Raw genomic sequence first — 110,485 nt, 5'->3', positions numbered from 1 at the left:
TTAGTTTTCCAGTTGATTGAGACAGAAGTGGTCGAGGAGAAGCCACGTACGACGCGGAAACGTCCTCGCCATTATCCATGGTCCCATGCCCCATGGATACTACTTTCTTCGCGGGCCAAACACTTGAAGCAGCAGTCCAGTACGCGTTTCCTATTAATGCGGTCAAGGGGGTGCCGGTGGAAGGAAAATGCTAAAAATACAATTCTACTTAAATTATTGCATAACTTTAAGGTACAATGAGATGTGATTCATTGTGTGGGCCTCACCCTAATGTAGTTTGGGGTTGTATAATAATTGGGGTGAGGTTGTTTGTGAATCAAGGCCAGCCGGTATAATGGAAGAAAGTCAAATTTGTCTGCCAAACGTACACCAAAAGTACGTTGTCGTAATTCTCGGTTAAGTATCTTTGTGTGTCTGTCGACCGGGTTTTATATTGTCTTAAAATATGAGTATAATACTGTATAAATTTACTCCAACTCCATTTATTTAATTAAATAAATAAGTTCTCCCAATTTTGATACACCATATTTAAATAGGCAGATGATTCCAACTAATATAACCCATTTAATAAACAAGCCTCGTTGAATTGACTTAATCCTACACAACTCGCGTAAACGGTTTAATTGTCAAAACATTCAATTATTGAGCATGGAAATGTAATTTTATACAAAAATATTGGCATGATATATAATTTCTAATTATTGAACATGAAAATGAACTATACAACCGAAGTTATATCTTTACCATTAAGAATGAATGAGACTAATGAATTTTTTTTTGTCTTAGACTTTAGGGTTTTATTTTTTTCATCATGAAAATTGAAAGGATAATAGTTAAATTGAAAGTTAAAAGAACATTTCTAACCCCAAATATTCCAATAACAATAATAAGCGTGAGCACTAATTAAAAAAAATTGTTAATTAAAAAGTGCAATAAAAATAATAATATTATCTCCCCAATAACCAAAATTAAAGATTTCAAATGATTTTAGGGTTGCTAAATTTGTTAAATAGGCCAAAACTTTCTAACCATTTCATACTTTGGTACACAAAATAGCCGTGAAAAAAATTCATTAACAAATGTTATTAAAAAATAGATTGAAAGAGAACCAAAATTTGATCTATATAAAATAATTTTAATCTGTGACAAGTAGTATCTAATGCTTTTTTTGTCGTTTAATTCGATCTACCCAACGGCGCGCCACCATAGGGCATAAATAAAAAATTGTTTGAAATTTAATGAATTCTTTTATAACGTACATTTATGTTCTTTCTTTATTTGTTTATTTTTCATTATTATTATTAATATCTTTTGCTATTCTTTGCTCAGAGGTTTTGACAAAAGCTTTTTGAAATAAGTATAATGTAGTCATTGAAAAGATGTGTGACAATTAGAAGATGAATAGTTAAACATAAAACTTCATAAAGGAACCTTCTTAAGCTCAAATATTTAAATGACAATAATAAGCATTAACACTAAAGAAAAATTGTTAAACAGTGCATTAAAAATAAGAATATTATCTCTCTGATGACCAAAATTTAACATTTTGAATGACTTTAAAGTGGCTAAAATTGTTAAATAGACAAAAACTTTCCAACAATTTCATACATGAGTGCATATACTTTTTATGAAAAAATCACCCATAGCACGGGTTATAGGCAGTATAGGTAATGGTGAATGGCAATCGAATAGACTCATGGGTCCAGGCCTGAAATCCAATACACTCAACTCCTGTTGCATAGCCCTTTAAGCTGAATGGACCTCAAGTGAATTTCCGAAAGACTTGAACGAAGAATTCTTTTTACTTCCATTAAGCACTAGCGAGGATATAACTCACTGATTGAAGCCTCATTTGTTGAGGCTTGGAATGATTTGTCTGATGACATGTCTGATTCAACGGTGGTGTGCATAAAATATGCAGGCCGTGAGGGCACCAATAAAGTGATAGAATGACTATTAAGCATGAGAACGATGGAAGCCATGGTTGGTCTATCACCTACATTTTCTTGAACGCATAGCAATCCTATATGGATGCATCGCATTATTTCAGATGTTGAAATAGCTCTCAAGGTGGGATCGATAAGATTTGATGATGTGCCTTCCCTCCAATTTCGCCATGCCTGCAAGAGATTTACATGGGCAAGATATAATATCACTATTAATTTTGCCACAATTATTGGCAAAAGGAAGATTTACCCAAAGATAATTAAGCATACTTACATAGCTAAGAAGATCTTCTAAATTTTCCCCTATACGGAAATAACTATTTTTCTGCCCAGACACAATCTCTAGAACTAATACACCGAAGCTAAAGACATCAGATTTTATTGAAAAGTGTTTATGCATTGCGTAATCTGGAGCCATATATCCACTGCATGAGAACATCAGTAATAGCATTGTTATTTGAATGTCAATAGATATTTTACAAAATTTTTAATTGGTTTTTCATGTTTAGCTACTTAAGATAAACAAAATAAAAACCATTTAAATCAAACCAAGTCAGCTGGTTTGAAATTAATGTGAAGAATAACATTACTCTTTGGCAGATTCTCTTAATTGATTCTAGCTAGTTATAGGAGAATAAGACATTTGATAGGCTTTCTGTCTTCCAACAAAACATAAGTTACTCATATGACAGATAATACGAAGCATGCAATCTAATTGTTAATTTTGTATTGATTTTGTTAGGATACTTACTAAGTTCCAACGATTCTTCTCGTATTTCCATGAGTTTGATCTAGAACAAACAATCTTGCCATGCCAAAATCCGCAATTTTGGGATTCATCTCTGAATCTAATAAAACGTTGCTAGTTTTGAGATCACGATGAATAATACGAAATTGAGAATCTTCGTGAAGATAAAGAAGTCCTCGAGCAATGCCTACTATGATTTTGTAACACTTCTCCCAATCCAGATGCAAACGTTTGATTGGATCTATATATTCATTCCAATTTATCAATCTATTGAACAATAAAGATATATCCAATTGTGTTCAACAAGAAATTCAATCTAAAATAAAAACACATTATGAGTAGAATCCAACATTTAAGCAGAAGTATTTTAAATATACCAAAAAGAAAGTGATCGAGGCTTGCATTAGGCATGAGCTCATAGATGAGAAGCTTTTCATTTCCTTCCAAGCAAAAACCTAAGAGCTTGACTAAATTACGGTGTTGAAGCTTAGCCATTAGCAAGACCTCATTGTTAAATTCTTGATCACCTTGTCCGGAAACACTAGACAACCTTTTCACAGCTATTTCTTGTCCATTCGAGAGCATACCCTGAAGAAAAACATATTGAATATATTATATGTAACCCTTAAGAATCCAAGATTAAAGAATGATATATTATATAATTATATGATATCAAATTACCTTGTAAACAGCACCAAATCCACCTTGCCCAAGCTTATTTGCATCTGAAAAATTCTCTGTAGCAACTCTAATTGTAGGAAAGTCGAATTGCAACGATTCAGCACTAATTATTTCATCCACAGCTTCACATGAGGAACAAGTCAATACATTTAAATTAGACATTGGCAAAATTTGTACCTTGAAAATCAATTCAATATTTTTTTTATACCCAATATTGTGTAGAACTAACTTATGAATTAAGTAGCATATATATATAGTACTAATTGTCTGATTTGGTTTATTTTTATATTTTATAGAATTAAAATCCTTAGTATAAATAGGACGAGAAACCCATTAATTTTTAACTTACTTTCAGCTTTCTTCCTTCGCTTTTTCACTCTTAAATGGATACAGAGGCAGATGCAGATTACTGAGACTACAAAAACAACCACCGCCACAACTATAATGATAGTTCGAGATGAGTTACTCTTCTTCCATGCAAAAGCCATAAATCCGTCTCAATAAAGTATTCTGAATTTCAAATTTATCAAAATTTGTAAATAGTTTTACAATCAGAAATTGAGCAGGTGTGAAACCAACCCCACCTTCCTCCTAAAAGAAAACCAAAGAAAAGCCGAAGGCATGAATATATATTTAAAAAAATAGCCCACTTGGAGAAGTTGTCGTGTGAATTGATGACAATCACTCCTTTTTTTCTTTTTGGGTTATTTGCTATGTTCTAATCAAGATGGCACACCGGGAGGTTTGGTAATAAGTGAGAATATTGTTGGAGTTGTCTCCGGCGGAGAAATTGTAGAACCCATTATCGATTTGGTTTTTAGAAGAGAGGGAGGAAAAGAGGCTGTTGAGGTTTGCCCTGTAGGTACGGGTACCGTTACTGGTAGAACACTGGTAGAGCACGTAGGGATCTCGCTGCGCAATGGTGGGCTTAACAAGGTGCATAAGGATGCCATAGAAAAAGAAGGACAGTAGTACTCTTGAAGAGCCCATTCTCACTGTCCTTCGATGTATTCTCTGCAATGGGAAAGATTATAATCTAGCGTATCCCCTATACGCAGTGCACGCTGCTAAGGAGTAAAATGATGCTGCAACTTGCCACCAAGTTCCAAGAAGCCCATGGTTTTGTATATCATCCAAATGGAATCCAATAATGCATGTGAAAACATTCAACTTGGCTTTCGTTATATATATTTATAGTAGTAAAGCAAGGCAAGTGGATAATTTGGTGCGGTAGGGAGTAATTTTTTTTTTTTTTTTTGAAAAGGATATGCATGGAGTAATTCTAAATGTATATTAAGTGTTTATTAAATTATGACGTAGCTTTTAAAATTACCATTTGATCAATCACAAGCTTAATAATAATTTTAAAAGTCATTTTATTTTTTTATACACTTAACATGTACTTATATAATATTTAGAATTACTCAGACGTCATTGGCTCATTGCCAGATACGTTTAATTATTGGCAATTTAAGTACTAATTAATTTGATATATTATTGCCTTCTCAATCATTTTGTCTGAGTGATCTCAGTAGTGACTTCTCAGATAATTAATAATTACCTATAAATTTCTAGTGATGTACGTTACCATTGGTATAACAGTACTTTGGGAGCACGTAGGTATCTCTCTGCGCAATGTGGGCTTAACAAGGTGCATAAGGATGCCATAGAAAAAGGACAGTATTCTCACTGTCCTTCAATGTATTAATTCTCTGCAATGGGGAAGATTATAATCTAGCATATCCCCTATATATACGTAGTACACGCTGCTAAGCAGTAAATTAATAATGCTGCAACTTGCCACTATCATCCAAAAGGAATCCAAATGATGTGAAAACATTCAACTTTGGCTTTCTTTATATATATTTAAAGTAGTAAAGCAAGGCAAGTGGATAAGTTGGTGCGGTAGGCGCCGTTGGTTCTTCGTCGCATACATTGAATTATTGGCAATTTAATTACTTATTAATTTGATTATTGCCTTCTCAATGATCATTTTGTCTATGTGAGCGATCTCAGTGAGTACTTCTCGGATAATTACTAATTACTCGTAAATTTCTAGTATTTCTCCTCGTTTTAAAAAAAGAAGTTTTAATATTCAATTTAGCATGGGTGTGGCCGTAAGACTGTAATCGAATCGAGTATTGAATGTTTAAACTTGATTCGTTTAATTTTGTTTTGAACACGAGCTGAACTCGAACTTAATTATTATCGAGCTAGATATAGCATGCTCAAACTTGATTTATTTATCTTTTGAGCAAAATTGAGCTAGCTTTTTCACGAGCTATTCAATTAATGTATTCATTCCTTATATAAAGTAATTTTTATTATTTTTATTTCTTCATAAATTGAGAATAATCATTAATTAATTAATTATTATCAAGATTTTATCATTTGAGTTAATTAGATAAATGAACTCGAATCTTAAAATTAGATAATTTTTTTCAAAAAATTATTTTTTCTGTATGTGTCTTGTGTGCATGGCACAAGCTAAGCCACAAATGCATTTAATTGAAAAATGGTTTCAATTAATTTTTATGTTGCTTAAACTCATAGAGTTCATTTGGGAAACATGCATTTGACATTGGAAGAGAAATCTACACGTAAAATATGAATTCATTTGGGAAACATGCATCTCCGGCACCGCCGTTGGTAAAGAGTACAATGTAGTCCTATCGGGCTCTTTCCTAGCGGTAGACATAAGTCATATCTAACACCGAACCAAGTATAAATCTTTATCTCTATTTTTTTTACTTTCCTTTTAGTTATAAGTTTTTTGATCAGGCTAGGCACAAATGAAAGAGTCTGCGTTTAATTGAATACTGGTTTCAATTAATTCTATATTGCCTAAATTCTTAGAATTCATTTGGGAAACATGCATTTGACATTGGAAGATAACTAGCTCTACGCGTAAAACGCATGCTTATACGGAGATAGGCAAACAAAATATATACAGGAAAGTGGCCGGACAAGAAATATATAGGAAAATGAATATGTGAAACTCACCATAGCCCTATAAATTCAATGATAAATTTGTAAATTTTTTGTACGAAAGATGGATAAAAAATATACAGAATAACAAACATTTTTCAAAATATTTTCCTGACATCCTTTTCAAGTACATACGTAGCCGATTAAAAACGTCGGCACATGATTACCGGCAGGGAGAAAATCACAAAAAGAAGTAGCGGCGAGATTGGACTATGAAGTCAGCTATCTTCACTTCTGGTGTAAATACAAACATATCCTAAACTGATCATGCCAACGATGCTGCCCACAGAGGCCAGCTTGCCTATTGGCCATTTCGATTGGTTAATTAATGTCCCACAAACGGAATCGAAGTGCAGACTATCTTTCTAGCCTTTGGAAGATATTCAAATTGTTAAAAATTAATTTAATGTTAATCAGCTAGAGAGTCTTTTATCCTTTCAAATAATGCTTTCCTTTTTGAATAAACTAATTAAAGTGGTTTTATCTACTTTTTTTGCTACTTTTATATCCTTCCTCTTTCAATAATGACCCGTCAAGTTTGACCCTTTTTGTGTTTCGAACACGTTGTTGTGTACGTTTAGACACATGCTTCCGGCTTCATTGACTTAGAAACTTTTTGAGTCTAAAGCGTACACGATGGCTATGCATGTGACGATGCACTTTTATATTTTTTAAGCTAAAAGAAACATGGGGAGCACTGGAGCAGGAGGACTCCCTGGGTGGCGGAGCCATTAGTTTTGAAGAGGAAATCACACGGAAACGCGATGAGTACTGAATAAACGTACGGGAAGAAACGGAGAATTGAGGGAATTAAATACGTTTTTTCAGCTTTAATAATGCTGTAATACGTTTTTTACTACTCGATCGATCTGAGGTCATGCATGGAAGAATTTTCTCCTTATCCAAAACAATAAATTAGTAAATATCTGACTTGATTACACGTAAGTAATAGTCTGCCACCTATATATATATATATGTTTGTACTTTACCCATGAAAAGGATGTGATAAAGTCTGATTATTTCATTTGAAATTTTTTTTTTAAAAAAAAACTATACAATATAATTTTTTTAAAAAAATGGTAAAGAATTTTTATATCAAAAATAAAACATCATTTGTTCATGCAAGAAACATCTACATTGACCGAGTCATCTTTCAAGAAGGAGCTTTGCCTATAAAAAAAAGAAATGGTCATCAGAAGGCTTGCTGGTCTAAAGATTGAAATCACTTTGATGCCCAAGTCAGTCTAAATCCTAGCTGAGAAAGTAAAATTTGTAAAATAATAGTAATTAAGAGAGCCCCTCTTGGGTGTGGACCGTGTGATAGTACATGAGATATAAAGGGGAGTGCCTAAAACCCTAATCTATGGAGATGATAGCTTGTGGTACATTTCAAAAGATGGGAGTGCATCTAGCTTTTTGTCATTGACCTAATGTGGGCTTGGCTACCAGACTTGGTCCTAACGTGGTATTGGGCTTTCTCAATCGTCGGGCTTTCTCAAACTACCGCTCAAAACCTAAAATTTTAATACACCAAAATCTTAATCTCACACAAAAGAAATTATTTTATAAAGGAAAGAACATAACAGAAAAAGGTAGGCTTGTGGCTGACTAACCCGGCCCAAAACTGAAGAAAAAAAAAAAAAAAATTGGTGCTACTCTTTCTCTTTCTCTTTCTCTCTATACTTCAAAAGCGAGAGTCTGTCCTTTTTAAATGACCCAAAGTCGAGTGCAAATATCTATTAAAAAAAAAAAAAAAAAAAGGTAGTCGAGTGCAAACAAAACTAAAGAAGAGAGTAACTAGGAATGGGTCCCACGATTGTGACTTCACTCGATGAAAACCATATCATCAACCTTAACTTGAATTTCGATCCATTAACATTATTGAAAAATGTTAGAACATCTCCGGGTGTTCTCCTACAATGTCATAGATATAATTAAAAAATTATATTTATGTCCTTTTAGATGGCATAGATGTAATTTTTAAATCAAAAAAATTACATCTATGCTATTCCAGAAGAACACCATGAGAACACAAAGAGATGCTCTAGCATTTCTCAACATTATTCATAGCAACTTCTTTAAAGGAATCTATTCTTTAGGTTTTAAGAAAAATTTCAAACAAGTTACAAAAACTCATTCGCAGCAGTTTTTTTAAAACTTTTATTTTCCTGAGAAGTAAATAGTAATTTCTAATGCATTGCGAAACACTATTTACTTCCCATTCAATTGTTTATTCATAAAATATATTATCTCTCCTATTTTATTTCTCGTTCCTATTTTTAATTAAAGTAAAGGTAAAAAATATATTATCTCTTTCCTACTTTATCTTCTTTTTCCTACTTTTAATTAAAGTAAAAGTAAAAAAATAATATTTTAATAATACAGAGAGAAAAATAAAAGGAAGCTACTGTGGAGTATTTTTTGATAGAGAAGTAAGAAATAGTTTTGTTCCTTATATTTAAAAAAAAATGATTGAAAAACTATTGAGAATCCTCTAAGTCTCACCACAAACCTTTTCATCCACCAATAATACTCTTAAATGTAATTACAAGCTAAGTGCTCAAAAAATACTTTGAACTTTGAAAATTAGGACCGACTTAAAAGTCAACATATCTGTTTGGAAGCCTTATCATGAGGTTATGCGTTTCCTTTGTCTTTGTTTTTATTCCATTCTATCTCATCCAAATCTAGTTTAGCGGCCTTTTAGGAATAGTTTTGGATCCAATTTTGTGTGGGCGCATGGATACTTCATTTTATTGGTTCAATTGAATCAACTATAAATTATTCATCGTTTCTTCTAGTAGTCATTGATCTTGTGTTCGGCATAAGATTTTTTGTCTAGGAGATCACTAATCAGTTCCCACTGACGGCGCCAACTAAAGATTCAGTTGATCACATCAAAGCCTTAGATCAAGAACGTACGCCCGCAAGAAATGATGAATCGGGTTCCCTGCTTTGCCTTCCTTGTGCCGTTCGTAAGGTCGTGTTGATGGGTCCATTAGGCTCAACGAGCATCCCAGTTTGTGCTGAATCTTTTGGGCTGTTGGCCGTACACCAAGTATCATCCTCACCTGTGGACCTTCATCCTCGTCATCAGGGACCTCTTCTCTCTCTGTTTGAAAAATTGGTGTTTTGTAATTTTGGTTAGCTGGGTCGGCGCCTCGGCGGTGACTGGTGGGGTTTGAGAGGGAGGGTTTTGGTGCATGTGGAATGGGCAAAGAAAACAGGGGGGAGGGGGGGTGAAGGGAGAGAGAGAGAGAGAGATGGTTTTGGGAAGATAGAGGTGATTCAGGTGAAAGGGAACTGAAGTTGAAATTGATTAAAAAAAAAAAAAATCCTTACTGAATTGAATAATATAACCCAATATCATTCAAAAAAGAAAACGCTTAAAAAGAAAAACAAAGGGTTGGTAGTATTGTATTTCAAAACAAAAATGGTAAAACATTTCTTCCCTCGTAGCACCTGCAGCAACTTTCTTTCAATTTTTTTTTTTAAATTTAAGGAATAAAATTATTTTTTTGATTTTCTATCTAAATACACTTTACAATACATTCTTTTATCTTTCTCTATATCATTAAAATATTATTTTTTTACAAAATACAAGTTCCTTACCTACTATTACATTTTTTACAAAATTTCAACACAATCTCCAATTAAAGACAAAAAAGATGAAAGAGGAGAGATATATTTTATGTTAAAATAATGTATAGGGAAGCTAAAGTGTTATCCACTGACATTCCCATTGTTTAAGGAAGCAATAAGGAAGCTGCTGCAGATAACTTTTTCTGGTTATTTTTTAGATTTTTCCTATATTTAAAGAATGAAAGAGATTGTATGGAATTTGTTGCTAGTGTTCTTCAGTCTTCAAATCCTAGCGAGGATATAGCTCAATAATTGAAGCCTCATTTACTGAGGCTTGGACAAAGCTGCTACGGCATGGATCTGACTCTATAACCTCTAACCTATTTTTCGGTTGGGTTGACATGTCTGGTCTAGTGCTGCGTACATGAGAAACAATGATTTTGTTGGTACAGATAGAGTGATGGAACGGCTACTGAGCATGAGACGGACTGAAGCCATTGTTGGTCTCTTAGCAACTTTTGCTTGAACGCATAGTAAAACAATGTGGATGTATCTCATTATTTGAGTTGTTGAATTGGCCCTCAATGTTCGATGTACAAGATTTGAAACTGTTAAGAGTCTCACATTGCGAAGGTATACCTGGGTTGTGGGCTTTATAAGCCTTGAGCAAACCTCTCCCCTTAAGGTGCATTTTGTGAAAGAATAAGGGCCAATAGACTTTAACAGAAACTGTCCCGGCCCTCCCTCCAATTTTTCCATGCCTCCAATTCTGCAAAGATAATTTAAATGGCCAGACATAATTTATCGAAGAAACATGCTCCTTTACTTTGGCAATATCATCTGCATCACTAGTCACAATTTGAAGCCGAAAAGAAATGTAGACAAAAATAATTACGCTTAGATAGCTTAGAACTTAGAAGGCCTTCAACATTTTCTCCTTTAGCAAAAGAACTGTTTTTTTTTTGCCCAATTTTTATCTCCAAAACTAGAACACCAAAACTAAAGACATCGAACTTTACTGAAAAGTACCCACACATTGCATACTCCGGAGCCACGTATCCAATGCATGTGAACATCAATAATAATAGCTAGTCTAATTTTAATTCTAACATAGCCTTTTCATATGGGTAAATTCATTGAATTTTCATCTTATTTATGGCGGAGGGCTAAAAGTATTTTTGAAGACTTTTCCATATTGTTTCTATAACACAAATGACTCGTAATATTTCTTTATGAGTAATGTTATAGACCACATTTTTATCTCACTTTCTTGATATGACACTTTCATTCAGTTTTTGGACCATTTTTTTTTTTTTTTATAACAAATGGCTTATCCAAGGCTGGTTGACAATGTTATATCAAAAAGATAAGATAGAAGTGTTGTGTACTGAGGTTTTAGCCTATGTTAATATACTTAATAGGTCCCAATAATTTTCCTCCTATTGCCTTGAGTTTGATTTAACAATCTTGCTGTGCCAAAATCTGAAATCTTAGGATTCATATTTGCATATAACAGAATATTGCTAGCTTTGACATCCCAAAGAATAATACGAAGTTGAGAATCTTCATGAAGGTAAAGAAGTCCTTGAGCAATTCCCTCTATAATTTTGTAGCGCATATCCCAACTCAATTGGGCACGCTTGATTCGATCTACATATTCACACAAGCATGTTATTTTATTAAGCAAATAAATGTAACCATACCAAATATGAAGTGATCAATGCTTGCATTAGGCACAAAATCATAGACTAAAAGCCTCTCACTTCCTTCCAAGCAAAATCCTGAGAGCTTTAATTACCAGATTTCGGTGCTGAAGAAGCATAGCCACTAATAGGACTTCATTCTTAAGTTCTTGTTTTTCTTGTCCGGATTCCCTAGATAACATTTTCCCAGCTATTTCTTGTCCATTTGGAAATCTACCCTGAAAAATTCAAATATCTCATTGTTTGGCATATTAATTTTAGATATAACATCTTATATATTAAAGATGATATGCTTTTCCACTGGATGATGTCACATCACCTTGTAAACAGCACCAAATCCACCTTCTCCAAGCTTATTTGCAGTAGAAATGTTCTCGTTAGCAACTTTAATCGTGCAAAGTCGAATTGCCATGATTCAGCGCTGCCGCTACTGATTTCATCCACTGCTTCATAGGAGCAAGTCAATACATCTGAATTAGATTCGTGCATTGCCCGAAGAAGAGTAATGCAATTGCTATTATGTCCATCAACAAGGGGCTCGACAGAACTGACTTTTAATATCTTCTTCATTATGTCATATTCTAACAGAAAACTCATATCTTTCATTAGCAACAAGGAAAGATAAACCAATTTTTAACTTACTTTCATCTCTCTCCCTGGCCTGCTCACTCTTAAATAGAAGATGTAGATACAAATGATTAGTAAAATAGAAGCAACAGTAGGAACATATATAATGACTGCAGTTTGAGATGAGTCACTTTCCTTTCCTGCAAACACCAGGACTCTGCTTTTATTAGAACATTCATCCAATGGATACCGATAAAAAGTTATCATAATTACAAGTAATCACTAAAAAAAAAAAAAAAAGAACAAAAGAACAAAAGAATCTACCTATTTTACCATCAAAGATATATCACATAACATGGATATTAAATATTGGTAAAAGCAGGGGACATATAGAACTGATTTATTGGCAAGTTATTAAACAAATAAGACAACTTCCAAGGAAGTTGTTCCTTCCTTCCATATTACCTCTTAAATCATCGGTCAACCCAAAAGCTTAAACCGATAGAAAGTACTAAATTTAATTATTTAATCAATACTTTAACACTATCTTTTATAGGTGGAAGCGGTGGTACTAATGAGAGGGATGTTGGTGGCGATGGCAGTGGGGATGGCGGTGGTGCCCCAGCTGCAAGGTCGTAGAAACTGTATACCTCGTACCTTAAATCACAGCTGGGTGCTATATATCTCCCGCCCTGCTTTCCATTACAACATTGTGGAATATATCCCACAGCCCGCCTTAGGAAGTTGCTGCATTCCAACTCGTCCAAATTAGGAGTGCACATCAAAAGGGCACGTATTGTTTGGAAGCCAGGGGTAGCCGCCCTTCCCACAGCAAACTTGCGAGTAGAACTTCCTGATGCAGCGTTGTTTCTTAGCGTATCTAACAGGGGTCTTAGCACCTGGTTGAACCCTTCTACGTCTGACACGTTCGCTATGTTGAAATAGGCAAGTAAAGGGTTATCTTCCGTAACACCAAATATGAGTTTGTTCGAATATCACACCATGCATTTTTCGTACCATATGATTGCCTCCTTCTGGTTTGGACAATACTGTAAGAGATTGTTACTCGATGCATTGACACAAATGCGGCATTCGTCAGGAAAAATGTCTCCTCTGCAAAAGGGTAATCACGTTTACTTTGTCAGAGTTTTCTCCGGCAGAGAAATTGTAAAACCCGTAATCGATTTCTGTGTTGGAAGACATGGAGGCCAGGAGGCTGTTGAGGTTTGCCCTTGTAAGGGTCTTGCAGGGCAAATGTGAGAGCTATAAGTTGAGTAACAGGATATAAGAGAATGAAGCAGAAAAAGAAAACTAGTCTTGAACAATATGATCTTCTAGTACTTTTTACGGGGTAAAGGAATGATGGACTTTTTCGGTGAAATTTCCCAAAGCGGCCGGAATCTTGAACTGCTTCTATGTTCAATATTCCAATTTTCAAGCACCAAAGTGCATGGTGCCGAAATTTCCTAGTCTGAAAAACTTCCATTTTTATTTTGGACAAGAAGAACGTGGCTTTTGGCCGTGGAAACCACTTCTAAGCGAAGTTGGCAGGGACACGGTACAATTGAATTTTCTTTACATTTTACTTTTTTTGTGTTTCACTAATCGATGGACCTATTGATATTTTAAAGTGCTTCCATACTCGATCTTATGGTATGTCATTGACTCATTGCCATGCCAAACACGAAGTTTTGACATTTGTGTCACGAGTTTTATTTACATATTTTTTTAGTTATGTACATCATCACATGGGATAGAGGCCTAATCGATATCAGTGGCCGGGATCACCATTTTTGTTAAGTGTAATGCTACTCTTTAGAGTCTTTACAAGTTTAATTTACACATTTTACACCAGCGCTGGTGTTAAAAGAAAAATTAAAATGAGTGATAAATGCGTGTCAAGAGTAGCATTACTCCTTTGCTAACTCTAGAACTCAAATCCACATGGAATTTGACTAAGCAAATCCACAGGGAATTTCACACAATTCCTCTTGCTGCGTGGAAGAGCTCGATTTCTACATTCATCTTGTGCAACCTTTGAGTAGTCAAAAGGCTGCTTCCTAACTAGAAAGTCGGTGGTGTTGTGCGTCACCGTGGAACGATAATAACACGTGATTTGTGGCTTTTTTTTGGGCCATGTGTATGAGATGGCATTGATTTGAGTACCCAACGGCGAGGCTTCGACTATCAGAGCCATGGGAGGAATGGCGATATGGAATCGTGATGGTTTGTTTCGGGGTTGTGGGGTGCGACAGTGCGGAGGACCGGAGGTTATGGTTTGTTTAAAGGGCTGGAAGGATTTTGTCCTCTGCGTAGGCGGTATGGTTGGGCTCCATCGGTTTTTTAGGCACTGTGTCCAAAGGGTTCTCGAGAAGCATCCTAATTTTTGTCCCCTGATAAGCGCATAACGTGTAAGTTCCCTTGATCTTGGGGCATCGGATGAATCATGGCAAGTTAAATTTATATATTGACATGCTTATTACAGCCTCATTTCACAAAACACTACCTAGGATACAACTCGCTAATTGAAACCTCGTGATTAGTTCCCCCGCAATTGACGTCCGGTTGCAGTGGTGTGGCTGAGTGACCATTGCTCTGCATAAAACTTGCAGGTTGTGTAGGTACAGGGAGAGCGACAGAATTGCTATTAAGCATGAGAACCACTGAAGCCATGTCTGGTCTGTCAGCTGCATTTTGTTGAACACATAGCAGACCGATGTGAATGCATCTCATCATTTCAGCCATTGAACCAGCCTTCATTAACATGGGATCCATTAGATTTGAAGTTGTCCCCTCCTTCCAATTTCTCCATGCCTGCATAAATATATCAATGCGTAAACAAAAGGCTGTATACATAGCTAAGAAGGTACCGATTGATATACATACATAGCTAAGAAGGTACTCCATGTTTTCTGCGTCCCGAAAACTAGTAGTTTTTTGACCACTTATAATCTCCAGAATTAGGATACCAAAGCTGAAGACATCTGACTTTGTCGAGAATTGCCCAAACATTGCATATTCTGGAGCCATATATCCACTGTGTATCAATATCAATAAACTTTGCTTCAGTTTGAATGGTAACAGAGTTGCTAATGACCATGTTAAAATCATTTAATTTCAATCTTTTCTAAGGCCATATTAATCCGATGCAAATTTCCTATTTACATCAATTATTAACGAAGAAAACTATATATATATATATAGACACTTACTAGGTCCCCACAATTCTATTTGTACTGCCTTCAGTTTGATCTGATACAAATAATCTTGCCAAACCAAAATCTGAAATTTTAGGATTCATTTTTGCATCTAATAGAATGTTGCCAGTTTTGAGGTCGCGATGAATAATTCGAAGTCGCGAATCCTCGTGAAGGTATAAAAGACCTCGAGTAACGCCACCTATAATTTTATACCGCTTTCCCCAATCTAAGTCCGCACGCTTCATGGGATCTGCATGTTCATGAAATCATATTTTCAGTCAGACATTTAAAATTCTCTCTTTTTTGGTACCCAAATGAAAGGATTTTGATCATAACGTAGGAGTAGAAAATGAGTGCAGTACCAAATATGTAGTGATCAAGGCTTGTGTTAGGCACAAACTCATAGATAAGAAGTCTTTCATTTCCTTCCAAGCAGAATCCAAGGAGCCTAACTAAATTCCGGTGTTGGAGCTTGGCCACTAGTAGGACCTCATTCTTAAATTCAACATCTCCTTGTCCAGAGTTTCTTGATAGTCTTTTCACAGCTATCTCTTGTCCGTTTGAAAGCCTACCCTGAATACATGTGAGATTGGCAAAAACATAAGTAAAACATTGGAAGTAAACTTCAAATAACTAAATATATTTGTTTGATAAACTTTGACAGATAATTGATTGATGATTCTTTTTTTTTCTTTTTTTTTTCCTACCCTGTAAACTGGCCCAAATCCACCTTTCCCAAGTTTGTTTGCGTCAGAAAAGTTGTCTGTGGCAGCTCTGATAGTGCCGAAATCGAATTGCACAGATTCAACACTTGTTATTTCATCCGCAGCTTCAGAGAAGAGGATCAAGTTAATACATATTCAAATAGTTAAAGTGCATTGTTTAAGTAAGAGTAACACACTGAAACAGAGGAGCTTGAAATGGGTTAGTGATTACGTATAGAGAAGGGCTAATCTCATAATCTTTGCAGCATGAAACATGATCCCATTTTACAGAGAGATTTGCAATTATTAGCCAAGATTTAACTCAAACTAGATGTAAATATTTTCAGAAAATTATTTGCTCTGAAAGAGTTTTTTTGTTTACTCCATGGAAAAGCATACAACACTTGAACTAATTTTGAACTTACTCTCAAAATTATCCCTTGGCTTCCTCATTCTTAGAAAGATGAAAACAATGACAATAAGTAGCATCACAATAACAGTCGGAACAGCAATGATGATAGCAGTTCCAGTGTTTCTCTCCTTTCCTGTGAAAATCAAAAGCAGGTCATTCAAGGCATGTCAACTGCTGAACATATGTCTCAGCCCAATTAAGAAAATATCCGACATTCGTGGGAAGTGGAGTATATGAGAAGGGATAGAGTTTTCTACCAACTCAACTTATAAAATTGTCATGTATTCCTTAACATGTGAAAAATACATAATTTTTTTAATAGCACGAGAGAAGTTTCCCATTTGTTCAAACAAGACATGATAATTTTGTAAACTCCATTGGAGTAACCTTTGAAAGAAATTTTTGTCCTAGCAGAATTGGCGTACCTTTCATCGGCGGCGGATAGAGTACTTGCACAGGCGGTGACAATTGAGCAGCGGTGAGGTCAAAGAAAGGGTAGCTCTCGTACCTAAAATTACAGCTGGGTGTATAATATCTAGCACCGTCCTGCCCAACACAACAGACTGGAATTTGAGCAGAAATCATTTGTAAACATTTACTGCATTCTTGGTGGGATAAATCAGGAGTACATTGCACAAGCACATGTATTTTGCTAAAGTCCGGGGCGGGCGAGGTTCCCGTCGCAAACTTGCGAGAAACACCCGATGCAGCTTCACTTATCTTGGTATCTAGCAGGGTCCTAAGCGCCTCACCGTACCCATCAACGTCCGATACATTCTTTGAGTTCCAAACTGTAAAATTAGGATTTTCGGTCTCGATGCACAATATGGGGGTGTTTGAGAAGCGCAACGAGCAATTGTCATACCATCCTATTGCCGCCTTCTGATTGGGACAAAGCTGTGTGAGAGCAACTGTAGAGTCATTGAGGCAACTACGGCAAACATCTTGCTTAAGATCTCCTCGACAAAGTCCAATTGCATAAACTTTGTCAGGTTCTTGGCCGTCAGAGGCATTAGTGTAAAACCCATTGTCAATATCGGTGTTGGAGGTGATGGATGAGAGGACGTGGTTGAGGTTCGCCTTGTAGGTACTCTTTGTGGTATAATTACCCTGAACGTTTGAACAGGCATAGTATATGAAGCTTGGCTGGGTAGTGGCTAGAGCAACTAATATGAAAATTGGAGACAGGAAAAGAAGTAGTCTAGAAGAAACCATTTCCTTTTGCGTCTGTAATATGCACAGATCGATTTAAGCCTTGAAGATTTATGGCAAACGGAAATGGTTTACTGCAATCAAGTTTGTGTTCGTACAAAGTTCAAAGCATAGGAAGATGCACACATTTGCCATTAGGACAAGGTCTGCTTGACGACGAAGTCAATCAAGCGACTTTAGAAGGGTATCAAGGGAAAAGCAAAAAAGTAATGGTGAAATGAATCGGGGCCTTATTAAATTGGGGGCTTTGACGACCGCTTAATATATATTTTCTTATGTAGAGCTGGCCCTGCCTTTCGCCTTCGCCGACACCAACTGCTCCTCCATCGAACATCCACGCATCGAAATGTAACTTGCACGCACCAACAAATGGATCTCACTCACTGACGCGTGGCAGCTCCGTCCCTCCATTGCTCACTCAGGAAGACTACCCTCTGCTGCTACAACACTTTTGATGAAAGAAGGGCACTCCCCCACCCAAGTGTTGTTCAACAGTTGAGAAATAGCACATTTTACGAATACATGAGCACGCTTATTAGACTCTCGACAGACATACACCACCTCCACTGAGGAAAAATGAGAGAGATTCTTTGATATCTTCAATTAATTGTCCGTACACCCGATTGCAAAAAGCCGTTGCACGCAAAGCAAAAACCACCCCGTGAGCATCGCCCTCCAAGATGACCCGGCCGCTTGCCCCCATTTCTCGCCTTTGCTGCAGCTACACGACCTGCTTCATCTCGGATAACTACTCCCACCCCCATTTTCAACGCAGCTGTGTACTTCCAAGTCCACATTCACCAAGCGGTTCCACATGCTTTGAATATTAATGGTCTACTCTCTAAAATATTCAAAAGAAAATTAAGGTTGATTGAGATTTGAGAGATAAGTGATAACGTACAAACTACGAAACCAAAAGGTTTTTTCCTGGCAACGGGCCATGCACATTATGACATTTAATTTTCTCGCCGACCAAATTAACTCCCATTGAATTGTTCATGTAAACGTGTAGAACAGTTGAAGGGTGTTGTGAATATACCTTTCAGGCCATATATCTTTGAGACTTTTTACACACCCCCAGAGAAGAAATGTTCTCTTGTATTTTTTTTTTTTTTTTTTTTTTCTATTTTAAAAATTAATTATTGGATATACAGAAGTAACAGCACCCAAACGTGAGATTTGTGTGGATTCCATAAATTCAATAATAAATAAGAATATGAAATTTTAGCAATGATCAATATCGCTTTAATAGTTTGTGAATATTTATTTATACGAGAAATGAATAAGTTATTAATGAGCTTGTGAATAACCTCGAATTCCTTTGAAAAACAAATGAACCAAATTTGAGCATATAAACTACGTACTCATGTTTGAACTTTGGTTGTTTCACTCAAAACAAAATTAAATAATTAAACTTTGGATTTTTAATACTTGGTTAGACTTGGCTTGATTAGAACCCTTTCTCGTCTTAGATCAAAATGAAGACAGTACAAATATAACCATGGGAGCTTATAATTATCAGAATAAGCTAGAGCTAACGACTATATTTGTGCAGCCCTTGTATAATTAATTCATTTAAAATGGGTTAATTAGCTATATATATCGTCATAGCCAAGAAAGCCATAACAAAGTTTGAAGTTAAATAGTTGCTTCTACAATTCAAATTAAACCTACGTCATGACATTGATATATAGTCTAGTACTAGTCCATGACGTACAAACCCATCAAGCCAAAAGGTTACGCGTAACGTGTAAAACTTGTAATTGGCCGGGTGTGGTAGTAGGAAATGCCAAATGTTACGCGTTAAAGTTTTCTGGTCTAAATGACAAAATGACTAAAGCTCAAGGACACTAATTAAGGACCATTTGATTTGCCAAATAGATTTATAAAATAGAATTATTATTTTTATTGAATAATCATTCTTTTATTTTGTAAGAAGAGGATCGAATACCTATTCCTTTAAAAAATGAAAAGAATAACTATTCTTTAAAGAATAAACAATGTTTTCCATCAAAATAAAAAATAAAATATATATATATATATATATTATTTTTTATTTTATTTTATTTTAACTCTTCAACCCTTAAAAAATAAATAAATAAATAAATAAAATTAAAAACATTGAATTAATGTGGGTCCTGAGGGTAGACGCACCACCCCAAAGTACCTTGTGGTGGACTTCCGAGGTATTCTGGAGGTGGTGCAACCACCCCCAATGAATTTAGAGGTGGCTTGGAGCTACTTCCGATTCTTGTTGAGGGTGGCCCCGACACCCCCAAGAGATATTAGGGGTGGCCTGGGGCCACTTCTGATTCGTGTCGGGGGTGGCCGCGACCACCCTCGGAGTCTCTTGGGGGTGGTGCTGCCACCCAAACAATTAAAGCTTTTTCGGGGTTTTTTTTTTTTAAAAAAAAAAAAAAAAAAAAAAAAAAAAAGAAGAAGAAGAAGAAGTTAGTTTTAGAAAAAAAAGAAAAAAGAAAAAAAATCATGTAGGCTTTTTAGTTATTTTGATTCAATTCGAACTATGGCGTATCTTTTGTCACCAAACTAAGGAATATGAATAACTATTTCATTCCACACTTCTTCATTCTTAGTAATAAGTTTATAACTATTATTTTTACTAATGGAATACTCATTCCGCGAACCAAATTAATAAGGCCTAAAAAAATGTTTAGTGGTCTTAAATGTATTTCCCCAATGTTCAAGTGTGCAGTATGGATCCTAAAAAAGAAATAAGAAAAGAAAGGGTTTGCTTGGTAGAGAGTTTTTGTTGCGGTTTTTTTTTTTTTTTTTTTTTTTTTTTTTTTTTGAATAGTAATAAGAATTGATTGATGTAAAATAACATTTGAATTTTTTTGTGAGAGAAAAGTAAACAAAGTTGTTTGGTAATAATTTTGAAAAAAGATTGACTTTTATTTTTTTTATTTTTTATTTTTTTTTTAGAGTAGTGAAAATAAGGAAAAAACCTTGTACTTGGCAAATACTCTCAAATGCTCGGCAAATACTTCCAGCGTGTTGTCCTTGTCCACAATAAACTGATCGATATGATCATTCCAGATTCAGAATTTTCAAACATCGAGTGCTTGGTATTGAACGCGGAAGCAGCACAAGTTTTCAATTCGGAAACTTCTAATGTACAGATTATTACCACTGAAGTCAAGTCTTCCTGATCATGTAACTATCTAAATCTGATTCATGTATAGTGACCAAAGCAACGCGCGTATAATAGAATTCAGAAAATCTTGCATAGTTGCAAAGAGGAAGAAATTGGTTTATCAATATGCGTTTGTTCAATCCCTTCCCTCTTCCCATCATGTTCCTTTCCATGATTTGCTTCCAGCTTGAGCACTCATATGGCAGCTCAAAATTACCTTTACCACTTATGTGCAAATACCACTGTCACCGACAATTAATCACAGTTAGGGGTGTAAACGAGCCGATCCTGAGCGGGTATTGCCTGTTCGGGCTCGGCTCGTTTAACAAACAGTAAAGCTCGAGCTCGAGCTCGAGCTCGACACGAGCTGAAAAATCTTGTGCGAGCTCGGATCGCGAAACAAAAACTATTGTCCGAGCTCGAGCTCGAGCTCGAGTTCGGCCATTTTGGTCGATCCCGAGCTCGAGTACTCGGCTCAAGCTCGGGCTCGAGCTCGGCTCGTATCATAATTTAAATTATTGACTTTAGCAAAAAAAAAAAAAAATTAAAAATTAAACCACAAATTTTCAAAATAATGTGCACTTGCACGTATTAGAATTTTGCAATAAAAGCAAACAATAAGGCAATTGCCAATGAGTCTAGAATCTGAATTACAATTATCTATGAATCTATAATAAGTAATTAAATATGGTCAAATTGATCATTATGAATTTATGAGTCATAAATCATAATTTATAACTATCTACTAATAATACTAATATTATATGATCATACGATGTAAGTATTATCATATGATAGCATATTTAATGTATTAACATGATTTAACAACTTGTATGATCTTAAATCTTAGATCTTAGATCACGTGATGTAATGATTATTAAGTATTTAATGATAAACTCATAACATATAATAAAGTGATTGCATATTTTATATTTACATGTCATATGACACAATGTTATATTATTATATGATCATATAGCCATATAATCTTATTATATAACATGAATAATATGATTAAGTATACAAATTGTCATTATATCATATGACTAATAATTAATTATTGATATTATTCACTTTTATTATTTTATATACCTATAACCAATTAATATATACTAACTAATAACTATTGTTATTTATTACTTAATTTATGCTTACATATAGTATATTATTTATTAATATACTATATTATAAAACATATATATATATATATATATATATATATATATATATACGAGTCGATCCTTATACGAGCGGGTTCACGAGCTTTAGTCGAGTCGAGTCGAGTTTATACGAGTTTGCATCGTTTAATAATCGAGTTTGATTTTCGTGTTCACGAGTAGCTCATTTAATAATCGATTCGAGCACGAGTCGAGTTTATTCGAGCCGATCTCGAGTAAGCTCACGAGTAGCTCAGCTCATTTACACCCCTAATCGCAGTTACCAATCCAGTCTCAGGTCCCTCCTCTCTTCCCTCTCCTTCTACGCCACCGGCAACATCAAATTCTACGGTCTCAGCCCCACCTTGTCCATCTCCTCCAACGCCTCCAGCAAAATTCAACTCTCCGGCCATAATATGATCTCCATCCCCATCCATACCATCCATACCATCTTCCTCTGCCGTGGTGATGTCAATACTAAAATGTGCGCAATGTGCGTGGGCAACGCAACCCAAAGTCTCGTCGAAAAATGTTCCAGGGAATAGACTGCTGTCATTTGGTACGACGAGTGCATGTTACGCTACTCTAATGAGTCTATCTTTTACACCGAGGCCGTAAGGCCTAGATTTCATTTGTACAACACACAGAACATCACCGAGCAGGACCGTTTTAATCGGCTAGTGAACTCCACGTTGACCGAACTGGCGAGTCAGGCCTCGAAAATTCCAACCGGTTATAAAAAGTTTGGGGTTAAGGAAGTGGAATTTTCAGATTTTCAAAATCTGTACAACCTTGTACAGTGCACACCGGACCTGGCCAGCACTGACTGCAATAGTTGTCTTCTGGCAGCTATTAAACGTCTTTCTATATGTTGTAGTGGAAAGCAAGGGGCAAGAGCTCTTTTTCCTAGTTGTAATGTTGGGTACGAGTTGTACCTTCTCTACAATGAATCTATGGCGGCCAAGCCTACACCATTGCCCCACCACCACTAGGCTCCGTAACTGAACCAAAAGGTAAAGTGATTTTCTCTTTGATTTGAAATATTTATTTTATTGCCCCTTCTGGTGAAAATAAGCCATAAATTTGCGTTGGATGAGAAACAACGAAAAGCTTGTACTACGTTCCATCGAAAAAAGGCATTAATTTAAGTGGAAAAAAACACAACATGGTTTTCGACCTGTTTTAGTGTTATGTGAATGCTTGGGGATCAAGCAGAGGACTAGGTGGCAATACCGTAGTCCTTACGCTGGCGGTGAATAAGGAGGCAATCTCATATATTAGGCTTGTTTGGTAAGGGAAGGAGAATTGGTAGTGAGAGATAGAATTGATAGATATAATATAAAGTAAAACGAATTTGTATAGAAAAATAAAAAAAAATTGTATTGTAGTGAATTTTTTTTATTTAAATAATAAAAAAAAATTATTGATATGATATAAAGTTGAAATGTTTTGAAGTTAGTTATTTTTGAGATAAGTGAGGAAGGATAATGAGAATTCCCCTTCCTTTTCCAAACAGAAAACCCTAAAATACTAGCACCAGGAAAAAACGACCGCCGGAGTCGACACGTGTAAAGCACGCACCTTACACGTGCTTTATAATTGTTTTAGCTAATAAAGAATATAATATCTCTAATATAGGAAGCTTAGGGGCTTAGCCCTTGAGAATTTGGATCCTCTCTATTTCAATCCTCTCCATTTAGTGTAAAAATGAGGGTATAATTGTCTTTTCACATTCTGTAAAAATGTGAAGAGACAACTATTGTGACGACCCGTTGTTTTTTTTTTTTTTTTTTTTTTTTTTTAACACAACATTTCATATGCATTAATCCCTTAAAATACAAACGGATCTTCATAGTGGCACGACGATATGTCGCAAAGCCAACATATGATACATACCCCATAATATGTACCTGGTAAATCAGAGAATACCATCTATCTACTATGCAGCGGGAAATGTAAACCTAATAGCGGAAATCACATCTTAAACATCTATCACAAATATTTACAACAAAGAGCCATTAAATAACTATTTGACTAAATATTTCCTCAAATTAAATACATAACATAAATGACTTTGTACATTAACAGGTGACACAAGCGTCACAAGCTAAAACAAACCTATAAAATAGTGGACAACCCATGGTCCGACAATTACAACCGTCGCGGCGTGCTTCAGTCATAATATCTCAAGCATACTTCTACAACATCATCAACTACGACTGGGATACCTGCAGCCAAAGGAACATCTATACGGTTGTGGGGGTTTGCCACATCCGTATAGGTGGAATTATGAGCCCACCGCCTTAGCATAAATAAATACACTAAGACCTCAGAGGTATACTGTTCACTGAGTTTTCGCAAAGAACCAACTTCTCTTTTCTAGTCATGTGTACACTATAACAGCCACCAATTTTATAAGCTTTTGTTTGAAAACCCCCATAGCTGATGTAGCAAACACCGACTAATAGAAAACATTTAAAGCATACTACGCAGCTGAGCATATACGTAGGAGTTCCATTGTTGGAAACATCTACATACATTCTCACCTACTATACTACTTTTAATTCAGTGAGACTTAGAAAATAATAGCATTTAAATCATGCAATCATCCGATAGAAATATACATAAGTTCTTTCTCATTGAGACTCTTATGCATACTAATACGTCTAGCAAAACCACTCATAGTATAAAAACATCACACTCATGAAAACAATGCTATACATGCTCATGTAAGTTTCTGTTGTATTCCTATGGGGTGTTGGTCCCCCAATACTAGTTCATGCGTATGTCCCTAAGGGGCGTAAATCACCCAATACTAGTTCATGTGTACGTTCGTATGGGGCGTAGGTCCCCCCATAGTTCATGCGTGTGTTCGTATGAGGCGTATATCCCCCAATAGTTCATGCGTTTGGGGCGTAGATCCCCCTGGGCCGTATGTCCCCCTGGGGCGTATGTCCCCCTGGGGCGTAGATCCCCCTGGGGCGTATGTCCCCTACTAGTTCATGCGTTTGGGGCGTAGGTCCCCCTGGGGCGTAGGTCCCCCTCTAGTTCATGCGTTTGGGGCGTAGGTCCCCCCACTAGTTCATGCCTATGAGGCGTAGATCCCCCTAATAGTTTGTTTGTGCGTTAATGTTTCATGCTCAATGCTCATGCTTAAATACTATACATTTAATTTCATAATCATGCATTTAACACATACTTTCTTTATAAAACAGAAACAGTCCAACATGTCATTTCTTAGACAATTTCCATAGCTTAAATCTCCAACTTATACTCGCTCTAAAATCACATATCATATTCATTTTTTAAAACATCATCATAATTTCAATATACTCAAAAGTACTCAAAGCATCCAAAACAGATTATAATCAACATACAGTTGGTTCAGGTTTGTAAAACAATATACATTTTGCAATTCATCATATATGAAAATAATACTTCTCAGTGAATAGAATACTCACTTGGCTGCATAGGACTTAAGACTCGAATACTCCCTGTGTTCTATTTACTTGAACTCTACATTGGATAACAAGTTGAAGTCTCCAATCATGACACGTGCCTGCAAACATTTATGATGTCAGACTAACTATTGAATCTCATACCCTTATGACACATAAACTACCCAAGTGCTCACACGTCGCGTTACCCGCTTTTGAAGCTAGTTAGATACCTTAGGCTAATATTAGGATATACAACACTTAATCCTAATCCATTGATGCACATACATATCAAGTATGCATGAATAGATGAATTAGTTACTAAGTTACTTCATTATCATTATTAGCTATTAAACCTTATAGTTTGTTTATCCACTTAAGCTAACTAAGTGTATTCGATCCATATGCATATATATATGCACATATATGTATAAAAGGATTATTAAGCTAAACATAGCCTCCTAACGCCCTTAAGTATTTCATTTTACCTAGGTAACCACATTAATCATTTTATTACATTTATCAAATGACTTCGGAGCCAATTATTTATTCCTATCACTTATATATGTATATTTATTGAATTAAGATTATTTGTGATTTACAACTCTTGTTCTTCTAATCTTAACCACTACATTTAACACTTTTACTCATATTAGTTTCTAACCCTCCAAGTAGTTTAAGTTTAGGACTTTAATCTTATCTAACATACTAATGTAATAACTCTTATTTTAAACTAGATTATAATCACATATTGCAATATACATTCTTTTAAGGTATGTACATAAACCTCAAAGCTTAGTATTATATTTAGGATCAATTCATTATTAGTTCATAACTTCTTATGAGCTCTATCATGTCCATTTCGATATCCAAAATGTTATCGATGTTTGTTTGACTCACTCGGTATTAATTCTTATATTTCTTTTATATCTATCTACTCTCATATTACATTTTTCCCCTTTATTCCCTTTTACTACATTATTTATTTACCTTTCCCATTTAGCGTAAAGACTACAAATCTATTTATCTCATTCGGCTCATATTAGCATAATAAAGGCTCAACTTTAACTCTTAAACAACTTGTAAATCCAACATCTACAATTTCAATAACTCGTTCTAATCAAACAAAACACCCTTTCAAAGACACTCTACCAACACGGCCACCACAAGAGATAACCAAATCTAAGCTTTTCCAAATACAACCCATAGACCAACTACACTCTAGCATCCAATGAACGCTCAAATCCCTAAATATCCATGATTCCGGTATAGGACCAATTCTCCAACAAAACAATGCAAAGATTAACTACAATCATCAACTAAACTACATTCCACCAAACATTCTCTATTCAATTTTAAACCTTTCTTCAACCAACAATTAACAATCCCTCCTTAGGTTAATAATCAACTTTACATCAAAAACCCAAAATCAAGACTACAAGTCTAACTCAACACAAATCACATAACCATGCTTGCAACCCAATACAAATTCATATATAATTTCCTAGCAAATGAGGGCCTCAAATAACTGTAAACCAACATTATCACTCCATTAAAACTCCCAAATCCAGATTGATTTCCATAAAATACTCTTCAAAATCACTTTCCAATCAAGCACCAATAATCTTCAATAGAGCATTCATCATAAGTTAACATAATCATCAATTTACAATTCCAAAACCATACTTGAATTTCATAGAAACACCCATCAAAATCACCCCAAGAGCTATAGCCCATAAACACAACTTCCTGGAATTCCCCATCAAGCAAAGCCCCAAAATACACACACACAACAGGGTCCAACAAGAAAATACCTAAAATCCAAAATATCATAAACACAACTCTATACCCATGACCAACCGAAACAGGGGAGATCACACCCCACACCAAGCAACCGGCCAAATCGAGCAATCGGCCAACCAAAACCCACATGGTTCTAGAAATTCTCTCCTCAAAATACTTAGCATAAAGTAACAATAATTATAAGTAAAATCACAAGAATTTATAGGAAATTACTTACATAGGGGATTTTCATTCTACACCGAAAATTCCACCGAAAATCCCTGAAAATCGCACCTTTGGCCATGCTGGTGTCGACCCATGAACAACCCACCGAAGGATCGGGTCTCGCTTTGTTGGTTTCGGGTTCATGGGTTCAACGGGTTCTCAAGCTTATACCGGTTCTTTCTCTCTCTCAATCGGTCTCTCATGGCTGGGGGTGTGCGTGTGTGTGATGAAGAAAAGAGACAGGAAGAAATGGAGAGGGTGGTGCGTGTGTGATGAGAAGGGAGGAATGGAAGAAAAAGAGAAAAGGAAAGAAAGGGAATAGGGGGTTGTGCGTGAATGCCAAGGGAGAAGGGGAAAAAAAAGAAAGAAAAAGAAGAAAGAAAAGAAAGAGGAAAAAGGGAAAGAGAGAGAGAGAGAGAGGATGAGTGGGACAAGTGTCCCACTGTGGATGTATCTTTTCCCGACCAATCCGGTGGTGACATTTGACAAAATGAGATTTTCTTTTATTTAAATGCCTAGACTTCCATAAATTATACTAGAAACCCACAATATTAAAATCCTATCTTTTAATAATTAATATATAGCCCAACATTTAATTTTAACTACATTTTACTAAAATAATTAATTATTTATTTCACTAGGACTTATTATTATTGTTATAATTCCATTATTTTATCTTAACTCATTTATACATTGATAATATAAATGCTGGTACTTAAAATCTAACTATTGGTCTCATCTAATTAATAAATTATATTTATTAATTTGCTAAGTTACCTATTTATTTTCTTGGTCTTTATAACTATACCCTTCCTATTTAATTAAATGGAGGGAATCCTCTTCATTTGAAATGCAGATGATCCTTGTCCAGCCCTTGAAGCCCTAAGGCTCTTCCAAAAAAACAAAAAAATTTACCTTTAATTTTTTTTTGGCCCCCTCAATTTTTTTATTTTTTTTTTTCAATTTGGGCCCCCTAAGTTGGGGAGGTTGGCTCCGCCCATGTATAAATATTTCCTACTAGGGCTCTTGCATGCTGTAAACTGAAAGCTAGACTTAATGAGTTATGTCTTCTAACCTAACTGATTCCTATTTAAGAATAATCACAATGAATAAGAGTTATGCTTGAATATTTATCAAACCTAATACATTTTTTGGTGTTTTAAAAGTTACGGTTCTCTCGAAGTAGCCTATATCATTTTCCCTTGTTCTTGTGCTGTTTGTAAGTGTACTGCCCTTTTTTCATAATTACATACTTCTTTGTTACGGGAAGCCCGCAATGCTATCATGATCTCTTTCAATTCCATTTTCTGTACAATAATGAACAACTCCTACAAAGCTCCATTAACCACAGACATCCAATTCGTTTCCAATTCACAGCCGACCAATCATATATAAATGTAAGGACACTTTCTCGATCTGAAATCCAATTCTTCATCATTTGGGAGCACCGATTTGCAGATCAAAACAAGTTACAATCAAAACGAATCAAAACCCTCTCAATCAGCCGTTTGTAGTGGGCTTGGAAGCAGGGTAGACTCTGATTTTGGGATTGCTCAATTGGAAGAGAAAAACAAACCCACGGGCATTCGACCGAAAAAGTAAGAAATAAAAATTGACGTAGTTGGATGCTAAAGTGTTTTTTCTTTTGAACGAACAATGCCTCCTTCTTTATTATTGAGAGTCAATCCCCAAAGGAGTTACACAACCAGAAAGCCAATACAAAGAACAAAAGCACCAAATACAACCACTAAGCCCGAAGGCCAAATCAGTGCCCGAAGGCCGAAGTTAGTGAACTAAAGATAAAGAATCTCTACTTATTAAGCCAGGAAAATTTTGACTTAAAGCAGCTACCAAACGGTAGATTGTGATCAAAGGGAAGAATTTACATAAAACATCAAACAGAAAACCCCAGAACACTAGCACCGGGAAAAAATGACCGTCGGAGTCGGCACGTGTAAAGCACGCGCCTTCTCCGGAAACCCCCTACAACGGACGACCTTCAGGAACATAGATTGACACCTTCCGAGACCAAAGAGGAAAGCCGTAACCCACACGCGCAAAAACAGAACAACTAAACTCCCGGCGCATGTGGGTCACGCACCGAACAGAAGCAAACCGCAGAGTCTCATTGAGTGACCATCTTGACCGAAAAAGGCCGGCGATCGCAACTGGAAGGTTCTTGTCGAAGAAAAACCAACCAAGGATTATAAATCTAACTTTGAAAACACCTCCACCGAAAAATCCACTAACACCCCCCGTTCTTCACGAGCTAGTACCTGAAAATCTCTGCTTGTAACAAGAAACAAAAAAAAAAAAAAAAAAAAAAACACTAACAACCTCCACCGATTCAAGCACCGGGAAGACTAAAAGCTCTAACAGCCCTAAAGGTTTGGAGAAAGAGACCACCCACCTTTGGAAACAAGCCAAGGGGGGAACAAAAGCCACCCTAGCCCTAAAGGCCAAGGTTAAACACCAGCACTAGGAGGGGGAGGTTTCCCCCTGTGAACAAAGCTCACGATTTTTCTCTCCCTCTCTCTAGAAACTTCTGACCTTCTCTCTCCTACTCTTGTCTAGTTTCAGTGTTTTCTAGCCCTACTTAGATGCTAAAGTGTTAAGTTCATTAGTTGGATGTTATTTTTGGCACCAGCTACTTTCCTTTATGTTTTTGTTTGTCGGTCAAATCACATCTTTTTCTTTGTGTCACTTAATTATCAGAGGATATCTACAGCAACAAGCAAGTTACCATACCTATTTGTATTTCTACTTTAGTTTATCATTTTGTACTCTGGTCTTTAACCTTTGTTAAAGCATATATATTAAGCTATCTTGTAATCAAGCAATGTAGTGTAATCAGCAACAATGTATGTAATGTCCGGAGCATTATTTAATAATTAAAGTATAAAATTTAAGTAAATAATTAGTTAAGTTAATTTAATGTTATTAAAAAATGCAAGAGAATATTTTTAAAGTCTAAAGAAAATAAAATATAAAAGAAAATTGAAAAAAATAAAATAAAATAGAAAAGAAACTAAAAATGAAAAATAAATATAAAAGAAATTAATGAATAAAATAAAATTAGAGAAATAGAAAATAATAATAATAATAAAATTAAAAGAGAAAAGAACTAATAATAAAAAAAAAGGTCAGATAAACAATTATAAAAAAAAAAAAGAGAGAGTAATATATATATATGTGTGTGATGTGGGGCGACCAGCGCCCCACACCACTAAAGGGGCCACATGCGCCCCAAAAATGGGGCGCATGGTAAAATGAAGGGCCATCACGTAAAAAAAAAAGTAATAAAAAATATAAAAGAGAAAAAGAAAGAAGATAAGGTGTGAGGCAGCGCCTCACTTAAAAAAGAAGGAGAGAGGCAGTGTGGCCGAGAGAAGAGACGAGGGGGGAGAGGGAGATTTTCCTATATATAAAAGTTGTGATTTTTAAAGATCTAACGGTCCAATCTTTAATCCGTTTTCGAAAACGTGATCCTAGCACTTGGATTTACGTTTCTACCAATCGTTTTGAGATAAATAGTTAAATTCATATTTTGAGATTTTTGGTTAAATCTAGCAAAATATGAGTTTGATATGGTATTTTCTTTAGGCTTTGTGTTATTTGGAGCATGCAAAGATTCTCCAAACACCGGATATTATTTGAATAAATTTTTGGGTAAGTTCATTTAATTCCTAATTTAGGGATTAATGTTATTTTAAATAGATTAGTGTTTATGTTAGTGAGATTAATATTTGTTGTGATTAAGTTAGTATTTTATAAATTATGGTTTAATTTTGGAAACCATAATTTGATGGGTAAAATTAATTTGGGAGTTTTAAGTGATTAAAATTTAGATAATTAAATTATGCTAATAAGTTAGTAATTTTTGTAAATAGATTAATGAACATAATATTAGAGGTAATGATATTGAGAAAATGTTAGTGATAAATTATTTAGAGATTAATGAATATAATTTTAGGGCTAATATTATTTTAAGTGTTAGTGAAAATAATTTATGGGTTTGTGAAATTAATTACGGGTTAGTAATTAATATTATGAGTAAATAATTAAATAGTAATTTTAATATCTAACCCTTAGTAAATACTTTGGGTTAGTATTGTTTAAGTTTTAGTTAATGTCTAGGATTTATGGGTAGACGTTTGGAACTCTTAAAATATTATGGGTTTTCCATGAGTTAGCTCTTGAGCAATTTATGAGCTAAATGTGAGTCCAATATTAGAAGTTGTTAATAATGTGCAATGTATTGTTTTTACAGTAATGCATTGCATGGTGGTGTCTAGGAGACCTAGTGCTTAATATTCGTGCAGCCAAAGTTAGTATTCTACTCACTGAGAAACTATTATTTTCATATAGTAATGAATTGTAAATATATATATGTTTTATGAATCTGAACCAACTGTATGTTGATTATAATCGTTTTGGTTGTTTTGAGTACTTTTGAATATCTTGAAATTATAATGTTTGAAAATATGAATATGATATGTGGAGTTTAAATGGTTGGAATTTTGTAGACTATAGTTGCATTGTAAATGATTGGGATTTTAGTGTGATCGAGTTATAAAATTGGTGATGCATTGCGTGCTTAACGGCACAAACTTTGGGATACGGTCCATGTCCTTTGGGATACGGTCCCTGTTCTTTTGGGATACGATTCCTGTTCGCTTGGCATATGCATACATATATTGGGATGTGTGGTATGTCTTATATATTGTAGTTTTACTAAATGGGTTATTTGCATGATTTAAAAGCATTGAATTTGAAAGTGCGAAGATGATTGCATTGCTTAGAGTTAGAGATGCCATTGTCTATGTAATACTGCGCGAGTTGTCCTATAAAGGCAATAAGTGTACGGGATTAGACATGGTGTTATGGGATGCTAATGTCTATGTAATACCGCGCGAGTTATCCTGCAAAGGCAATGAGTGTACAGGATTAGACTTAGTGTTGCCTAATTCAGGGAATGTGGATGTCTTAGTACAGTTTAGACGTACTTGAATGCTTAAGATTACTCACATACATGTATGGCTGAGCAACCGATTAAAAGTAATATTGTAGATGAGTCGATATGTAGAAGCTTCCAATGAGAGATGACTGTAACTTCTATATATGTTCACAGCTGCATAGTATACTTTAAATGTTTTCTATTAATCGGTGTTTGCTACATCAGCTATGGGGGTTTTCAAATAAAAGTTTATAAATTGGTAGTTGTTATAGTGTACACGAGACTAAAATAAAGAAAAGTTGGTTCTTAGTGAAAACTCAGTGAATAGTATACCTCTGAGGTCTTAGTGTAATTATTTATGCTAAGGCAGTGAGCTCATAATTCTACCTGTACGGATGCGGCAACCCCCGCAACCGTACAGACATTGATGCTTTGGTTGCAGGTTCTGTGGATATAGATATTGACTCGTCCATCTAGCGTATGGGATGCTATGATTGGAGCACATCGCGACAGTCATAAGTTATGGACTCATGGGTAGTCCGTATTTTGGGTATTCTATTTTTATGGCTCGTGTTTTATGTGGCTTATGTGTTTATTGAGCCCGTATTTTAGTATGTAATTAGTGTAATATGTTTTATAAACCTTAAATAGCTAGACTAGTAAATGGCTCTTGTTGTAATTAATTGTTATGTATTAGATGTATTTCCGCTTATGATATGCGTTCCGCTGCACATTGATATTTATATTCCGCTGTGTTAGATCTAACTCTGAATATCAGGTACATGTTATGGAACGTGTACGTTATGTTGACTGAGCGACAAGTAGTCGTGCCACTGTAAAGATCCATTTATGTATGTTTAAAAAAAAAAAAAAAAAAAAAAAAGGGTCGTCACAATGTAGTCCTTAAAGTTATCTGTGTTCTTCCCTTCTTCCTCTTCCTTCTTTGTTTCTGTCATTCTCTTTATTTTCTAATATGGTATCAGAGCTTTCAAGGCCAACGCCACTTCAGATCCTCTCCTTTTTTCAGTTTTTTTTTTTTTTTTTTTTTCTCCAAACAGCCCAACTTCTCTTCAAGGCCTTCTGTCAAACACTTTAACCTCAAGATCCTCTCTTTTATCTCTTTTCTGTCTTAATCTTATTTTCTAATATGGCCAACGCCATTTCAGTTCCTCTGCTCAAATTCTGCAGAAAGAGTTCTTTCCACTCCATTGTTCTCCCAAAATCTACTTTCTTTTCTCAAACCAAAAAAAAAAAAACAGCCTTCAAAATCGACCAACGTCGTTTTCTTTTTCTTTCTACAACTTCTCTGCGTCTTTCTGTCAAACACATGATCTTCCCCTCTATTTGTCCAGCCACATAGAAAGTGTAACACCTCCTCTACTCTCTCTTTAATACCCAATAACACAGACCGCTCTCTCCACTGTTCTCCCAAAATCTCATTTCTCTTCCACTCAACCTCAACTTCAATTTTTCGCTTGAAGAGACCCTTAAGCTCAGTCGGACTTGGATCCTCTCCTGTTGGGTTTAACTGGAGAGGAGCCAGTTGGTTATATACATAAGGATATTTTGATGATTTTACATTGGCCCCGTTTAGTAATTCACTCCCCTTCCCCTCCCCTTCCCTTTGTGAGAATATTTTTGTTGTATGAAAATAGAAAGTGATTGATGTGATATAAAGTAGAAAGAATTTATATGGAAAAGTGGAAAAAATTTGTATTGTAGTGGATTTTTTTAATTAAATAATAATAAAAAATTATTGATGTGATATAAAAAGTAAAAAAGAAAAGAATGTTTTGAATTTGATGTTTTTTGGGAAAGGTAAAAATAAGGGGAGGGAAGGGAAGGGGAAGGGGAGGGAGTTAGTAAACGGGGCCATTGTGTGAAATTATCAAAATACTCTTACTTATAATTAACTGGCACCTCTCTAATTGAAGTACAACCGGAGAGGATCCTAATTCCTCTTTCAGTCTCTCGTTTCTCAGTCTTGTCCCCCCTCTCATACTCTCTGTCTTTATTTCTTTTACACGCCACTTATTCTCTATCTCAGTAGCTGTCTTTCTTACTCTTATTTTCTATTACGTGACCCGCAGTCTCTACAAAATCCAACGGAGAAATGATCAAAACACTCACAATGCACAACAATGACACAACACCAAGGCACATTGGGGTGGGACCCATATATTGGGTCCCACCCCAATGTGCCTTGGTGTTGTGCTATTGTTGTGCACAAAGAGTGTAAGGATCACTCCCCAATCCAACGAGTCTCTTTTCTCTTTCTCTTAACTTTCCTCTTCCTTCCATACCGTAGGGCCCACAGTCAGCAGCAACAAACCAAAGCCCACACAATCTCTGCCAAATTTTCCCTCTCACACGTCTTATGTACCACTTATCTTCTTCCTTTCAATTACCCTTTTTCTTTCTCATGGTCTGTCTCCCTCTCTCTCTCACATCAGTCTCCTTCCTCTCTTTTGCTTTTTCGAGGTCCTGTTTAGTAAACTCCCCTCCCATTTTCCCCCTTTATCAGTACGGATGACCAGAAGGCTGAAATGTTGGCTTCTTCTAGAAGCCAACATTTCAGTCTAGTCCCATTTTACCCCAACATTTTGGTTAATTCCCTTTTTTTTGTTCTTCATATTGAAAGGTTAGGGTAAAATGGGAATAGAATGAAATGTTAGATTCTTTTTCAGACTTTTCGACTTTTCCGTACACAAACAGGGAAAAAGGAGGGAAGGAGAGGGGAGAGGGATAGTAAATAGGGCCTCAAGTTCTCGGTTAAAAAGAGCCTTCCTCTCTCTTTTCATTTCTTAGCTCTTCTTTTTTTTTTTTTTTTGTTTTATTTTCGTCAGTATCTCCTCAAAGTCAAAAGCATAAAAAATGCTAGAAGTCTTCCTCTTTGTCTCACTCTCTCTTATTTCTTCTCATATCTTTCAGTGTGTGTCCTCGAAAGCAGCATCAAACGATGCTAGCAATTCATGAAATGAAAAAGGAGGTTTCTCTCATAGTTGGCCCTCAATGTTTTGGCCCATTCTGTCTATTGTCTAGCTTGTGGCAAATGTCTAAAGTCCCAGGCCTATGTCAGTCTTTTGATGGCACCTTTTTTGTCCCATTGTTGGTCCAATGTATGTCCAAAGCCCAAGCTCATATTAGTTTTTTGTTGACTTTTTTCTCTTAGCCCATTGATGGCCCAATTACTCGTGGAAAATGTCAAAGTCCCAAGCCCATTTTAAAGCCATTTGGCTTGTTTCTTTTATGACTTTTGCTTAAAGTAAGGAAGTTCCAACCATCAATTTGCGAGAGAATATTAGAGGATATCCATAGCAGCAAGCAAGTCACCATACCACTGCAGGTTCTGCAGTAAGCCATCCCCAAATCTACAGCAATCTCTCCTCTATCTCAACCCATACCTTCAAGCCATACCTATTTGTATTTCTACTTCAGTTTATCATTTTGTACTCTGGTCTTTAACCTTTGTTAAAGCCTATATATTAAGCTATCTTGTAATCAAGTAATGTAGTGTAATCAGCAACAATGTAGTCCTTAAAGTCATCTGTTCTTCCCTTCTTCCTCTTCCTTCTCTGTTTTTGTCATTCTCTTTATTTTCTAATATTAATGACACAGTCAAACGTAATCACTTTCTGAAAGCAGGGCTCCTTGTGGATGATCGTAATTACTGTTCAGCATCTAACTGAGCCTTGATCTTGTTTGTGCAGGTGAAAGCAAAATCTTAAAAGTAACGATAGTCACCATTGTTGCTCCAATCGTTGTGCCTGTGGTGCCATTCCTTCTGGGCTAATGTCTCTTCCAAATTGGTTTACTCGAACTAATCCATCCAATTTGTTATTTTAGAGCGCTAATTATAAATCTCCGTGTGATACTTGGGAGAAGTAATGAACAATTTATGAACTAAGATTTTATTCATCAATATTAGTTGCAAATTACGTAAATTTCACGCATAAAAGCCCAACAAGTTGAATGGTGCATGTATTTTCATTCAAGTCTAAAATAAGCTCGTAAAGGTCTTATTTGGTAAAGCCAAGTTAATAGATGGGCCGATACCAATGTTACTGAAAATGGAATGGGAAGCCCACATCTATCATCTATTATCTGGTGTGGAATGAGTACAAGGATTTCTACAATTACCTAGGGGATCAAGGATCTGTTTTCAAACCTGTAGCTGGAATTGTCCTTTAGGAGTTGTGAATACCTTTAGATTTGGGCTAACAATTTTTGACAAAACTCGAAAATTCAAAACGAATTTAACATGAAATTAGCGAGATAAGGTTAAAGAGTCTGACTCGTTTAATTAAATAGGTTGAGTTAAAGTTAACCTATATAATCTCATATTATATCTCTATATGTTTCGACATGATCCGAACTCAACACGTGAATACAAATTGCTACTTTTACACTAAATGTAGAAGATTTGGAGATTCTGTTGCAAATGGGAACTTGTGTGTAATTCCTTGTGCAGTTCAGGATTGCCGTTGATCCTGGATCTCTTGTAATGCTTGGTTGTATATTATGTAAACCGTGTGGTTCTAGCAGGAAGCAGCATGTAGTTTTGTATTTTCGTGCTTTTTATGAATAAGTTCTTTTGTCATTCAAAAGAGATTAAATACATTTATTAATTATGATACTGTAACCAATATATTGTAAATCAATTCAATGTGTTTCTTGTATAAAGAACCATTTTTTTTTTTTTTTGTTAATAAAAAAATCACGAACCAAGCTACTATAGCTTTCAAAATAAACCTGTGATTTTGTCCACAAATGTTGCTGCTATCCTCAAACCCTAGCGAGGAAATAGCTCGGTAATTGAAGCCTCATTTGCTGCAGCTAGGACTACCCCCAAGCTAGACTCCTGTTGTGATGACGAGCTTGCTTTAATGGTGCTATGCATAAAAAATGCCGGTTGGGAGGGTACAGGGAGAGTGAGAGAGTAACTAGTAAGCATGGAAATCACAGAAGCCATGGTTGGTCTATCACCCACGCTTTCTTGAAGACAAAGTAATCCAATGTGGATGCGTCTCCATATTTTTGTCGTTGAACTGTCCTTCAATGTGGGATCTATAAGATTTGACACAGTCCCCTCCATCCAATTTTTCCATGCCTGCAAAATTAAAGAAACAGAGTTATACTCCTATTACTTTCCAACTTCATGTGCATTGTTTCAAGTAAGACCAGAATTTAGCCATTGAGATTCATACTCACATAGCTTGAAAGATACTCTACATTCTCGCCATCATGGAAACAACTATTTTTCTGGCCACTCACAATCTCCAAAATCAACACGCCAAAACTAAAGACATTTGACTTGACCGAGAAGTGTCCATGTATTATATATTCTGGAGCCATGTATCCGCTGCATATTAAGGTGATTAAAATAATATTCATTTAAATGATAGCAAAGGCTTTTCAAATGAATGCTCAAATTATTTTGACTTCCACTTATTTGTAGGATATACTTATTGGGTTCCAACAATTCTACTCGTACTGCCTTGAGTTTGAACCAGAATAAACATCCTTGCCATGCCAAAGTCAGAAATTTTGGGGTTCATTTCTTCATCTAGCAGGATGTTGCTCGCTTTGAGATCACGATGAATAATCTGCACTCGAGAATCCTCATGAAGGTAAAGAAGTCCTCGAGCAGTACCTTCTATGATTCTGTAACGCTTTTCCCAATCCAACTGTTCACACTTGATTGGATCTAATGTCACACAAGGATATATTACTTAGTTAAGTATCATTCATTCCAGTATTTACTAAAAGAAATTATTTCAAGTTTAATCTTGAATTGAAAACCAGAATGAAAATTTACCAAATATGAAGCAATCTAGGCTTTTGTTAGGCACAAACTCATATATAAGAAGTCTTTCATCTCCTTCCAAGCAGAAACCTTGGAGGCCTAACTAAATTTCGATGCTGAAGTTTGGCCAACAATAGGAACTCATTCTTGAATTCTAGATCTCCTTGTTTGGAGTTCATTGACAACTCTTGACAGCTATATCTTGTCCATTGAGTAGCCTACCCTGTAGATTTATCAGCATAGAGAATACAATGAAATAATTCAAACAACCTTCAAGGAATGCAGAGATATTGGCTCAACATTTACAGATGGTAATTAATAGTCCTTTTGATATGGTAATGTTTCCTTACTCTATAAACAACCCCAAATCCACCTACTCCAACCTTATTTGCGTCCGAGAAGTTATCTGTTGCTGCTCTAATTGTGTTGAAGTTAAATTGCAAGGATTCCACTTCACAACTTTCACCATCTGCTTCATGACGGGAACAAATTATCTCAATTTAAACGAATAAGTACATTTCTGTAGATAGATGTAGCATGCCATAAATCACTATCATGCAAGTCCATTTAGCACATCGTAGGACCCTGAATTTTAGAACAGTAAGAAATTACCTTCGACTTGTTCCCTCGGCTTCCTCACTCCTAAAAGGATGAAAAAGTTGATGATGAGGATCAGGCAAATTACTATTGGAACAACAATGAGGACGACAGTATGAGCTCCGTTACTCTGCCTTCCTACAAAATCCAGAATCAGGTTATTTCAAAAACATGGTCTTTTCTGTGGACAGAGCAGTGTAAAATGCAGTGTGCTATAGAGTCCAAAGCTGTCCATATTATTTGAAAAAACAAAAATTGAAAAAGACATAGCAAATTGAATTCTGAGTGAAGCTAGCGTTTTTCTTTTCCTTTTATGAAATCTTAATAAAAAAAGAAAATTCAACCGAAATCTTACAAGTTATAACTTATAAGCACATACTTAAAAAATAGACTCCAACAAAATAGATAAGAAATCTGAGTAGAAACTTTTTATGTCTTCTTCTTCTTTTATGGAATCTAAGTTTTAAACAATATGATCTACTTATTCGAGAAACTGAGAGCGTTGGAAGGATTTTCAGTTCTGTGGGTTACATTTTTCAATGTTCCATTGGAGGGTAAGAACGAAACAGCCAACTAGCAAAACCTAAGTTTTATTGGCATTGTATTTAAGCCTGTCAATGGAATTGATTTGAATTTGGTTCCACAAAAAACTGATATGATTCAACAAATATTCAGTGGCAGGGTTTGACCTACATATCTGGTTGGTGTTTGAACTCGTTAATTACCTCTTTGTAAAGACTCAAGTCTCAAGAATAAATATCTTATAAGGCATCAAGCGTTGTACCTATCTTAACTTGTAATTACGGGTACCCTACCTTTCGCTGGTGGAGTAGTAGATATTGTTGGCTCTAGCGGCAATAGTGGTGCCGGTGCTGGTAGTGCATTATCTGCAGGGTCATAGAAACTGTAGGTCTCATACCTTACAATGCAGCTGGGTGTTAGAAGTCGCCCTCCATTCTTTCCACTACAACATGTTGGAATGTATCCCGCAGCTTGATGTAGGCAAGCGGTGCATCCATGCTCGTCCAAATCAGGCGTACACTGCACAAGTGCATATATAGTGTCATTGTCTGGGGCAGCCACATTACCTGTTGCAAGCTTTCGAAGAGAATCGTCTGATGCAGCTTGACTTATTAGGCTATCTAACAAGGTGCTTAGTGCCAGACTGAACCCTCTGATGTCCCATGGCCATACGGCTGAAGGGCTGATAGCTGTTAAGCCATGTCCTACAATTGCCACCTCACCACTGCATGAAGTAGCAGCCACGACACTTGAGGAGAACAAGTCAGCAAGCAGCCACATTCGGGAAGATACTGCAGAGACTGATCACAGCATACTTTCCAATGAAGATGGAATTACACAAGGAAAGTATCAGCATACACAAGGAAAGAATCAGTCAGCTATAGCCGCACACCTTGCTGTGATGAGTGCTGCTCAAGGAAAACAGAATGCTCAACATGGAAACAATCAAAATTTTTCTCCTCATATATGTTGACGATATCATTGTTACAGGTACTCATCCTCATGTCATTACTGTCCTTATCACCCGGCTGCAACAGGAATTTCCAGTTAAGGACTTGGGGCCTATTCACTACTTTCTTGGCATCCAGGTTACTCGCACCTCTGAGGGACTTCATCTCTGTCAAGCTAAATATGTCGCAGACATCCTCACCCGCACTCACATGGCCGACGCCAAACCTGCAAGGACCCCATGTTCCTTTGGCTCTAAGCTCTCTCGGCTTGATGGTGAAGTTTTACATGATTTTTCAGCTTATCGAAGTTTAGTTGGGGTTCTCCAATATTGCACCCTTACTCGGCCTGACATAGCTTACTCGGTGAATCAGCTGTGTCAACATCTACATCATCCTACATCCACTCATTGGACTGCAGCCAAGAGGGTCCTTCGGTTTCTCAAGGATACTAGTCATCATGGCCTTACATACTCCAAGTCTACCTTGCAACTCAATGCCTTTTGTGACTCCGATTGGGCAGGGAGTCCAGATGATAGGCGCTCCACATCCGGCTTTGCTGTTTTTCTGGGGGAAAATCTTCTGTCCTGGAGTGCTAAGAAACAGAATGTCGTGTCTCGTTCCAGCACTGAAGCGGAATATCGTTCTCTTGCCATTGTTACTGCTGAGCTCTCCTGGCTTCGGATGCTTTTCTGTGAGCTGCGTGTTCCTCTCCTCACTGCCCCGGTCATTTGGTGCGATAACATTAGTGCTCTTGCCCTTGCTTCCAATCCGGTGTACCATGCCCGTACCAAACACATTGAAGTCGATTATCACTTTGTTCGTGAAAAGGTTCTCAATCAGGATATCTCTCTTGCTTTTATCTCTACTGCTGATCAAATTGCTAATGTTTTTACTAAGGGTCTGTCCACCACTCGGTTCCTGTTTCTCAAATCCAAGCTGAAGGTCCTTCCATCCCCTGTCAGCTTGCGGGGGGATGTTAAGCCATGTCCTACAATTGCCACCTCACCACTGCATGAAGTAGCAGCCACGACACTTGAGGAGAACAAGTCAGCAAGCAGCCACATTCGGGAAGATACTGCAGAGACTGATCACAGCATACTTTCCAATGAAGATGGAATTACACAAGGAAAGTATCAGCATACACAAGGAAAGAATCAGTCAGCTATAGCCGCACACCTTGCTGTGATGAGTGCTGCTCAAGGAAAACAGAATGCTCAACATGGAAACAATCAAATGCCTGCAATTCAGCATATGCCATATTCTCCAATTCATAATAGGAAAGACTTATTGTAGATAATAATTCTGATTGATTATGTTTAATCAATCAGAATTATATTTTATATTTTTCCTTTTCTATTCTCATGTAAACCAGTATATATGATGTACTAGTCTTATGAATAAAGTTAAGCAACAATTTCAAACCTTTCTTATACTCTTTTAATAGCAAGTAACATTGGTCTGCTTTTCATAATGCCAAATAGGGAGTTATTTGAGAATTGAAGGCTACAATTGTCGTAGAATCCGATGGCCTCCTTCTGGTTGGGGCAAATTTCTAAGAGCTTATGAGTAGTGTCGTTGACACAACTACGGCAGTGGTCTAGTTTTGAAACTCCTATACAAAATGCAATAGCATAAACTCTGTCAGGGTATACGCCATTGGAGAAATTGTAAAACTCGTCATTTGTTTGGGTGCTAAGAGAGATGGAGGTGAGGAGGCTATTGAGGTTTGCCCTATAGGCACTGTTGCTGGTGTAGTTACCACTATCTGAACAGTGATACAGCACAAAATCTGGTTGAGCAAGAGTGGGGTTAAAAGTGTGTATAAATATAGGATAAAGGAAGAAAATGAAGCTTGAAGAAACCATTGTCATTATCATTGTCTCTCTTTATTAGTCTGTAAAGCGGGTGACGCCGGAATAGAATAGCGATTATTCTGTAGGCTAATCAATAAGTATTTTGCAAGGAAGAAACAAGAAAATCACCCCAAAACAGAGAGAAAAAACTCTGAATTCTGATAATTAATCAATAACAATGAACTGTTGAAAAACGCCCACAAGCCGGGCTTAAATAGCTGAAAATTAGGTTTAGGAGAATTTTTGCCAAAAATAGCAAAATCTCGAAAACCCTAATAAAATAAAATATGTAATAAAATAATTATTCTGTCGAAAATCTGGTCCAAATCGGGCTCAGAATCACCTCCGAAACAATAAACGAAAAGTTACCATAAATGGCAAAAAATATCTAAAATTAGGGTTTTGACAAGGAAAAAAGCAGATTTTGGGGCTCGAAACGAGGCGCACCGAGCAAAGCTCGGTGGCCACGACGTGCGCGCCGAAGAAAGCTTTCCAAATTGGGGTCATACGCGCGAAACGGACACTCGTAGCCAAAGTTATGGCCAAATTACTGCAGCGCACTCGGAAATTGCCCCAATTAGGCCAAATTACGATTTCTTGCCAATTTTGCGCTGATCCGCCTGCTCCAGGTATTTCAGCGCCATTATTGTGCAATCTGACAACTCAGCGTCATCAGACTCGGATCCTCCTGCATCAGCGGGAAGATTGTGATCAAAGAGCTTTTAAGCTAGATGCAGGCTTTTATGGCGAATAGATGTGACCAACTACTGCACTGGGATAATGGGATTGACCAGAAGTTGTAGACTTGAGGAAATTCTATTATCCAAGCATAGGAACTCTGTGATGTTCATAATTCTATTCGACAGGGTCAGCCTTCTTCCTATTGGATGAAAAACGCTGTTATAAGGTTATTTTCCTAACAGTGCGACTTCCCTCAGAATAAATTTTGAGGGAATATATTGTGCAATTTTGGAACCATTTCAAAAGGTACCAATTGGAAATGACCCTTTGATCACCAAGGAGTCGAGGAAGAAAAAAAGAAACTTAAGAAATATAATTAGGCCATTTTTTTCTCATTATTTATCAAGCCCTGCCAATTTTCTTTTGAATATGCTAACGGTCAAGTTAAGACAATTGAAGATTCTCTAATCCTTTTTTTTATTTTTTATTTTTTATTATTATATAAACAGATTATAACATTTGAGCTGCATTAGAGATCATGGTCACAAAGTAATATTATAGAAAGTTTATGTAGGACAGAAAATTCTTATAAATTGAGCTATAATTTTTTTTTTTTTTTAATAAATCAGTTAATAAGATACATGTGAGAGTTATATATTTTTTTAATAGTATTTACTACTCACATACTTTTTTAATAACATTAATATAAAAGTATGTGCTTTTTACCTGTCTAAAGGACAAATATTACTTTTAGAAGTTGATTCCTAAGAAATTACTACAACCCAATTTTATAGGGAATTTATGTAATAGTCCTTCTACAAACCAAAAGTGCCTTTAATTGATGGATTATTATTAACTTTTTTTTTTTTTTTTTTTTTTTTTAAAAAAAGGGTTGTTTTGATAATTATAAAACTTTAATGTCTGATCTATAATTTTGAGGAAGTATTTCTTCCATTTATAGAAATATTTTGAATATTTTGGTATACTAACTTATTTTAGGTTTTAGTTTGTGTCATGCACAAAAACGCAAGTTGGGGTGCACGTCATCATACTATACGTTGCCAATTACTGGTACGAGACTCTCAATTGAGTATGTGTTTGAACCTTTTTGCAACTCCCTTGATCAAGCGTACTTTGATCAAGCATACAACCAAAATCTTTTGTTTAAACTTCCATCAATCAGAGTCCACCACAATCGATTGACTGTTCATCTTCTTCCCCGAATGCCATAACTAAAAATTCTCACACTTTTTACATTTTGTAGACTCCGTAACACCGAAACAGCATAATAACCACCACAAAACACCATTTCAACAAAAATCCCTTCTTATTACGTTCAAACCTCCAACAATTTTCTCTACATTTTTCGTTCTTTCATTTTCTCAAACCAACATAAAACTCAACAAACACACTAAGCACACACTGTCAAACACCATATCTAACATCCAATAAAGAGTTGTTGAAAAATTACAATTTTACCATCCAAATTAAAAAAAATTTAAAAGTAGAATATTTTGAATTTTTAAATTTTTTTTTTTTAAAAAAAGAGAGGGCCGACCACCCCTCTCAGGCAAGGAAAAAATGTTTTCCAATTCATTTGAACGGGAGAGGATCTAAATGCCTTAGGAAAGGGCTACTGCCCCTCGGTAGATGAGGGGTGGCTTCTGCTCATAAGGCCGAAAGAGCGTGGAGATAAATCAACTCGTTCCTCTGTCGCATGTTTGGTTACAATTTGGTTATGATTTCTCAAACCCAATGATATTGGAATCGCAGTTTGTAGATCCTGTCACAACAGACCATTGCGTTGACTTGCTTGTAGATTGATTTGTTCTTCGGGGCAAAGAAAAAGTTGGTGATCGCGGCCGTGGTAGAGTAATATTGAAAGTGTTGAGCATGAGTACTACTCGAGCCATCGTGGGCCGTTCATCCGGATCTTCCTGGACGCATAATAACGCAATGTGGATGCATCTATCGACTTCGTCTCTTGAATAACAATCTGCTAAAGTTGGATCCAATAATTCCAGTGGTATCCCCTCCTTCCACTGGCTCCAAGCCTGCAACATTAATGGTTTTATTTTGATTTAATAATTAATACTCAACATAATCTGTATGCTATTTTTCCACCTTCTTTCACATAGAAAAGCAACCAAATTTCATGCATGGTGGTGTACTTACGTAGCTCAGAAGGTTCTCAGCATAGTCTGATTGAAACGTAAAATTGTTCCTTTTGCCGCTTATAATCTCAAGTATTAGGATGCCAAAACTAAACACGTCGGTTTTAACAGAGAATTGTCCATGCATTGCATATTCTGGAGACATGTAACCACTAAAATCCGGTACAATTAGAATAAGAACCTAGAAGGATCAAAATGTGATGCAGTACTATAGAAAAAATAGATGTTGAAATATTAATTAAATGATTTAATTTACTTATTTTTAATTAAAATGATTTTGATGACACAAAAATGCTGATGAGTTCCTTTGAGTTGTGAAAACAGAAATTTGGGCTCCAAGACTTACTATGTGCCTCGGATTCTACTGGTACATCCTAGACTTTGATCCACTGTGAAAATCCGTGCCAAACCAAAATCTGAAATCTTTGAATTCATGTCCTTATCCAACAAAACATTACTAGCTTTCAGATCACAATGTATAATTTTGAGTTGAGAATCTTCATGAAGATATAAAAGTCCTCGAGCAATCCCTCTTATGATCTTGTAGCGTCTCGACCAATTTAACTCTTCTTGTTTTACAGGATCTGTATGTACGTATGTGCATCAATTCAGATGATAAATATCTTAGAATGAATTGGTTGAGATATAATATGAAGATACAAAATCACGACACCAAAAAAATAGACACACTTTATTAATTTCAGGAAAATTGTGCATTCATTGAAGGACAAGATGAAAAAGATCGATGCACCTGCAATTTTTCTTAATATCATAATATACAAGATGAGGAGCCTAACCAAATAGAAAGTGGTCAAGACTTTTGTTGTGCATAAATTCGTAGACGAGTATTGCCTCTTCCCCTTCCAAGCAAAATCCCAATAGTCTGACAAGATTTTTATGTTGAAGCTTGGCCAGCAACAAAACCTCATTTTTAAATTCTTCCACACCTTGCCCACGGCTTCTTGATAGTCTCTTCACAGCTATTTCTTGTCCATTAGAAAGTGTACCCTATATATATGTTGTATGCCATAAGCAGTTGTAATAGCAGTTTCTTTTTTATGAATTCTAGATTCTCAACTTCAATATCTGTAAATGAATGTGGGTTCCTTATGAATGAACTTTAAAAAGTCAGAATAATTAATAATAACTCCTCACCTTGTACACGCCTCCAAATCCACCCTCACCAATCTTGTTTTTGGCAGAAAAGTTTTTTGTGGCAGCTTCAATTGTAGTCAAATAAAATTCGAAGGATTGTGAAGTTGTAATATCATGCTCCCCAACTAAACACAGAAAACCTTGAAATGGCAATACTTCTAGAGAGATAAATTCAAACGAAAAGAATTAAAAATGTTCTTAGTTATGAAAATGGGGCTTTCTGATCTTGGCAATGCCCATGTATTAGATCATAAAGGAAACAAGTACATATAGATGTTACTTTTGAAGAAAAAATTTCAGACCAAAAGAAATTGGTTGATTTTTGTTTTATTTTTTGGATGAATGATAATAAATGGCAGTTGAATTATTAAATGATAAAACAAGATTTTTTTTCTTTGTTTCCAACCTATTTCCTTCTTTCTAGCATTGTGCTTCTTCTTAGCTTTCCAACTTCGGTAAGGGTAGCACAAACTGGATAAAAGCACTACCACGATAACTAGTGGAACGATTATATGTATGGCGATAATTGCCTTTGAAGACAGCCTCCTTTTCTCTGCGCATAAAAACATGTTTCATGTACATGTAAGAATATGCATGCATGTCATAGTAACATTAAAAGCCTTACGTACAAGTAAGATGTACATGTGAATGCGGTTATTTCAATATTTGTAGCCGCATCCACAAAATGCGGATATCATTTTTAGATATCCGCATTTTATTTTTACTAACTGTATTTGCACGGTTATTGAATACGGTTATTATTCGTTACCTGCAGGCAATGGGCCTTTTGGGCCTATTTTATATTTTTGGCCTTCTTTAAGTATCTGTTAGACCTATTTTAAACGATTTTAAAAATAATTAATGCCAATTTTTAAAAGAAACGATTATATGTATATATAAATATATAAAATTAGATATTCTTCAAAGCCATAATAATTAAGCTTACCTCTGATGTTTGGCAAGACTGGTGGCGATGGCAATGAAGCTGCTGGAGGAGATGGAGCTGGTGTAGCATCCCTGGAATTGTAAAAATTGTATATTTCGTACCTAATATTGCAGCTTGGCCTGATAACTCTTCCTCCTCGCTGCCCATCAAAGGAATGAAGCATTTCTTCAACAGACAAATGTAAGCAAGTGCTGCAATCAACTGGAGTAATGTCCGGGGTACACTGAACCAGACCATATATCTTGCTATAGTATGTATAATTGACATCTCCAGTAGCAAACAAATTGCTAGAAGAATTAGCCTTCATAACAAGGTCATCCATCAAACCCGCCAAAGTTGCACTAAATTGATCTGGGTCTGTATTAATACTGTAGTGGCTAAAGAAACAGACGTCTGGAGATTTCTCCATAACCGAGAATATAGATCGATTCGAGTACCGTAACATACACTCATCGTACATTATAAAAGCTTCTTCCTGATTTGGACAAATCATCGTTATGGCTTCTCTGGCTTCCATGAGGCAAATCTGGCATAACCCGGGGGAGATGTCTCCTCTGCATAGATATAGAATGTACACCTTGTCGGGACTCTCGCCGGCGGTGGTATTGTAAAACCCGTTGCTTTGCGCGTTAGCGTATAAGTAAGAAAAGGAAGTGTTGAGATTTTCTGGGAATGCACTGTTGGAACTGTAATTTGCTGTGTAGTTACAATAATTATATGCGTAGGTGGGTTGGACAGTGGCCATTAGAAGAAAATATTGCATGACTAAGACAGAAAAGAAGAAGAGCAAGAAGCCATTGCAGGCCATTGTTTTGATCATGCATTAGCCTTACAAAGAAGAAGATTAAAATTTGTGAAGAATGAAAACCCATAAAAATGAACGATGATTCTGCTTAATTAAAGGGTGTATGCATGGCTCTTGAGTAAGTAAATACCCATGTATAAGGACCGGGTCATCTAAACGGTAAAATTCAAATATTTTATATATGCTCTTGCCTGGCCATGAAAGCTTTGAATTAAGTTTCATTAATTCTAAGGTGTTTTAATTTGTTGGCGAGTCCTAAAACCATCGAATTACGATTCTTCAAAAAGCCACAATATTTACGTCGTTGGCCGGGGGCCAAAACGAAGGTCGAAGAACTTGCCAGAAAGGTATACGTACGTACAATGACCTTTGATTATTAATTAATTCGTCAATTAGTGAAAGGTTGTCTTTTAGCCCTAAGAGAAAGGTGAAACGCCTCGCCATATATTGGAGACAGTAAGCTCACGGAGGGCCTTCTCACAAATTAATTAACCACATGCGCGCCAGCTAAAAATTGTGATTTTTTTTTTTTTTTTTTTTTTTTCTGCAAAAGGATATAAAAAGGCCAACTATCTCGGGGGTTATTAGAAAATGTAAATAATTAAATTCATCAATTTTTTTTTTTATCAATTTTAGTTTTTTAATTATCAACTTAAATTTATATATAGGATAACTGGTTATTTAACCAATATATTATTAAATGATCAAGATTTAATTTAGGTGCTATAAATAAATGTACGCACATGTAGTAATTTAATAAATTGAGTTGAAATAACTTCTATCATTTAAGAAAATTTTTATCGGTGATAAATATATTTGGAAAAGAAAATGGTTAGATCAAATTACTAGAAATTAGCTAGAGAACTCCAGTACATTCATGTGCAGTAGGATCTCTCCATTTTAATTGGTGAAAACTGCAAAATCACTTCCTTTGGTTTACTTGATTTACAACTAGATTGAACTCAAAGGTCTTTGAGGTATGCTAAAAAAACAAATCACTTTTTGCAGTCAAAATCCGTCAAAAAACTTGACAGATTCCGTTAGTTTGCTATATCAGCGCCACTAAAATGACATGTGTCACTCTTAATAAAACAAATATAATATATATAAACAAAGAAAAATATATAAAACTAAAAAATTAAATAAATTAAAAACAAATAATTATTGTTTTCTTTAAAAAAATAGAAAGCGGTTTTCTATTTTATTAAAAAAAAAATAAGTTTTAGTTTTTTATTTATTTAAATTTTTAGCTTTATATATTTTATTAAAAGTTATCGTCAATTTATTGGCGATGAAGTGGCACACAAACGAAACCCGTCAAGTGTTTTGGCGGAATTTGACTGCAAGGAATGAATTTTTTTTTTTTCTTTTGGCATTCTCCAAAAATTTCGAAGTTCATTTTAATATTGTAACTACAAAGAACTAATTGTAAATTACATGGACTAATCTTACATTTTTTTTTTTATGCTTTTAATTGAGATGAATTATGAGTCCACTAAGCATTTATTAGAATCGTAGATCTTTAATAACTAATGATTAATGAATATGTCTTATCATTTGAAATTAGAGAAATGCTTAATTGTATACTCTTATTTCACTTATATCATACTCTTGTCTATGTAGATCAATAATATTGTTAAAAAAATCAGAGTTTTAATACACATTTTTTACTATCTCTCACATTATTGATCCACATAAATAAATGTGAACATAAGAGTAGAATAAAAAAGTACAACCAAACATTTTTCTTAAAATTAAGTAAGAAGAGAAAGGTGGCCAACATAATGACCTTTCATTATTCAACAATCAGCAAGCTTGTCTTTTAGTGCAAAGAGAAAGGTGAATCGCTTTGCCTTATTACATTGGAGACAGTAAACTCACACGCGGGTACTTCCTGAAAATGTAAGCTTTGACATGTATAGGTGATTTTTTATTTATTTATTTTTCATTAGTCTCCAAAAGCATGTAAAAAGCCAAGTTCGTAGCTCGTGTTCTTGAAAGGGAAAAATTTAGGGATAATTATTTTTTTTCTCAGGCTGCAAGTACTCTTGAGGCGGATGATGATCCGATAACATATTTTTTGGGTTACTACGATTGAAGCCTGTAGTGACAGTCGTAGTGGGATAGGATTATGATATCCTTATTTTGAGTACTTTTGTATATGGCTTGTGACGTATGTGTTACTTATTATTTTGTATAAGCCATTTTTTTGTAATAGTTATATGTAGTTAAGCCTTCAACAGATAGACTTGTGTTATGGCTCATTTTTGTATAGATAACAGGTTTATTTATAGTTATGCTTTTCCGCTATGTTTGATGGTATCATGATTTATTCCGCTGTAGATGTAACTCTGTATATCAGGTGCATGTTATGGGGCATGTGCCTATGTTGGCTGAGCGACACGTAATTATGCCACTGCGATGACTCATTTTACGTTTTGTTAAAAAATAAAAAAATAAATAAAAATAATAATAATAAATAAATAAATGGGTCGTCACAACATATATACTCCATGCATCCAGCCAACACCTAAATTGACCATATGGGTTTTACAATATTCACACTTATGACCAAACCCCGAATTGTGTCATCTTGATTAGAACATAGCAAATACCTAAAAAAAGAAGAAAGAGTTGTCATTCACACGACAACTTGGCTATTTTTTAATTATATATTCATGCCTTCAGCATTACTTTGGTTTCTTTTAGGACCAAGGTGGGGTTGGTTTCACACCTGCACAGTTTCTTAGTTTGTAAAACTATTTACAAATAATGATAAATATAAAATTCAGAATACTTAATTTATTGAGACGGATTTGTGGCTTTTGCAGAGAAGAAGAGTAACTCATCTCGAACTATCATTATAGTTGTGGCGGTTGTTGTTTTTGTGGTCTTAGTAATCTGCATCTGTGTCTGTATCCATTTAAGAGTGAAAAAGCGAAGGAAGAAAGTTAAAAATAAGTTAAAAATGGGTTTCTTGTCCTATTTATACTAAGGATTTTGATTCTATAAAATATAAATACAAACCAAATCAGACAATTAGTAGTATATATGCTACTTAATTTATAAGTAAGTTCTAAGCAATATTGGATATAAAAAATATTAAATTGATTTTCAAGGTACAAATTTTGCCAATATCTAATTTAAATGTATTAACTTGTTCCTCAGGTGAAGCTGTGGATGAAATAATTAGTGCTGAATCATTGCAATTCGACTTTGCTACAATTAGAGTTGCTGCAGAGAATTTTTCAGATGCAAATAAGCTTAGGCAAGGTGGATTTGGTGCTGTTTACAAGGTAATTTGATATCATATAATTATATAATATATCATTCTTTAATTTTGGATTCTTAAGGGTTACATATAATATATCCAATATGCTTTTCTCAGGCTAGGGTATGCTCTCAAATGGACAAGAAATAGCTGTGAAAATGTTGTCTACTGTTTCCGAACAAGGTAATCAAGAATTTAAGAATGAAGTCTTGCTAATGGCTAAGCTTCAACACTATAATTTAGTTAGGCTCTTAGGTTTCTATTTGGAAGGAAATGAAAGGCTTCTCATCTATGAGCTCATGCCTAATGCAAACCTCGATCACTTCCTTTTTGGTATGTTTAAAATACTTCTGCTTAAATGTTGGATTCTACTTGTAATGTGTTTTTATTTTAGATTGAATTTCTTGTTGAACACACTTGGATATCTCTTTATTGTTCAATAGACTGATAAACTTGAATGAATACATAGATCCAATCAAATGTTTGCATCTGGATTGGAAGAAGCGTTACGAAATCATAGTAGGCATTGCTCGATGGTTTCTTTATCTTCACGAAGATTCTCAATTTCATATTATTCATGGCAAGATTGTTTGTGCTAGATCAAATTCATAGAAATACAAGAAGAATCGTTGGAACTTAGTAAGTATCCTAACAAAATCGATACAAAATTAACAACTAGATTGCATGCTTTGTATTATATGTCATATGAGTAACTTATGTTTTGTTGGAAGACAGAAAGCCTATCAAATGTCTTATTCTCCTATAACTAGCTAGAATCAATTAAGAGAATTTGTCAAAGAGTAATTTTATTCTTTACATCAATTTCAAATCAACTGACTTGGCTTGTTTTAAATGGTTTTCATTTTGTTTTTCTTAAGTAGCTAAACATAAAAAACCAATTAAAAAATTTGTAATATATCTATTGCCATTCAAATAACAATGCTATTACTATGTCCTCATGCAGGGGATATATGGTTCTAGAATATGCAATGTATGGACACTTTTCAATAAAATTTGATGTCTTTAACTTCGCTCTATTAGTTCTAGAGATGGTGTCTGAACAAAAAAATAGTTGTTTCCGTATAGGGAAAAATTTAGAAGATCTTCTTAGCTTGTAAGTACGCTTAATTATGTTTGGGTAAATCTTCATTTTGCCAATAATTGTGGCACTAGTGGTAATGCACATGAAATTGGTAGTGATATTATGTCTTGCCATGTAATTATCTTGCAGGCATGGCGAAATTGGAGGAAGGCTAGTTCAACATCTGAAATAACGTACTTTTGGTGTTTGGCAGACGACTTTGACTTTCTTACATTCCACCGGCACCCCGTCCCTTGACCGCAATAATAGGAAACGCGTACTGGAAAACTACGTCGAGTGTTTGGCCCGCGAAGAAAGTCATTTAAATTAATTTCTAATAACTGGGGCATGGACCATGGATAATGGCGAGGACGTTTCGGCGTCGTACGTGGCTTCTCCTCGACCACTTCTGTCTCAACCAACTGGAAAACTAGCTTTCATTATTCAACGCATGCGAAACACCTTGGGGGATCAATTAATGGAGAAATATAAAAGTATGCAGCTAGCTGCGTTGAATGGACAAACGTAGACTAAAAGAAAGTGCCATAATTTTTTACTATTATATGTACGCTAATTAAACATTATTTATGTCCACTTAATCTTCTCATAAATTGCAAGTATACGAATATATGTGGGGTGGACGTTGGTTCGGTTGGCGGTTAAGTCGGTTAATTTGGTCGGTTAAGTGATTAATAGGCGGTCGGTTAAATCGGTTAATTAACATTCGGTTAAAATGGGTAATGAAACGACATCGTTTTGATTTTTTTAAAGAAAAAAGAAACGATCAAACGTTTCGTTCTTACTAAAACGACGTCGTTTTGTTTTACGTCGGTTCGGTTAATCGGTCTGAATAGAAAGCAGTTCGGTTCGGTTGCCGATCCGGCTTTCGGAATAAAATTTTATACCGACTACCGAACCGAAATTAGTCGGTAAAGTCAATAGGCGGTCGATGGCGGTTCGGTTCGATTCGATAAGCGGTCAGTAGGCGGATAATTTGCCCACCCCTAAATATATACATTTTTAAATTGCCAACGGATTGACTAGAGTTTAAAGGATAAGCAAATCGTGAACTTAGGAGAAATGCTTACTCATCGGTTTTTTTTTTTTTTTTTTTTTTTTTTTTTTTTAACTTCACTAATTCTTGAAAAGTTAATTATCTTAAGTTTGCAATTAATGGTAAGCCTGCTCTAGACTTCACTCCTAAGAAAACAGATCTAAGAAGAGGAGAAAGCAGATCTACTTCCTCCTCCTCTCCCTTTTATTTTCTAGTTATTTCCCGCTCCTAGCTACCATCCCCTTTCCATTCTGTTTTTTTCTTTTGTTTGTAGGTGTCTTCGACCAAATCAGCAATTTTGGCATCTCAGTTATGCATCCGTTCATCTACTTCCTTGTTGTGCCATGCATCTCCTCTTTGGCCGCTGTTGCTGTTTGCTGGTTGTATTTTTACTTTGAATAAGAATTTTTTTTTATTCAAATCTGCTGTCATAGGCGATCTATGGGATGGAGGTTAGTCATGCGTGAAAAGTTATCTCTCATGGCCTGAATAATTCGATGTGAGAGATTATCTCTCACCGCTAGTTTAAATAAATTTTTTTAAAATATTTGACTTCCCTTATCTTAAATTTTTCTAGAATATTCAAACTTATTTTTACCTTTATATCAGTCAAAACACCAAAAACATAAACATAAAAAACAAAAATCAACTACTAATTAAAAAGTTTGATCAGGCCGCCAACATAACTCTTCTTTTACTTTATTCTGAAATTGCAGCAACAGCTTTAAAGACTACTGACAACTTTCTAGAAATAGATCGAGAAGGAAAAAAAGAAAAGGTTGAATATTTCAATTCAATAATCGGAAAAAAGAAAAGGTTGAATATTTCAATTCAATAATCTTCACCAATATTATTTTCTTTTTAAATAATCTTAAAGGCTCATTTCACGGAACGCAAGGCAATTATGGTTTCCTCTAGATTACTTTTCTTCCTCTCTGCCATCTTCTTACTCACTGCTCAAGCAGTAGCGCAGACGGCGGACTTCCTTTATCATTTCTGTTTAAACGACAATGGAAACTACACCGCTAACAGTACCTATGAGAGAAACCTCAACCACCTCCTCTCCTCCTTCTCCTCCAACACAGAAATTGACTATGGCTTCTACAATTCCTCTTATGGCCAAAACTCTGACCAAGTATCTGCAATTGGACTTTGCAGAGGAGATGTTAACCCAGATGATTGCCGTGGTTGCCTCAATATATCTACGTCTCTTCTCAAGCAGCACTGCCCCAATCAGAAGGAGGCAATTGGATGGTTCGACCACTGTATGTTACGATACTCAAATCGCTCCATTTTGGGCGTGGAGGAAAATAGTCCAAGTTTCTATATGTGGAACACGAACAACGTATCGGCAAATTACGATCAATTCAAAGATGATCTTAGGAAATTGTTGGAAAGCCTAAGAAGTGAAGCTGTAGCAGGTGGTTCTCTTCGTAAGTTTGCAGCAGGAAACGCAACGGCACCAAACTTTCAAACATTATATGCACTTGTGCAGTGCACGCCTGATTTGTCTGAGCTAGAATGCAACAATTGTTTAGCTGGGGCTTTCCAAGATATTCCAAACTGTTGTGATGGGAAGCAAGGTGGGAGAGTCATTAGTCCCAGCTGTAGTACGATATTTGATGTCTACCAGTTCTATAACTCGACAGCGGCTACGTCACCCCCATCGTCTCCAGTAGCACCACCAGTATCTCCACCAGTATCTCCTCCGCCACCATTGACCAACACGAATACAACAAAAGGTACGGTACTCTTGCCATTATGCTATTGTTATAAGATGCAGTTGTTCACACTTGAACAATTGGGCCCGGATTAGTTTTTTTCGTTCTCTTTTCTCTAAGATTGCATGTGCGACACGTTACATGCACATCTTTTAAATATATTTTTTGTATATTATTTTTCGAAATCAATCATTGAATATATAAAACTCATACGTAGATTCTTGTGAGTCTTATAAATTTAATTGTTGATTTAAAAAAGTGATGTACAAAAAAATATATAAGAAATGTGCAAAAATCATTTCTCAGTTCGCATTATATGACTTGACAGTACTTCAAATAAAATAACAAATATAAATAAATGTAAGATTAATCCCAAGGGCGTGGCCTAGTGGTTGAGGCTTGCGGCTTTTAGGAATATCATCCCTTGAGGTATCGAGTTTGAGACTCAGTTAGGTGCTACTTCCCCAATGGAGCACCCATCTCAATCTCACATCTTTTCATTTTTTTTTTAATTTATTATTAGTCAAAATAATATTTTTCTTATCCTATATATAAATTTATTTTTTCAAATTTTAAATTGTTGTAGTCATCTTTTAAATTTAAAATATTTGTTTTAATTATGTCCCTTTTCGTCAAAATAAGCCATAATTTTTTTATTTTTTTTAATAGAAATAAGCCATAATTTGGATGCAATACAACAAACCCCTGTACCTACTTCGTCGGTCAAAATAAGGCATCAAAAACAACTCAACAGTTATATTGCCCTGTTTGTTGTCTGAAATGAGTGAAATGACTAATATATAAATGTAAGACAAATTTCCTACCGATCGGTTTTTAAGAAATTTTATATACCTCACAAATAAAATTGACATGTATTTTTTGGCATGTAAAAAATTAACACATGTTTTAATAGTATTTACATTTTACATGTTTTTTTAATAGCATTAATAAAATGTGTACTAAAATAACTTTGGAATAAACATCCTCATTGTCATGAGAAAATGACTGTTTCAAGTGTTATATGCTTATCATATACTCTACCATTAAGGCCAGGTTATTCTATTCTACATTCTTCTATTTATAATAAAAGTTATTTATTTTGTTTAATAGACCGATCGGGAATAGTTATTCCGCGTACGTACTAAACGTAACTTAAGATCGTGAATGACAATAACTTTTTGAAAGCAGGGTCCTTGTAGATGATTGTAATTACTGTTCAGCATCTAACTGAGCCTTGATATTATTTGTGCAGGTGGAAGCAAAATCTTAAAAGTAACGATAGTCGCCATTGTTGCTCCAATCGTTGTGTCTGTGGTGCCATTCCTTCTGGGCTAATGTCTCTTCCAAATTGGATTACTCGAACTAATCCATCCAATCTGTTTAGAGTGATAATTATAAATCCCCGTGTGATATTTTGGAGAATTAATGAACAATTTATGAGCTAAGATTTTATTCATCAATATTATTAGTGCAAATTACGTAAATTTCACGCAGAAAAGCCCAACAAGTTGAATGGTGCTTGTATAGTTGTATTTTGATTCAAGTCTAAAATAAGCCCGTAAAGGTCTCCAAGTTAATGGATGGGCCGATACCAATGTTACTGAAAATGGAATGGGAAGCCCACATCTATCATCTATTATCTGGTGTGGAATGAGTACAAGGATTTCTACAATTACCTAGGGGGATCAAGAATCTATTTTCAAACCTGTAGCTGCAGTTATCCTTTAGGAGTTGTGAATACCTTTACATTAAGGCCAATAATTTTTGACAAGACTTGTGAATCTGACATGAATCTAACATGACAATAGTGAGTTAGGATTAAGGGGTTTGACCCGTTCACATTACCAAAAAAATGGGATCTTTGGACGGTTTTTTTATAGACGGTTTTTTAAACCGTCTATAAAAAAATAATTATAGACGTTTTTTTTTCAAACCATTAAGAAAAAAATTTGTGTTGGTTTTTTCAAACCGACACTAAAAATACCGACGGTTTTATTTTAAACCGTCTATAAATATATAGAGGGTTATAAACTAATCGTCTATAATTAGAAATTACAGACGGTTTGTATATAACCGTCTACAAATATATAGACGGTTGTTAAAAAACCGTCTGGAATTTTCTAATTCCGGAAAATTCCGGACGGTTTTTTACCAACCGTTTGTATATACATCGACGGTTATTAATAAACCGTCTGGAATTAGAAAATTCCAGACGATTTTTTAACAACCGTCTGTAACCCTAATTCTAAAACTAAAAGGACCGTAGTTCATCCCTAGCTCGATCAATCGGCCGACCCCCTGCTACCTAGCTCTCTCACTCACTCACTCACTCACTCACTCTCTCTCTCTCTCTCTCTCTCTCTCTCTCTCACTCTCAGGATCTCACTATCTCTCTCATCCGGCCGAGCGCCGCCTACCAACCCAATCTCCGGCACCCTCTCTCACTCAGTCCGGCCGGCACTCTCTCTCTCTAGCTAGCTCAGGATCAACCGACCGACTCTCTCGACAGCTAGCAGCCCCGGGAGCCCACCCCCGACGCCCGGTGTATGGGTAATTAGTGCTTCAATTTTTTGGCTTTTTTTTTTTTTTTGTGCTCATGTGATTAATCTCATTTTCTGTATTTATGGTAAAACTGATAAGCATGTGTATTTATCCTTAGATTAATCTCATTTTCTTTAATTAGTTCCCTAGCTCAAACCCTAGCTTTAAGTGAAATGCAAGGCAAATGATGGTTCCTGTGAGCCTTTTACAATAAGAAGCTAGAAAACCCTTTCCAACCCAAAATTCGAATTTGATTAATACATCTGGACGGGTTCCATCATTGAGGTTGATTTGCTTTAGAACAATGACATTTTTTAAGCAACCAGTATAATATCTGTCTAAAGTGTGGAGAATATCCTCGTCCTTTTCCTTCAGTTTCTCAAAAGGTGATTAAGCTATCACTCTTAAAGATTTGCAAACTCAATAGGACTTCCAAAAACGAGCCTTGCATGGGCTGTACATCATAGAAGAGTACTTTTAATAGTAATGGTGAAGCCATTATGTTTCCAGCCTCCTTAAATTAGAAACACACCTTGCTGTCTAAACACACCTTTCAAAAAACATATGGGCCTTTCCAGGCCGGCTTGGGTCTAAGGCATTCCCCTCTACTGGTTAAGCCATTATATATATATCCCCACATATTGCTGAAAGATTCTGCCATGTGTTGTATGGCTTCATTTTGTAACAGGTTTTCTGGTTGATAGGAAATTCTAGGGTTTGTATTTCAGAAATGTAAATGGAATTGAATAGAAATGGAGAATGTGAAAGAAATTATAAAGAACAGTGAAAAAACTAGTAAAGGAAAATTATATTGAAAATAGACATTCGAGGTGCCTTGCCTCCAGGAACATTTTGAGGTGCTAACCCTCCATTTTAGTCTTAAGACTGGATTACAACTTGAATGACTAAAACAATTTACTGGTCTTGTTTATATAGATCCACTTAAAAGCTTACTAAACTAATAAGGCCAAAGGCCCATTATACTACTAAGGTAAATGCCCAATACTATTATACCCATAACACTAGGTCCACTACTAATATACCTATGACACTACCTATCCCTTTAAGCACTTTGCCCACAAAGTGCGGATATTATTATGATTATATTTAAAAGATAAGCTGAAAAAAATATATATATATGGTTATTATTATGATTATTATGATTATACCCATAACACTAGGCCCACTACTAATATACCTATGACACTTTACTTCTAAACTAATTTGGTATTCTCTGTAAAACAACAACATGAGAGGATATCATATAATTAAGGGCACAAAGTCTTTCAAAGAACCAAATATTTTTTCATAGAACTCTAAAGTACTCTCAGTGAGGCTTAATAGAATGATGGGTAAATATCTTTCTGAAAGAAACCAAGAAGTTGGATTGATATATATTTGTTTTTTAGTTTTTTTTTTTTTTTTTTTTTGTGAAATCTTTCTTTCCAATATGCTTGGACAGTCATTTTCCAACAATTGAATGCGCGCGTGCCCAACTATCTTTAACTTTAAATCTTTGTTTTTTTTTTTTTTTTTTTTTTTTTTTTTTTTTTTTAAATCTTTCTTAATCTCAAGAAGATTAAGATTTAAGAAAGAAAGAAAGAAAAAGCTAGATATGGAAAAATAGCACTAAAAAACCAAAAACAAAAGAGAGAAATTCACTACAATGCAGTAAAATCAGATCAGTTTATTTTAGGGCACTTTGTAAAATCTATCCTTATAAGTATTTCAATTATATATATATTAGATTAAAATCTAAAAATCGCCAAAACAACAAGAAGAAGAAGTTTCTGAAGCTATATATTATATACATGGTAATATATATATATATATATATATATATATATATATATATATATTTTGTATAATTAAACAAAAAAAGATATATAGTTATGTGAAACTTAAAAAAGAAAATCAAGAGAGAAAAGCGACAAAGGAAAAGTAGCAGTCCTCGAATTACTAGGAGAAGAGACAACGTAGATAAAAACAAAAAATGTAAAGAGGGATAAAGCTTTTAAATGTGGGGGTGTGGAATAAAGGCAAAGATAATAAAGAATAATTGTGACTCATATAATTTAATAAAGGAACTAACTCTTTTTTCCCTCCATGTAGAATGTGAAAAGGAAAATTTACCAAAACAACAATAGCTTAACTACTAAAAATCTGAACTGCTAGCTTCAAAGTTTCTTTAAAATCGAGGTTATATTCTATAATTCTACCTTAAAAGGTTAATCTACTTTCATCTTCCTATATCTATAGATTTTCAATAACACTTTCAGAATTAATTACGACATAATTAATGACCATGTTAGTCTTCATGGCATTTCGTTAATTATTTGCAGCATTGTTTATATTATATATATAATAACTACACATGCATCTTACCTGCATGCATATGATCGATCATAATTCCAAATAATTAACAGCTAAAATCATTATTCTAATTCATGATTGGTTTTGCAAACTAGTCCACCCATATATATATATATATATATATTTATATAATCATTATAGACTCATGCTTGTATTAGGACTTCTGAGAGACTTTTAAATTTTATAATTCTATTTTAGTTCTCTCTGTGTATGAAAGAAATATGAGTTGGCCTGTATTCACTTGATGTTGTTCAAATTACCAACTAAGCAGTTGATAATCTTATACTTATATCAACTATCTTGAATTTTTTTGCTCTTAGGAGTTAATAAGTTAGATATATATATGGGTGATATATCTTAGATATATCTTGAATTTTTCTGATCTTGAGGTATCTTATCTCGAAATATTTGGACTATTATGTGATGTAGTTAGAAAGATGGACAAGAGTTGGATGAAATTGCCGCGAAGTTCGTGAGAGTATATTCGCTGGGTTATGGCGTTTGTGAAATTTGCACGTGAACATGAGAATAGAAAATGGGTCATTGTGTGCCCCTGTAAGAAGAGGAATGTTACAGGGAGATTTGCAAAAATTGTTTTCTAATTAGTTACATATTATAAGTTGTATTATGGTTATGCCATTATGGTAATTTATGGTTGAAGAGGAATGTTAATCTAGGCAGTTATATTATAATCATTACTTGTGTTTAGTTTTCACCTTGCAACATGTTAATCGTAGCCAACAATTTGGGATTTGTATACCCAACAATTTGGGATTTGTATACCTATTGCAGCAAACACATAAAAGCATAAATGAATAAGATGGTTGAAGCAATCAATGCACACAAGGTCGTAAATCAGATTCTCCTCTGGGTCGGCTTGCATGCATTAATGATTATAATGGTGCATGGAATATAGGTTTTATGTTTTTTGGATTTTAAGTATGTATTTATATTGGAATTCTGTAATACGTATGCATGAATTTTTGAGATATGTAAGCTATTAGACTGTTGTTGTGAATAGTTCGAATTTGGAAATAGATTTGGATTTGAATTTGAATTTGAATTTGTATTGACTTTGGATTTGAATTTAGGATTTTCGAAATGGAATTGTAATTTTGTTGTATTAGGGATTTTTTTAGGATTTTAATTATATATTAAAAAAATAAAAAAAAATATTCTGGTATTTGATAAAAGCAATTCCGGACGGTTTGGGCCCAAACCGTCCATAATTAGATACGGACGGTTTATGCCAAAACCGTCCATAATTTCTTACGGACGGTTTTGACCCGAACCATCCATAAACTCTTACAGACGGTTCGGAAAAAACCATCCGTAATTGCGGACGATTTTTATAAAACCGTCATCAAGTTTAAATCCCAACCCATTTTCATGGACGGTTTTAAACCGTCCAGAAAAAGGTCTAGACGGTTTTTTTTTTTTTTTTTTTTTTTCTCTGATTTCTGGACGGATTTAAACCGTTCAGAAATCCCTTTTTTTAGTAGTGTCAATTGAATAGGTCGGGTTAAAGTTGACCTATATAATCTTATACCCATATCTCGACACGATCTAAATTCGACACCTGAATACGAATTGCCGGTTCTAGTACTCCAAATGAGGAAGATTTGGAGATTTTGCTGCAAATGAGAATTTGTGTGCAATTCCTTGTGTAGTTCAGGATTGCCCTTGATTCTGGATCTCTTGTAATGCTTGGTTGTATATTATGTGAACCGTGTGGTTCTAGCAGGCAGTAGCATGTAGTTTTGTATTTTCTTGCTTTTTGTGAATAAGTTCTTTTGTCATCCAAAAGAGATTAAATACATTTATTAATTATGACATTGAAGCCAATATATTGTAAATCAATTCAATGTGTTTCTTGTATAAAGAACCATTTTTTTTTTTAAAAAAAAAAAAAAATCATGAACCAAGCTATTTTGATTTTGTCCACAAATGTTGCTGCTATCCTCAAACCCTAGCGAAGATATAGTTCAGCTAGTAATTGAAGTCTCATTTGATGCAGCTAGGACTACTCCTAATCTAGACTCATGTTGTGATGACGAGCTTGCTTTAATGGTGCTATGCATAAAAAATGCCGGTTGGGAGGGCACAGGGAGAGTGAGAGAGTAACTAGTAAGCATGGAAACTACAGAAGCCGCGGTTGGTCTATTACCCACGCTTTCTTGAAGACAAAGTAATCCAATGTGGATGCATCTCCATATTTTTGTCGTTGAACTGTCCCTTAATGTGGGATCTATAAGATTTGATACAGTCCCCCCCATCTAATTTTTCCATGCCTGCACAATTAAAGAAATAGAGTTATACTCCTATTACTTTCCAATTTCATGTGCATTTTTTCAAGTAAAACCAGAATTTATCCATTGAGATTCATACTCACATAGCTTGAAAGATACTCTACATTATCGCCATCATGGAAACAACTATTTTTCTGGCTACTCACAATCTCCAAAATCAACACACCAAAACTAAAGACAACTGACTTGAACGATAAGTGTCCATCTATTATATATTCTGGAACCATGTATCCACGGCATATTAAGGTGATTAAAATAATATTCATTTAAATGATAGCAAAAGCTTTTCAAATGAATGCTCAAATTATTTTGACTTCCACTTATTTGTAGGATATACTCACTAGGTTCTAACAATTCTACTCGTACGACCTTGAGTTTGATCCAGAATAAACATCATTGCCATGCTTAAGTCAGAAATTTTGGGGTTCATTTCTTCATCTAGCAGGATGTTGCTCACTTTGAGATCACGATGAATAATCCACACTCAAGAATCCTCATGAAGGTAAAGAAGTCCTCGAGCAGTACCTTCTATGATTCTGTAACGCTTTTCCCAATCCAACTGTTCACACTTGATTGGATCTAATGTCACACAAGGATATATTACTTAGTTAAGTATCATTCATTCCAGTATTTACTAAAATAAATTATTTCAAGTTTAATCTTGAAATTGAAAGCCAGAATGAAAATTTACCAAATATGAAGCAATCTAGGCTTTTGTTAGGCACAAACTCATATGTAAGAAGTCTTTCATCTCCTTCCAAGCAGAAACCTTGGAGCCTAACTAAATTTCGATGCTGAAGTTTGGCCAACAATAGGAACTCATTCTTGAATTCTAGATCTCCTTGTTTGGAGTTCATTGACAATCTCTTGACAGCTATATCTTGTCCATTGAGTAGCCTACCCTGTAGATTTATCAGCATAGAGAATACAATGAAATAATTCAAACAACCTTCAAGGAATGCAGAGATATTGGCTCAACATTTACAGATGGTAATTAATAGTCCTTTTGATATGGTAATGTTTCCTTACTCTATAAGCAACCCCAAATCCACCTTCTCCAACCTTATTTGCGTCGGAGAAGTTATCGATCTGTTGCTGCTCTTATTGTGTTGAAGTTAAATTGCAAGGATTCCACCTCACAACTTTCACCATCTGCTTCATGAAGGGAACAAATTATCTCAATTTAAACGAATAAGTACATTTCTGTAGATAGATGTAGCATGTCATGAATCACTATCATGCAAGTCCATTTAGCACATCATAGGACCCTGAATTTTAGAACAGTAAGAAATTACCTTCGACTTGTTCCCTCGGCTTCCTCACTCCTAAAAGGATGAAAATGTTGATGATGAGGATCAGGCAAATTACTATTGGAACAACAATGAGGACGACAGTATGAGCTCGGTTACTCTGCCTTCCTACAAAATCCAGAATTAGGTTATTTCAAAAACATGGTCTTTTCTGTGCACAGAGCAGTGTAAAATGCAGTGTGCTATAGAGTCCAAAGCTGTCCATATTATTTAAAAAAACAAAAATTGAAAAAGACACACCAAATTGAATTCTGAGTGAAGCTAGCGTTTTTCTTTTCCTTTTGTGAAATCTTAATAAAAAAAGAAAATTCAACCGAAATCTTACAAGTTATAACTTATAAGCACACTTAAAAAATAGACTTCAACAAAATAGATAAGAAATATGAGTAGAAACTTTTTATGTCTTCTTCTTCTTTTATGGAATCTAAGTTTTAAACAATATGATCTACTTATTCGAGAAACTGAGAGCGTATGAAGCATTTTCAGTTCTGTGGGTTACATTTTTCAATGTTCCATTGGAGGGTAAGAACGAAAGAGCCAACTAGCAAAACCTGAAGTTTTATTGGCATTGTATTTAAGCCTGTCAATGGAATTGATTTGAATTTTGTTCCACAAAAAATTGATATGATTCAACAAATATGCAGTGGCAGGGTTTGACCTACATATCTGGTTAGAGTTTGAACTCATTAATTATCTCTTTGTAAAGACTCAAGTCTCAAGAATAAATATCTTATAAGGCATCAAGCGTTGTACCTATCTTAACTTGTAATTACGCGTACCCTACCTTTTGCTGGTGAAGGAGTAGATATTGTTGGCTCTAGCGGCAACAGTGGTGCCGGTGCTGGTAGTGCATTATCTGCAGGGTCATAGAAACTGTAGGTCTCATACCTTATAATGCAGCTGGGTGTTAGAAATCGCCCTCAATTCTTTCCACTACAACATGTTGGAATGTATCCCGCAGCTTGATGTAGGCAAGTGGTGCATCCATGCTCGTCCAAATCAGGCGTACACTGCACAAGTGCATATATAGTGTCATTGTCTGGGGCAGCCACATTACCTGTTGCAAGCTTTCGAAGAGAATCGTCTGATGCAGCTCGACTTATTAGGCTATCTAACAAGGTGCTTAGTGCCAGACTGAACCCTCTGATTTCCCATGGCCATACGGCTGAAGGGCTGATAGCAAGTAACATTGGTCTGCTTTTTATAATGCCAAATAGGTAGTTATTTGAGAATTGAAGGCTACAATTGTCGTAGAATCCAATCGCCTCCTTCTGGTTGGGGCAAATTTCTAAGAGCTTATGAGTAGTGTCGTTGACACAACTACGGCAGTGGTCTAGTTTTGAAACTCCTATACAAAATGCAATAGCATAAACTCTGTCAGGGTATACGCCTTTGGACAAATTGTAAAACTCGTCATTTGTTTGGGTGCTAAGAGAGATGGAGGTGAGGAGGCTATTGAGGTTTGCCCTATAGGCACTGTTGCTGGTGTAGTTACCACTATCTGAACAGTGATACAGCACAAAATCTGGTTGAGCAAGAGTGGGGGTAAAAGTGTGTATAAAAATAGGATAAAGGAAGAAAATGAAGCTTGAAGAAACCATTGTCATTGTCATTGTCTCTCTTTATTAGTCTGTAAAGCGGGAAGATTGTGATCAAAGAGCTTTTAAGATGCAGGCTTTTATGGCGAATAGATGTGATCAACTACTGCACTGGGATAATGGGATTGACCAGAATTTGCAGACTTGAGGAAATTCTATTATCCAAGCATAGGAACTCTGTGATGTTCATAATTCTATTCGACAGGGTCAACCTTCTTCCTATTGGATGAAAAACGCTCTTATAAGGTTATTTTCCTAACAAGTGACTTCCCTCAGAATATTTTGAGGGAATATATTGTGCAATTTTGGAACCATTTCAAAAGGTACCAATTGGAAATGACCCTTTGATCACCAAGGAGTCGAGGAAGAAAAAAAGAAACTTAAGAAATATAATTAGGTCATTTTTTTCTCATTATTTATCAAGGCCTCTCAGGCAAGGGTAAAGATGATTTCCAATTCTTTTAAACGGGAGAGGATCTAAATGCCTTAGGGAAGGGCTACTGCCCCTCACTAGATGAGCGATGGCTTCCGCTCATATGGCCGAAAGAGCATGTAGATAAATCAACTCGTTCCTCTGTCGCATGTTTGGTTACAATTTGGTTATGATTTCTCAAACCCAATGATATTGGAATCGCAGTTTGTAGATCCTGTCACAACAGACCATTCGGTTGACTTGCTTGTAGATTGATTTGTTCTTCGGGGCAAAGAAAAAGTTGGTGATCGCGGCCGTGGTAGAGTAATATTGAAAGTGTTGAGCATGAGTACTACTCGAGCCATCGTGGGCCGTTCATCCGGATCTTCCTGGACGCATAATAACGCAATATGGATGCATCTATCGACTTCGTCTCTTGAATAACAATCTGCTAAAGTTGGATCCAATAATTCCAGTGGTATCCCCTCCTTCCACTGGCTCCAAGCCTGCAACATTAATGGTTTTATTTTGATTTAATAATTAATACTCAAGATAATCTGTATGCTATTTTTCCACCTTCTTTCACATAGAAAAGCAACCAAATTTCATGCATGGTGGTGTACTTACGTAGCTCAGAAGGTTCTCAGCATAGTCTGATTGAAACGTAAAATTGTTCCTTTTGCCGCTTATAATCTCAAGTATCAGGATGCCAAAACTAAACACGTCGGTTTTAACGGAGAATTATCCATGCATTGCATATTCTGGAGACATGTAACCACTAAAATTCGGTACAATTAGAATAAGAACCTACAAGGATCAAAATGTGATGTAGTACTATAGAAAAAATAGATGTTGAAATATTAATTAAATGATTTAATTTACTTATTTTTAATTAAAATGATTTTGATGACACAAAAATGATGATGAGTTCCTTTGAGTTGTGAAAACAGAAATTTGGGCTCCAAAACTTACTATGTGCCTCGGATTCTGCTGGTACATCCTAGACTTTGATCCACTGTGAAAATCCGTGCCAAACCAAAATCTGAAATCTTTGAATTCATGTCCTTATCCAACAAAACATTACTAGCTTTCAGATCACAATGTATAATTTTGAGTTGAGAATCTTCATGAAGATATAAAAGTCCATGAGCAATCCCTCTTATGATCTTATAGCGTCTCGACCAATTTAACTCTTCTTGTTTTACAGGATCTGTATGTACATATGTGCATCAATTCAGATGATAAATATCTTAGAATGAATTGGTTGAGATATAATATGAAGATACAAAATCACGACACCAAAAAAATAGACACTTTATTAATTTCAGGAAAATTGTGCATTCATTGAAGGACAAGATGAAAAAGATCGATGCACCTGCAATTTTTCTTAATATCATAATATACAAGATGAGGAGCCTAACCAAATAGAAAGTGGTCAAGACTTTTGTTGTGCATAAATTCGTAGACGAGTATTGCCTCTTTCCCTTCCAAGCAAAATCCTAATAGTCTGACAAGATTTTTATGTTGAAGCTTGGCCAGCAACAAAACCTCATTTTTAAATTCTTCCACACCTTGCCCACGGCTTCTTGATAGTCTCTTCACAGCTATTTCTTGTCCATTAGAAAGTGTACCCTATATATATGTTGTATGCCATAAGCAGTTGTAATAGCAGTTTCTTTTTTATGAATTCTAGATTCTCAACTTCAATATCTGTAAATGAATGTGGGTTCCTTATGAATGAACTTTAAAAAGTCAGAATAATTAATAACAACTCCTCACCTTGTACACGTACGCCTCCAAATCCACCCTCACCAATCTTGTTTTTGGCAGAAAAGTTTTTTGTGGCAGCTTCAATTGTAGTCAAATAAAATTCGAAGGATTGTGAAGTTGTAATATCATGCTCCCCAACTAAACACAGAAAACCTTGAAATGGCAATACTTCTAGAGAGATAAATTCAAACGAAAAGAATTAAAAATGTTCTTAGTTATGAAAATGGGGCTTTCTGATCTTGGAAATGGCCATGTATTAGATCATAAAGGAAACAAGTTCATATAGATGTTACTTTTGAAGAAAAAATTTCAGACACGAGCAAATAAGAAATTGGTTGATTTTTATTTTATTTTTTGGATGAATGATAATAAATGGCAGTTGAATTATTAAATGATAAAACAAGATTTTTTTTCTTTGTTTCCAACCTATTTCCTTCTTTCTAGCATTGTGCTTCTTCTTAGCTTTCCAACTTCGGTAAGGGTAGCACAAACTGGATAAAAGCACTACCACGATAACTAGTGGAACGATTATATGTATGGCGATAATTGCCTTTGAAGACAGCCTCCTTTTCTCTGCGCATAAAAACATGTTTCATGTACATGTAAGAATATGCATGCATGTCATAGTAACATTAAAAGCCTTACGTACAAGTAGAATGTACATGTGAATGCGGTTATTTTAATATTTACAGCTGTATCCACAAAATGTAGATATTATTTTTAGATATCCGTATTTTATTTTTACTAACTGCATTTGTACGATTATTGAATATGGTTATTATTCGTTACCTGCAGGCAATGGGCCTTTTTGGGCCTATTTTATATTTTTGGCCTTCTTTAGGTATCTGTTAGACCTATTTTAAACGATTTTAAAAATAATTAATGCCAATTTTTAAAAGAAACGATTATATGTATATATAAATATATAAAATTAGATATTCTTCAAAGCCATAATAATTAAGCTTACCTCTGATGTTTGGCAAGACTGGTGGCGATGGCAATGAAGCTGCTGGAGGAGATGGAGCTGGTGTAGCATCCCTGGAATTGTAAAAATTGTATATTTCGTACCTAATATTGCAGCTTGGCCTGATAACTCTTCCTCCTCGCTGCCCATCAAAGGAATGAAGCATTTCTTCAACAGACAAATGTAAGCAAGTGCTGCAATCAACTGGAGTAATGTCCGGGGTACACTGAACCAGACCATATATCTTGCTATAGTATGTATAATTGACATCTCCAGTAGCAAACAAATTGCTAGAAGAATTAGCCTTCATAACAAGGTCATCCATCAAACCCGCCAAAGTTGCACTAAATTGATCTGGGTCTGTATTAATGCTGTAGTGGCTAAAGAAACAGACGTCTGGAGATTTCTCCATAACCGAGAATATAGATCGATTCGAGTACCGTAACATACACTCATCGTACATTATAAAAGCTTCTTCCTGATTTGGACAAATCATCGTTATGGCTTCTCTGGCTTCCATGAGGCAAATCTGGCATAACCCGGGGGAGATGTCTCCTCTGCATAGATATAGAATGTACACCTTGTCGGGACTCTCGCCGGCGGTGGTATTGTAAAACCCGTTGCTTTGCGCGTTAGCGTATAAGTAAGAAAAGGAAGTGTTGAGATTTTCTGGGAATGCACTGTTGGAACTGTAATTTGCTGTGTAGTTACAATAATTATATGCGTTGGTGGGTTGGGCAGTGGCCATTAGAAGAAAATATTGCATGACTAAGACAGAAAAGAAGAAGAGCAAGAAGCCATTGCAGGCCATTGTTTTGATCATGCATTAGCCTTACAAAGAAGAAGATTAAAATTTGTGAAGAATGAAAACCCATAAAAATGAACAATGATTCTGCTTAATTAAAGGGTGTATGCATGGCTCTTGAGTAAGTAAATACCCATGTATAAGGACCGGGTCATCTAAACGGTAAAATTCAAATATTTTATATATGCTCTTGCCTCGCCATGAAAGCTTTGAATTAAGTTTCATTAATTCTAAGGTGTTTTAATTTGTTGGCGAGTCCTAAAACAATCGAATTACGATTCTTCAAAAAGCCACAATATTTACGTTGGCGGGGGGCCAAAACGAAGGAAGAACTTGCATGCCAGAGAAGTATACGTACAATGACCTTTGATTATTAATTAATTAATTCGTCAATTAGCGAAAGATTGTCTTTTAGCGCTAAGAGAAAGGTGAAACGCCTCGCAATATATTGTAGACAGTAAGATCAGCACGTACGTAGGGCCTTCTCACAAATTAATTAACCACATGCCAGCTAATCATTGTGTTTTTTTTTTTTTTTTTTTTGGTCTGCAAAAGGATTTAAAAAGGCCAACTATCTCGGGGGGTTATTGGGAGGTTTAAATAATTAAATTTATTATTTTTTTTATTAATTTTAAATTTTTGAATAATTAAAATAGTTAAATTTTTTTTTTTTTTTTTTTTTTTTTTTTTTTTTTTTTTATCATTTTAAACTTGTAGGATAATTGGTAATTTAACCAATATATTACTGAATGATCAAGATTTAATTTAGGTGTTGTATAAAAATGTACGCATATATATATATATATATATATATATATATATATATACTAATTTAATAAATTGAGTTGAAATAACTTCTATCAATTCAGTTTAAAGAAAAATTTTATCGGTGATAATATGGAAAAGAAAATGGTTAGATCAAATTACTAGAAATAATGAGCTACAGAACTCCACTACATTCAATGTGCAATAGGATCTCTCCATTTTAATTGGTGAAAAATGTAAAATTATTCTTTATGGTTTACCTAATTTACAATTAGCTCTTTTTAGTATCAAAATAAATTCAAGGGTTCCTGAGGCATGCCAAAAAACAAATCATTTCCTATAGTTCAATTCAGTCAAAACACTTGACCGATTCCGTTAATATGCCATATTAGCGCCAATAAAATGACGACATGTGTCACTCTTAATATATATATAAAGAAAAATATATAAAACTAACAAATTAAATAAATTAAAAACTAATAATTACTGTTTCCTTAAAAAAGGAAAAAGAAAAAGATAAAGCAGTTTTCCATTTTATTAAAAAAAACAGTAAGTGTTAGTTTTTAATTTATTGAACTTTTTAGTTTTTGATATTTTATTAAGAGTGACATGTGTCGTCATTTTATTGGCAATGACATAGCATACTAACAGAATCCGTCAAGAGTTTTGACGGAATTTGACTATAGGAAGTAATTGGTTTTTTTTTTCGATCTTTTTCTTTATATTTTTTCGAATACTCCAAAAAATTTTGAATTCTTTTTGATACCACAAGGAACTAATTATAAATTATGTAAACCACGTGAACTTATTTTGTATTTTTTTTTTTTAAAATTGAGATGAACCCGGCCTGGGTCCACTAAGCATTTATTAGAATCGTGAATCTTTAATTAATAACTAACGATTAATGAATATTTCTTATCGTTTGAAATTGAGTAAGAAGAGAAAGGCGGCCAATATAATGACCTTCCATTATTTCGACAATTAGCAAGGTTAATTGCCTTTTAGCACTAAGAGAAAGGTAAATCGCCTGGCCTTACATTGGAGACAGTAAGCTCACACGCCCGTACTTCGTGAAAATGGAAGCTTTGACATATATAGGTGATTTTTTAATTATTTATTTTTCTTTCGTCTCCAAAAGCATGTAAAAGGGCAAAATTTAAATACTGCACCACGGACTGGAAGCCCTATAATGAGGGATTTAATTATTACTTTTGCTTCTTTTTTAGGGAGAGATGTGTGAGAGGAGGCTCCCCGCGCTACCCGAGTAGAGGGTCAGCCTGAGGGGCCTTGTCCTATGTTTGGGCAGGGAAAGGAGGCCTGGCCTCCTCTTATAGATCCATGCAATTTCTCTTATCCCTTTTCTTTGGACAAATCCCAATATATACCTCGTATATGGTCAGATATAAAGAATAGGAAATATAGGAGACAGACTATTTTCTTCTTTGAATTAGAAACAATCAATAAAAAAAAAAAAAATTGGTATTTTATTTAGAATCCTCTGTAGTAAAAATTTCTAAAAGGTGACTCTTGAAGAACTAAATAATTCTTGTCATCTAAAATTTGAGTAATGTTTAAAGTCACTTTTTGGTCCCTCCAACAATAACTCTCAATAACACATACTTGTATTAGGTTAAAAATATTTAAAATATGTGTTTTTCTTTTCTTTTTCTTTTTCTTTTTTCTTTTTACAAAAGGTCAAGAATAATTTAATCGCACTATCGAGGGACTAATTCAGTAATAGGTTCTCCATTAATGGACCATTGCATTGAATTGCTTGAAGATTGATTTGGCTCCTGCTCCTTTATTGGAGTTTTTGGCTCCGTTCTTCTATGAAGAACAAACGCTGGCTCATGAGGTGAAAGGAGAGTCGCAGAGTAACTATTTAGCACAAGAAGTATTGATGCCATGGTGGGTCTGTCAGTTGGATTTTCTTGAACACATAATAAGCCAATTTGAATACATCTCATGACTTCGTTACTTGAGTAAGAGTCTCTCAAAGATGGATCCAAAAACTCTAAAGGTGTTCCATCCTTCCAAAGCCTCCAAGCCTGCATTAATTGGTAAAAACAAATCTTATAATGTCATCTTCTCTTCCTCTCATTTAGAGGTGATGATTTAGGCATCAACTAAAGTCATGAAATTACAATATTTTTATTATACTTACATAGCTTCTGAGGTCCTCAGGATTGTCTGTTTGATAGAAAGAATTGTTATTTTTGCCACTTAAAATCTCTAAGACTAAAACACCAAAACCATATACATCTGATTTAACAGAAAACCGTCCATATATTGCATATTCTGGAGCCATATAGCCACTACAAATCACCAAATAGAACACAACAATATTAGTGAAGGATAATATAAAACCCTAGAGTTAAATATAATACTTCTATAATTAGTTAATTCCCGTAAGATATTTAATTTGAGATATGTAGGGCTACGTTGTCTAAATGTGCTATAGATCGATCTACCACTTCTCAAGGCATTTCTTTTGATAATTAAGGGCTCTACTTTTCCCATTTCCATATGGTAAATGGTGTTTCAAACATGGAGTAACACAAAGAACACAATATAATATAGAACTTACTATGTTCCAATGATTCTACTTGTATTTCCTTGAGTTTGGTCAACTTCAAAGATCTTTGAAATACCGAAATCTGCAATTTTTGGATTCATATCCATATCTAATAAAATGTTACTAGCTTTAAGATCACGATGTATAATTCTGAGTTGAGAATCTTCATGAAGATATAGAAGCCCTCGAGCAATCCCTCCAATAATCTTGTAACGTGTTGCCCAGTCTAATAGTTTTTGTTTTTCAGAGCCTACTCATTCATCAAAATCAACATGAAGTTAGAATAAATAAATTGATGTCAAGAGATACTTAATTAATTAATTAAACTCAACTAAAATTGAAAAATACATTTGAAATCCAATCTTTTTCTCTCTCACATCTTCAACAGCACCATGATACTTGACAAATTTGTTTGAAGTTCCATAAAGTTAACGACTCTTTATTGATTAGTTATAAGACTTCACAAATCTTCAAAAGCTCCATGCATTTTAAGCATGACACAAGGAAGTCATATGAATGTTTAGAAAAACAATACCGTATAGAAAATTGTCAAGGCTTTTGTTGGCTACATATTCGTAGACGAGTATCTTTTCTTCTCCTTCCAAGCAAAATCCTAATAGCCTCACAAGGTTTCGGTGTTGAAGCTTGGCAACCAAAACAACTTCATTTTTAAATTCCTCATTACCTTGTCCAGACCTTCTTGAAAGTCTTTTCACAGCTATTTCTTGGCCATCTAGAAGTACACCCTGAAATATGAAAATCCTAACATCAAAAGCTTTGGAGCACATTTGAATCATAGTCGCCTTTAAATCCTTCAACCTATCTTGTCGAAGGGGTAGGCAACAAAGGCAATATCTTAGCTTTACTGCCAACTCCCCAACTCCAAATTCAGATATTAAATTGAATGAATTTTGCATCATAATCGATCTTTGACTAAAAGAAAATAAAACCTTTAATTTATACCTACAATAACTTGGATTAAAAACAAAAAACATCTTCCTAAATTTGAACAATTTAAAATTGTAATGACTTCTCCTCATGGTAATTTTTCTTAAAGTTGAACAATTTGCATGGGACATTACAAAAAAAAAAAAAAAACTGAATATTAGCGTTGACATTTTGTCGTCACTAAAAGTCCGAATGTTGTCACTATTGACTTTTAGCGACGACACGTCGATGCAAATGCTCCAACCCTAATGTTCAACAATGACGACAAATGTTGACGTTAATAATATTTAGAGTCGACGGTGAAGCATTTAGAATACAAAACGGTATGTCGATGTTGACGCCGATCGCCTATTATCAGCATTGACAAGTAAGAGTGTAAATGGTATGAGGGTAGTTTGAACCTTGACTACTTAGTTTACCTCTCACTTGATGAGGAAAGTTTGAGTCTGTACGTGAGGGAGAATATTAAAAATATTAATTAAATGATTAAATTCATTATTTTTAAATAGCTTAAACTTTTAAGATAAATAGTGATTCAACATTTGTCTATATTTTTATTTCTTAACGTCTACATACATGCAATGTAATCTCTTTTCATAATTGAATTTCTAGACTCATTTTTTACTAATTAAACTCAAGTTTTTCATGATTTTTTATGCATATATCGGTTTTGAGGCTTCACTTCATAAGGTCATGCATAATTATTTATGTTCTTACATTGTGTTAACATATTCATATTATGAATATTCAATACAGGATCCGGCTTCTATACGATACTAAAAAGTACCACATATCTACTGTGATTATTTCTACGACTGGGATGCAAATAGCAAACATATGAAAGAAAAAACAAAACTCCTGACTTCTCCGTTACAGGTACAGCTCTATAGATATAGTGCGAGAACACAAAGAAAGAGAAACACCAAGATGAAATTGAAGGTAAAAGAAGCCAAAGGAGTTGGAAAATTGGAGGAATAAAATGGAGGTGAGATGAGAAATGGGCAATTAAAGAAAGGGAAACGGGAAAGATAGAGAGTTCAGTGGGGGGTTGGTGTGGGAATAGGAAATGGAAAAAACAATCACATGTGAAACAATGGGAGTAAAGTTTCAATCAGAAAGATACAGAGGGAATAAAGGGAAAGAAGTCAAAAGGCTTATGCCTGGTAGTGTGTTTTTGCGAGGTTTCCCAACAAAATTGCCTTCAATCATCACGGAGCCGACAGAGAGAGAGAGACTTTGCTACGTCGGACACCCCAAGAAGGATATGGCTTCTATGTCTGCTGTTTGTAACGGGGAGGTCACCGAGTTTTGTTTTTTCTTTCATATGTTTGCTATTTGCATCTTAGTCATAGAAATAATCACAGCAGATATGCAGTACTTTTTAATACCGCATAGAAGCTGGATCCTTCAATATAATTTTGCACACTTTTTATGTGCACTTGATCTCACTCGTACTACAAGCAGTCACTTGCTGCCCGACAGCCTCTACCAGCCTCTCGTCTCCTCTAGCAACATCTGTCAGTCTTCACCACCGGCTTCCGGTTTCTATTTTCAAAGTCAAGCTTCTAGAATTTTCCACCTTGAGTTTGAGGGGATGTTAGAATATATGAAAAATATATTATACTTTTTGCATATTCCATATTTGGTTGATATTGTAATATTCTCTATTTACGTGTTAATTGTAATCAAATCATAGGGATTTGATTACCATATTTTTATTTACTTTAAACCCTATAAATATGGACCTTTGTATTGTAGACAAAATAAGTTAATGAGTAAAATGTAGCTATTTGAGCTTTATCCTGTGGACATAGGTCATAGACCGAATTGAACCACGCAAATTTTGTGTTCCTTTCTCTCACTTATTTCTGCATTCATTCTATTTTAGATTTACATACAAATCTCAACAAAATTCATAATATTCTTTAAAAAATAAAATAAAAAGAATACTAATTAATCTAACCTTGTAAACCTCGCCAAATCCACCTGTACCTAGCTTGTTATCTTCCGAGAACTTCTTTGTGGCCGCTTCAATTGTAGCCAAATCAAATTGCAAAGAGTCTACAAGTTTCTCCACAGTTGTAACATCATTCGCAGCTGCACAGCCGAACAATAAATGTAATGGATCACACAATTATAAGAGCAAATTAAGCGTGTAGACATGAGGAATAAAACATGTTATATAAAATCAATTAACTTATTCTTATACCAATTTGATACTGTATAGCTGTTCTCGCTCTCCTTCGCAAATAGAAGCCCACAACCAACATCACCACCGTTGCAGGAACAACAGTAAGGATGATTCCAAGAAACAGGATTTTTTGTTTTCCTGCATAATCAATGAAATCTTCATTGACATGATAAAATAGACACTTGTTATGATTGAATCGTGAGAAAAAGAGCTATTGAACCGAACTCTGCGACGAACGCGAAGGCGAAGGCGAAGGAAGAATTGCTGGAATAGGCGTTGGTGACGTCGATGCATTAGTCATTTTGTAAAACTGATACATGTCATACCTCATTCTACAGCTAGGAAACAAAATTCTCACCCCTTGGTATCCACTACAACATTGCTGCATAAACGTTAACCCTTCCTGTATACACTTACTGCAATCAGAGTTGGATATATCAGGCGTGCACTGCTCAAGGGTATAGAGTATTTGAGCCCCAGTAAATTTTGCTTCTTTTGTTGCAAACTTTTTGGCACCGATTCCAACATTTGTAACCTGGCTTACCAAGCCATTCATCGTTGCCATCAGCAACGGGTTAAAGAGATTTGGATCAGAAATATTGGTTCCATTCGATATGTAACTGCTAGGCTGCGTGTTCATGATGGAGAAGAAATATTGGTCTGAGTAGCGTACCATGCATTCCTCGTACCAGATCACGGCCTGTTTTCCTCTAACGCAATACTGCAGACTCAGATCTTGGGTTCCACCTGCCACGCAATCTAGGCAGTCTTGAACGGCGAGGTCACCACGGCAGAGGAAGAGGCCGTAGACAGCGTTGGCGGTGTTTTGGCCGACGGTGTTGTTGTAGAAACCACCTTCAAGTCTGGCGTTGGAGGGAAGGGAAGAGAGGAGTTGAGCGAGATTGGACTGGAAGGTGCTGTTGGTTGTGAAAGTGTCTGTCTTGGAACAGAAATTGTCCAAATATTGATATGCGGCAGCTAATTCTATGCTCAGGCAGAGCAAGGTAAACTGCAGTAGGGCGCCGGAGACTGGGAAGGAAGCCATACCCATTTTGTACACAAATAGTTTGGTCTTAACTAATCATGAGACTTATACTTACCCACGTCAACTAGTTGACTTGCGTAACATAATGGGAATTATTGGAACCAACATTAAAAATATTCCTTCTTTTGTTATTTGCAGATTCATTCCAAATTTGATATAATTAAGGGAGAATATATAGCTAGATATGCATATTGACCGCCTAAAATATCTTTTACCATTCAACTATAGGATTGGCCACCCACCCTAATGCGTGGTCTCCCCCTATCCCAATGGGTGGTCAGCTATTTACTGGTTTTTATTTTTTTTTTATTTTTTTTTTTAAATAATGTGAGGGTTTTCTAAAAATTTTTTATTGGATTCCAATTAAAGTATATGGGTTGTTACCAAACTAAAAAGTACGAATAGCCATTCAATTTCACTCTCCTTTATTCCTGATAATAAATACTCTTTATTTCTAAAACTCATTCTAAATGAAGTCTAATGAGATGTCACATGTGGAACTTTCAACAAAAACGGGAATATAATAGAAAGCTTGGAGGGACCTACGTATATTATGCCTAATTAGTAATTAACATATATATTTTAGTTCCCCTACCAAACTGAACTGAGAGTTACTGATCAATTAGCTAGTTTATTGCATGCCTTCTAAAATCAAGAGACGTGGTCGCATGTTATATCTACATAACTCATCATACGACTTGCACGTAGCCGGCCACGTCCACTTTTCTAGATGACTTGCGGAAGATAAGTAGAATTATTGATAAAGTTGGCTCGGATATTAAATATATGCTCTATTGTTTTATATGCAATCCTTCCAAATTGGATAGATTTAATTGGAGGAGTAGCATGTATCTTTTTCTCATTTTCATACATGCATTTAACTCTAGAGTAATGCTATATCCTACTTTTTCATAAGGTTAATGTTGCGGTCTTAATTAATCTTTTAATTTTATTTTATTTTACAATAACTTTTAAAGATTAATTAAGACTGTTACGTTAATATTGTGATAATTACTAAAGAAGAATACACCTAACCTTCTAAATCTACACCTCTTTGATACTCATATTTTAAAACTTAAAAAAATGACATTCGACCTTTCCAACTACCGCTCCATTATTGTGAATACCCTATGTCTGTATTTTCCATCGACTTTGACCAAAATTATATCATGTGATCAGCTGAACACAACTATTTTAGGGGCGGAGGGAGGGAGGGAGGTCGAGAGTGGTCAAACGCCCCCTCCTCATTTCCAAAAATTTCATTTACTTCTGATTTTTTTTTTTTTTTTTTCAAATAGTTTTTTAAAATGGCTGAGATTCATGAGTACCGACGTTTCGTTACTTTTTCAGGTGGTTTCATCAAACAGCTGAAACATGAAAGCAAAAAATCAAGCATAGGAGATTGAAGAGGATGCACCTTGAAGGCTTGAAGCCGAGTCAAAGTGTCAGACTACAATACACATTTTCCTTGAAAGAAAAAACACATTGTTTAACTTAAACAAAGGACAAAGCTTTATCACTCAGGAAACAATAAAAAGAGAAAAAAAAAAATTAAAAAAAAAAAAAAAAGAAAAGAAAAGAAAAGAAGAGAGGGACATGTTAATCTGATTGTCTAAAGCAAGACTTCGAATTTTTTTTTTTTTTTTTAAAAAAGAAAAAAGAAAAAAGAAAAAAGAAAAAAGAAAAAAGAAAAAAGAAAAAAGAAAAGGCCTTAGCCGACTAAGACTTAGGTTAGGTTAGATAGGAGATTATGAGTAGGTGGGACTGGCTTGTCTAAGTCTAACAACACCAACACCTTTACAATTTTTTTTTTCTTAAAAAAAAAAAAACCTTAGCTTAGCCGACTTAGGTTATTTGTTAGGTAGGTATATATTAGATTTAAAAAACCTTTTAATACTACTGCAATTGGAAACAATAACCCTTAAGTCGCCTTTTTCAACTATTCAATAATTTGAGATTTGAAGTCTTCAACAATTCATTGAATTCAAATCAATTACTTAGTTATTTTATTTTAGAGCCCAAGAGGTATGTAATTAAGCTTTTACATTGATTAAGCTTTTATATTTAAATTGATCTTTTAAATTAGGGAGAACTTTACAAAATGGTGTTGAATTATACCGCGTTTTGACAAAAGGGTACTGAATTATTATTTCTCTCGAACTTGGAGTTTTAACTATCAAAATGAATCCCAGAAAGGTATTTTGTCTAGTTTCGGCGTTAAATCTTCACGGAAGTAGAGTCACATGACTTCCACGTGACTTTTTTATTGTCATTTGTCCGTTTTCACTTTCATGCATGTAAACTTGCCATGCGATATCTCCACCCGATGCCAATGATATATCCCCTTTCTTCTCCTCCTCCCTCTTCCTCTCTCCGCTTACTCTCAGCACCCAGTTCTCCACTTCGATCTTTAGCTCCTCCTCCTTCAACCCCGACACGTCCAGCATGATAACATGACTTTCTTGTGTCTCCTTCCAGTCGAACTTGTTGCCCCTATGGAGCCAAAATGGGATTTTTTCCAACACTTGGAATGGGTCTGCCTAGAAATCAGCCAACATATTCCCTACACGATCTACGAGTGGCAGCAAAGACCCGTTTGAGAACCCAACATTAAGAAAGAGTAGGAGAAACAAAGTGGGGACAACTTTTTGTGCTTGTTCTCTCATTTCTCTCTCTCTTTTGTTTTAGAGGTTTCGGTAAGTGGAAGAACGCTGTTATTGCGGTGTTGAGCTTGAGCGTTGCAGGCTTGTAGCATGCTCTGTGATTCTCACTTGTGAAGAGCGAGGGGGTGCTATGCTAGCTGTTTATATAGGGAAAGGGAAAAGTAAAAGACGTGGTGAAATTTGGAGAGCTCCAACCAAAAGGGCTTCTTGCGGTACAAACCATGTCAAATTGGAAACTCAAAATTTGGAAGCCACATCTGGTGAGGATTACCAGTAATATCACATTGATTGCTCAACATTGAATGCATGACTTTTTAATTAGCTTTGATCTGAAATTTGAAGTTCATTTATTCTTACAAGAAACTGTTTGAGTGGGTCACATGCAAAGTGGAAGTCATATGACTCATGAAACAATTTCCTCTGTTTTAGCTTCACAAAACAGAGTGTTTAAGCCAATGGGGTTCGACTCATGAAAAAGCCACTTAATCAGAGGCATGGGCTTTGCATTCAGGGAAGAAGAAGATTTACAATGTTTCTTGCAAGAGGTATTTTGGATTTGGTTGTGAGATTGACTAGGAGACCTTTAACAAGCTTGAAGGCCTATCTTAACAAGCTTGAAGGCCTGTCTTCACGTTCTCGATCCCACGGCGCTCCTCCAGGCTCGCCTTCCACCTCTCGGCTATTTTCTTGGCTTGCTCCTTCACTCTCGGCGTCACCAGCAACCTCGACTTCCCGATCATCAGATCCACCACCACCGGTATCAGCGACTTCAACACCAGAACGTAGGCCCAGCCCAAATCATTCACTCTATCGCTCTTCTCCACCCTTTTGTCCACCGGAAACACCTCCAATATCGATTCCAGCACGAACCTCGGCGGATCCACGCACTCGGCCAGAGCCAGAGGCATCTAAGCCGTCAACGCGTCTAACTCTTTCTTCTTCCCAGTGATGAACCTCCAAGCAAAACGACTTTAGACTCAACAGTAAGCCCTCGCCGTTATCGACCTCTCCGTTCTCATCCTCTTGGGATGCCCTACGGAGAGCTATGAGTGCAGCCTCTGTTTTTGCCTCCACTTTCTCCAGTACAATCTCGACGCTGCCTTGGATGGTGACCTCACGTTTCTCGAGATCGTTGAGGGAGGCCTTGGTCTGGTGGTCTAGGGTCTGAATTTTTTTCCTGAGGGCCTCGGACTTCTTCAAGATGTTTTGCTCCAAGGACAAGAACTGGTCCAAGAGCTCCCTCTAGAGGAGCGTGCAGCTCGTCATCGGCACCGCGCGGCATTTTCCGTTCATTAAACCAGTTTCATTTGCCGTTCTCCTCCTGGCCGGTTTGTCTCTCTAACATTGTCATGCATGTTGGTTCTTCCACTCCTCAAATGACCGTTCAGAGCTTCTCTCTAGGTTGATGATGATGACTACAATTTGCATGTGTGAGTGGAGAGTGGGTCCAGCTTGAGGAGTTGTGTTTACATGCATGAAAATGAGGGGCAAAACGGACAAATGACAATAAAAAAAGTCATATGAAAGTCATGTGACTCCACTTCCGTGAGGATTTAACGCCGAAACCAGACGGAATGCCCTTCAAGGATTCATTTTGATAGTTAAAACCCCGGGTTCAAGAGAAATGATAATTCAGTACCCTTCTGTCAAAACGCGATATAATTCGATACCCTTTTGTGAAGTTTTCCCTTTAAATTAAATGTCGCCTTTTTCAACTATTCAATAATTTGAGATTTGTGATTTCTTTTGATGGCATTTCTTTTTATTTGAAGTCTTCAACAATTCAAATCAATTGCTTAGCTATTTTATTTTAAAGCCCAAGAGGTATGCAATTAAGCTTTTACAATGATTAAGCTTTTATATTTAAATTACTCTTTTAAATTAAATGTGTGTATATATATATATATAAACTTTCTTTTTGTTACATATTTTAATTGTATGAAATATATAATTGTAGTGACATGCGATTATGGAGAACAACAATGATTTCATTGAACTCTAATCAAATTTTAAACGATCTCATGTCGAGGTAGATTTAATAAATCTGCTAGGAGATCCTTGCTTAAGGAAAAAATAAATAAAAATTCAAGGTATGAAGACTTGTAGAGGACAACTGAATAAATGAACACTAGGCGTGACAAAATAAATTTTAAGTTACATTTATATGTTTTAAGCGATAATTAAATTTATTTATTGCGTTAGTTATCTGTGGTTGCAATCCAGCCCTCTCTGCTTCATTTGGCAGGTTCTGCTAGTATTGTGCCAAGCACTTCGCCGTTGGAAACTTGGAACGTCACATTCGATCACTCCACATAATTTCCTTATGCTATAGGATTTTCTAACAAGTTTTTATGTTCTAAGGTATTGTTTGTTGAAAAGTGATTGGCTCATATTGGTTAACGAAAAGTTAACATTGGTTAATTAAAAATTTTTATTGGTTAACGAAAAAGCTTTGATTTCTATTTTCAATCGAGATCGGCCTAATATTTGATTGCTCTTTTTAAAGCTTATATGCAAGTCTTGAATTTGTTCTTCCTTCAAGCCTTCAAGGCACCGAATGACGTTTATTCTTCTAACGTTTGCAATAGGTTTGCCAATGTATCTTTTATGCTTATTATTCTTCTATAAAATAGAGTTTGTTTTCAGAACTAAATATATAGATTTAAGAGAAAATTGGGTTATTTGGGATTTTGTTTTGTGAGTGTTTAACACTTTTTTTGTGTACTGCTTTTTGATATAGTGAAATCTCTCCCTGCTGTTGCACTGTGGACATAAGCAAATTGCACTGTGAAATCTCTCTCTCAATGTATCTTTCATGTCTTTTGTTTCATTTTTTTTTTCTCTAAACACTATGTAATGTTCAGAGCATTATTTAATAATTGAAGTATAAAATTTAAATTTAAATAAATAATTAGTTAAGTTAATTTAATGTTATTAAAAATGCAAGAGAATATTTTTAAAGTCTAAAGAAAATAAAATATAAAAGAAAATTGAAAAAGAAAATAAAATAGAAAAGAAATTAGAAATGAAAAATAAACATAAAAGAAATTAATTAATAAAATTAAATAAAGAAAAGAAAAGAAAAATTAAAAGAAGAAAAGAAAAATCAAAGTAAAAAAAGAAAAAATAAAATAAAATTAATAAAGCATGTGGGGGCGACCTGCGCCCCACATACTTAAAGTGAAGGGCCACCTGGCCCTTCACGAAAAAAAGAAGGAAGAAAAGGCCATCTGGCCCTTCCCAAAGAAAAACAATAATAATAATAAAAAAAAAAAAAAAGAAAAAAAAGAAAAGGGAGATAAGGCTCGTGGGAGAGAAAAAAAGAAAGAGGTAGAATGCCTCTCTCTTTTGTCTTCTTTGGGGTTTTTCTACAAAATTCATGAGAGAAAAAAAGAAAGAGGTAGAATTTCTCTCTTTTGTCTTCTTTGGAGTTTTTCTACAAAATTCATTATCTACGAAAATCTAAACGTTCAAACTCAAATCCGACTTCGGTAACGTAATCTATGAAACCTGATCTACGTTTCTACCGATTGGTTTGAGGTATTTTCGCAAACTCATGGTCTTTGAGATTTTAGATTAAATCTAAAGATATATGAGTTTGATTTTATGTGTACATAGGATTTGTTGTGAGAAGCTTGCTAAACACTCTCCAAGTGTTGGATTTACATTTGGTGGAATTTTTGGTAAGTTTCTTCAAACCCTAATTTTTGGTATTTAATTTTAATTGAGTTTTTATGTGATTATCCCTTAGTAAAAGCTATTGGATTAATGATATTGTGTTTGGGGTAGTGTTTTATAAATTATGATTTAAAGCTTAGAGATCCTAATTTGATAGGTTAAATTAATTTGGGTTTTTTAAGTGATTAAAAATCTAGATGAATAAATTATGCTAATAAGTTAGTAATTATTGTAAAAAGATTAATGAATATAATATTAGAGGTAATGATATTGAGAAAATATTAGTGATAAATTATTTAGAGATAAGTGAATATAATTTTAGGGCTAATATTATTTTAAATTTAGTGAAAATAATTTATGGGTTTGTGAAATTAATTACGGGTTAGTAATTAATATTATGAATAAATAATTAAATGGTGATTTTAATATCTAACCCTTAGTAAATACTTTGGGTTAGTATTGTTTGAGTTTTAGATAGTGTCTAGGATTTATGGGTAGACGTTTGGAACCCTTAAAATATTATGGGTTTTCCATGGGTTAGCTCTTGAGCAATTTAAGAGCTAAATGTGAGTCCAATATTAGAGGTTGTTAATAATGTGCAATGTATTGTTTTTACAGTAATGCATTGTATGGTGGTGTCTAAGAGACCTAGTGCTTAATATCCACGCAGCCAAGGTGAGTATTCTACTCACTAAGAAACTATTATTTTCATATATTAATGAATTGTAAAATATATATGTTTTATGAATCTGAACCAACTGTATATTGATTATAACTGTTTTTTGATGATTTGAGTACTTTTGAGTATATTGAAATTATGATGATGTTGAAGTATGTATATGATATGTGGAGTTTGAGTAAATGGAGCGACTCTAGGATATGGTTGGGGATTTTTGTAGACTAAGGTTGCATAGTAAATGATTAAGATTTTTAGTGTGAGTTATAAAATTTGGGACATGATGCATTGCGTGCTTAACGCCACAAACCTTGGGATACAGTCCCTATTTTTCGGGATACGGTCCATGTTCTCTGGAGTTACGGACTCGACGTTAATATGGGATACGGTCCCTGTTCTCTGGAGTTACGGACTCGACGTTAATATGGGATACGGTCCATGTTTTTTTGGGATACGGTCCTTGTTCTTTGGGATACGGTCCTTGTTCCTTGGGATACGGTCCCCGTTCGCTTGGTATATGCCTACATATATTGGGATGTGATATATTGTAGTTTTACTAACTGTATTATTTGCTTGATTTAAAAGCATTGAATTTGAAAGTGCGAAGATGATTGCATTGCCTAAAGTTAGAGATGTCATTGTCTATGTAATACCGCGCGAGTTGTTCTACAAAGGCAATAAGTGTACGGGATTAGACATGGTGTTATGGGATGCTAATGTCTATGTAATACCATGCGAGTTGTCTTGCAAAGGCAATGAGTGTACGGGATTAGACTTAGTGTTGCCTAATTCAGAGAATGTGAATGTCTTAGTACAGCTTAGACGTACTTGTATGCTTGAGATTACTCACATACATGTATGACTAAGCAACCAATCAAAAGTAATATTGTAGATGAGTCAATATGTAGAAGCTTCCAAGGTGGGATGACTGGAACTTCTATATATGTTCACAGCTGCATAGTATACTTTAAATATTTTCTATTAGTCTGTGTTTGCTATATCAGCTATGGGGGTTTTCAAACAAAAGTTTATAAATTGCTAGCTGTTATAGTGTATGCGAGACTAAAATAAAGAAAAGTTGATTCTTTGTGAAAACTCAGTGAATAGTATACCTCTGAGGTCTTAGTGTAATTATTTTTGCTAATGCGGTGGGCTCATAATTCCACCTGTATGGATGCGGCAGCCCCTGCAACCGTGCAGACATTGATGCTTTGGTTGCGGGTTCTGTGGATATAGATATTGACTTGTCTACCTAGCGTATGGGATACTATGATTGGAGCACAACGCAACAATCATAAGTTACGGACTCATGGGTGGTCCACATTTTGGGTATTTTATTTATGGCTCCTGTCCTACGTGGCACATATATTTATTGAGCTTGTATTTTAGTATATAATTGTGTAATATGTTTTATAAGCCTTAAATAGATAGACTTGTAAATGGCTCTTCTTGTTGTAATTATCTGTTTTGTATTAGATGTATTTCCGCTATTGATATGTGTTCCGCTGCACATTGATATTTATATTCCACCGTGTTAGATGTAACTCTGAATATCAGGTACATGTTATGGAACGTGTACGTTATGTTGGCTGAGCAACAAGTAGTCGTGCCACTGTGAAGATCCATTTATGTATGTTTAAAAAAAAAAATGGGTCGTCACACACTATATCACGTTTGTTTCGCTTGAGTGTTTGTATGAGAAATTTACGACCTTTCACACAACATTGTTGAGTTTATCACTAATTGTGTGTGATATGCAATATATGTGCCTAAATGTAAGTGCCAAAGGGAAATAAGTTTGTGGAGCTAAATGTATTATTCCGAAACTTCAAACAAATTTCAGCAAAGGATGCATTTTGGGGAAATTTTGTCCAAAAATGCCAAGTGTGGATCACATGACACAATTTCCGTCCAATTTGATAGAAAATACTAACGGAGAGTGTAAACTGTAGCACCTAAGATTTTAAGTCATAAAATAAAATGTTTTAAATTATAATTTAAGACTGAATAAATAGACAAGTCTAGAGTTGGCGCTCGATCCACAAGACTCAATGCTCGAGCGGCTTAACAATGTAGGAAACAATATTCACGTCCAACAATTAATAAGTTATGTGTCTTCTGACACAATATTAATCCCCAAAGAATTATAAGATTACATGAATATTTATAAAAATAAATATTCCTTAGTAAACCATGATTTTGTAAATAAAGAATATTATTTTAGACTTTAATAAATATTACTGATTATTAATAGACAGACTGAATTATTCAGTTTGCAAATTGAGATAATATTTCTTTTGTGTGTGTGTGTCTATATATATATATGTATGTATTATATTTATGGTATTATAATATTATTGAGGTAATAATATTAATGATGAAACGAACTATACTTAAAACGGGATTAAGTTATAACTCTAATGAGTTAGATTAAAATGGTAAAGACCCAATATATTTACGAATAAAATATCTATGAAAATAGATGTGGTAACGTAAATAGTAAGTTTTGTAAAATATCTACAGATTAACTCAGGTTAAACTAACTAAGATAGAATTTAACCATAGGTGAATCAAAATATCTGCGGATATTTTACCTTTTTAAAGAATCAAAGTTATTAAATCCTTCAGCCCAGCTAGTTGGATTGGTGAATCAAAAGCCATCGACAATTCTCTAGTCGAGTTGATTATTTATACATAAAACCTTGTGAAATCTTCTTTTTCTTTTTATTTTTTCAATGCATTAAAGAAGGGTAAAATTACTAATTCAGTCCATTTGGTTTGTAGTTATACAACACTGATACCTAGGGTGTTCTACGTGGTAATATATATAGGGGAGGCCGACTGCCCCTTCAAAAGGTTAAAGTTGTTGGGTATTTTCAAAAATGATTCTTTTTTATTGTGCTTGGTTTGATTCATCTTAGTTGTTTGAAGACGTCCGGATGACAGAGCAACACTGTCCGGACGGCTAGGTCAATCATAATTCTACACTGAGTTGGATTTTAGAAGTCGACACTATTAGAGAAGTCTCTACAAGTCGTCCGGACGACGTGGCAACACGTCTGGACGCTGTCTAGCATTTCAGAATATTCCAGTGTTCCGTTCGAACGCAGAAAGGAGTTATAGCGAAGACCGTCCGGACGCTCGGCCAAGCCGTCCGGACGTGGACCTGATAAGGATAGAATTGCGCTGTTTCTGAAAGGCAATATCAGAAGACCGTCCGGACGTTGCTATCTTCCGTCCAGACGCTCGACAGCCAAAGTTCGTTTTTAGCAGATTTAGGTTTTCTTTAAGCCTATAAATAATGGGCCCTAGGCTTGTAAATTGTATGAATTCTGTATCGAATTTCATAGTGCTTTGAGAGGGTGTTTAGGTAGAATCGAAGTTCCGCTAGCTCTCAAGCCGTTGCAGGTGTGTGCTCAACAGTTCGTGTGAAGTCTATCTTAGGGGTCGGCCCTAAGGTAAAGGAATCCATCAAAAACCCATTTCAGGTAGGAGATATGGTTGAGAAGCGTTCACGATAGGCTTCGTATCAGAGTTAAAGGTATGACTACTGCATAAGGGTATGTGAGTACGAGTGTCTTGTAACTAGCTTTGTTTTGGATAGTGGAGTTCCTGGGTTTGGATGCCCCGGAGTGGTTTTTCTCTTCACAAAGTTTCCACTTAGTAACAAATATTTTGTCTTATTTAAATTCCGCATTTAAGATATTTTGTTGCACACAAACACACACACCTGGTTAAATTAGAAGTCAATATTTATTTTCAGTACGGAACACTCTCCGTCATGTAGTTCCAGAAGATCAGTGGGATCAAGTGCCATGATACTTGTTTTTATTTATTTTTCAATAGTTGATAAACTATCTTTAGTTTTTCTAGATTAGTTTATTTTTTGGGATATTTGTGACTTATATTTCTCTGGTTTAATTACTTTGTTTACCCTTTGTCATTTTGTGACAAAAAAGGGGAGTATTTTTATTTTTGGGCTGTAATCGTTTTTATCCCAGAATGGCCAAAGGGGGAGTTTTTTGGTTTTTAATTATTGGCTAATTTCTATAGACAAAAACGTTACTATAATAGGAACTATGTATTTCCAGAAGACATTCAAAACAATATTGCAAGAATATTGATCAAGAAAGGAATGGGCTAAACAAGGGAAGATTTGCAATATATTTCTCAAGAGAGGAAGATTTTAAAGTCTCAGAAAAGTCGGTTTCCCTACAGTGTGTCCAGATGGTCAGGATCAATGTCCAGACGTAAGCCACAGAGAGTTCATGTTCCCAACATGTCCGGACGGCCCAGTGGACGTAAGTCACAGAAAGTCCTTGTCTGCAAGGATGTCTTGACGCAAAAGTGAAGACTGTGGACAAAGAGGATTTTCCCTACAGATGTCCGGACGCTAGGTTAGCCTGTCCGGACGCTCTTTAACAAAATATTCACTTCAGATACCTATTCGAACACACAATGACCTGTCCGGATACCACCGCCTAGAAATCCGTTCCTAACCAGAATTAGGATTTTTAGAGCCTATTCAAAGGGGCTTCTAGGCAGTGTTATTGTAAGAATTCCAGTAGAGAATTCTAGTGTGCTAAGTGAAGATTATTTAGGCATAAACTTTCATTTGTATTTCTCTTAGAGTTTTATTTATGTTGTAATCGTTCAACCATTGGAGTCTAACTAGAGAGGAGATCTAGTTAAGGAAGTCAATTGAAGAACTCTCCAGACGAGTCTGGGGGAGAGGCAGACAAGTAGAGTTCAAAAGAGTGCCTGTTGCAAAGGGTTGTGAGAACAAACTTCTTGTAACTAGTTATTTCTTCTGATAGTTGATTTCTTGGGTTTGGTTGCTCCGGAGTAGTTTTTCTCTTTAATGCAAAGAGTTTCCACTTTGTAACCAAATATGTGTGTTATTTATTTTTACTACTTTACATATTTGGTTACCTATTTGGTTTTAGTTATTTAGGAGTCTAGATTTATTTTCATGATTTTTGCTAGAATTTGAGGTGTTACATTGAGCAACTACAGCATGTGAATACTGCAGTATTTGTTCATGAGTTAATAAATTACCATACAAGTCTTCAATTGAAATAGGATCAATACGGGTTGTAATGAACCGTGGTTACAAGTGAGTCGTATTCTAAACCCAACCCTGCAAGAATATAGGATACCAATTAGGAGTCCTTGAGAGGCTCATCAAGGTAGCCAATGATTGAGCCAGTGTCTATGCCTTTTGAAAGTAATCAAATATGGACATAGCCCTTTTCTTAACATTGCAAGTTAATAGGGGGACTGCATCACACGAGCCTTTGATTGAGAGGCAAACATCCTCTCCAATGTGACCCAGACCTCACGTGAGGCTTGAAGGCCAACAACATGAGCCAAGATGTTCTGAGAGATCGAGAGAAGAAATCAAGGAACTCTGGTTAAGTTTATCCTGATAATACTAGGTTGAGTAGGATGGATTCTCAACCATATATAGTAGCTTACGTGGACGTGCTGCTGGAGCTAGGCAACAAAGCGAGGAGGGCAAAGGAAGATAACCAAATAAATTTTACCCTTCCAAATAGTGAATGATAATGGTGCGCCATAGCAAATAGTGAAAGTTGGGTGAGGTGTTGTTTGGGGTTAAGTGGTGGAGGTATTGGTTGTTTCAGTAGACATATTGGCAAAGAAAGGAAGTATGAGGAAAGGAAAAGACCGACGTTTTGTCTTTAATCTCTTATATATACCATATATTAAAATATAGACATTGTTTGTAATTAATTCCTCATTGAGGACGTTGTGATACTTGTATTTATAATGATTTGTACAAGATATACACTTAATTATCTTTTGAATTTGAAATCAATGAAACTAATCTTCTAATAATTTTGAACTTGGAGATTATGTTATCTGATACTCTTTTGGACTTGGTTTGCAACTTTATCTTGATTAATTTCTTATCTTATCTTGTGTACGTAGTTGAAACAGTGGAAGTTATTCCAATAAGGGTTACAACTTCCCTTATTAAAGCTGTCTAAATTTCAATAAAATTTGGACATACTAATTAGTGTACAAGTGTAGGGAATTAATCCCAATCCAAATAGATGTGAATTCTAGTGAATTAAGCCCTTACTTCTCACACTATCGAGGGGATACATCAGTCATTGGCGTTTCATTAACAGACTCTAAAGGCATGTTTTGATGTGTTCCACTACAATATGCTGGTTGTTGAGGTAATGGACAAGTAACCGATCGTGACATGTTTAGCATAAGAAATATGGATGCTATTGTTGGCCTCCTAGCTGGATCCTCCTGAACACATAGTAAGCCAATTTGGAGGCATTTGATGAATTCTTTTGTCGAGTAAGAATCTCTCAAATTTGGATCCAACAATTCTAAGGGCGTTCCATCCCTCCACTGCTTCCAAGCCTGCACCAATTGGTTAAGTAATGTCTCCAAATGGACCTAATGATGTTGGAAATGAATGAATTAAGGAAAACCAAAATTAGATTACTTGGTTCATACTCACATAGCTTAAAAGGTGTCCACCACCATCTGATTGATAGAAAAAATTAATCTTGTTGCCACTTAAAATCTCTAGAATTAGGACACCAAAACTATACACATCGGACTTTATAGAGAATTGTCCGCGTATTGCATATTCTGGAGGCATATAACCACTACATAACAGTGTCATTGATGCACAATGTTAGTAATTAATAAGACATGCTAACTTGTTTATGTTAAGAATGCAATGAACATGGTAAATCTAAGATTACACCGCACATTCATGTTGGATGATAAGTGGAAGTAGGATGACAAAATAAATACTCTAATCTAAATTAAAGAAATAGGCCAACATTTAAAACTTACCGTGTTCCGGCAATCCTACGAGTATGTCCTTGAGTTTGATCAATTTCAAAAAGCTTCGCCAAGCCAAAATCTGAGATTTTTGGATTCATATCCCCATCTAACAAAACATTGCTGCATTTAAGATCACGATGTATAATTCTTAGTCGAGAATCCTCATGAAGATAAAGAATTCCTCGAGCAATCCCTTTAATAATTTTGTAACGTTTTGACCAATCTAGTTGTCCTTGTCTTTGAGGGTCTACAAATTCATGAAAATTAAATATTCGGATTATATTAATAGACAAAAGCAAAATAATTATACAACTGTAACACCCAATAAAATAAATAAGGAATTTAGCATTAATAAATTATATTTATTTTATAAGATGGAACTAATATTAGTACTAAGTGATTATATTTTTGCAGTTGGAATAAAAAGGGATTTAAGGTGTGGCGATGGAACTAGAATAATAAATGTGTGGGATAGATACCAATTTACAAATGATAGAACTAGATGTTGTTGGGGTAATGTCACAATTTAGACGAGTTTGTGGTTTAAAATAAAAATGAAATCCTATCCACTGCCACGTGTCAAGCTGTGGTTGGCTATGAGAATATTTTATTCCTTAGTCTTGATAAAGGAGACAAAAGAAATAAAAAAAAAAAAAATTGTGGGGCTAAGCCCCTTAGATCACTAGCAACAGACGCTCAACTATTTTCCCTAAATTTAGGAAATAAAATTACTTTTTGCTTCCCTATTTAAAAATACTCTACAATAGCTTCCCTTAATTTTTTCGTAAACTATTAAAATATTATTTTTTTTACTTTTACTTTTTCTTTTTCTTTCATTTTAAGAGAGGTGAGAGGAGATAGAATCGAGTTTATGATTATAATAATCATTGAAAATGCTACAGTGCTTCCCAATGCATTTGGAAACACTGTAGCATTCTCAATGCTTAGGGAACCTATAAAGAATCTGTTACTGGTATTTTTTTTGTGATTTTTCTTACATTTTTCCTATATTTAGGGAAGGGAACCACCTATAAGGTATTTGTTTCTAGTGCCCTTACACGTTCAAACCCCCCTCCCCCCCCCCATCCTTATGCTTCTCTCTTCCCCATCCCTCTTTTCCTTCATTTTCTTCCTTTCTTTCTCCCTCCCTCTCACACAGCAGCCCCCTCTCCCTCACACACACTCCCCTTCCCCTTTCTTTCTCGCTTCCTCCATCTCCCTCTCCCTTTCTCCTTCACTCCGTCACACACGCACAACCCATGAGAGAGTGAGACGTTGCTGAGAGAAAGAGAGATCCAGCCGTTGACACAACCCAAGAAGAATAGAAGAAGTTCCGTCCATGGGTTGTTTGTGAGGTAGATTTCTAACTTTTCTTTGTGTTTTCATGTCATCCATCAATTATATAGCATGGAAATTATGAGGGTCATTAGAAATTTTCCTAGATTCGAGTTTTAGGTTATAATGGAAGTGGGTTTCGGTTTTTGAGTGAGATTGTTGTTAATTTTTGAGTTATTGGTTAAGACATTTCGTCCATAGAAGCTAGGAGGTAAGGTTTGAAGCTTTTCCTTGTAGATTCACTATACTCAATGATTTTTAGAGCTAGATAATGGTATGTATTACTATGGTTTTTGTTAGATTCGAATTTAGGGTTTGATTTGGGGTTTCCATTGTGGTTTAAATTGGATTAAATTCCGGTAGTTAGTTGAAGGGTGTGTACCTGTTGGCTTTGATTTGTGTTATCTGTCATGGGCATTTTTTAGCATGATCAAATAGGTGTTATATGAATGAGTCATCGGATAATGTAGTTTTAGTTATGCTGAATTTTTATGGATTATTGGTTTTATGACTAATAGAGAGGTTGATTTTAATATGTAAAGGAGGATTTCAAGTATTTGTTGGAATATAGTTGAATTGATCATTCGTATAGGTTTTGATGTGTGGTTTGTTGATGAGGGCTATTATGTGTTCCATGATATGCTTATGAGTTGAATTGATTAGGGTGGGATTCTTTGTTATGGATCATTTGGGTGCTTTGGTTATGTGATGAGGCTTTGATTTAGTGTGGGGTTGATTATAAATTCGTATGAGATTTAATGAGTATAGCTTGTGATGTTTTGGAAAATCTATGGGTGTCCCTACTTAGGAATAAGGAGTTGATTTTGACATTTATGGATGTATTGTTAATTGTTGGTTGGAGAAAGGTTTAAAGTTGAATGGGATTTATTTGAATGTTTCAAGTATGTTTTAAGGCTTTGGTTTAGTAGAAACTTAGTTATGAGTTTGTATTGGCTTGCGAATATGGCTATGTAGTTTAGGTTGTTAGTAAATTCACTTGGTTATGTCTATGAGCTTTGATTTGTTGGAAGGGTTTGGAGACTTTACGACTTCCTTGAGGATGCTTTGATTTAGCTAAGTTATTGGAATTGAAGATGTTGGATTTATATTTTGTTTAGGAGTTTTAAGTAAATTAGCTAAACATGGATAGGAGCGTTGGGCTATATAGTCGTATGAATGGAAACCCATAGTAGGTGTTAAAGAATAAAGTTTTAAGTATATGGTTAAGATTAGAAGGTCATACAGTTAAAAATTATCCAAAATAACCTTAAGAAAATAAGTATAAATTAGTAATATTATAGAAATACATATATAGAATTTGAATCCATTTGGTGGGTAATTAAATAACGAATGCTTTTATTCATGTACAATAAAAGTACCTAAATGTATTGTTGAATTGGGCTTAATAAGCATTTTCTCTCTCTCTCTCTCTCTCTCTCTCTCTCTCTCTATATATATATATATATATATATATATTCACAAACATACATATGGGCCAAATATACCTTGTTAACTTAATTAAATAATCAACAAGCTATGAAAGGTTTAGCAATGATGATGAAATATAATGGTAATAAATAAGCAAATAAAATAGTAAATGTATTTTAAAGTTAAGAAACGAAATAAAATATGAACCTTGAATCAATGCTTGATCTAATAGGAGTCAAAGGTACTTAGCTAGTTTTGGAAAGCAAGAAATACTATGTGTGAGCATGCGGGTGCCTTTATGTGTCATAGAGTATAAGGTTCGATAGTTTAGTTGAGTCTAACATTATGAATGTTTGAGGTGCGTAACATGAGATTGGAGACCCCAACTTGTTCTCCAATGTAAAGTTCAAGGTAACTATAACATGGAAGATTACTTGAGTAGTGAGTCCTTTACGGTCCACTGAATGTGAGTATTTAACTCATTGAGAAAAGATACTAAGTTTTGTAATTTTATAATATGCAAAATGCTATATTTTCTTAAACCCGAGCCGATGATATCTTGAGATAATATACGTTTTAAATTGCTTTTGATACTTTGAATTATTTTATGATATGATGTTGATGATGATTTATGATCTTTTGAGAATGTTTATGAGATTAAGAAAAGAGATATGTTTTACAAGTTTGATGATGTGTTAAGGATTTCATATTATGTTTTGTGAAGTATGAAAGTGAAATATTGTTGAGCAATGCATGATAATGAAAGAAAAAAATAAAATCATTTTATAGCATGAAGCATGGACATGAATGAAAAAAGTGCATAAGAGATTAAAGTATCGGGACAAGTCCCTAGCATTACTCTAATGGACAAGCCCATGGGGGTGAGCCATCGATGTTGTTAACCTAATGATGATGTTATGGAGGACGAGTTCTCGAAAGGAGTGAGTTGCAAGCTCTCACTATCTAGGGACGAGTCCCTCATGATGAAAAGTATGTATGCGACAAGGTATCTTAGAAGCGGTCACGACAAGTCCCAGAGTGATGAGAAAGAAAGAATGTAAAAGACATATGTACACGAAAGCATGCATGGCATAGTTTTATATGACGATGTTTTATGTTATGTATTAAGTGGGTTTTTATGCTAGACGTATCAATATACCTATAAGTTTGAATGGGACAGAATATATGTATATAGTTACGGCTGGTTTGCATATGATGTTTTATAAGGTACCATGCTTAATTGTGCTTAGATACTTATATTTTTTGAAGGTTTGGAAATGCTCGTATCTGAGTATAGTTGGGTTGTGATATGCTTAGATGTGCATGCTTGTATCTTTGCATACCTGGGTTATGGTTCCACTCATTTTTTGCTTAGACGTATTCGTATGCTCGTATTTCTTGAAGATCGTGGAGTGCTTGTATATGTGTATAGCTGAGTACTATGACATTTATATGGAGATAAATGGTTTCATAATTGGATGTGCTTTTTTGCTAGTTTTCCCCTAAGTTGTGGAATGCCTACAAGTGAGTATAACTAAGTTATGATGTCATTTGTTTCCATGCTTAGCTACGCTTGTATGCTTGTATTTCTCCGAAGTTGTGGAAAGCTTATATACGAGTATAATTGACCTACATGATACACTTATATGCATAATGTAGATGTGTTATATATGTGTGTTTCCAAGCAGAAGATTGGAACATGTATATATATTCACTGCTATGTAGTACAATTTCACTAGTTTATAAATGCCAATTTTTACCTTATCAGCTATAAAATGTTATAAAAGGAAATATCATACTAATGGTAGCTATTATTGTAAACTTATGGTAGAAAGAAAGAAGTGTCGGCTCATTATGAAAACTTAGTGAGTTTTATACTACTAAGACCTTGGACTCAGTATTCCACCTATGCAGACGTGGCTAACACCACGACTGTGTAGATGTTGTTTATGTTGCAGGTTTAGGTGTCACGTGCAGTAAATCGTGTGTAAGCTTGGTGGTCATCGAAGGGATTCATTCGTAGTGCTTTTGGAGGCACTGACTTTGCCTAAGTCAATCTCTCCTCATTATATAGTGATTTGTATATTGTATTAGCGATTTGAGATGTAATGATATTGTATAATGATATAGAAGTTCTGGTTAGTTTTATGAATATGTTTATGTGGTCAATTGAAAGACAAATTATTGAGGTTTTCTGCTGCGGTGATTGTTTAAGGATTTAGAAGTAGCACCTTGTGGTTAATTGATTTTAATTTTTCACTCTGCCCTTAAATTTAGGACGGGACGTTACAACAACTAATACTATTAACTTCAAAAAAAAAAAAAAACTTAAGACTAATATAGAAAGGAAATTTAATCTATTGAACGGATAGATCCTTGGTCGTTGAAGTGAAAACTAAATCCTTTATTCCTTTGGCATATAAGCAAAATAGACATATTCATTATAAGAAGAAGGGACATACCATATAGAAAGTAGTCAAGGCTTTTGTTGGGCACAAATTCATAAACAAGTATCTTTTCTTCTCCTTCTATGCAATATCCCAATAACCTTACAAGATTTTTATGTTGAAGCTTGGCAACCAATTCAATCTCGTTTTTAAATTCTCCTTCACCTTGTCTGGACCTTTTTGATAGCCTTTTCACAGCTACTTCTTGTTCATTAGGGAGTGTACCCTGAGAATATATATAATATATGATGCACACCTTAGAATTCATAAAAAAATCCAGCATCATAACCTTCAGCTAAACTAGCTAAACTTAAATGAATAGGATCCTCCAAAAAAAAAAAAAAAAAAAAGTAAATTAAGAAATAATGAAAACTTTGATAAAGTCCTTGAGCATCTTCTACAAAAGGAACCTTAAGGAAAAATGTTTGCTCAAGGCTTATAAAGCCCACGACCCAAGCATACTTTGGCAATGTGGGACTCTTAACACGTCCCCTTACATGTGACACTATTGTCCAAACACGTATATAACGGGAGAGAATGCCTAATATTGTCCAAGGCCTTGAAGCTCTGATACCATAATAAAGTCCATTGAGACTTACTCTTCTACAAGAGGTACTTTAAGAGAAAAAGTTTGCTCAAGGCTTATAAAGCCCACAACCCAAATATATCTTGACAATGTGGGACTCTTAACAAACTTAACCCTTTACCTTGTAAACCTCACCAAATCCACCTGCACCTAGCTTGTTGTCATCTGAGAACTTGGCGGTGGCAGCTTCAATTGTAGCAAAATCAAATTTCAAGGACCCTACAGTTGTAGCATTCAATAGCATCAGCAGAATAAAACTATAGAGGTAATTAAATAACTACATGTGTAACACGTAGGAGATATAAAAATGTATGAGATCAAATTATTTATTTTGTACCATTTTCTTTATGCATAGCATTGTACTCTTTTTTGGCTCTCCTACAAAGGAAGTAGTAGATCATAATGAAGAGAACCGCAGAGGCAGAAATCAGAGCAACAATAGGAATAATTGCGAGCAATAAGATTGATCTTTTCCCTGCAGAAACAATATTCGGTTTCATTGATAAGATAAAATCTTCATTGATATGATAAACTAGATACTCGTTAACTATGATTGAATCGTGAGAAAAAGAGCTATTGACCCGAACTCTGCGACGAACGCGAAGGCGGACGAAGAATTGCTGGCATAGGCGCTGGTGACGTCGATGCATTAGTCATTGTGTAAAACTGGTACATTTCATACCTGATTCTACAGCTAGGAAACATAACTCTCACCCCTTGGTATCCACTACAACATTTCTGCATTAACGTTATCCCTTCCTGTATACACTTACTGCAATCAGAGCTGGATAAGTCAGGCGTGCACTGCTCAAGGGTGTAGAGTATTTGAGACCCACTAAAATTTGCTTCTTTTGTTGCAAACTTTTTGGCACCGATTCCAACATTTGTAACCCGGCTTACCAAGCCATTCATCATTGCCATCAGTAACTGGATAAAGCGATCTGGATCAGAAATATTGTCTATACTCGATTGGACACGGCTAGGCTGCGTGTTCATGGTGGAGAAGAAATATTGGTCTGAGTAGCGTACCATGCACTCCTCGTACCAGATCACGGCCTGTTTTCCTTTAACGCAGTACTGCAGACTCAGATCTTGGATTTCACCTGCCACGCAATCTAGGCAGTCTTGGACGTCGAGGTCACCACGGCAGAGGAAGAGGCCGTAGACAGCGTCGGCGGTGTTTTGGCCGACAGTGTTGTTGTAGAAACCACCTTCAAGTCTGGCGTTGGATGAAAGGGAAGAGAGGAGTTGAGCGAGATTGGACTGGAAGGTGCTGTTGGGAGTGAAAGTGTTTGTATTGGAACAGAAAGTGAACAAATATTCATATGGGGCAGCTAATTGTATGCTCAGGCAGATCAAGGTAAAGTGCAGGAGGGCGCCGGAGACTGGGAAGGAAGCCATACCCATTTTGATGACCAATGAGAAGTGAATTTGTACACAAACAGTTTGGTCTTAACTAATCATGAGACTTACACTTACCCACGTAACTAGTTGACTTGAATAACATAATGAGAATTATTGAAAAAAATAGAATATTGGAACCAACATTAAAAATATTACTTTTTTTTTTCTTTTTTTTTTTTAATTTGCAGATTCTTTCCAATTATTTGCAGATTCTTTCCAACTAGTTAGCTTACTTTTTTAAGGGAGAATAGCTAGATATATATGTATATTGACTTCCTGAAATATCTTTTACTATTCAACTAATAATATGTATAAATAGAAAAAGAATGATGTTGCATTCAAATTATGTATTTTTCTGCACACACACATATGTTTATATATGTTTATCCTACATTTGCCCTCACTTAAATGATTTGAAGGGGTAGGGAAAGTCCCCATTTCCATAAGCATGTAAACATCAGTGGAGCTCTAAGCGCGCGCGTACACACACATGTTTATATATGTTTATCCTACAATTGCCCTTACTTAAATGATTCCTACCACACACATATGTTTATATATGTTTATCCTACAATTGCCCTTACTTAAATGATTTCTAGGGGTAGGGAAAGTCCCCATTTCGATAAGCATGTAGATGTCAGTGGAGCTCTAAGTCATAATATTTACTACCATAATTTACGTAAGCTATAAGCACATCTAAAGTCTACAAAAGTAATCACACATTCCAACCTACATATTTAAGCTAAGTGGCATACTTGAGCAGTTCCTTGATGTCCATAAGCCAACATTCTGCTCTTGCTGGGCCTAAGTTCCCGTCGAATGTTAGGTAAGGATATTTGTTGAATTCTTTGAGAGAACAACCTCTTGTTCTGTTTGAGTTCCTTTCCCCATGCAAATGCTAGTTATTGTTGTCACTAATCGATTTGCTACTCCTTCAAGTGCCTGGGTAGCATCTAGGAAATTTCTCGTTTTCTTATTCGACTAAAAAAGCCCCTCGCCATTGTTACTTTCCTAATTTCCCTATCTCTAGAGTATCGACATCCTTTGAATAAAATAGTTGTTATTTTCGACATCTATGTTGATTTATTCTATGCTTTCTTCAGTTTTGGTATTGATAACTATGGTGTTTGGCTTAATTGTTATACAAATTGCTAATTGGTATTGTGTGATAAAATTTAGATATTTTCTCAATTGCTAAAATTGGATCAATTTGTATTTTCCATAATAAAATACATTGCATTCTTTCCCTCTCTTTCTTTAGCATCAAGGGGGATACATCAAAACAAAAGCATTTATCATTTCCATTATATTTCGAGATACAAAATAATAACTCTCACTCACAAACACTTGTGTTAGGTAATAGATAATTTAATCGCACTATCGAGGGTCAAGTTCAGCAATAGTTTGTCCGTTAACGAACCATTGAATTGAGTTGCTTGAAGATTGATTTGGCTCAAGCTCATTTATTGGCATGCTTGGCTCCACTCTCATTTTAAGGACAGATGTTGGCTCTAGAGGTACTAGGAGAGTCATAGAGTACTGTTTAGCATAAGAAGTTATTGATGCCATAGTGGGCCTGTCAGCTGGATTTTCCTGAACGCATAATAAGCCAATATGCATACACCTCATGACTTTGTTACTTAAGTAAGAGTCTCCCAAAGATCGATGGATCCAACAACTCCAAAGGTCTTCCATCATTCCAAAGCTTCCAAGCCTGCATTAATTAATCAAAATTCTTTAATGTTATCTTCTCTCCCTATCATTCACATATGAGAATTTAGGCATTAACTAAAGTGATGAAATTCTAATATTTGTGTTATACTCACATAGTTCCTGAGGTCCTCAGCATTTTCTGTTTGATAGAAAGAATTGTTCTTCCTGCCACTGAAAATCTCTAAAACTAAGACACCAAAACTATATACATCTGATTTAGCAGAAAACCGTCCATATGTTGCATATTCTGAAGCCATGTAACCACTACAAATCAACATCATAACCCATCAATATTAGTGAAGGACAATATAAAACTCTAGAATAGTTACCCTAAGATGTGGAATTTGAGATATTAGAATAACCATTGCCCTTTTTTTTTCTTTTTTTTTTTTCTATCATGAAGTTTTTTGGATGAGAACATTAATGAATTCATTATCTAGATTATGCAAAACAAAGAAAACAAACAATGTGAGTGTGTGTACATGTGTTTCTTTGTTCAAAAGCTGATATTGTTTGAATGTGCTATACATCTACCACTTGTCAAGGTATTTCATTAATTAAGGACTATATTTTTTCCTCTTTCTGGATGATAAATATAAATTTGTAACTTACTATGTTCCAATGATCCTACTTGTATTTCTTTGAGTTTGATCAACTTCAAAGATCTTAGAAATGCCGAAATCTGTAATTTTTGGATTCATATCCCCATCTAATAATATATTACTAGCTTTAAGATCACGATTTATAATTTTAACACGAGAATCTTCATGAAGATGGAGGATCCCACGAGCAATCCCTCCAATAATATTGTAACATTGCCCAATGCAATAGTATTTGTTTTGCAGGGTTTACTCATTCATCAAAATCAACATTGAGTTAGAATAAATAAATCTAGTAAACATTGAAGTGTAAGGGTGTGATTGACATTGCGATTTCCTAGACAAAAAGTGCAATTTTAAACCAAATCACAAAAAATTAAACGTTTGGACTGCATTTTTTTAAAAAATTGAGATTTGAAAACTTAGAAAATCTGTGTTTTCAAATCGCAGGTACGAAGATGCTTTTTTGAAAACGCACAATTTTTAAGGCTAAACTGCAATTTTAAATACCAATCTGCGATTTCGCCAAAAGCTTAATTGTGTTTTTAAAAATCATATTTTCAAATCGCGCATTTTTAAATCGTTATTTTTATATCGTACTTTTTGAAATCGCAAATCCAAATGAACCCTAAAAAAATACTATATAAATTTGCCAAGGCTTATGTTGCATACAAATTCGTAGACGGGTATCTTTTCTTCTTCATTGTAATACCCCAGATTTTAAGAGAAGACGCCTTAAATAGAATTTAAGACCTGTGATGATCAATCCACACTTTTAATCACTCGATCGATTTTATTTACTCATCATGATTAAGTCGCTCGATCGACATTATTCTGATAATTGCATATTTATGCGCCACCTGTTCTTAATTGATTAATAGACAAACCTAAATATTTAGTAAATTAGATGGGATAATAATATTATTTTATGAGAATATTTTGTAGAATAATATTATTGTGAAATGTTTATTGTACATAATATTATTTTGGCATAATATTATTCAGTATAATAATGTTATTCAAAATACATTAATTATGAAATGAATTTGACTCAAAACGGATTTAAAATTATACTCTAGTGAGTTATTAAATGAGAACGACCCTATATAAAAATACCTATGATTAATAATAATTAGTTTTTATTAAAAAGTAACTCTAGTTAATTTAACTAGATAAAAGTTAACTATGGGTTAACTAGATATTTTTAAAAGTTAACTAAGGTTAATCTAACTAAGGTAGATTTAACCATGGATTAATCTGATATTTTACTTTTAACTCTAATTAATTAACTGTGGTGGAATTAACCCGATTAGTTAACTCGTCTATAAATTAAACCTCCTTCTTCAACATAATTCACACCTCTCAATTAAGTTACTGAGTTGTCTTTTTCTTCATTTCTCTCTTCTTCTTCTCTTCTTTTTCTTTTCCTCTTGCTCTTTCCTTTCCTTGTTTCCGTCCGAGTCTCTGAAAGGGGACGATCGTGGGAGAAGGGGGAAGTGAGAGTAATGGAGAAATCAAGAAATTAGAGGGGGAATTTGAGAGAGAAATCTGATCCTTTTCCCTTTCTTATTCTTTCTTCTTTCTAGTTTCTCCCTTTCCTTCTTCTTCTTTTCTGAGGCAGAGAGCATGAGAGATACCAATTTTATATGTCGTGGAAATATTCAAGTAAAAATAGGAGATAATATTTAAATAGAAAATTATATTAAGGATTAAAGGTCAGAAATTAGAATAGGATTAAAATGTAATTTTTAGTGAATTATACTAATTCACTATTTGCTTGTATTATATATGTATATATTGCAATGATTATATCTGTGAACGCTTTCCTGAAGCCAGAAGAACTACTGTGAGTATTTCTTACTCACTGAGGATGATACGTGTGGTGGTTTTTGATTATATGTTGAAGTCTGATTTATTTAATTATATGTATATGGTTTGGCATTTGATATGTTTAACATGCTCTGGTTGGAATTATGTATATGACGTTGTTTGCATAATCATATTATGAGTTATGAATGGGTTAATAAAAAGACTGGAGGTTTAGGTACCAAGGCGTCAATGAATTGAGGAGACCAACGGATGAACTAAGGTTTACATACCAAGGCGTCAAGCAATTGACTAGACCAACAAGTAAACCGAAAGTTTAGATACCAAGGCATTAATACACTGATAAAACCAACGGATAAACCAAAGATTCAAGAATTAATAACAAAGCTGATGAGCATAGGCCACCAATGGGAGCATAGGCCCCCTAAGAGATTTAATGAAGCATAGGCTTCCATTAATAAGCATTGAGGATAGGCTCATAATGAAAGAAGCATAAGCTTGAATCTAACGGAGCATAGGCTCATAATAAGTAAAGCATAGACTTCAAATGGATGGAACATAGGTTCTTATTAAGGTTAATGCAAGAAGTATATAAGGTTGTGCATGTATTTATATAACTGTCATCATTTGATTGCTTAGTGTACTTTTAAATAATGCAGTATTTCATTGTGGTCAAGGACTGTTGACTCACTTGACCGCAACATGAGATTGTGGTGATAACCGCAATCTCATGCGAGTTTTTGCAGGGTGGATTAAAGGTCAAGACTACTGGAATAATTATATTAATAGGTAATATTTGTTATGTTGGAGAAGACATTAATTATGTATTTATTAAGTGCCGCATGTGACACATATGTTATTATTTTGGATGTAATTATTATATCAAAACAAAAGGTTATTATTTTTATATATTGAGATTATTTAGTCAGCTTTGATGTGTCATTGTTAAAGAAAAATTATATTCTGCTGCTAATTAATAACTCTGATGAGTTAGTAATGTCATGTGGAAATCGAAAAAAAATTCACTTACGCTTTTTGTAAAAGCGGGGTGTTACAGAGAGGGAAACCAAGAGACCCGAGAGAGAGAGATAGCCGACTGAGGGAGAGAGAGAGACCGTGGGAGAGCCGAGACTGAGAAAGGGAGAGAACGGGAGGATTGGACCCGATCGTAAAGAACCCGTGACCCGTGAGTGCAAAACCCGAATGACTCATCGAACTCGTGCAACCTAGACCAAATTGAGAGAGAGACCCAACCTTTTTGAGGTTTGATTTTTCGGCGAATCACAGTGGGTGGGAGCAAAAGACGCCGGCGGTTACTGGTGCGATTTCTGGGGACTTCCAGTGGCAATTTTCCTGTGAGCCAGGAATGCGATTTTCCCGTGGTTTTTCCTTAGCTTCAAAGGAAAATTCTTATGAATTAATGGGTTGTGAGCTTGAATCCCCTGTTCTAGCCGATTGGTCATTGTCTTAATTTATTGGTTTATTATTATTGATTATTGGCTGATTTGGGTGAGGTTTTGTGGTGATAGTGTTCTGGGCAGTATGGTGTTGATCAGTTTGGGTATTCTGGTGGTGATGGATTTGGAAATTGATTTTGGGTGTTTTGGGTTTTGATCGGATGGCCATGTGTGTGTTACGGCTTTAGGGTGGATTTTCTGTGTTTGGGTTGTTTGGTTGTGGTCTGTGTGTAGCACGATCCTTTGATTTGGGTGTGTTTCCTCTGTTTTCCTTCTTGGCGTATATTGAACTTGTGATGTTTTGAAATTTGTTGATTGTGTTGTGGGTGTGCTGTGAGTAGATTGTTCGGTTGTTCTTCACTGATTTTGAGTGGGTTTTCCCTGGGTTTTTCTTGATGAACCGATTGTATGGGTGGTTCTAATCATGGGTATTATTAGAGAGATTTTAAAGAAAATGGATTTTGGGGAGTTTTTACAATTCTATCGGTTAAATTGTAAATTATGAATTAATGGCTTTTTGTTAATGTTTTACGAACTAATTAGCTGAGTTTGAGATTTTAAAATTAGTAAATAATTGATTTTGTATTATTAATCAAAGATGGGAAATTAGATATTAAGTTGAAGTTTTTAATAGTCTTTTTGTTAAAAGAAAAATGCTAGATTATTATTGGATAAGTTTTTAGTGTTTTTATGAAAAAGGATTTTGATAAAATGATAATTGTGCCTAAGTGAAATAATGAATATTCTTGAGTAATGATGTTAACACTTTGTGTGTGTATATATATATTAGTAGACTTTTCCATAATATTGTGTTTATTGCCTTATTTATTTGTTTGCACATGTAATTTTACATATTTTCTATTTTAACTAAAATGGTTAATAACAAAACTAGTATGCAGCGCAGGGGGGGGGGGGGGGGAGGGGGTGATGGCTACAAGTAGAACCTAATAAATAAACGGGCTAAGACCTTTGGCTCTTAGTCTGCTGGGACCTTTGGATTCCAGTAACAAACAAATAAGCTTTAAGTGAGAGTTGGCTAATACAGTGGGGTGGGGGGGGGGGGTACGCTGATCCAGATCGTTGGTTCCATCACGAGAGGAGTGCAAAAGATGATAATTAAACCTTACATTTAAAACTGTCATATTACTGCTTTTGGGTTATGTTTATATTCAATATATGACTATGATTAGCTACCATGGATCATATATTGCGTATATATGTAATTATAAAGCCATATTTGCATTATGTTGCATGTATTAAATAAATCAGCATTCATATTATTATGGGAAACAACGGACTTACTTAGGTATTTTGTGTTTTTGTTTCTATATATATGTATACGTATATTAGTGCTGGTTTTATAAATGAAGGTTAGAGCTCAAGAGGTTTTAAAGCTAAGGACGCATAGATTGTAATTTATTTGTAGTTTTCTGTGTTTATAACTTTTTATGTTGAGACGATTGCTAAAATTTCCATATATTCTTTTGTGTCACTGTTGATTCATGTTTCCATGTATTTGTTCTAAGTATGTTCTTTATGGATGTCTAAGTATTTCAGTTAGAAGCTCTGTCGTGTTATTTAAATCCAAATATGTTGGATAATTATATTTTCCGCTACCAATTTATAACTCTGATGTTGTAGTAATGTCACGTGGAAATCGAAAAAATTTCACTTACGCTTTTTACAAAAGCGGGGCGTTACATCAAACGAAGCAAAATCTTAATAGTCGTACAAGATTTTGGTGTTGAAGATTGGCTACCAAAACAATGTCATTTTTAAATTCCTCGTTACTTTGTCTAGAGCTTCTTGAAAGTCTCTTGGCAGCTATTTCCTCACCATTCATAAGTACACCCTGAAATATGCTTTCAATTACTATTAACACAATTTACTTGATAGGATATATATGAAAATTATAACATCAAACAAAAGCTCTGGACATTTGAATCATATTCTTTGAAAATAATAAATAGACTCCAAACCAATCACAACCAAACAATTCAACAAATATGTAAAGCAATAAATTAAGTAGTTGACATAGATATTTGGTTAAGATGTGGAAACTCTTTGAACTCAAAGAGAAAAATCAGTCTGGGGCAGCCAAACCCAGGAAATCAATTAATACAAAGAAACAATGAATTACAAGATGTTAATACTCACAAAACCTTTGCAGTCGTCACACTCTTGAATTATAACAAGTGACACACTTTTCTGCTTCTCTCCCAGAACCTTTGGAGAGTTCTTCTTCTTATCTTCCTTAACTGGAACTCCAGTTGACTTTAATTGTTCAAGGTTGATGATTGAACTAAAAACTTTAAGAGAGATGAATCATAATTCTATTTAGGTCTAAAACTCTCTCTTAGCACACAGAATTCTAGAGTAGATTAATAAACTTTTGCCTAGAAATTAAACCTCTTTAAATAGGCTTTAGAAATGCTAATACAAATCAGGAACGGATTTCTAGGCGGTGGTGTCCGGGCAGGTTATTACCGTGCCCGAACACAAAGCATAAATAAAACTTTCTATAACTACGGTCCGGATAGGGAAACTATTTGTTCGGACGCAATAAGAAAATCTGTTCAGTACAAGGGAAATCAAAAAATTTAGGAAAAGTTTATTATGTGGAATATCTTCCAAATCATAATTTGTCAATAGTCTCTTCTTTCTTTCTTGAACTACATCTGATAGTTGACCATTTTCTTTTCTGATTAATATTATGCAATAATCTACTCGCTCGGCTCTTTCATTTCTTGATGAATATTCTGGAATAATCTCCTCACTCGGCTCTTTCATTTCTTGATTAAAAGAAATAAGTTTTGATACCGAATTTGCGAACACTAAAAAACTAACAAACTGTCCATTTGGCAATTCAGTGACAAAACTAAATTATAACAAAAAGCTCAAGTTAACAAAATAAAACCTATTGTGCAAATATCTACTTAAATAAATAGGCAAATATTTGTACGTTTTACTCGTAAGTGCACAAGATCAAAACAATAGTAGAGTAGGCAAATACGAGATCATTCTCACGAGGATTGGTATAAATTGTATTTAAAGAAATTTTCCTAAATAATGATCTTCAATAAGATGAGATAAAATATTAAATTGAAATATTAAGAAGAAAAGGTAGGGCTTCGATATCTACTACTAATCATACTCAAATAAGATTCGCAATATGCACAATACTACGATCATAATATGATGCTTAATGTTTACGAGCCACAAAGGAATGATATCTTCTCCTAAAGCTATTAATTTCCCTAAACAACGAGTTAGGTATGTTATCTACTCTAACTCTTTTATTCCTTGAAGGATTTAGCATGGTATCTACTAAGTTGTTCTTCAAGAAAGCATAGATCTATAAAAATCGGTACTAAGTTGTTCTTCAAGAAAGCATAGATCTATAAAAATCGGTAAATAAACTCAGATTGGAACATGGTGTCTATTCCAGTTGTTTTTATGTTGATTAATCCAAGAACCTATGGTAGGGTTCTTTCGTTACTCTATTATGCCCAGGACTCGGTCATTCAAATTGACATAAATAACAAATCCATACCACAAGCCTATGCTAGCTAAACATAAACATGCGAGGAATTCAAGAAACTAGAATTAATCAAGTTAAACATCAATATATAAATTGTAGTAAGGCAAATTGAAAAACTTAAAGAGACATGATTAGATCTTTAATCAAGCTCTAACTAAAGTATTAGTTACACATAATTCGAATTAAAATCATCCTCATAAGATAATAATAAAGGAAAAGAAATACTAGAGAAAACTTCCTTCTTGAGTAGTCTTTGATTATTCCACAAAGCTTATGTGCTTTTTCTTCAAAGATTAGAGGCATATTTATAGGGATTAAAGAAGCGCTAGAAGCCCTATGAATCCAAGAAAATTCTGAGGTCAATCTCCTAGTCGGAGTAGGAGACTGAAAATCCAATCCAAGAAGGAAAAATATTTTTGAAAGATTAAAGTTTAGAGGTATAAATGCCAAAAGGATTAAAAAGATTGAGCATGCAACACCTTACAAAGAGTTCATATTTACAATGGGATTTCAACAATTTAAAAAGGGAAAGTCAACTATATCAATTTATCAAATCCACGTAATTAATTACAGCAATTTGAATCATATTCAAAACCCAATGACTTAAAATATTTTATAGGCTCAGTAATGAATTTGTACGAATGTACGTTAACGTTCCAACTAAATAATTTATTATAAGGTCTTATTTAAAAAATTTCGGTGAGTTTCATCACTCTTCTTCATTTTGGCTCTGTTCTTCTATGAAGGGCAAAAGCTGGCTCTTGAGGTGGTGGGAGAGAAACTTTGTTATTGTTTAGCATGAGATGTATTGATGCCATTGAGGGTCTGTCGGTTGGATCTTCTGGAACGCATAATAAGCCAATATGGATGCATCTGATAACTTCATCACTTGAGTAAGAATCTCTCAAACTTTGATCCAACAACTCCAATGGTGTTCCATCAATCCATTGCTTCCACGCCTGCATTATTTGGTCAAGATTCTTATAATAATGTATTCTTCAATTCTCTCCCTCTCACTCCAAGATGATGATTCCGGCATTAAATATATATATAAAGAGATCACATAATACAAATTTCATTATATACTCACATAGCTTCTGAGATCTGCAGCATTATCTGTTTGAGAAAAAGAATTGTTCGTCCTACCACTTATAATCTCTAGGACTAGGACACCAAAACTGTACACATCGGATTTCACAGAGAATCGTCCATATATTGCATATTCTGGAGCCATGTAACCACTATAAAAGCAGCAATATTTCAATGTTGCAATGTTAGTAACTGACAATATGAAACAATCAAATTTAATCTGATACTTTTATTCCTATTAGTTACCCTAAGATGTGGAATTCAAGATATATTAGGATGCCCTTATAATTTTTTTTTCTCCTACGCTGAAATTTTTTGGATGGGAACTTCAATGGATTTATTTATCTAGATTATGAAAAGCAAAGAAAACAAACATTATAGGTGTGTGAATGTTTTTCTTCTCCTTTTTTTTTTTGGTTGTTTAGAAGCTAGCACTATTTTGTAATTTAAACATTCTATACATATATCTACAAATTCATCAAGGCATCAACTTTGATAAGGAACCTATTTTTACCTCTTTCAAGATGATCAAAAATAATTTTTCAAACATGAATTAAATGATAATAAAAACACAATAGAATGAAAAACTTACTATGTTCCAACGACTCTACTCGTGTTTCCTTGAGTTTGGCCAACATCAAAGGTCTTTGATATGCCAAAGTCTGAAATCTTTGGATTCATATTCTTATCTAACAATATGTTACTAGCTTTAAGATCACGATGTATGATTTTAAAATGAGAATCTTCATGAAGATAAAGTATCCCTCGAGCAATTCCTTTGATAATTTTGTACCGCGTCGTCCAATCCAATAGTCTTTGTTTTTCATGATCTATTCATTCATCAAAATCAATATTTGAATTAGAATAAAGGAATTAAATTCAAGAGATTCTTAATTAAGTAATTAATTAAAACAAATAAAAAAGAGATACAAAAATGAAAATCCAATCTTTTTCTCTATTGCTTCTTCCAAAGTTCCAAAAACATAAATGATAAACTTGTTGAAAGTATAGAAAACGAATGAATCTTCGTAGTCTATAACATTGATAGATTTTTTCTCTAAATTGAGTTGGAATAATTTCTTTCAAAGATGTCTATAGAATGCCATTAGTCACTTGGCATTCAAGAAACACATGTTTTTTTAATAACAATTTCTCCAACTCTATTAATACCATTAAAAAAGCAGGTGTTTCTCATATGTACTCAAAAAACACATAACAATTTTATTGAGGGTTGAAAGAAATCCTATCCCTAAAAGATTCCACAAATCTTCTTATTATAGGAGCGTATGTTGATCAATAATCAAGTACATTTCCTACTACACAAGGAAGTCATAAAATGTTTAGAAAAAATATACCGTATAGAAAGAAGTCAAGACTTTTGTTGGCCACAAATTCGTAAATGAGTATCTTTTCATTTCCTTCATAGCAAAATCCCAATAGTCTCACGAGGTTTCGATGTTGAAGCTTGGCAACTAGAACAACCTCAGTCTTAAATGCTTCTATACCTTGATCAGAGTTTTGCGATAGTCTCTTCACAGCAATTTCTTGTCCATTTAGAAGCATGCCCTGATAATGAAAAATCGTAACAATTCACGTCAAGGCTAGGATATATATATTAAAGTCCCAACGTCAAAAGCTTTTGAAAGAATCAAAGTTATTAAATCCTTCAGCCCAGCTGGTTGGATTGGTGAATCAAAAGCCATCGACAATTCTCTAGTCCAGTTGATTATTTATACATAAAACCTTGTGAATTTTTTTTTTTTTTTTTTTTTCATGAAATGCATTAAAGAAGGGTAAAACTACTAATTTAGTGTTGTATAACAAATTTTTTATAGTTATATATTTTTGTAAAAAATGTTATTTGCATACATTTTATGTGCACACTGGCCTCATAATATTGACATGTGTGATCACAGTTGAAATTGAAGAAAATTGGTTCTATGTAACAAACTTTGCAGAAGTGCAAAGCTATAGAGAAAAGAACAGAGAGAACAGAGACGTTTGAGACAAGAATTGGAGAAGATGATCTGATCTTCTATTGAATGAATTAAGGCAAATCACATAAGGAGAAAGTATATATACAAACAGAAAGCACACGTGCTTTAATTAACAACTAACTTGCTAGCCAAGAAACTAACTTGCTATACAACTCAGAAAATATCTTCCTGTACAAGTTCTAGTCTCCAATACTATATATAGTACAACCTAAAAAAATCGCAAGTCATTATTTTTTGCATGCATTAAATTTGTTAAAATAATAAAATTGATACTATTCTATTAAAAAAAATGAATAACTTATATAATTATAATCTCGTACCTTGTAAACCTCACCAAATCCACCTACACCTATCTTGTTATTCTTCGAGAAATTTTTTGTGGCAGCTTCAATGGTAACCAAATCAAATTGCAAGGACTCTACAAGTTTCTCTTCTGTTGCAACAGCATTCGCAGCTGCAGAGCCAAACTAACGGTAAATGCATGCAACGGATTACACGACAAGGCCAAAAAGTGTGTGGACGTACATGAGG

The 110,485-nt window shown here is 35.0% G+C and overlaps 11 protein-coding genes, 3 long non-coding RNA genes and 2 pseudogenes across 17 annotated transcripts in view; 3 read left to right on the top strand and 13 right to left on the bottom strand.

Annotated features, from left to right (window-relative positions):
• Positions 1-1,527: 1,527 nt before the first annotated feature.
• Positions 1,528-17,746, bottom strand: LOC133868835 (uncharacterized). Its single transcript, XM_062305853.1, has 18 exons — positions 16,957-17,746; positions 16,545-16,664; positions 16,123-16,244; positions 15,778-15,988; positions 15,428-15,665; positions 15,102-15,252; positions 14,722-15,029; positions 13,390-13,478; positions 13,233-13,328; positions 12,752-13,146; positions 12,291-12,318; positions 11,982-12,229; positions 11,744-11,866; positions 3,376-3,681; positions 3,072-3,282; positions 2,698-2,935; positions 2,221-2,371; positions 1,528-2,120 (listed from the first exon to the last, which is right to left on the bottom strand). Exons 1-18 carry the CDS (start codon positions 17,744-17,746, stop codon positions 1,818-1,820), a joined length of 4,128 nt encoding a protein of 1,375 aa, XP_062161837.1. The 3' UTR covers positions 1,528-1,817.
• LOC133868033 (cysteine-rich receptor-like protein kinase 29) lies at positions 11,352-12,093 on the bottom strand. The gene is made up of 2 exons (XM_062304831.1): positions 11,968-12,093; positions 11,352-11,866 (listed from the first exon to the last, which is right to left on the bottom strand). Exons 1-2 carry the CDS (start codon positions 12,058-12,060, stop codon positions 11,705-11,707), a joined length of 255 nt encoding a protein of 84 aa, XP_062160815.1. The 5' UTR covers positions 12,061-12,093; the 3' UTR covers positions 11,352-11,704.
• Positions 17,747-24,044: 6,298 nt separating the features above from the next.
• On the bottom strand, positions 24,045-27,829 carry LOC133868034 (uncharacterized). The gene is made up of 3 exons (XR_009900276.1): positions 27,512-27,829; positions 25,516-25,613; positions 24,045-24,300 (listed from the first exon to the last, which is right to left on the bottom strand). It is a non-coding gene; the product is annotated as an uncharacterized LOC133868034 (long non-coding RNA).
• A 9,418-nt stretch (positions 27,830-37,247) lies between these two features.
• Positions 37,248-37,810, bottom strand: LOC133868834 (cysteine-rich receptor-like protein kinase 44). The gene is made up of 2 exons (XM_062305852.1): positions 37,667-37,810; positions 37,248-37,565 (listed from the first exon to the last, which is right to left on the bottom strand). The coding sequence occupies exons 1-2, from the start codon at positions 37,808-37,810 to the stop codon at positions 37,248-37,250; spliced, it is 462 nt and encodes a 153-aa protein (XP_062161836.1).
• Positions 37,811-37,920: 110 nt separating this feature from the next.
• LOC133868833 (cysteine-rich receptor-like protein kinase 10) lies at positions 37,921-38,638 on the bottom strand (annotated as a pseudogene).
• Positions 38,523-40,495, bottom strand: LOC133868832 (cysteine-rich receptor-like protein kinase 25). The gene is made up of 5 exons (XM_062305851.1): positions 40,273-40,495; positions 39,674-40,180; positions 38,874-38,996; positions 38,645-38,730; positions 38,523-38,531 (listed from the first exon to the last, which is right to left on the bottom strand). The coding sequence occupies exons 1-5, from the start codon at positions 40,493-40,495 to the stop codon at positions 38,523-38,525; spliced, it is 948 nt and encodes a 315-aa protein (XP_062161835.1).
• A 1,262-nt stretch (positions 40,496-41,757) lies between these two features.
• LOC133868831 (cysteine-rich repeat secretory protein 1-like) lies at positions 41,758-42,195 on the bottom strand. Its single transcript, XM_062305849.1, has one exon. It carries the CDS (start codon positions 42,193-42,195, stop codon positions 41,758-41,760), a length of 438 nt encoding a protein of 145 aa, XP_062161833.1.
• Positions 42,196-44,172: 1,977 nt separating this feature from the next.
• Positions 44,173-48,218, bottom strand: LOC133867699 (cysteine-rich receptor-like protein kinase 44). Of its 2 annotated transcripts, XM_062304463.1 has the most exons (7): positions 47,140-48,216; positions 46,600-46,746; positions 46,194-46,318; positions 45,836-46,046; positions 45,385-45,622; positions 45,040-45,190; positions 44,173-44,918 (listed from the first exon to the last, which is right to left on the bottom strand). In XM_062304463.1, exons 1-7 carry the CDS (start codon positions 47,957-47,959, stop codon positions 44,601-44,603), a joined length of 2,010 nt encoding a protein of 669 aa, XP_062160447.1. In that variant the 5' UTR covers positions 47,960-48,216; the 3' UTR covers positions 44,173-44,600. The 2 variants fall into 2 exon arrangements, with proteins under 2 accessions (XP_062160447.1, XP_062160448.1); XM_062304464.1 differs by lacking the exon at positions 46,600-46,746 and having other exon boundaries at positions 47,140-48,218.
• Positions 48,219-50,764: 2,546 nt separating this feature from the next.
• Positions 50,765-52,926, top strand: LOC133869823 (uncharacterized). The gene is made up of 4 exons (XR_009900552.1): positions 50,765-51,013; positions 51,113-51,240; positions 51,333-51,398; positions 52,447-52,926. It is a non-coding gene; the product is annotated as an uncharacterized LOC133869823 (long non-coding RNA).
• Positions 52,927-54,231: 1,305 nt separating this feature from the next.
• Positions 54,232-56,537, top strand: LOC133869730 (cysteine-rich repeat secretory protein 38-like). Its single transcript, XM_062306808.1, has 2 exons — positions 54,232-55,092; positions 56,324-56,537. Exons 1-2 carry the CDS (start codon positions 54,255-54,257, stop codon positions 56,404-56,406), a joined length of 921 nt encoding a protein of 306 aa, XP_062162792.1. The 5' UTR covers positions 54,232-54,254; the 3' UTR covers positions 56,407-56,537.
• Positions 56,538-61,832: 5,295 nt separating this feature from the next.
• On the bottom strand, positions 61,833-67,325 carry LOC133869939 (cysteine-rich receptor-like protein kinase 10; annotated as a pseudogene).
• On the bottom strand, positions 66,586-69,159 carry LOC133868830 (cysteine-rich receptor-like protein kinase 10). Its single transcript, XM_062305848.1, has 3 exons — positions 68,352-69,159; positions 67,811-67,957; positions 66,586-66,824 (listed from the first exon to the last, which is right to left on the bottom strand). Exons 1-3 carry the CDS (start codon positions 69,157-69,159, stop codon positions 66,586-66,588), a joined length of 1,194 nt encoding a protein of 397 aa, XP_062161832.1.
• A 2,404-nt stretch (positions 69,160-71,563) lies between these two features.
• LOC133869940 (cysteine-rich receptor-like protein kinase 10) lies at positions 71,564-76,269 on the bottom strand. Of its 2 annotated transcripts, XM_062307036.1 has the most exons (6): positions 75,651-75,989; positions 75,405-75,538; positions 73,029-73,239; positions 72,506-72,743; positions 72,083-72,233; positions 71,564-71,966 (listed from the first exon to the last, which is right to left on the bottom strand). In XM_062307036.1, exons 1-6 carry the CDS (start codon positions 75,709-75,711, stop codon positions 71,634-71,636), a joined length of 1,128 nt encoding a protein of 375 aa, XP_062163020.1. In that variant the 5' UTR covers positions 75,712-75,989; the 3' UTR covers positions 71,564-71,633. The 2 variants fall into 2 exon arrangements, with proteins under 2 accessions (XP_062163020.1, XP_062163022.1); XM_062307038.1 differs by lacking the exons at positions 71,564-71,966; positions 72,083-72,233 and having other exon boundaries at positions 72,505-72,743; positions 75,651-75,770; positions 75,858-76,269.
• A 6,464-nt stretch (positions 76,270-82,733) lies between these two features.
• LOC133869941 (uncharacterized) lies at positions 82,734-85,349 on the top strand. Its single transcript, XR_009900584.1, has 4 exons — positions 82,734-82,880; positions 82,959-83,023; positions 83,637-83,693; positions 84,895-85,349. It is a non-coding gene; the product is annotated as an uncharacterized LOC133869941 (long non-coding RNA).
• A 4,312-nt stretch (positions 85,350-89,661) lies between these two features.
• On the bottom strand, positions 89,662-97,732 carry LOC133869936 (cysteine-rich receptor-like protein kinase 44). Its single transcript, XM_062307033.1, has 7 exons — positions 96,909-97,732; positions 96,665-96,802; positions 96,449-96,546; positions 95,757-95,967; positions 90,541-90,778; positions 90,197-90,347; positions 89,662-90,096 (listed from the first exon to the last, which is right to left on the bottom strand). The coding sequence occupies exons 1-7, from the start codon at positions 97,726-97,728 to the stop codon at positions 89,809-89,811; spliced, it is 1,944 nt and encodes a 647-aa protein (XP_062163017.1). The 5' UTR covers positions 97,729-97,732; the 3' UTR covers positions 89,662-89,808.
• Positions 97,733-107,355: 9,623 nt separating this feature from the next.
• LOC133869937 (cysteine-rich receptor-like protein kinase 25) overlaps positions 107,356-110,485 on the bottom strand; it is a 4,359-nt gene continuing 1,229 nt past the window's right edge. Inside the window, exons 3-7 of one of the 2 annotated variants that reach the window (XM_062307034.1) lie at positions 110,275-110,408; positions 109,313-109,523; positions 108,550-108,787; positions 107,959-108,109; positions 107,356-107,827 (exon numbers count right to left, since the gene is read on the bottom strand). In XM_062307034.1, the coding sequence (XP_062163018.1) occupies positions 107,588-107,827; positions 107,959-108,109; positions 108,550-108,787; positions 109,313-109,523; positions 110,275-110,408 (974 nt within the window). In that variant the 3' untranslated portion in view covers positions 107,356-107,587. Of the gene's footprint in view, positions 107,828-107,946; positions 108,110-108,549; positions 108,788-109,312; positions 109,524-110,274; positions 110,409-110,485 lie in introns of those variants that run through there. The other variant, XM_062307035.1, reaches the window with a different exon arrangement.

This window comes from Alnus glutinosa, chromosome 5 (genome assembly GCF_958979055.1).
Source record: "Alnus glutinosa chromosome 5, dhAlnGlut1.1, whole genome shotgun sequence".
In the NCBI taxonomy this organism is placed as follows: Eukaryota; Viridiplantae; Streptophyta; class Magnoliopsida; order Fagales; family Betulaceae; genus Alnus; species Alnus glutinosa.
This window is presented reverse-complemented; position numbering and strand designations above follow the sequence as displayed.

Coding starts and splice junctions, on each gene's coding strand:
- LOC133869730 (XM_062306808.1), top strand. CDS start 54,255: ATGGTTTCCTCTAGATTACTTTTCTTCCTCTCTGCCATCTTCTTACTC. Junction 55,093..56,323: donor CAACACGAATACAACAAAAG/GTACGGTACTCT, acceptor TTATTTGTGCAG/GTGGAAGCAAAATCTTAAAA.
- LOC133868831 (XM_062305849.1), bottom strand. CDS start 42,195: ATGGTTTCTTCAAGCTTCATTTTCTTCCTTTATCCTATATTTATACAC.
- LOC133868830 (XM_062305848.1), bottom strand. CDS start 69,159: ATGGCCTGCAATGGCTTCTTGCTCTTCTTCTTTTCTGTCTTAGTCATG. Junction 67,958..68,351: donor AGTCTTGCCAAACATCAGAG/GTAAGCTTAATT, acceptor TTTTATGCGCAG/AGAAAAGGAGGCTGTCTTCA. Junction 66,825..67,810: donor TGCTAGAAAGAAGGAAATAG/GTTGGAAACAAA, acceptor ATGTACATACAG/ATCCTGTAAAACAAGAAGAG.
- LOC133867699 (XM_062304463.1), bottom strand. CDS start 47,959: ATGATCAAAACAATGGCCTGCAATGGCTTCTTGCTCTTCTTCTTTTCT. Junction 46,319..46,599: donor TGCTAGAAAGAAGGAAATAG/GTTGGAAACAAA, acceptor TTCTGTGTTTAG/TTGGGGAGCATGATATTACA. Junction 46,047..46,193: donor GATTTGGAGGCGTGTACAAG/GTGAGGAGTTAT, acceptor ACATATATATAG/GGTACACTTTCTAATGGACA.
- LOC133868834 (XM_062305852.1), bottom strand. CDS start 37,810: ATGGCTCCAGAATATATAATACATGGACACTTCTCGGTCAAGTCAAAT. Junction 37,566..37,666: donor TAGAGTATCTTTCAAGCTAT/GTGAGTATGAAT, acceptor TTAATTTTGCAG/GCATGGAAAAATTGGATGGA.
- LOC133868835 (XM_062305853.1), bottom strand. CDS start 17,746: ATGGTTTCTTCTAGACTACTTCTTTTCCTGTCTCCAATTTTCATATTA. Junction 12,230..12,290: donor GGCCAGGGAGAGAGATGAAA/GTAAGTTAAAAA, acceptor GTTTTCTGTTAG/AATATGACATAATGAAGAAG. Junction 2,372..2,697: donor AGAAGAATCGTTGGAACTTA/GTAAGTATCCTA, acceptor GTTCTCATGCAG/TGGATATATGGCTCCAGATT.
- LOC133868832 (XM_062305851.1), bottom strand. CDS start 40,495: ATGAAGTCCCTCAGAGGTGCGAGTAACCTGGATGCCAAGAAAGTAGTG. Junction 40,181..40,272: donor GCAGCACTCATCACAGCAAG/GTGTGCGGCTAT, acceptor TGCTGTGATCAG/TCTCTGCAGTATCTTCCCGA. Junction 38,731..38,873: donor GCCGAGGGAACAAGTCGAAG/GTAATTTCTTAC, acceptor GTCATGAAGCAG/ATGGTGAAAGTTGTGAAGTG.
- LOC133869940 (XM_062307036.1), bottom strand. CDS start 75,711: ATGTTGGTTGTGGGCTTCTATTTGCGAAGGAGAGCGAGAACAGCTATA. Junction 73,240..75,404: donor GATTTGGCGAGGTTTACAAG/GTTAGATTAATT, acceptor TTCATATTTCAG/GGTGTACTTCTAGATGGCCA. Junction 72,234..72,505: donor AGTAGAATCATTGGAACATA/GTAAGTTCTATA, acceptor GGTGATTTGTAG/TGGCTATATGGCTCCAGAAT.
- LOC133869936 (XM_062307033.1), bottom strand. CDS start 97,728: ATGGCTTCCTTCCCAGTCTCCGGCGCCCTCCTGCACTTTACCTTGATC. Junction 95,968..96,448: donor GATTTGGTGAGGTTTACAAG/GTAAAGGGTTAA, acceptor ATATATTCTCAG/GGTACACTCCCTAATGAACA. Junction 90,348..90,540: donor CGTAGGATTGCCGGAACACG/GTAAGTTTTAAA, acceptor ACTGTTATGTAG/TGGTTATATGCCTCCAGAAT.
- LOC133868033 (XM_062304831.1), bottom strand. CDS start 12,060: ATGGCAATTCGACTTTGCACGATTAAAGTTGCTAACGAGAACATTTCT. Junction 11,867..11,967: donor GATTTGGTGCTGTTTACAAG/GTGATGTGACAT, acceptor TGAATTTTTCAG/GGTAGATTTCCAAATGGACA.